General features: G+C 45.7%; 2 protein-coding genes and 1 non-coding gene across 3 annotated transcripts; 1 reads left to right on the top strand and 2 right to left on the bottom strand.

Annotated features, from left to right (window-relative positions):
* Nucleotides 1-21,335: 21,335 nt before the first annotated feature.
* SDCBP (syndecan binding protein) lies at nt 21,336-34,878 on the top strand. Its single transcript, XM_069957552.1, has 9 exons — nt 21,336-21,467; nt 26,854-26,915; nt 29,099-29,183; nt 29,837-29,937; nt 30,799-30,960; nt 31,051-31,226; nt 32,856-33,027; nt 33,178-33,269; nt 34,280-34,878. Exons 2-9 carry the CDS (start codon nt 26,865-26,867, stop codon nt 34,332-34,334), a joined length of 894 nt encoding a protein of 297 aa, XP_069813653.1. The 5' UTR covers nt 21,336-21,467; nt 26,854-26,864; the 3' UTR covers nt 34,335-34,878.
* A 3,828-nt stretch (nt 34,879-38,706) lies between these two features.
* NSMAF (neutral sphingomyelinase activation associated factor) lies at nt 38,707-105,472 on the bottom strand. The gene is made up of 31 exons (XM_069957551.1): nt 105,326-105,472; nt 87,431-87,520; nt 86,055-86,133; nt 85,905-85,963; nt 85,777-85,810; nt 84,141-84,191; nt 83,103-83,174; nt 81,864-81,911; nt 81,725-81,777; nt 79,696-79,825; nt 79,240-79,311; nt 77,095-77,203; nt 76,556-76,732; nt 75,184-75,263; nt 73,845-73,935; nt 72,179-72,242; nt 62,028-62,079; nt 61,834-61,954; nt 61,605-61,736; nt 60,346-60,388; nt 59,378-59,541; nt 56,237-56,345; nt 53,560-53,618; nt 52,839-52,906; nt 50,928-50,995; nt 50,719-50,842; nt 48,710-48,793; nt 46,215-46,365; nt 45,338-45,440; nt 42,109-42,218; nt 38,707-41,715 (listed from the first exon to the last, which is right to left on the bottom strand). The coding sequence occupies exons 1-31, from the start codon at nt 105,373-105,375 to the stop codon at nt 41,621-41,623; spliced, it is 2,742 nt and encodes a 913-aa protein (XP_069813652.1). The 5' UTR covers nt 105,376-105,472; the 3' UTR covers nt 38,707-41,620.
* On the bottom strand, nt 86,472-86,583 carry LOC138785022 (U5 spliceosomal RNA). Its single transcript, XR_011362011.1, has one exon. It is a non-coding gene; the product is annotated as a U5 spliceosomal RNA (small nuclear RNA).
* Nucleotides 105,473-144,179: the final 38,707 nt, after the last annotated feature.

Genomic DNA, 144,179 nt, shown 5'->3' with positions numbered 1-144,179 from the left:
CGTCCTCGTCTTCGTTCGGGTCTTCGGCTTCTTCCGTGACGTCACGTTCGGCTTCTCTCGGCTATTTTCGGCTCCAGCCTCGTCATTTTCCGGAATTTGCGCTCTGCTGCCCTCTAGCGGCTGATATGTGTAATACACTTATCAGCAGCTACAGGGATGTTCAGAATGTAGAATTTTTTTTTTTTTTTTTCAAATTTTTTTTCTTCTATTTTCCGCACCCTATCGCACGAAAGTGCGCTGCTAATCAGCAACTCCTCCTTTTTGGCGTAGGGTGTTTTTTTTCTATATTCTACTGCCACAGTCTGCTAATAAGTGCCGCACATAAGTGCGGCATTTATCAGCAACTCCTTTGTTGGCGTAGTTTTTTTTTTTATACTTACTGTAAAAAAACACGTAAAAAACACTACATTACACCACACTACATTGAATAAAGTTTGACACTACACCACTACATACCCCATATACCAATCCCCGTATAAAGATGACCCCCAGGGTGTTTTCGGTGTCAGAGGAATATGTTATTGCCTCCGACACCGAAACAGCCAGTGAGGATGAATGGGAGGGATCCTTTGTTCCTCCATTCATCCTCATCATCCAGTGACATGTCTGGGGGGTAGCGTAGCGTACGCTGCCCCCCCAGACACGTCTTTTCCGCCAGTACCGTCCCAATAAGAGATCACGGTATGGTGTGAAATTCTCCAAACTCTGTGAGAGTACCTCAGGGTACTCTTACAGATTTAGGGTACGTGCACACTGCGGAATGGCGAAGGATAACCCTTCGTGCATTCCGCAGCTGGCACCCGCCGGCGGACTGATGCGGGCGCATGTCTCTACCCGTGTCATAGACTCCATTCTATGCACGGGCGGAATCCGTCGTCCATCCAAAGAATGAACACGTTGGACGGAGAGCGGAATCCGCCCGTGCATAGAATGGAGTCTATGACACGTGTGGAGACGTGCGCCTGCATCACTCCGCCGGTGGGTGCCAGCTGCGGAATGCACGAAGGGTTATCTGTCGCGATTCCGCAGTGTGCACGTACCCTTAGAGTGTATGTAGGAAGGGACACCCGAATCCAGCCCCCAGATGCCCCCGCCCCCCCCATCCTCGGAGTTAGTAGGAAGATCGTCCGGGAACTGATCTTCCCACTGCTGGATAAAGGTCACCACCCGTACGGGGATAACTTTTATACCAGCACCCCCTCTTCCGGTCCCTCGCTGCCCGAGCTACTGTAGCTTGCGGCACGATCCGAACATATCAGAAGTAGTAATAGCGCCCTAATATTTAGCAGCCATGGAGCGGACCCAGCGCTTCTGGATATGAAGGACCCCGTATCGCACCAGGAAAACATTTTCCAGGTGACGTCCCCCACACTGGAGAACAGGAGACCCCAGAAGAAGTGCAGAGTGTGGGGTAACAGGGGGATCAGGAAGGACACCATTTTCCAGTGTGCCACCTGTCCTGATCCCCCCGGCCTCTGCATACTGGATCGCTTCAAGGCGCACCACACGTCATTGGGGTTCTACATTATCTAAATTCTGTCCCTTATTCCTATTTCAGGGGTCACGTTGATGCGGGGATTATTCTGATCGCCATTATGGAGTCGGGAAGGAATTTTTCCCCTGTGATGAGGCTACTGTCGTCTGCCTCACGAGGGTTTTTTGCCTTCCTCTGGATCAACACAGGTTGAATTTGATGGACACCTGTCATTTCCAACCTTATAAACTAATAATTGGCCTAATACCCCCAAATAAATTAGAATGGTCCCTTTTCCCCAGCTAAGTAGGTATGGCCGCCATTCCCATTAGAGGATGCCATGATGCAATTACAAAGCCTCTGTGCTGCCAGGACAGTAGAAACCCCCCACAAGTAACCCCATTCTGGAAACTACACCCCATAAGGAATCTAACAAGTGGGGCAGCGGGGATATGGCCCCCTGGTGACGGCCACATTTGGGACGTGAAAATGAAACAAATTGTATTTTTTATTTTCTCGGCACATGTTCTACTTAAGTGCCCGTCACCAGTGGGGTCCATATGCTCACTGCACCCCTTGTTAGATTCCTTATGGGGTGTAGTTTCCAGAATGGGGTCACTTGTCGGGGGTTTCTACTGACCTGGCAGCACAGGAGCTTTGTAATTGCGACATGGACTCCATCCTACATTCCAGCCTCTAAATGGCGCTCTGTCCCTTTGGTGGCTTGCCCTGTGCCCATATAGCACATTATACCCACATGTGGGGTATTTTCGTACTCAGGGGAAACTACCCTACACGTTTTGTGTTCATTTTCTTTTTTAACCCCTTGTGGAAATGGAAAAAAATCAAGGCTAGACCAACATTTAGTGTAATTTTTGTAAAATTTTTACTCTAAATCATTAATCTTGTCATGATTTTTTCATTTTCACAAGGGGTTAAAAGATAAAAAAAAACATTTAATGTGTAGAGCAATTTCCCCTGAGTACGGAAATACCCCACATGTGGACATAAAGCGCCATGCGGGTGCAGGGTAAGCCTCCGAAGGGAAGGAGCGCCATTTGGTTTTTGAAGGCTGGATTTGGATGGAATGGATTTCGAGGGGCCATGTTGCATTCAAAAGGCCCCTGTGTTGCCAAGACAGTTGAAACCCCCCACAAGTGACCCCATTATGGAAACTGCACCCCTCAAGGAATGTAACAAGGGGTGTAGTGAGCATATGGACCCCACTGGTGACGGGCACAAATGTGGAACAATGTGGCGTGAAAATGAAATATTACATTTTTTACACTATAATGTTGGTTTAGCCTTGAATTTATCATTTTCACAAGGGGTTAAAAGAGGGAAAAAAAACAAAATGTGTAGAGCAATTTACCCCGAGTCCGTAAATACCCCACATGTGGACATAAAGCGCCATGTGGGCGCAGGGCAAGCCTCCGAAGGGAAGGAGCGCCATTTGGATTTTGGAGGTTGGATTTGGCTAGAATGGATGATGAACGCCATGTAGCATTTACAGAGCGCTCGTGCTGCCAAAACACTGGAAACACCCCACAAGTGACCCCATTCTGGAAACTGCACCCCTCAGGGAATCTAACAAGGGGTGCAGTGAGGATATGGACCCCTTGATGACGGGCACATTTGTGCCATGAAAGTGAAAAAATTAAATTTTTCCCTTTCAAGTCACATTGTTCCACATTTGTGCCCGTCACCAGTGGGGTCCATATGCTCACTGTGCCCCTTGTTAGATTCCATGAGGGGTGTAGTTTCCAGAATGGGGTCACTTGTGGGGGGTTTCCAGTGTCTTGGCAGCACGAGGGCTCTGTAAATGCGACATGGCATTGAAATCCTTTTCAGTGAAATTCAGCTTCCAAAAGCCAATTGGCGCTCCTTCCCTTTGGAGGCTCGTCCTGCGCCCCCTTGGCACTCTATCGCCACATGTGGGGTATTTCCGTACTCAGGAGAAACTGCGCTACACATTTTTTGTCTTTTTTTTCCTTTTATCCCTTTAAGAAAATGAAAAATTGAAGGCTAGAACAACGTTTTAGTGTAAAAAATAAATTTTTCTTTTTTCACGCCATATTGTTCGGAAAATCTGTGAAGCACCTGTGGGGTCCAGATGCTCACCGCACCCCTTGTTACATTCCTTGAGGGGTGTAGTTTTCTAAATGGTGTCCCTTTAGGGGTGTTTTTTAGGTTTTGGCACCCCAGAGCCTCTGCCAACCTGAAGTGGTACAGTCAAAAATGACCAAATATAACGGAGGCGTTGAAATTCACTAGGCGCTCCTTTATATCTGAGGCTTGTGGTTGCGTCAAATAGCGCAATAGGGTCACATATGGGGTATTTCTATAAACTGCAGAAACAGGGCAATAAATATTGTGGTGCATTTCTCTGGTAATAGGTTTATAATTATGAAAGATATTGGATTACAATAAAATCTCTGCACAGAAAATTAAAATTTTCAAATTTCTTACACACTTGGCTTTTATTTCTGTGACTCCCCTAAAGGGTTAAAACACTTTCTGGATATGCTTTTGCAGAGTGTGGGGGGTGCAGTTTCTGAAATGGGGTGCTTTGTGGGGCTTTCTAACATACAGGCCCCTCAAATACACTTCAAACCTGAACAGGTCCCAAAAAATATCTGATTTTGAAATTTTACTGAAAATTTGGAAATTTGCTCCTAATGTTTTAAGCTTCCTATTGTCTAAAAAAAGATCGTTTAATAAATGCTGCCAACATAAAGTAGACATGTTGCTAATGCTATTTAATATATAATTTATGTGGTATATCCACTTTCTGTATACGCAAAAAAGTTTCAAAGTTGTAAAAATGCAGTTTTTCACATTTTTTCACATTATTTGGTTTTTTTTCATAAAGATTCGTTATGAGTATCGACTCCAATTTACCAGAAATGTAAAGTACAATATGTCACGAGAAAACAATCTCAGAATCAGCCGGATAGGTAAAAGCATCCCGAAGTTATTAATGAATAAAGTGACACTGGTCATATTCATAAAATTTGTCTCTGTCATTAAGGCCATTTCAGGCCCGGTCCTTAAGGGGTTAAGGAACGTATATTTGTTAACAATGGTTTGAATTTTTTACAGGCCATCAGATACAATATGAGTTATACATGTTATATATCATAGTAATCGTAACGACTTGAGGAACATGCATAACAAGTCAGTTTTACCATAGGACGGACGGCGTAAATGCAAAACTCCCCGAAATCAAAACAAATTCGTTTTTTTTTTCAATTTGACAGCGCAAATGATTTTTTTCCCGGTTTCGCAGCATATGTTATGGAAAAATAATGCCTGTCATTGCAAAGTACAATTGGTTTCGCAAAAAATAAGCGCTCATATACGTCTCTAGGTGAAAAAATGCAAGCGCTATGGACTTTTAAACTTAAAATGGAATAAGCAAAAGCGCAAAAACGAAAATAGGCTTTGACCTTAAGGGGTTAATTGCCATTAAGCCGTCCTTTGTTGTGTTACTACAATGCCACTCCATGTGTGAACATACCCTAATGATCTGCAGTGGGGATATTATTACTTAACTATTAACAGCTTTCTCTCCATTTGCAAATAAGGATATGTGTAGCGTATCTAAACAGACAAACTATTCCTTCCCTTATGTTAAGGAATGATACAATATATAACATGTAGCTCCTGCCTCCTACTTATAGCTGCTACTGCCATCTACTGGTTAGACTCGAAACCTGCTCCTTGGACAAAACTGGAGAACAGAATCATACAGAGAATCATTCATCATATATCAACCTGAATATGTCAGTGAAGGGGCTGTTAGGGCTTTTACCCTCTTCTCTATATCTGACCATAAATGTACACATGGTAGAATAGGAGAGAGCCATCTTCTCATACTGTGGAGTCAAGAAACAACAGCATTACCATCTGCCTGCGCTAGTTGAGCATAAATATTTACCTAGAATGCTTTATTACTTAACAGTAGAGATGAGCGCTATTGTTGAGTGGCAAAGCTGAACAGTTCAGGTTCGGCAAAGTTTTCCAAACCCCAACGTTCGGCATTTGACTCCCAGCATCTGGAGAAGTTGGATTCAGTTGGATAAGGAGTCCTGAAAAACATGGATACAGCCTATTGTGTTAAGTTGCGTTCTTCTCTACTCAGCAGTCACAGAAGTATAATGTTGGTTCTGTGTCATAGTCCTAGCTGCTACTGCCATCTGCTGGTCACTCTGAGAACTTCCTCTCTTTGGACACCATAAGGGTTCCCTCACACAGCATTTTTGTTTGGCTTTTTATACACCCTAAAAAAAGCCACACAAAACGCCAATTCGGCACATGTGGTTGCGTTTCTTGTGGCATTTTTGAATTGACGTGTGAATGTCATTTTTGTACTTTGGGCGTTTTTCGGGTTGGCTTTTTTACCTGAACATTGACTTCACTGCTTAAGGGTACGTGTACACTAGGGAATGGCGATGGAAAACCCGTTGCACATTCCACAGCTCACACCCGACAGTAGACCATGGCGAGCGGGCCCGTCTCCGCCCGTCTCATAGACTCTATTCTATGCACAGGCGGATTCCGTCGTCCGTCCAAAGAATGAACCCTAAGTCCGTGTTCGGGTCAAAATGCTCACCCATATGCACCCGCTCCAGAAAGGAAGGAGTTAAGTGACCCCTTCCTTGCTAGAATGGGTGCAGTGCTAAGAGGGAGAAGGGGGATTGATACTCACCCCCGAACTCTTCTTTCTTCACCAGAGCCTGGCACACTGAGCTACAAGTGTGCTGGGCTCTGGCTCTTCAAATCTCAGTACAGCGAATCAGCAGCTGCAGCTGGGACATCGCTGCAACTCCTGATTGTCTGAGATGACAATGCTCAAGTGGCTGAAGAAGTGTCCCTGCTCAGCTGATAACAAAAAGACGAGGAGAAGAATGGAGGGTAAGTTGACCTTTAACCTCGTGCCCCCTGTAACAGAGCATTGTCTGGCCCACTTGAACCCATGGGGACCAGACTGTAACCCCCTGGGGACCAGACAGTGGCATTTTTCTCATTGAAAAGCGCCACTAAAAAGTGCATAAGCTATAGTGTTTTTTAGTGGAGCGAAGACTTCCAATGAAGTCTATGAAAGAAAAACACCACAGTTTGCCGAAATAACGCCAAACCCTCAGCCCACTGCATTTTGAAAAAACTGCCACAGAGCCACAAAAACGCTAGAGAAAAAAAAACACTGTGTGTAGGGCAAATCATAAACTTCCATTGACTCCCAGCTAACATCTGGCCACTGCCGTTTTTGCGGAAGGAAAAAAAACGCCAAAAGGCCTCCAAAAAAACACCAGAAAAACTGACAATTTGTTTTTTTCCATGCATTTGCGTTTTTTCTGGCATTTTTGATTTCATGTGTGAATGTGGTTTTGTGGTTTAGGTGTTTTTTTTTTCTCTGCCATCACATGACCGAGTTGCTAGACCAGAAAAGGTGACAAAGTCAGCTGTTTCATGCAATTTACACAACTCCCATTGACTTTAACCCCTTGCCTCCGCAGCCTGTTTTGGCCTTAATGCCCGGGGCCTATTTTTTAAATCTGACCTGTCTCTATAGGTAGTTATAACTCTGCAATGCTTTTAACTATTGCGGTTATTTTGAGACAGTTTTTTTGTGACATATTCCTCTGTGGTATATTTTGTGGTATATTTTGGATAATACACTCAATAGTTTTTTGTAAAAAAAAACCCTTTGTGCAAAAATTTTAAAAATTTACATTTATTTATATTCAAAGTCTTTTCCTAAAAAAGATAGTCATGCCACATGAATTAATTATTACTGCAACATCTACAACATATCTGCTTTATGGTGACATCATTTGGTGAACATCCTTTTACTTTTTAGGATGTTGTCGGGCTTCGAAATTTTGCAGCGATTTTGCAGCGAGAAATTCTGATTTTATTAGGGACCAGTTCAGTTCTGAAGTGGATTTGTGGGGCCTGTATGTTAGTTACCCCCATAAAGCTCTCCACTGTCTTCCAGCCTGGAGGAGGGGAGTCTGATTTTGCCTCTATGAGGTACACAAGGAGCTGCTGTCAGGATATACAGTGAGTACACTTACTAATAGTGTACACTGAACAGTTTTAATATAAAGTGGCCAACCCCTTTAAGCAAGTTGGAGGAGAAATTTAAAATGTAATTTTAAGTTTTTTTGGCAGAAATTCCATTTCAATCACTTTTTTTTCCCCCTCTAATGGTGGTTTTACACGGAGCGATAATTCCCGATTGCACGATTAACGATTTTGAATGAACAATGTTTTTTTTATAACGATCAGTGTTTAGACGGAACGATACATCATACGGAAAAATTGTAATGCGATCGTTTTGTGATCGCTTAAGCCTATCTCACACATAGGTGAAATCATTGAAAAACTGTTTACACAGAACGATCTGCGAATTATTTGCGAATGACCAACGATAACTTGAGAACAAGTTGAAAGATCAAAATGAACGATTTCTCGCTCGTCGTTTGATCGTTCGCTGCGTTTACACGTACGATTATCGTTCGAATTTGATCGTTATCGTGCAAAAACGAACAATAAATCGTTCCGTGTAAAAGGACCATAACACAGCAAATACTAACTGAGAAATGCAACTTACTATTTATTCCCCTTATTCCAATGTTTCTAGAATTTCCCCATATGTGGCCGCAGTGCGTCTCCTGACTCAACCACAGGCCGCAGACATGACAGAGGCCTGGTGAATTTTGGGGCCTTTTTTTATTTCATTTTTTATGAGGTGGTAGGAATAAAAAACACGATTTAGCAGCAGTTTTTCACAATTTTTTGTATGGCGTTCACTATGCGTCACATATGACATGTTACCGTTATTCGTCAGGTCAGTACGATTACAGTTATATCCATTTTATATAGCTTTTGTTATAGTTTATGGAATTTATACTATAAAAAACTTTTTATGTCTTGCATATTGTAAGAGCAGTAATATTTTTATTTTTTCGACAAAGTTATGTGAGGGCATTTTTTTTGCGGCATAAGCTGACGTTTTTAGTGGTACACCTTTTGGGTACATGTGATGTTTTGATTTTTTTCTATATTTTTTAGGGAGCGTGATTAACAAAATCGTCATTTTGGTTAGTTTTTTATTTTTATTTCTTTACGGCGTTAATCAGGTGGGATAATGAATGTAACGTTTTAATAGAGGGGGTCATTATGGATGTGGCGATACCAAATATATGTATTTTATTTATTGGGGATTATTTATAAAGGGGGATGGGGAATACGTATATTTATTTATGTATGTATTTGTGTGTGTGTGTGTGTGTTTTAGCTTTTGCAGGTACATCTATAATACATTACAGCACATAATCAGTGCTGTAATGTATTATATAGTGAATGAGCTGTCAGTACACTGACAGCTCATTCAAACGATCAGACGCCTGCCTCGCTATAACCTGATCGTTATAACCATAGCAGCCCAGCACAGATTCTTGCACGGCTCCAGGGTGAGGGTGGGGGTTCTGAGGGAGAGGATCTCCCTCTGAATTCCCCATAGATGCTGCGGTCCCATGGACCTCGGCACCTATGGGGTTAACTGCCTGGGGTGGAGGCTCCCCTCCGGACAGTGGCAGCAGGAGGAGTCTGTGTGAGACAGCCTCCTCCTGCTGCCCGTACGCCGCTGGATACAGCAGGGGAGGCTGGGAAAATCATGAAGTTCCAGGAACGTCATGTTACAGGAACTACCTGCTTTACATGACGTTCCTGGAACGTCATTTTGCGGCAAGTGAATGTACCATCAGCCCGGTTCCCGCGCTTGGTGCCGTTTTTTTGACATGCACTGGTCTGCCTCTATGCACTGGGGGGTTGGCCAGCCGCCCCCTCCCCTCTGTGATGCAGTTCCATTAAAAGCAATGGAGCCGTGTCACAGAGAGGGATACAGCAAAAGAGCATCACCAAGGGAGGAATCAGATGGTGTTTGAAAAAAAGGACCGTTTCACTGGATCGCTGTTAAAAAAAACAAAAGAAAAAATCATGTACATTCGCTTTAATGGGAGTAATGTAAATGACATTAGGCCAATTATGGAACTATTGAAGATATGTAAAAAACATAACTTGGCAAGTCCTATACTGGAAGCCTATACAATTATGCAGGTTCTTTTGGGGAAGGGGAGGGGGGTGTCCAAAAACAATTCTTTCCTGCCACAGGTCATCCAAGCTTTAAAAATGAATCATCTAACCTTGCCATAAGCCATCAATATTAGATCAGAAGGGGTATTTCCCCATTGATCCACTGTTGGAGGCTATGGATACTTCGGCTTGTACTTGCAGTCACTGTATTATTTGTGGTGGCAGTGCTAGGTTCTGAAGCATAGCACAATTCAAGTAAAACAGGGCAATGTCGTACAACCCTGTCCTGCCACTGCGGACAGTATGGCAATCACAAGTACATGCCGATGTAAATAATAAAAAGCCTATAGCACTTGCATGGCTATTATAAAGCTTGGATAACCCCTTTAGCCCCTTTCTCATCCCATGACATAAATATATGGAAGCCGTTTAAATTCAAAGTAATCAATTGCTGGGACTTATAAGCTAAAACTGGGGATGGTCCTAGGCGTGGCTTGAGCATGGCTGTGTGAGGACGCGCTTGCTCTGAGCTCCGGGCACGCTCCGCATTACCGGGATCCTCTCCCGCATTACCGCAACCCCGTTATGCCCACCGGGTCTCGGAAGACCCCCTGCACGCCACAGGTGACGCCTCAAACCTTTCTGGCCCGCTTTGCCCGTCCGGTCCGGCGAATCCCGCCGACATCCCAGCAACGCACCAAGATGGCCGCGGCGCCGGTGACAAGGAGCACAGCGCAGAAGTCGACTCCCGCCTTCCCCGAGCTGAGCCAGACGACACCGGAGATCCTCCGGACACCGCTGGATCTGGATGCGTCCTCCCCAGCTACAGCTGATCAAGATCCGCGCTCCTTGCTGACTCCGGCCATGCTGCTGACTGAGGTGAGGTCTCTCCTACATGCCCTCCCGACACGTGAGGATCTCACAGCTCAGCTAGCCCGCATGGAAGAACGCCATGCTGGCGATATGGCGGACCTTAAATCCGGCATTAATGCGGTTGCAGCAGCTGTAACCGGACTGGAGACACGGCAGGCGGCTCTAGACCAGGCAGTCACCACCCTGACCCCCCGCGTAGACGCACAGGAGGCCATCTTGAGGGATCTGATAATCCATGTGGACGACCTCGAGAACCGGGGCCGACGCAACAACGTAAAGGTTCGCGGCCTCCCGGAGGAGATTGGCCCGGAACGTCTCGCTGGAACTGTGCGGTACATCTTTAATAAGTACTTGGGGGACCCCGGTGATACCCATATTGAGATGGACCGGACACACAGAGTGGCAGGCCCGCGCCCACAGGATAAAAACCACCCCAGAGATGTCCTATGCCGCGTCCATTATTATCAACAAAAAGAGGCGCTGCTCCAGAGAGCATGGGAACTGGGCCCTATGGACTTCGAAGGAGCCGAGATCACCCTTCTGCCCGCCTATCTAGGCGCACCCTAGCCATGCGCCGGTTGCTGCGGCCTCTCCTGGACGCTATCCGTGATTCCGGGGCTTCCTACAGATGGGGATATCCCTTTCATCTGATTATACGGCAGGCGAACACCACCTATATACTCCGCACACCTGCCGACCTCCCGGGTGCACTTCAGCTGCTGGGCCTTGCTTCGTTGAACCTGCCGGACTGGACGCTCCCGGCCCTTCCACCCTCGGCCTTTGGCCCTCCACCAGGTAGTAGCTCCCCACGGGCGGAGACACACAGGTCGCGATCACCGATGAGAAGGGGCCCCCGTTCCCCACGCCAACGTGACCCTCACTCTCCCTCGCACCCCCGACTGGAAACCGCTGAATAGCGGCCCCGATTTGCCTCGTGCCTCCCTCCGACACAGCCGGCCACGAGAGTGACTGCTCCACACTACTCAATGGACAAGTCAGCTGAAAGGGGGTTAGCGTGCTGCTTACCCTGTGTTGGTGCCTGGCCGCCTTAAGGAAGCCGAAAGGGGAGGGATGTTTTCTGCCCTGTTACTAGTTCATTGTTGGGTAAAGGGGGCCCTGTTGGTTTGTTATTATTACCGGGTATCCCCCCCCTCGTTGGCCTGGTTAGTCACCCTCCGGTGACAGTTTCCCCGTTCTTAACCTGGGGACTAGACACGGGACTGCTCTCCTCATGGCCCTTCAAGTTGTTGGTGACAGCATGTCATAGTTTCAGCCGCCAGATCCTCCCCCCCCCCTCCCTTTCCCTCCCCTCCCCTCCCCACCCCTCCCTCCTCCCTCCCCTCCCTCCACATCCGCCCTCCTCCTCACCTCCCCACATCTCAGCTGGGGACCTACTCACGACCCTCCCTCCCCCCCCTCCCCCCGCCCCCTCCTCCTAGCCCCATGGTTAGGTCCCCCCGCATCTTGCGCGGCTCGGGGTATGCTGTCACCCTGACCTACACCGTGTGAGGGCCACGCACGGGATGCCAAAGACTTTTGTACTACAGGGACGATGACAACATTATGATGCACAGTGCTATGGATATCACCCCCTTTATGTACAGGGTACCATCGTATCCCAATGCATGATGACTATATGTGTGCTGCTGTACCCTCCCCCACTCGCCCCCACCCCCCGCTCCTCCCTCCTCCCTTCCCTCCCCTCCCCCCTCCTCCCCTTCTTTCCTTCCGTCCACGCACCTTCCCTTTTCCCTCCTTCTCCGGTCCCCTCCTTAAGCTGTCCTCCCCCAACCTTCTCCCCCTCCCCGACCCACCCCCCTTGGCTCTACCCGTCCCCCTTCCCCTCCCTGGTACTATGACCCCTGGATACCTGTTGCTCTTCCATAGGACACCGCCGATGATGTAGAGACTTTCCTCCACCTTCAGTGGGTGGTTCGGTGTCCAGGCACGCGCAAACCCAGAGCCGGAACCGCTCATATGTGTGTGTACCCTCTCTGGGGTGTATCTGTATCCATACCCTTCCTTCCCCCTTCGCACTCCCTGGCACTCTCCTGGGGTCTCCCGGCCTCCTCCTATATCTCCCCCCTGAACCCTTGAATTTGCCATACCAACTGGTTGTAGACTAGATCCCTAAGTTACCCCGTTTCTCTTTTCTGGAGCGTCTTGCCCGGGCTCCCCCACCTAGCCTGCTCCTCCACGTTCCTCGCAAGTTCTCTCCACAGGTTTCTGGCTGGTGACCGTATCGGCTCCCGCCAAACCTAGTGTTTGGGTCTTTGACACCCGTAGCTGTTTTCTCTTCCCCCTTTCGTGCAGGTCCCTGCTCTTCTGTCTCTGCTCCCCCCCCCTCTTGCTATCCCTTCTCCACTCCCCTCCCTTCCCTCTCCCACCTCCCTCCCTTTCTCTCTCTTTCCTCTTCGTTCTACCCCCTCTCAGGCTGTTCCTCACTGAACCATGTCCTCGGTTCTGTGTGTTTCTCTCAATGCACAGGGCCTAAACATCCCGGAGAAACGCTCGTCTCTGCTGCGCCTTCTATGGGCCAAACGAGCCTCGGTGGCATTCGTCCAAGAAACGCACTTTCGTGCGGACCAAGTGCAGAAATTGTCGGACCGCAACTTCCCTGATGTCTTCCATAGTTGCTCGCCTGACTCCAAAACGAAAGGGGTATCCATCTTATTCTCCCGCACCGCCCCATGGGAACTCATTGATCAGGTGTCGGATCCGGAGGGGAGATTCCTCTTCGTGAAAGGTAAACTGGCAGGTACGTTATGCACTTTTGGCACGGTCTATCTCCCCAACTCAAGCCAGCCAGCCTTCCTAGAACGCTGTCTCGCCGGAGTTGACGATTTTCTGGAAGGGATGGTTGTTCTCGGTGGCGACTTCAACATGGCAGTCGACCCGACCCTAGATTCCTCCTCAAGCCGCTCCTCACTCTCTTTTTCGTCCCTTTGCCACACTAAACAAACCCTACATTCATACCAACTGATGGACGTGTGGAGGCTTCATCATCCCCGGGATAGGGACTACACCTTCTTCTCCAATCCCCACAACCTCTACTCGCGTATTGATTATTTTTTTCTTTCTCACACCCACCTCGAATACGTGACAGCTACCACTATTGACCCCATCTCCTTTTCCGATCAGGCATTGATCTCTCTCTCTCTGGCTTTCACCCCACCTCAACCCCGAACATGGCGTTGGCGACTTAACGATACCCTACTCAGGGATCCCGGGATCCTCGCTAACATCCGCACAGATCTGACCAACTATTTTGCCACCAACACCACTGCAGACTCCTCTCCCCTGATGGTTTGGGAGGCCCATAAGTGCTTTATTCGGGGCACGTTTATTAAGTTAGCCACCCGCCTTAAGAAGGACCGTTCTGCCAAGATAAAGACCCTGTTATCCAAAATCGGGGAACTAGATAAACAACATAAAAGGTCGCTTGCCGCAGATACTGGGGTGGAACTCGCCACTTTACGGGGCAAGCTGCGGGACCTGACCTTTGCGAACGCAAAGGCCTCACTGGCGCGCTGCCGTCGTCACTATTTTGAGTTTGGCAACAAGCCAGGCAAGACTCTAGCCCAGGCCTTGCGGTCGCAAAGAGCTCGATCCTTTATTCCTCAGGTGTCCTCGGCTTCCGGCCCTAAAATATCCCTACCTCCCCAAATTGCTGAGGCCTTCCGCGCATACTACGTGAACTTATACGGCCTCGCTCCCACCCAATCGCGTGCTGATCTTGAGACACTTAACTCTTCGATATCCGCATACCTTCGGGACTCTGGCCTTCCCCCCCTGCCTGAAGACAGCATCTCCTCCATTGAAACCCCCATCACAGACGCGGAATGGGAATGGGCTCTTAAGACCTCCCCTTCAGGAAAGGCCCCTGGTCCAGATGGTCTCACCCTGCCCTACTATAAGTGCTTAGGCCCCCTCTTAAAAGATCACTTCCTGGCCGCATACAACTCCATCTCCACCGGTTCCATTTTGCCTGCTGACTCTCTTCGTGCCCACATTTCTGTAATCCCCAAAGAGGGTAAAGACCCCTCCCACTGCCAAAACTATCGGCCTATCTCCCTCCTAAACTTGGACCTCAAGTTCTTTTCCAAAATCCTCGCGGCCCGCCTGACTCCCCTCCTTCAACCCATTATACACCCAGATCAGGTTGGTTTCATGCCCATGAGAGAGGCCCGAGATAACACTACTAGGGCAATAAACATCATTCATTATGCCCGCTCCTCACCCCTGCCTTCCATGCTATTATCTACTGACGCGGAGAAGGCCTTTGACCGAGTCAGTTGGCCCTTCCTCTTCTCCACCCTCCGGCATATCGGCATCGGCCCGCATATGATGGAGTGGATCAGCTCTTTATACTCTCACCCCACCGCCCAGGTCTCGGTCAACGGCCTTCTCTCAGCTTCGTTTTCTATTTCAAATGGCACGCGGCAGGGTTGCCCTCTCTCCCCTCTCATCTTCGTCCTGACATTGGAACCTTTTCTCCGACACGTCAGGAACAATACAGACATCTCTGGAATATGTGTGGGTTCGAGGGTACACAAAGTAGCGGCGTATGCGGATGATCTTCTCTTTTTCCTCACACAGCCTTCTGTGTCCCTTCCCAATCTCCTCTCAGAACTTTCGCGGTACCAGACTCTATCCCATTATAAGATCAATCTGCAAAAATCCGAGGCGCTTAACCTCTCCCTTCCCGCTTCCGGGGTTTCCGCCTTAGAGTCATCTTTCCCCTTCCGCTGGGCGCGCTCATCTCTCACGTACCTAGGGATCCACCTGACGCCGTCGGCCTCTGACATCTTCAAAGTAAACTTCCCACCTATGCTTCGGCGCATTGAGTCGGATTTGCTGAGGTGGCACAAGGGCACCTTCACATGGTTCGGGCGCTGTTCGATCTTCAAGATGAACATTTTGCCTCGCCTATTATACCTCTTCCAGGCCCTGCCAGTGGCCGTGCCCTTGTCCTACTTTCGGCAACTCTCGTCCATACTCACTAGGTTCATCTGGGCACATAAGCAGCCTAGACTGGCAAAGCTGGTCTTAAATCGGCCTAAATCAAGGGGGGGACTTGGACTTCCCAACCTCTACCACTATTACGTTGCGGCCCACCTTTCTCGAGTGGTTGACTGGCACCGCCATGCACCCACGAAAGCATGGGTGAGCCTAGAAATGACGCTGTCTCCTCTCTCTCTGTTGGCGGCCCCGTGGCTGCCTGGTGCCTCCAGTCTAGTAGGCTCACATCCTACCATCGCCCCTACCCTGAAAGTCTGCCAGAAACACCTGTCCTCGGGCTTCTTGGCCCCACATCCCTCTCCTCTGTTCCCCGTTTTAGGGAACCCCTCTTTCCCGACTAGCGTTGAGGACCCGGTCTTCCGTACTTGGCTCCGAGCGGGCAACTTCCGTGCTTCCTCCTTCCTTATGGGTCAGACTTGGCTATCCATCTCTGCGCTCCATGACCTGGCTGATCCTTTACCCCTAGGGTTCTGGAGGTCACTCCAGCTTCACCACTTCCTCCGTTCTCTCCTTAACCCCTCATGTTTTACGCGGCCACTTACTCAGTTCGAGTCTCTCTGCTTGGGCTCCGACCCTCTACGCCACACCCTTTCTCTCATATACGCCATGTTGGGCTCTCCACCAGAACAACCGCCACCCCCATACCTCACCGCATGGGAGGAAGACCTCAATACCACTTTCACAGCAGCACAGTTTGAACGGGTCCTCACCTGTACGCACTCATCGTCCATCTCCTCTCGTCTCCAAGAGGCAGGTCATAAGCTTCTCTCCAGATGGTATCGGGTTCCCACCCGGCTGCATAGGATCTTCCCGGACGTATCTCCCCTGTGTTGGAGAAACTGTGGTGGAGAGGGCTCCCTTTTACATATTTTCTGGAGCTGTCCTAGGGTGGTGCCTTTTTGGAAGGAAGTGTGGCGCATTACCTCCACCTTCACCGACCGTCAGCTCCCCTTTTCTCCATCGTTCTTTCTCCTACACCTGTCGGAGATCTCCCTCAAGTCCTACCGTCGCTCCATACTCCGACACCTGATCAATGCGGCCCGGGCCTGCGTTCCGGCTCTCTGGCGCCAAGCGGACCCCCCCACCACTTCTATGTGGGTACATAAAGTGGAAGAGATCAAACGAATGGAAGACCTCACGGCACAGCTGTATGGCCGCGACTCTCAGTTCTACAAGACCTGGTTTTATTGGGATCAATTCACTGAATCGGCTGAATTCCGGAATCTCATGGCGCAGTGAGGGACTGCTCTCTCCTCCCCCCTTCTTTCCTTCACCCCCCCCATCCCCCCCCTCTGATCCGGAGACCTGCTTGCCTTTCCTTTTTCCTTCCCTCCCTCTTCTCTCTCCTTTTTGCCCTCTCTCCCCCCCGCTTTTTCCCTTAGGATTCTCTCTGATTGAGCGTTAGCTCACTCCCTTATTTTTAAGTAGCTGCCGACACCACCGCCCACTGGGAGCGGCGGACGCTCTGAGTTTGGTTGTCACATGTCTGTTCACCGGTTTCTTTGGTTCCTTTGTAACTGCATGTTTGATTTATGGGCCTGCGCCTCCTTGTGAAGGTTACGTTGTAGCCCTCGCTTGTTTGTTTTATAAAATGGAATATGAATAAAATTGAGAATTAAAAAAAAAAACAAAAAACTGGGGATGGTCCGAACCTGCCGAGGTTCGGGTTCATACGAACCTGAACTCTCAGCAATGATTCCCGCTGTCTGCCCGCTCCATGCAGCGGGTGGATACAGCCGGAGGACCGCCTGGAAAACTGGGATACAGCCATAGCCATAGGCTGTATCCCAGTTTTCCAGGTGGTCCTCCGGCTGTATCCACCCTCTCCAGGGAGGTAAAAGACAGCGGGAATCATTGCCCAGGTTCGTACGAACCCGAACCTCGGCAGGTTCGGACCATCTCTAGCTAAAACTGATCCATTGGATGTAATACACCAGCTCCAATTTTGGCCTTTTAATCCCCCAGGAGCTCTAATTAATATTGGCCTATAGGTGGTCCACAGAGACTCCTCCTGTAACCCACTGATGGTGCAAATGGTTGCCATGGCACCCAGTAGTGTACAAATGGCCGCTGGGTTTGCCATGTATGGAGGCCTAATAGACCCCGAGGTAGGGCTGAATAGGCTGCCTGTTAGTTTAAAACTGCCAGGTATAATATATTGTAATAAGTAAGTATGGAACTGTATGATGTGTCCAAGTTTCTTATCATTAGAATATCTGACAGCTTCACTTAAAATCCAGAGGATAAAAAAAAAAAAAAGCTTTTTTCAAATCAATGGTTGCCAGAACATTATTCAGATTTGTAAATTACTTCTATTTTAAGTTTTTCATTAATGGTGACGCCACTCCTGTTGTGGTCGGCTGTGCACTACTCGGCCAGTGATGGTAGTTCATGATGCCAGTGCTAGTCCAGCACACAGGTGTGATGTTGGTACCTGCTTTAGTTTGGCCGCCTGTAGTGTTCCCCAAATGGTTGGTGACCTGCCAGGTTGTGATGGGTCCCTTGGGCTCTTGTCACATTGGTCCTGAGTAGCAACTGACCCACCCGGACTATCTGTACCGCCACCCACAGAAAGGGGAAAAATAATACAAGGGGGGATTTATCAAGACCAGCGTACAAGTACGTTGGTCATATATTAGGCCCCTTGTTAAACGATTATCAGGGCGTGTAATAGGTCCAGTAAACCAGCCCCGATCTAGCAGATCGGCGCTCCTCTACAGGTATTATCGGGTCCGTGAAATAGTACCCTTAGACGACTGTGGGCCGTACCTGCCGCTCCTGGTACATTCAGAAGTCAATCTAACCACCACCGACATACAATGTCAACTTTGTTTAGGAAGAGATAAGCCACAGCGAGAGTGCTCTCCCCCCTTCCCATAGAGAATAGAGGAACACTCAGCCATGCTCAGCCATATATAGGGAGGATGGGGGGGCAGGCAGGAGACAGAATAGACGACTCAACTCTTATTGAGGCTATGTTCACACAATGTATTTTTTCGGATTTCGTATCCCATAGACACCCGGCCAATGTATTTTCTCGAATTAACTACAGCCGTTTTTGCAATCGGCAACAACGGCCGTAGTTAATACGAGAAAATACATTGGCCGGGTGTCTATGGGATCCTGGCCGGAGCGTATACACATAGCATACGCTCCGGTCGGGATTCCTAGCGGCGCCGCAAACAACTGACATGTCAGTTTTCTGGGGCTGCTATTCAGTGAATAGTGGCCGCAGAAAACCCTGTCAGTGCGCCCGGATCAGAACTCTGCGGGCCAAAAAATCATCCGGCTGGTACTGCAGGGATGATCTTTTCAGAGACCTGCCGCTCAGTGACCCGGCCAGTCTCTTACGCCATGTGAACATGGTCTGAAGGTGTATGGCCAGCAGGGCTGTGGAGTCGGTAATCTGCAGCTCCGACTCAAACTCCGACTCCTGAATTTTATCAGGACCGACTCTGACTCCTGCTCCTTCATAAATGGCCAGTCATATACCAGAGGAGTTATTTATCACACTGGCTCAGCAGCTTCTCCCTAATGTCCTACATGATCCTGGGGCGACTTCTGAGGGAATAAAGGAATACTGTATATAAAGCAGATTCTCCTGTGTGTGCAGTGGATGCAGCCAGTCTCCAGCCTCCATATCCTGAACTACTCACAACTAGACTAGATGGAGCAGGTGATCTTTTCCTGCTGACAATCTTCTATATTTCTAACTAAGTATTCTCAATACTTAAAGGGAACCTGTCACCCCCCGTGCCGGGGTGACAGGCTCCCGACCCCCCGTTAGAGACCCCTATACTTACCTAATCCCGCCGGGTCCCGCTTCTGAAGATGGTCGGGTCCCGGAGATCTCAGCCGCCGCAGCCCGGTGCGCGCGCTGAGAGATGAGTCCAACACCCATAGAGAATGACAGGAGAGTCCAGCGCTCCGTCATTCTCTATGAGCGTTGGACTCATCTCTCAGCGCGCGCGCCGGGCTGCAGCGGCTGAGATCTCCGGGACCCGACCATCTTCAGAAGCGGGACCCGGCGGGATTAGGTAAGTATAGGGGTCTCTAACGGGGGGTCGGGAGCCTGTCACCCCGGCACGGGGGGTGACAGGTTCCCTTTAAAGAAACACTGCTAACACTGCCAGATCCCTGTGATATAGAGGTCAGCTATAGTGATATACAGGGGGTCACACATAGTGATATAGAGAAGGGCCACACATAGTGATATAGAGAGGGGTCACACATAGTGATATAGAGAGGGGTCACACATAGTGATATAGAGGTCACACATAGTGATATAGAGAGGGGTCACACATAGTGATATAGAGAGGGGTCACACATAGTGATATAGAGGTCACACATAGTGATATAGAGAGGGGTCACACATAGTGATATAGAGGTCACACATAGTGATATAGAGAGGGGTCACACATAGTGATATAGAGGTCACACATAGTGATATAGAGAGGGGTCACACATAGTGATATAGAGAGAGGTAAAAAATAATGATATTGAGGTCACACAGTGATATAGAAGGTCACTGTGGGGGCATGCAATAGCACACACACTTCACCTAATCCTTCGTCCCCGGGCAGTAACGTGGGGCGCCCCATCTTAGTGACATCACGGGATACCAGCCCTTAAAAGTAGTGACATCACTAAGAAGACGACGCCTGGGGATGAAGGCAGTCTGTACCTTTATAAATAGACTAAGGGCCCTATTTCATGGGACGACTATCGTTCGAATTATCGTTACATCGTTCGGATCTAAGCGATAATTGTTCGGTTGAATAGCAGTTAACAATTAAACGACGAACGAGAAATCGATCGTTTAATAAGACCTGGACCTATTTTTATCGTTGCTCGTTTGCAAATTGTTGGCATTGAATGAGACGTCATTCGGTGGTTCGCAGTAGCAACGAACGCGATAGCGACGACAAGATGACCGCAAGAAAGATTATAAGTAACGATTATCGTTCCATGTAAATGGGTGAACGATTTCAGGCCGTTCGCAATAGCGGTCGTTTGAAATTGTTTATCGTTAACGATTATGCGAACGATAATCTCCTGTTAAGGAGACAGATTAATAATAAGTTAAGTTTAGGTAATAGGTTCTCTTCTACACAAACGATTTGCATGATTTGGATCTTATAAAGACACTGCAAATAGGTTAGCAGCCTGCGGCTATGTCCCCACATCCTCTTTTTGGCCTGTTTTAAGGGCGTCTTTTTTACGCAGTATTAGGCTATGTTCATACTATGTAAAAGTACGGCCGTTGTTGCCATCAGCAACAATGGTCGTACTTTGTGCGATGTGTAACATAGCCTATCTTCTATGGGATCCCGGCCACTTGCTTCATTGTGTGCTGCGGGAGGTTCTGATGCGGGCGCGCGCTGATACACCCACATCAGAACCCTGCGGCCAGAAAGATTATACGGCCGGTACTATGATCCGGGTAGAGACCGGCCGTTCCGTGACCTGGCCGGGTCACAGAACGGCCGGTCTCATATGTAGTGTGAACATAGCCTTATGCCAATTACGGCCGCAATTTAGTATACAAAAAGACGGCCATAAAACAGTTAAAAAGACGTTGTGGGTACATAGCCTGCAGCTATATATATTTATAAATTGCCCTTAATTCCAGAGCGTATGATGTCTGAATGATGTATGATTACATGTGTTACGTCATCTCTCTGCAAAGTTTCCTGTAAGAAAAAGAATAAAAATAAAACTTCCTGAAAAGCGAAATCTCCCCACGTGACCCGCCAGCGAGTCTCCGCCCCCTCCACGTTTCGTCGCCCCTGGCAACAGTCACGAGCCCGAGTTCTTGAGTGACGTCTTTATAGGACACGCCCTCTTCCCTGGCCCCGCCCCGGACTCGCTTTGTCTTCTAGTGAAACCGCAGCCCCGTGACGTCACTCTCTCCCCTGCCTGTTGTCGTTCGGCCATTCCTGCGGCTGCCGAGAGTAACGGTCCCGGTGTCTCCGTTACCTGCCCGTGAAGGAAGGTGAGTGTGACGTTACGAGTCTGGCCCGGGCACGCCGCACACTTTACGGTCACTGTCCCGGGGGCAGGCCGCCCAGCACCAGCAGCACATACGCTTCCCTCCCAGGTGTGGCTTCTCCTGCCTTCTCCCCATAGACTGATAGCCGCGCCCCTCCCCCACATATGAAGTGGTCACTACAAGTTATTGCACCTTAAAGGGACCCCTCCCCCATATATTATGTATATACTTGCTATAGGTGGGACTCCAAGATGGCAGCCATGGTGGTGGGCGACTAATGTAACAGAGATGCCTGTTATGTGACCTAATGTGTTATATACTTGGGGCAGATGGTGGTCAGCGCTCTCCTGTACTTCTGGGTTAGTTACAGGGGTGTCTGGCCTGTGTACAGGATCACTATGGCCCCCGGCCCCCCACCTCCTGGATGAAGCCTCCTCCAGACACTCTGTTTCCTTGAAGTCTATGGCACTGACTAAAACCTGGTAGGACAGGGCTTGTCTGCCCCTGCCAATACCATAGGCTTTACCCACATAGTAACACTGCCCGATACCGGATGCATGACCCATGTAATGTATGTATGACTAACAGGACCTATGGATAGGGCTTGTTTGCCTCCACCAGTACCATAGGCTTTACCCACATAGTAACACTGCCCGCCACCTGCTGTGCATGCACCTACAGCACTGCCCGATACCCGATGCATGACCCATGTAATGTATGTATGGCTAACAGGACTTATGCACAGGGCTTGTCTGCCTCCGCCTGTACTGTAGGCTCCCCCACCACCACCACCTGCTGTGCAGGGACCTACAGCACTGCCCGATACCCGACCCATGTAATGTATGTATGTATGACTGACAGTACTTATGGACAGGGCTTGTCTGCCTCCGCCTGTACTGTAGGCTCCCCCACCACCACCTGCTGTGCAGGGACCTACAGCAATGCCCCATATTGGATACATGACCCATGTAATTTATGTATGGCTAACAGGTTTGTGGACAGGGCTGGTCTGCCTCTGCCAGTACCATAAGCTTTACCCACATAGTAACACTGCCCGCCACCTGCTGTGCAGGGACCTACAGCACTGCCCGATACCCGACCCATGTAATGTATGTATGTATGACTGACAGTACTTATGGACAGGGCTTGTCTGCCTCTGCCTGTACTGTAGGCTCCCCCCCCCCCCCCCTACTGTGCAGGGACCTACAGTAATGGCCTATATTGGATGAATGACCCATGTAATGTATGTATGGCTAACAGGACTGATGGACAGGGCTTGTCTGCCTCCACCTGTACTGTACGCCTTACCCACATAGCAGGACTCCGTGTACAGTAGAGCTGAGCGGACCGTCTGACTTTTGGTCCGACGGCATCAGCGCTCTCTCATCATGCCTGTGATCCCGGCGGCATAGTTGTGATCCCGCGAATATGCGTCCAGGATATTCCAGTGATTTCAACATTGATTCCCAGGAATATCCTGGCCGCATGTTCCCGGGAGCGCAACTATGCGGCTGGGATCACAGGCATTACGAGAGAGCGAACTGCTTTCGGACCAAAAGTCCGAACAGTTTGCTCCTCTCTAGTGTACAGCACAGGCCCTGTCAGATGAATGGCCTGTATAATACATTGGTGGCTAATAGGACTTATGGACAGGGCTTGTCTGCTTGTGCCAGTACTGTAGGCCTTTACCTACATAGCAGGAACCCCACTACCACCTGCTGTGCAGGGATCTACCTCACTATATGAGATGATGATGGTCAGTGGGTGAAACTTATGGACAGGGCTTGCCTGCAGAAGGCAGCAGCCCCCTTTATAAGGGATATCTCTAGGTTCAAAGCGATCTTCACCCACAGGACAGTCATAACCAGCTGATGGATGGGAGTCTGGCTACTGGGACGACCATAGATCACAACAACAGATCCCTTGAGTAAAGTGAAGTGGCAGCGTTCATTCTTGGCAGCTGCTTCTTTCACTATCTATGGGACGTCCAGACATAGCTTAGTATAGCGCTCTACATCTGGAAGTCCTATAGAGTGAATGGAGCGTTGGTCAAGCATACACTCTGGAGATAGGGGACCCCCATTCTCATGATGAGTGTGGCTCCTAGTTGTCACGCCCCTACTGATCAGCTAGTTGATAACTTTGGGATAACCCCTGTAGGGGCTTTTATACTGTGCAGTATAAACCTAGTTGATGAAAAGCAGTGTAATGCTAACTGTTACTCATTCATGGGGTTATAACTGAGGTAGCGTTATATACATGCTTACTGATTGTATACAGAAGTAGACACAGCATATACTGAAGTAAGGTCCCCACAGCTGTGGACGGCCACTGCACCACATGACTCTCAAGCCCAAAGTCTTTTCTAGGAGTTCAGTAATGCTGCCCCCCTAGTTGCCAGAGCTTCATTCTGCTGCTTCCACCCTAAGGCTATGGTCACACGTAGTATGAGACTGGCCGGTCTCAGAAAAGATCATGCCGGCCTGTACTGCAGTACCGACCGGATGATCTTTAGTGCCGCATCAGAACTCCCCACAGCACCCGATGGAGCGTGCGGCAGGAGCCGCTCGCTCCATTGTGTGAACTGCTATGGGTTTCTGCGGCTGCTATTCAATGAATAGTGGCCACAGAAAACTGACATGTCAGTTTTCTGCAGCACCACTAGGGATCCTGGTCGGAGTGCATACTATGTGTATACACTCCGGTCGGGATTCCCTCAGCCTTCAACACTACGAAAGTATAGCAGAAATCACAGCCGTTGTAACAGCGGCCGTGATTTCTGCGGAACTTACGTATTGTGAACATAGCCTAATCCTGCATAGAGTTCAGCCTGAGTGTTCCTGGTTGTCCCAGCAGGAGAGAGGAGCTGTGCATGCTCTGATTCTCCTCTGACAAGAAGAAACATACACATTATTTTCTATGTTACCATGTAGAAGGGAATGGGTGTCACCTGAATATCTGTGTTCCCCCCCCCCCCCCCAGATAAACACTTTTACATTTAAATATATTAATGCAGACCACCCCTTCTAAGCTGAATATAATGTGCTATCTTGGGTCATGTATAGGACAGGGCTGTGTGCCGCCACCCCTGTGTACTCCTCCGCCATAACTGATGTGGTGATTTATAGTGACATCTTCCATGTTTGCCTCCTTGGCTCGGCCTTCAGGAAGTGCTGCAGTTTCGTTTCACTGCTTGTGTTTACTCTTCTGATGTTTTCTAGTTCTGGATTCTTTCACCATAGTTCTGTATGTAAAAAATGTTACTTCCTCCTTTGTCGTTCCAATCCCTGAAACAACTAGTAAGCTGTGTGCCTCTTATCTATATGAATGTGCTGATAAAGACTGTGTTCCCACTACGAGAGGGGGCAGCATTTAAAAAATCATTATTTGTGGCTGTCATTATTACTAGATGTCCGTCTTTTACCGATAAATTCCTGTGCTGGGAACATAGACATATACAGTTCTTTCTACATGAGATGCGGTGAATTGGGGATTAGAATCCTTTTGGTCCTTGGCCCCTTCTCACAAGCCCCGTCATCCTATACCATGGGCGAATATGCTGCTGTTATTGTATACTGTATTTCTGGAATCCTGCTTTATTATAAAGACATCACGTCATATAAGTGGTATTACATTCATAAAAAAAAAAAAATTAGTATCAGGGCAAACCTGCTTGCTTGCTTGCTCTTTACTCCCCCTCTTGGTTTAGAAGATGGAGATGCTAATGCTATGGTGGGGACCATTGCCTTTGTTCCACTTCTCTCTTGAATAAAGCGCATAGATGTGGCTCGGTTTATTTAAAGGAAATGTTACAAAACTGAGAATGATTGATGACTGTAGCTATAATAATTGGGGAAACAAAGCCGCCCAGAAAGGAGAGCAGCTTTCAGCGTCCTGAGTTGTATACAGTTAAGATGAAGCGCACAACGCATGCAGCGTCTGCTAGCTTGGATGACAGGATAGCCACTTTCTGAGGTGATTTGATTGGTCTAGGTCTGAGTGCTGAGACCCGCTCTGATCTTCAGATCTATATGGGAGTAGTGTGCTCCTGTGTGTTATACCCCACGGCTCCCTGCCTATCTGTTTCATTGCAGAAAACAGGCTACATTACAAGTCTATGAAACCAATATCCAACAATGAGTCCGATTTGAGCACTGAGCAGTGTCATTTTAGCCTCTGTTCAGATGGTGTCTGGTGGGGTGTGTGCTTTTATTTAGAATGGGATAGAGCATGGGATTACATAAAACAGGATCCTGTAAAAAAATAAAAATACATCTATATATCCCGCAGTATATGTTTTTTAGCTACATGGCGGAGGTATTTATCAGGGGATGGCAGAGATATACTCCTGACAGAATGTGGTGTGGAAATAGTCTTATTATTGACATAGTAGTTGTGGTCACTTCTTGGCCTCTTTGTAGTCTGTATAAGTGAGTTTATTCACCGTGACCTGTATTGTTAGGGCTTAGCATACCAGTAGTTACTTTCATTATTTTCCCAGTACTTGTGGGAATTTCCCTGTTCTGTACATGGCTATGATGCAGTATGCCAAAGTGTTTCCTAATGGCCGTCATATGACTGTCATCTGCCTGCGAGCTGCTGATCTCACTGATCCTGTCATAGGGTTCACTTCCTTTGTTCTCCATGACGATGCTTTTCCTTGCATCTCCATGGTATACGGTATATATACTCAATGTAAAGAAGCATAGATGCACACTACTGGTTTCAGAATGGTTGTGTTGTGCAAGTTGCGGCTATGTCCTTTACAAGTCAAATCTACAAAAAAAAAATAATAAAATTCCTTTGTGTAACACCATGTGGATGTAGTCATGGGTCTATTGAGCAGCTAATGCATGTCAGATACACAGTCTGCATTAAATGGGATTCGTTCCTTACCCTGAGATGTGACTTCAAGGCTCACAAATAGAGCCTTGTACTTGCAGCTACGTGGAGGTGGAGGTTCTCCGGGCTCTGCTTCATGTTCATAGATAAACATGGAAAGTCATGATGTCATGGTCCCCAAGTACCAAATAAGTTCTATTTACTGCACAGTGTAAGGAAGACATGGTGCACTCACCCATTTAACTCCTAATATGCCTCTTTATATCATTGGTTTCATTCAAAGATTTTCTTTTTTTTTTCTTTGTGCAAGGGCCAAATGGCTCTTTAAAGCTAGAAGTGTGGGCTCACAAGTGGGATCGCCTCTTCCCCCCCCCCCCCCCATCCACTCTTTAACATCCGTATAGGACAGAATTGGACAAATAATTTGGTCGCAGACTACCAAGATTTTATATTCTGTAATATCTATTTATTTACATGCTGTTAAGGACTGAGGGTTTGGTATTGTTTATGGGTGGGTTTTAATATTTTAAATTTTTCTGTTTAACAGGAAGATCAGCAATGTCTCTGTACCCATCACTCGAGGACCTGAAGGTTGACAAGGTCATCCAGGTACTTACCGTTCAGTTTTAACTGGTTAGATTGTGTATTGTAAAGTGGTGAGGTAAATCTATAAAAAAAAAAAAAACACAAGAAGAACTTGTAATACCAGCTATAAAATGTGAGGTCCTCGTTGGGGTGTTTTGTTCATGGTGTCTACTTACCTGTCAAAGTCACTTATCGACCAATGAGCAAGAGGGTTTACCTCGAAGGATCAGGCATGTGCTTAGCCCACCATACTTGATCCAAGTTTTCCCTGGTGGATTTCTCTAAAAATCATCACATTCATCTGCATTGCATATATATTATATATATAATATTGCTGTAAATGTCTGATAGCCATCCAGCCATGATTCAGTAGATGATCTAGTTTGTCTATGTGATAATGGGGAGCGTTGTGCTCTGAGCTGTCCTGTTAGACGGCACAACACAGAATACTAAAGGCTTTTCATGAGGAGCCATGGAAAAGTAGTTGCTGTGAGGAGGAGAATAGACAGCAGTGAAAGGAAGCCAAGGCCTGACTGAAATCCTAAATGGTTCCTTGTCAATGCAGAAATGTTTATCCTCCTGTGTCCCTCCGCCCCCCAGACTGACAAAGTGGACATTAGGATATTATATAGGAATGTTCAATGCCTAATGGGTCCATTAGATTTACATTAGTAATTCACGACCTTGCCTTTCTGTGTGTGATAAGTGGACAATGACAGTTTCTAGATCTGATTTATCTCCATTGCTGATGATCCCCCTTCCCCTCCGACACATAGTATACCTACCCTGTTTTGGAAACCGATGACTGACTGCAGAAAAAGTTTCTAGTAATGACTACATGAGTGCCTGAAACATGTTGGGAAAATCTGCAGTGCTGACCAAGATGTTATGGACTAACATTTAATGTGGATCCAATACAGGGCTAAGATTGTTAAAGCTCAAAAGACTCACAGGATGCATTGGTTTAATGTAGTCCATCCAGTAAGGGCCTAATTTTCAGAACAGGGTCCTGTAAAGCCACAGTATGCTGGTAGATAGTTATTTGTATTGTTTACCCTTTAATTCTTCATTTGTACTCATGGACCCTTTAAAATGTCTTTGTCATTTGAACAAACCTTTGATGAGTCAAAAGTGTGGATCATTCAAAGTCTGGGGAGTCAGGTGACTATCGATTGTTACAGCGAACTAAGCTTAAAGGGGTTGGCCACTTTATAGTAAAATTGCTCAGTGTACAGTATTAGTAAGTGTACGCACTGTATACACTGACAGCAGCTCCCTGTGTACCTCATAGAGCTAATATCAGACTCCCCTCCTCCAGGCTGGGCTGCCCTGCTCTGTGGTGTTTTGATCCATAAGATGGGTCACATGGAGGAGCATGTGATCAGGCCCCGCCCCCCAGTGTCCACCACTGAGCATGTATAGGTCTATGGAGAACACAGTGGACAAAGCTCTGAGGTACAGGGGGAGCTGCTGTCAGTATATACAGTGAGTACAGTTACTAATATTTTGTACTGACCTATTTTACTAAAAAGTGGCCAACCCCTTTAAAGGAGATGTCCGGCAAAAATTTTTATTTAAGTATTGTATTGCCCCGCAAAAGTTATAAAAATCACAAATATATACTTATTATGGGAAATGTTTATAAAGTGCTTTTTTTCCTGCACTTACTACTGCATCAAGGCTTCACTTCCTGGATAAAATGGTAATGTCACGACCCGACTCCCAGAGCTGTGGGGGCTGTGGCTGCTGGAGAGGATGATGGCAGGGGGACACAGGGCACTGGAGGGACACTGAGCATCCCTCTGCCATCATCCTCTCTAGCAGCCACAGCCCGCACAGCTCTGGTGGTCGGGTCGTGACATCACCATGTTATCCAGGAAGTGACATCACCATGTTATCCAGGAAGTGAAGCCTTGATGCAGTAGTACGTGCAGGGAAAAAGCACTTTATAAGCATTTCCCGTAATAAGTGTATATTGGTGATTTGTATAACTTTTGGGGGGCAATACAATACTTTAATAAGAATTTTTGCTGGACTTCTCCTTTTAACTCCTCTAATGATCAGTAGGGGTCTGAGCACTTGTGCGTCAGTTTTTTTTCAAATGACAGGGACAGTTCAGTTGCACTTGTCTTTGTTATGTAGAAAACTGAAAAAAATGTGTTGATAATTCTAAAATGTGTGAATTACTTCTGAATTATGTTTTACAGGCTCAGACTGCGTTTGCAACAAATCCGGCGACTCCAGCGATTTTAGCAGAGGCTTCAGCACCCTCATCTGCATCTCAGTATGGAGGTATTGCCTAACCATTCAGTTAAAACAAACAAAACAGTAAATGTGAGACCCTGAGACCATTATCATGTTATAGGATATATATTATTCTCTCAGACTTGTGACCTGCCATAAGTTTTGATCAGTGAGACTCCAATAGTTAAAACGGAGGTGTGGGAGCACTTGGCTAAGCACTGTGCTTGTTCATTTCTAATGGTCTCTGCTCGGCTCTCCTCGGAAAGGGAAGTGTACAGTGTGCAAAGGTCACAGCGCTCCGCAGAGCACGTCTGCTTTTTCATTTTAGCAGTTGTTTGGGTTTTCAGCGCTCAGGCCCCAACCAATCACTGACTTGACTATTCTTAAAGGGGACCTCACATTAAAATGTATTTCCATCTTCATATGACAGAGCAGGAGGGGATGGACTGTATAGTTTTATAGAAAAGATTTCAGGAGAATATATGGCAAACATTCCCATGAATTGTATACAGCAATTGGGTCTATTGCAGGGGTGCACGACCCATAGCCGCACTCTCATATTCTTCTTTAAGGGGCTGCTATAAAACTTGCTGCCTAAATTGCATACTTGCTGATTACCGCTGGTGGGTTCCCCCTCCCTGATTTGTATAGTGGGTTGTGTTACATGGAAGGCTGTAATAATGTTGTTATGCTTTGTCTAGACCTGTACCCCAAACTGTACCCAGAACTGTCTCAGTATATGGGGCTAAGTTTGAGTGAAGATGAAATTCATAAGAATATGTCCATGGTGCCCTCAGCTGGGGTAAGTACAGTAGTATATGTAGTTGTAGCACAGAGTGTTCTTTCAGTATGTTCTACTGTCCAGGCATGAGGGTTGGAGGACCGTGAGTTCCAAACCCCTAGCTTAAAAGGGGTTATCCAGCGCTACAAAAACATGGCCACTTTTTCCCCCTCTCTCTTGTTTTTAGATTGGGTGGGGTTTGGAACTCAGTTCCATTGAAGTAAAAGGAGCTTAATTGCAAACCGCACCTGAACTGGAGACGAGAGGGGGAAAAGTGGCCATGTTTTTGTAGCGCAGGATAACCCCTTTAAACCAAGTGGGCTCATTTTGGTTTCTGCATGAATAACAGACAGGGAGATGCTACAAAAATTTGCTGAATCTGCAAAGAATTCAACCCAATATGGCTCTATGTACTCAATGTAGTTTGTCATGTGTCATTATTAGAAGTTTTGGGGTATACTGTAGAGATGTAGGTGAGCAGTATGTACAAGTTATGTATAGGTTTGTTATATACCTGCACTTTATGAACTATTATGAGCTGCTATAACATGAGTATGTAACAGGTCATCAATGCGCCAGGCTATTTCCACTTCCTATCCAAAAGTTGGCAGCTGTGTCCTGTCTGACATTTCAGACTGTAGTTGATGTATAGAAAAATTACATTCCTGGGATTCCTAGTGTAAGTCCCGTTAAGATGAGATCTCCCATTGATGTTGGGATACATGGTCAGACTTGTTATACTTTAGAAGTAAGATTAGCATCCAGTATCACACTAACTTTAATTAGCTAGGCAACGATGGCAGGCTGCATGCTAAGGTAACCCTATCATCCATATTGTAAGAATCAAATGCTTTACCTTTTTAATATTGTTTCATTGTGCAGATGCAGGTAGCCAGACCTTCAGCCATGAATAACATGGTGGCTCCTGTAAGTGGGAGTGATCTTGGAATCCGCAGAGCAGAGATAAAGCAGGGGCTCCGTGAAGTTATACTGTGTAAAGACCAGGATGGAAAGATTGGCCTCCGCCTTAAGTCTATTGACAATGTAAGTTTATTATCTGCTCATACAGGTTAAAGCACTTTCTTTGTTTCTTTAGGTCTCATGTAAAACGTTTATTTATTTATTTATTTTCAGGGTATTTTTGTGCAGCTCGTACAAGGTAACTCTCCAGCCTCTTTAGTTGGTCTTAAATTTGGTGATCAGGTTCTTCAGATCAATGGTGAGAACTGTGCCGGCTGGAGTTCTGAGAAGTCCCATAAATTTCTGAAGCAAGCTGCAGGAGACAAAATAACTATGGTGGTTAGGGACAGGTTAGTACAATGATTTCTTAATGGTTCTTCCCTAAATATTTTTAATCATAAATGTTTGGGATGGAGCCGGATTACTGCATCTCTACTCATTGACTTCCAAGGTAAGTAAGCTGCTATAACCCGGCCCCACCAGTACACAATGTACAGAGATGAAGTTCATACTCCGTACAGTGTTTATAGTATTGTCGCGGTTGTGGAGAACAGCTGATGGTCAGGGGTGCCACATGTCTGCTTCATGCAGATCCGCTATTGATGACATAACCCTTTTTTGTCAGTGTCTATAAATGTTAGTGAATGCTAGTCTATTTTTTTTTTCCCTGGGATTTTTCAATAAACTAGCATTGTATGGACTTCTTTGGGTGTTGTATGGTCTATATACATTTTTATATTTTTATATTTTTCTTATTGTGTTCTCAGGCTTAGTCACATCACCATTCTGCCTGTGTTTTCATTTCTTTCTGTGATGTCACATTCTCTGTCTGTTTCCTGTTCCTTCTAGTGAAGGAACATTGAGTCATCAGGTGGGTGGGCTTATGCATCCACATGTATTTAGCCCCACCGTGTAGGAGGAGCTAATATCTAAGCCAAGTAGAAACTGCAGCAGTAAGGGCAGCATGACGTGGAGGAGACCAGAAGCTGATAGCTTTGTTGTGGAGGCACAGACGTTTCCCATACTGCTTTGTAGTGTTGGAGTCCTGGGATCAAATGCTACCAAGGATACCACTGAGGCTGCATGTATGCCCCCCAGTGTTTTCATGGATTTTATCCCACACTTCAAAACACCCCCATTGGGGACAAGGAACAATATGAGTGACTATAATCTCTGTACAGCAAAATAAGATAGAGCTATATAAATAAAGGAAGAATATTCTTATTATTGTAGTGTAAAGATGTACAGTGTTAGGGCAGTGCTGCTGTCTCTTATATGGAGAGGAGAGAGGATACTTCAGCTCATGTCACAGTCACCATTCTGTCTATTAAGGGAAACTTGTAACAGAATCCTAACTCATTAGGCCCCGCCCACTTAGACCACACCCACCTGCAGGTTGCTGACCTCTGTGACCTCGAAGTTCTTTGTTTATCACAAATCTGAAGCCCCTATTACACGGGGCGATTCAGAAGAGCAAACGAGTGCCGACTTGTCAGATCAGCACTCCCTTGCTGCCGGTGCTGTTACACGTGCCGGCATCGAGCAGATAAGAGCCGGGGGGCTGCCCAAGTGGTCGCTAGATCGTCCAAGCAGCCCACAGCAGATAGCAGTGGTCTGCTGCCGCCGCTCCTATTGCACGGGGCGATGGCATCATATCGCTGCTATCCTTATAGTTGACGTTTCAACATGTTGAAAGACAACGATCGTCGGCTGATTGTTGTCTTATATTACACTAAGCAATTATTAGCCGTAATGGTTGGTATCGGCCGAATGCAGCCAATTATCCCTTTGTGTAATAGGGCCTTAAAAAGCATCAACAGAGAATGCCCAGGCTCAAGGAAACTACGAAGGGAAGAGGACAGATTACAAATGGTTCTCTAGTCCAATAAAAGAAAAAAAGTTGGACGACCTCCCTAAGAAGCATTTTTGGTGGGGATTTTATTGTTAGTATTTTTCAATAATCGAACTTATGTTTTCAGGCCTTTTGAGCGCACCATCACCATGCACAAAGACAGCAGCGGGCATATTGGGTTCATCTTCAAAAATGGCAAAATAACTTCAATTGTGAAGGACAGCTCTGCCGCAAGAAATGGCCTCCTTACTGAACACAACCTGTGTGAAATTAATGGCCAGAACGTCATTGGATTAAAGGTACGTCACCATGTTGTCATTCTTGATACTGTGATACAGCTGATACTGTGTAAGGCCATACTGTAATCGGTTGACCCGACTAATGGTATATTGTGTGGAAAAGTCGCTTCTCCTGTCTGTGGATAGTAAACTGCTAATGTCTTTGTACAGGATTCCCAAGTTGCTGACTTGCTGGCTAGCTCTGCAAATGTGGTTACCCTGACTGTAATGCCATCTTACATTTTTGAGCACATGGTGAAAAGGTAAGCTCCTGAATTCATAGGTTATGTACACCTGTAGGGTTCTTCCAGTCTCCTATCCAATCTATGAAGGGGAGAAATAAGAGTTTTAAAGGGGTTATCCAGTGTGGGGGCACTTTTTGGGGGGGACCGGGGAGGAGGTGGCTGAAATAAAAGACGTCCACTCACCTCCCCGGTTCCAGCGGCGGGTCACTCATCGCGGCGCACCGGTCCCCGTTTCCCGGCCGCTTCCTGGTGTCTGAAGCCGCCCGAGATGCTATGTCTCAGGGCCGCTCAGCCACTCAGTGAAGGAGGCGGGATCCGTTTGAAGTCCGCACGGATCCCGCCTCCTTTACTGAGTGGCTGAGCGGCCCTGAGACGTAGTGTCTCGGGCGGTGTCAGACACCAGGAAGCGGCCGGGGACCGGAGCGCCGCGATGAGTGACCCGCCGCTGGAACCGGGGAGGTGAGTGGACCTCTTTTATTTCAGCCACCTCCTCCCCGGTCCCCCCCACGCTGGATAACCCCTTTAAGCACTAAGAGGGACATTTACTAAAGGAGTGTAATTTGTGTTACTCTTTGAATAGGGATTGGTGTGTATTTTGTTCCAATATCTTTTGACTGATTTATTAAAATGTAGCATTGCCATAGTGAATGTATCTAAATAACAGAAAGTCGCAAAAATTGCGTAAGCATATTCACCTGGAACAGACCAGATGTAGGCCTGCACCTGTGTGTGCGACTTTTTAAAAAGGCGCAAATGATAAATTGGGCGCTAATCCTGGTTTATGCATTCTTTTGGGTGAATACTTAAAACAGGCAGATTAAAAAAAAAGTTGCATCTATAAAATATTTGTCCATCGAATACCGGTTCACTAATAAAACCTAGGTTAAAAATGGGTGAAAAATCCAATTATTCACCTAAAAATAGGCGCAAAGCCTCCCTCTTATTGTATGGAGGCTTATGATATTAGCAATGTGTATGGATACATTCTCTCACCACAAGACTAATATACACTTCCTTTCCGCCAACAGGATGGCTTCCAGTGTGTTGAAGAGCCTAATGGACCACTCTGTTCCCGAGGTTTAAGAGTATTGCCCTCCTTTTACCCCAGTCTTAAAACCTTGGCTGAGCTAGGACTGACTTTACAATGAGTATACAGCAGGGTACCCTCTCTGAGAGCAAGGTTTCTACTTCTGCATGTTATCCTTTTGCGTTGTATAAAAAAGCAAATCCTTTTGCTGTCAGTTCTATACAATATCCGCTAATTTACCTTGACCAGGTAGAAATCTGTGCAACTTCCATTTACTCCAGAACCTGTTTACAGCCTGTCGTATCTAGTCCTGTAAAAGCCGAATGAGAGTTATACAGTATATTTTGATTACTATTTAGTCTCACAACTGATGGTTGGCATATAGATTCTTGCTGTCTGCCAGGAAAATTTCAGTCTGTTTTAATGAAAGAGAAAATGCACTATATTCATGGATGGCAGGAGCAAGTTTCTGAACAAATGCTGTAATTTTATATCCTCCAGAGCTATTTTCCTATGTACGGATCATGTTATATTTGCATGCCAATTTTTGCTATAGATATGCTATTTATGTTGCAAAATGATTAAAATATTAAAATGGTTGCACAATGTAAACTTATTTTTGAAGAAAAAGTATAGCCATGAAAAATCAAGGGAGTCTCTGTTATTCAGCAGTCATCTTTTGCCTACTTGTTAAGGGAGGGCTTAAAGTGAACCTTTTTTTTAGGATATCCAAATTCTGTGCCCATTACACATGAGGGCCATCTATTCAGTTTTCCTTCATCAGAAAAGAGTCAGAACTGATGGAATGCACAACAGAGTTTCTGATGGATCTAATTGGATTCGGTCTTTGTACCTGTCATTTTGACAGGGAGAATAGCGCTGCTAGTATGCTGTGCTACGCTTCCCCTCAAATATGACAATCTGCACGGAAAGCTCCAGACAGAGCCTTCAATGGCTCCTTTTTTGCCCATCTTCTGTTGCTTTTTGTGGTATAATTACATTTCTACTCCATAGCGGCATTATACACATTTAGCATCAGAACACATCTGGAACACATGATGGCCTGTCTTTAGCCCTAATTCATCTAGTGCTGCAACATGATAGTGTAAATAAAGCTGGGGGCTGGGTTACACTCTTGCCTTTTGAGGTTGGTGTGAGTGGGTTAGAGGGCCTCCGAACAAATTTTGTTAATGTTCCTCAAGTATCAATTTATACGGCATATTAGAACAGCATAGACATGCATATACTGAAAACGGCAGGCTACACACTTTCTTGCAGTAGCCACTGAGCAGGTAGGTGTAGATTAAATCCTTTTCAGATATCCATTCTGTATCTGAAGGCAATTATTGTCACAGTATGATGCCTTTCAGGGATTTTAAGAATTCTGCCTACATCTACCTGATTGGTGGACATTGCAAAATTTCCTGGTTTTTTTTTAGTACTTCATACTCATCCTGATGCAATGCTGGTTCTGGAGTGGATTGTGGTGTTTTGTTGACACTGCAGCCCTTCATGGTCTATGGGTGCAACTCCCTGTGCACACAAGAGGCGACTATAAGTGTTACTCATCATTGGTTGCTGTATACTGTCACCCTATGAGGCGCTCTGCCTTATTTTTGTATGTTCTCTGTTCCACTTTACAATGTAATTGTTACACCTGCTTTTTTGTCCCCTTGATAGTTGCGAAATCTCTAAAGGAATGTGTATTGGGAATTATGCTTATAGCTGAAGACAAAGCCAGATCAAGTGTATTAAGCAATACTGACATACTCCAGCACTTGCTCTATTCATTCATGGGGCAACTGATCTCAATTTTTGTGGATAGGGGGATAACAAACTGATGAGTGGGGGTTTGAGTGCTGGGACTCCCACCAACCAGTTATACATTCCTTATGCACAAGACTTTAGATCTTGGGTTAAAGGGAACCATTCACCCCGTGGCCCCCGGCAGAAACTGACATACAGTGACATAAAGGTCAATATACTTACCACATCGCTCCCGGTCCCATCCCGGATCCCGTTGTTGACACGGAGAAATCGCTGATTCTTCTTCTCCCACCCATTATGGTAATGAGCTGAGATGAGTCCAACGTCCATAGGAAACGACGGAAAAGTCCAACTTATTCATGAGGTCCTCTTCTCGTCGCCGCCCATCCACGTCTCCTGGAACTTGATTGACATCTTCAGTCTTCTGACGAATTCCCGCGCAGGCGCCGTTGCGATGGTCTCGTCACCTCTTCTGCGCCTGCACGGTAAACAGGATACGTGTTCGAGCCAATCGGCGCACGCGCAGTAAACAGTGAAGCTGCGAAGCGGCTTCAATTGTGAACTGCGCATGCGCTGAAAACGACTGTCACGGCGCCTGCGCGGGATCCAGCGAGAAGAAAGAAGACTAGGAGGAAGAGGACCCGGCGTCAATCAAGTGTCGGAGGTGGGGAGAAGGCTGGACTTCGGACCCGGCGGCGCTCATTACCATAATGGGCGCGAGAAGAAGAATGATCGATTTCTCCGTGTCAACTACGGGATCCGGGATGGGACCGGGAGCGAAGTGGTAAGTATATTGACCTTTTTGTCACTGTATGTCAGTTTCTGCCGGGGGCCACGGGGTGAATGGTTCCCTTCAAGCCCCTTTCACACGATCCAATTATCGGCAAGAAGTGTTGCTAGAAACGCACCTTTGGCCGTGTGAATGTGGCAGTGATTAGCGGGAAAACGCCTGATTCTTGAGGATTTGTGCGGTGAATTTTTTAACTGCTGCAAATCTCCCTGTGTAAACAGGATGGATAGTTACTAGCAATATATTTTAATGGCTGCAGCAGTGATACAGTGATCACTCGTACCTTCTGAAGGCATTGCACACGAGTGCCGCTCTTGCTGATCGGCGCTCACTTGTGTCCTTGTACGGCCCAATATCGGGGCGTGTAAAAGGACCCTTAGTGTCATAGCACCTTTTGTTAATTATCACTAACATCTCAAACATTACTTGAATGGTCCAATGGCTTAATGCTTTCTACAAGTAATGATTGGATTAACTGATCCCCACCAAACTATATCCCATTGTTGCATTGTGAACTTTGTTCTTTCAGTGCCCTTTGACATGGAATGTACCGCTGCTAAAATCATGTGACGTATCGTGGATCACAAGTTACACCGCAGCTTCTTCACACTCTGTCCTACTATAAAGCTGTTCTTTCACCTCCAATGCGTGTATTGTTTTAGCATTATGTATGATGATCTAACAATGCAAACGTATATATAACCCTTTAACACTTCAGTTCTGAATATTTTGTATATGAGCAAAACATGCTTAATAGAAATAAAGAGCAGAAAACTTCTTGAAAATTGTGTTTTTTTTATTGCAGTATAAGGCTGGGTTCACACTATGTATATTTCAGGCTGTATTTGGTCCTCATGTCAGGTCCTCATAGCAACCAAAACCAGGAGTGGATTGAAAACCCAGAAAGGATATGTTCACACAATGTTGAAATTGAGTGGATGGCCGCCATATAACGGTAAATAACTTCCATTATTTCAATATAACAGCCGTTGTTTTAAAATAACAGCAAATATTTGCCATTAAATGACGGCCATCCACTCAATTACAACATTATGTGAACATAGCCTTTCTGTGTTTTTAATCCACTCCTGGTTTTGGTTGCTATACAGCCTCAAACATACAGCCTCAAATATACGTAGTGTGAACCCAGCCTAATGTAGGATAGAAGTTGTGCTCTATAAGAGCTGGAATATTTTACAATACATCTTACAGGAAGAAAATTCTAAGCATCCTATGTGGGACATGTTTGCTGGATGGGACAAACAATTCATTTTAAAACCTCTGCTAATTTCTCTATATAAAGTGTAAAAAAAAGGATATTTGGAGGGTTTTCTTATGCCCATATTCTGTGTTTAAAGTAAAAGGCTCTGGGTTTTTTTCATCATCTTTACAGGAATTAAGTTGATAATAAAGGAGAAGTCTGGCGGGGAAGTAAAAAAATTAAGAGTGGGGGGGGGAGGGGGCGGGGATGGGTGTCCACACAGAGCCACGTCTCACTCCTGAACCCTGCTGGCTGTCTTCTGAGCTCTCCGATGGCTACATCACGACCTGGCTGACATATACCCCACATTCCTGCAGTCACTGATTGGCTAAGCAGGTTAAATCCCACCAGTCAGTGACGTGGATCCTGGGTCGTGACACACCTAGGACTGGGGAGAAAATGACAGCCAACGGAGGCTGGGAGCTCTGGGGTGCAGCACACAAACGCATAGCGTGTGTTTTTTGTTTTTTTTTTCCCCTCTCACCCATAACAATTTACTTCCCTGCCGGCTTTTTTTTCACAATAGCGGATGTGTTTAGATAGATCCTATACAGGAGGTGCCTGTTGCTCTTTGACCAGCAAAAAAATGTAACCAAGACAAACCAGCGGAATGGCTTATATCTTCATTTCCTGAAAGATATCTGGACATGTTAATACTTGCATTCCCCATGAAATAAAAATTCTGGGGCACCTTTTCTTCTTAGAACCCAAAAACACCACTGTTCTCACAGAGCCCTGTTCGCATTGCACAGCACTGTCATGGTTAGCCCACGTAAATTCTCCCGCCTTAGCCACTGATTGGCTAAGCCAGAGAGCAGGATCAGATCTCAGTGAGAACAGTGGAAGGCCCAAGTATAAGGTTTTTCTTTTTATTCATTTATCTGCTTTCAGTCTGTCTAGTTCAGTGGCCTGACTGTATTCTGCTACAGCCTCTGTTAGTGACAAATTTCAGAATACGGTCATAAAATGACTGACACAAAAGCATGGTGTGCTGCAATTTTCAGTCTAAGGAAAAATGTGGAAATACCTGGACAATAGCGGACTACATTAGAGCACTAGAATGGTATACAAGCATGACTACATTAGCATCCCAGTTTTCCGAAGTATCCATGCTTCCAATACCCAAACATGATGTGGACACAGCATAAAACTTGAATATGCAAAAGAAAAGCCCATGGAGCCTCATTGAAGAGTCTCAAAACACAGGACAAGCCAGATATCCCTCCGGGAAGGACTCTTCAATAAGGCTCCACGGGCTCTTCTTTTGCATATTCATGTTTCCCAGGGGGCAATGCACCTAGGAATTCAATGCATTGAGCTCTTTCACTAGCAGCCGGCAGTGTTGTCATTTGGCTGGTCTCCCTAAGATCAGCAATCTGTTTCTCTTACAGCATAAAACTGACATGTATAACAACTAACAGGTCCAGATTAGAGATAAACGCAACTCGAGCATGGCCATAGGCTGTCCATGTTTTCCCAGACTCAGGACTCCTTCAGACAATGCCAAAGGATCAGACTCAAGCTAGTCCCGATTAAAAGAAAGCATTCACCAGGATACATGATGTAAAAACTCACTAAAGGGAGGCAGAGCTGCTGTGTCCACTTCAGTATACAGTTCTTTTACAGCCCTGGTTTCTTAAGCTAGTTTAGTATTTGGTCATCTTACATTTGCCCTTATCTGAAGGGACCTGCACCAGTTTCATATTTGCTGCCTTATACTACAGTGTAATGCATAGTATATAGTGATTGGGCCTTTATACTTTAAAGCCACTACATCTGGCACAGGTATGTGGTCTATACATATTCTACATAAGCAGAGAGAAGTAGAGATGAGCGAACCTCAAGCATACTCGAGTCAATCTGAACCCGAACGTTCGGCATTTGATTAGCGGTGGCTGCTGAAGTTGGATAAAGCCATAAGGCTATGTGGAAAACATGGATATAGTCATTGGTTGTATCCATGTTTTCCAGACAACCTTAGAGCTTTAGCCAAGTTCAGCAGCCCCCGCTAATCAAATACCGAACGTTCAGGTTCAGATCGACCCAGTTTGCTCATCTCTAGAGATAAGCCATTCTTCTCCTAACAAAAGTATACAGTTAATATACAGCAGTGCAGAAGGACCTGCCTTCCTGGCAAAGCAAACAACCAGCTTGCTGGAATATCCTTCCCATCAATATGAAGAATGTAAGTAGCTATATCACCCCCATGTGACCCTGCTGGAACCTTGCACCATCTTAAAGTAACACTGCCCTCCCCCAACCTCTTGTACTGTCAGATAGCTGGTTTTAATCCAAAATCTGTCTTGGGTGCTGTTCGGCAGCTGATGCAGTTATTGTCCTAAAAAAAAAAAAAAAACTTTTAAACTTGCAGTCCTGTGTCAAATTGGTGTGGTCTAGAGTGCCTGTGCCCTAGGCCTACAACACCCCTCCATCCTTCCTCATCACCTCTCCGTCCCTCACCATTAGGAATGCCCCAGGCAGGATTTCCCCTATTCATCATTTGTCTGAACATGTGCAGTGTTAGGACAAGTGGTGAACAGGAGAAATTCTGCCTGAGGCATTCCTAATGGTGAGGATGGATGGAGAGGTGATGCAGGTCTAGGGACTGGTATTCTAGGCACTAGGGATGGTCCGACCCTGGTTCGGGTTCATACGAACCCGAACTCTCGGAAATGATTCCCGCCGTCTGCCCTCCCTGGGAGAGGGTGGATACAGTGGGAGGACCGCCTGGAAAACTGGGATACAGCCATAACCATAGTCTGTATCCCAGTTTTCCAGGCGTTCCTCCCGCTGTATCCACCCGCTGCACGGAGCAGGCAGACAGCAGGAATCTGATGCCGAGCGTTCAGGTTCATACGAACCCGAACCTCGGCAGGTTTCGGACCATCCCTACTAGACACGTTATTTTGACACAGGGCTACAAGTTTAAAAAAATGTTTTTTAGGACAATAACTGCATCACCTGCCAACAGAATCCAGGACACATCTTGGATTAAGAGCAGCTTTCTGAGGGTACAAGCAGTTTTTTTTTTTTTTTTTTTTTTTTTTTTTTTTGGGGGGGGCAGTAGATTGTGGGTACAGAGTTGCTTTTTAAGAGAACTGTAGACATGGCAATTTCAGCACTACACCCTGAGCTGTATATTATACACCCCTGCTTCCTCCCATGCTAATTCAGGATTACCAGTTGTGGTCATCTCTGTTCCTTGATGGGGCAATAGGTAATCTAGGCCACAAAAGGAATGTGTTAGAATTCCATAAAGTTTCTAATGTAGAGTAGACAGTAAAGAGGAGGTATAAATAAACCATAATTCATTCCTTAGTCATACGAACTATAGGTACAAGGGAAACTGGGCAGAGCCACACGACTCGGATTCTGTAGAATAGTGGTATGTTAAGGCACGTTCTCTGAAGCAGCATTGTACACTCAGGCACTACACGACATTGCACATTACATAAAAACAAACAATGCTTATAAAAAGAAAAATAACTTTCAAGTCTGGAGCAGTGAACCTGGAATGAAAAAGTTCAGTATTGCAGCTTCCATAGTAAAATCTGTCTGTCTGCTGATCCCGTGATTATAGTGTTACACGAATCATTCATCCACATACACGTCACTGCATCTAAAAAAGAAGGGACAGTGCTGGGTTATAGAAGCATTATACATTACTACATGTAGAGCATTTTACAGGTGCAGGGAACAAACCTATATACTCAGTGTGTAATAGGATTTCGTTTAATAGGATTTCGGTTTTTTTTTAAGGGACATTCACCAGGGGCAGGTACAGTACATACAATCTGTAGAGGTGATCACCATTGCCCCTATAGTCTGAATATGGAAAATGATCACAGCTTGTAATAATGAATAAGTAGTTTAAATCGTTTAGGGTAAGCTTAGATAGGAGGGCAGCCATTACTTATAGAATTTTTGTATACAAGCGGGGGTTGTTTATACTCCTGGCTCTCGACATTTTTGGCTGAAGTGTCAATAGGAGAACAGATCCCCATTATTTTACCTGTATGACCAGCGATTCTTTCAAGGATTCTTCCACCGAGTAGGTCCCAGGCGAGCAATTCTCCAGTATCATTGCCGGACAGAACAGTCTGACCATTCCAGCAGAAGCATCTACATGAAGGGAAGAAGCAGACAGATCAGCCTATAACTGGGAATAATGTAAGTGCTGTCATTGGATTAGATACTTCTACCAGATACCACTGTGCTGATGGTATAGAATGTCTCCATTTGTTCATCAAGCTAAACTGGTAATTACAGGTAGTACAGAGACCCTGGAAAAGTTGCACAGTTGAAGGGTTTATCCACAATTGGAAACGCAAAAAAAGATGATGATAATGGATCACCTAAGAATCAACAATTTGATGGATCCAAACCAGCATGGCTGCAGGCCGATCATGTCAGACTAATCTCCTTGATTTCTTTGATTATATCACAAAAGTGCTGCATAAGGGGGGTGCCGTGGATATCGCCTCTCTGTACTTCAGCAAAACCTTTGATAACAGTGGTTGGCTGAAGGATAGATATCAGAGGGTTGTTGTTAATGGTGTGTATTCCGAGCAGAGACTGGTTACAAGTGGTGTGCCACAAGGGTCTGTTCTGGGTCCTATTCTTTTTAATATGTTTGTAAGTGACAGGAGAAGGTTTTGTAGGTAAAGTTTGTCTGTTTGCTGATGACACAAAAGTAAGCAACAGGGTTGATATTCCTGGAGGTGTCAGTAATATGGAAAATGATTTAGCTTTGCTAGATAAGTGGTCCAAGCAATGGAAACTGCAGTTCAATGTTTCCAAATGTAAAATAATGCACTTGGGGAGGAGGAATCCTCTTTCAGAGTATCATATCGGCAGTACTGTATTGGAAAAGACTTCAGAAGAGAAGGATTTAGGGGTAGTGATTTCTGACAGCCTTAAAATCAGTCGCCAGTGCAACCAGGCGGTAGGGAAAGCAAATCGTATGCTGGGGTGTATAGCTAGAGGTATAACCAGTAGGAAGAGGGAGATTGTGATCCCGCTGTATAGAGCTCTGGTGAGGCCACATCTGTATGCTGTGTCCAGTTCTGGAGACCTTACCTAAAAGAGGATATTGATAAAATAGAACGGACCAAATACGGGCTACAAAAATGGTAGAGGGTGTGAGGCATAAAACATATATCGGGAAAGCCTTAAAGGGGTGCTCCGGCGGGGGGGGGGGGGCACTTTTTTGGGGGGACCGGGGAGGAGGTGGCTGAAATAAAAAACGTCCACTTACCTCCCCGGTTCCAGCGGCGGGTCCCACATCACGGCGCTCCGGTGCCCGGTTCCCGGACGCTTCCGGGTGTCTGACGCGGGCCCGAGACGTGACGTCTCAGGTCCGCTCAGCCACTCAGTAAAGGAGGCGGGATCCGTTTGAAGTCCGCTCGGATCCCGCCTCCTTCACTGAGTGGCTAAGCGGCCCTGAGACTTAGCGTCTCGGGCGGTGTCAGACACCCGGAAGCGGGCGGGAACCGGGCACCGGAGCGACGTGATGAGGGACCCGCCGCTGGAACCGGGGAGGTAAGTGGGTGTCTTATTTCAGCCATCTCCTCCCCGGTCCCCCCAAAAAAGTGCCCCCACGCTGGAGCACCCCTTTAAGAAACCTTTAAATATGTTAAAGGCCTTTAATAGGGTTCAGGAAGGAAGTTTTTTTTTTAACTGAACTCAGGAACAAGAGGACACGGTGAGATTAGTTGGGGGAAAGATCAGAAGCAATGTGAGAAAATATTACTTTACTGAAACTGTAGTAGATGCTTGGAACAAACTTCCAGCAGATGTGGTATGTAATTCTACAATAACACAATGATTGACATCAGTGTGGTGATGGGAAGCAGCTGCCCTTCTCCTTTATACTGGTCCCCTCTGCTCAGTAAACCAGTGACCAGCTGTTTTGCACAGTGCTTGCTGTGTGGACCTATAGTCACTTTCTCAATATTACTATATAAGACTCATATTCCAAGTCTCAGTGTTATACTTAGAAAGTGACTTTCTAGCTGTGTGGATCAAAACAGCACTGTAACAGGAAAACAGCCACCCAGTAATAGGTGGAGCAGGGTGGCTGTAACCCTTACCATGCTGAGAGGGTGAAGAGAATAACTAAAAGCTGTAAATGCATAAAAAAAAAAAAGCTGTAAAAGTGGAGAACATTGCGGACAAATAACACACCCTGGGTGTAGTCTCATCCTGCAGTCCTGTGTTACTGCGCTACCTCTTTGTTCTGTAGATTAGCCAAAAGCAGGGACAGAACTAAAGGATTGAAGGGGAACTGAGAGCACGGAGACAGATATATTTATATATATATATATATATATATATATATATATATTACACACACACATACACATACATACATAGTGCTACTGTGTGTTCCGCTATCTTCGATAAAATCTGATTGGCAGTGTCACAGAGGTGGGCCGGAGAGACAACATCAAAGACCCTCCTCAGCCCGAAATAAAGATAGTTTTTACTAAAGACCCCAGATCACAGAACATCACTAAATGTATGTATGCAATATATTCATATCCCTGCTTTCAGTTTCTCTTTAACACAAGACTTCAGGATCGGATTAATTTTATGTTAGAAAACCACAGGAGCAGAAAGTAGAATATATAAGTGAAATAAATTATTATATATATATATATATATATATATATATATATATATATATATATATATATATACACACATACATACATACACACACACACACACTCAAGATAACCTCACATTTTTAAAAGGAATGCATGATCAGAAAATGTTATATGGTTTAGCCTAATTTTAAACACATCTTTAAGATTTTTTTTGTGATGAAAGGGGATCTGTACAGCATTACAGTGAAAGGTGACACTACCATACTAAGAAAACATTACATGAAGCTCACAGGGTCAGCCTCCACCACCCTGTAGAATGACCTCTTCAAAAGGTCACTAAGCATGCCCAGTAATCTTTCTCATTCATGTCAATGGGACAGAATCTCTATTGTTACCCATGTCCAAGTAGCCTTTGTACTGCATATATCTAAATGCTGTTAAAAACAGCTCAGGCGAGATGGCCGCCCCCATAATAATGTACAAAAAAATTAAATCAATTACAACAACAGAAACATTAGAAAAAGACATGTTTTAGTATCTGTCTATTCTCTTTAAGTAAATCACACAGTCACTATGTAAACCAGCATATATACATTTTACAGTCTTCATGGCACACATATGGCATATTACCTTTGCCTTTCTCCAGACGACAGAGAAGAAATTAACATCCCTGTCTGGACATCAATGATCTTCAGGCAGCCATCTTCTCCAGCAGAAAGTACATGTCTGGCATCTGCAAAATGTTATTCAGTATGAATTGGTCTCTGTCCATGCTTCTACTATTAAAACTTTATGTGGGCGCTGACCCAGATTACAATAGGGGAAGAATTACTTATAGAGAATATATTCATATTATACAGAGGTCTCACATATAGCAGCACATTACACTACACCAGTCCTGCCTATTTATATGGGCAGATAAAAGCACAATCCTTATAAAATGTTAGCATACCCAGAAAAGATTAACCCCTTATATTCTACTTGGTTATCAAAATAATATATATGTTCTTAGGCAGTGTCCATAGAGTCATACAAACACAGCAAATGTAGGGTGAGTCCACTTCACTAGTAATCCTATGCCTCACAATGGCACCCCCTGTCTTCAGCCCCTATTACACAGGAAGACAAGAGGGGGAAAACAACGGCAACCTGTCAGGTCAGCGCTTGCTTGCTCCTCTTTCCCCGCTCGCTGTTATTACACGCGTCGGCAGCGAGCGGGGAAGAGCTGGGGGGGCTGCCCAGGTAATCGCTAGATTGTCCGGGCAGCCCGTAGCAGATAGCGGCGGTCTGCTGCCTATTGCACGGTGTGACGGTAGCATATTGCTGCTATGGCGATCATTGTTTCAAAATGTTGAAAGACAAAGATCAGCTGACATTGTGCATGTTGGCTATTTGTTGTCTTCTATTACACTAAGCGATTATTGGCCTCAACAATCGGTATCGGCTGAATAAGGCCTTTATTCAAGTAACAAAGTTGACATAAAATGTATAAAAAGTAAACATGTACCAGGACTTAGAGCAATGTCATGGACGGTTCCATTATGGCAAGGGAGCTGATGTAACACACAGGAATCTGCAATATCCCAGATGCTGACTACACCTTCTTTAGTCCCGGACACCAGCAGTGATCCATCAGAGCTCACACTGACTGTATTCACCTGTAAATTATAAAGCTGAAATGGTTATTGACAGGACTTTATAACTGGAAATATTACATAAACTACACAAAAAACTGCGGGTCAACGTCTTTGTCTAGGTCACCCTTGCAGTAACCTATGGAAAGGTTAACACAAGGTTTTAGGGCTCCTCACACACCACGTATATAGTGTCTATATGGGTTAGGAAGTTTCCAGACACATGATGCAGCAATCATACATTCACCTAATAACCCAACAAAAGCAGTCATTCTGGCCTGTGTGGTTTTCATTTTTCTGCTTGCCAGAATAGCATGGGATAAGTTTCTTTAATATGAGAGTCCATGTATGACAGATGGCACTTCATATATTATACTTATGTATCCAACTCCAGTAAACCATATACAGTGATCCCTCAACTTACAATGACCTCAAGATAAAATATCTTCAACATACAATGTTACTTTCTGAATCATCGTAACTCAACATACATTGCTACAGACAGTCCTGATCTGCAGCACATGTGAATAACTAGATGATCGACCAATAAAAGTGGCTATTTTACTCATAAATCCCAAGTATTAGTGTAGTACATGCAGTGACTGGCTGTCTAGTATATCCTCTCTACAGTATAGTGTGATACTACATGTCCTGTACTGCTGTGTGCATCTAGTATCTCCTCTCTACAGTATAGTGTGATACTACATGTCCTGTACTGCTGTGTGTGTCTAGTATCTTCTCTACAGTATAGTGTGATACTACATGTCCTGTACTGCTGTGTGTCTCTAGTATCTTCTCTACAGTATAGTGTGATACTACATGTCCTGTACTGCTGTGGGTCTGGTATCTCCTCCCTACAGTACAGTGTGATACTACATGTCCTGTACTGCTGTATGTGTGTGTCTAGTATCTCCTCTCTACAGTACAGAGTGATACTACATGTCCTGTACTGCTGTATGTGTGTGTCTAGTATCTCCTCTCTACAGTACAGTGTGATACTACATGTCCTGTACTGTCGTGTGTGTCTAGTATCTTCTCTCTACAGTGCAGTGTGATACAACATGTCCTGTACTGCTGTGTGTCTGGTATCTCCTCTTTACAGTACAGTGTGATACTAGATGTCCTGTACTGCTGTGTGTGTCGTAGTATCACACTGTACTGTAGAGAGGAGATACCAATGTCCTGTACTGCTGTATGGGTCTAGTATCTCCTCTCTATAGTACAGTGTGATACTACATGTCCTGTACTGCTGTATGGGTCTAGTATCTCCTCTCTATAGTACAGTGTGATACTACATGTCCTGTACTGCTCGGGATAAGTTGCTCCTTTGGGCACCAGGTGAGGGCGACTTCATTTTATTATTCTGGGACCCTGTGTGATCTGTACAGGACCCTGAAACTGCTCCAGTCCTCTACAAAGAAAGTGACTTACAGCTTCCAGTAGCTCTTACTGACTGTTGTATGTAAGGACTTGCTCTACCCATATAAGTTCATACTTGCTCTACCCATATAAGTTATCTGCTTATTGTCCTTTAAATCTTAATTTCTTTTTCATTCGGTGACGACATTTGGGGACTTCAGAACCAATTACCAGTTTTCCATAGTTGTGGTCTCAACATACAATGGTTGTCCTGGACCCAAATAATATCGTATGTTGAGGGACCACTGTACGTGCCACGCAGTGCCAGTCTGGACAGCTATGAATTGTATACATTTCAGCAATCGGGAAGGTAGGGTCGGAAATGTTTCAGGTACATACTACTAATGCATAACAACCCTTTACACATCAATTCAGTCCTTTAAAGTGACACTGTCACCCCCTTTGTGCATTCTGACATCTCTACACAGGTGTAAAAGGGTAAATTTAGCGTTTTTTATACCTTATTTCATATCATACGTCATGGTGCTTGTTCAAGAAAAAAGTGTCCTTTTATCAACTGCAAATTGTATTAAGTGGGCGTGGCCTCGGGGCATTAGCGCCACTTATCCCCCGCCCACAACAGCACAGTCGGCACCCATTGGTTTGGCGACGTAAAGGGGGTGGGGTCTAAACCTTTCGGCCAGCCTGTTCCAATGGCCGGTGAGGGGGTGGGGCCAACTGTGGCATTATGGGCGGGGCTAAGTGGCACTAATGCCGTGAGGCCCCGCCCACTTAACACAATCTGCAGTTCATAAAAGATGACTTTTTACTTGAACAAGCACCATGACGTATGATATAAAATAAGGTATAAAAACCGCAAAATTTACCCTTTACACCTGTGTAGAGATGTCAGAATGCAAAAAGGAGGTGACAGTGTCACTTTTTTAAGTGTCTTTTATATTGTCTTTAAAACAATCATTAGTTTGGCTTTAAAGCCCTATAAACTCACACCGGCGTCATGTTCTAATTCTGCCAGCAATTCAAAGTTGTTTCTCTTGGTCCCACACACATCGGCGGGTACACAGCTCCACACCTGAGAGAAAAAGTGCATGGTTATTATTATTTTGATCCTTTAGCTATACTAATATATTAATCAGATTTCTGGTGCCAGAACCACAGACAGCATGATGTCCTGACAGGTTCCCTTGTTACTTAGGGCCCGATATTTTGGATAAGTGAGTGCCCATCTGCTAGAGCGGCACTTGCTTGCAGAGCCTGTTACATGGCTCGGCGATCATGCATCGTCAGCAATGTCTGTGCAGCCCTTGCTGTACGTAGAAAAAAATTTATTTACCTCTCCGTGCTCCCTAATGACCTTCTAGCTTTTTCCCGCTGTCAGGAGGCGCCCGGAAGCTTCTACACCTGTCTCTGCAGTGACAGGCTGCTCAGCCAATCACTGACCGAGATGGGACAGTGACTTGTACACATCAGCCGTCGCTTGCATATCACTATTACAAACCGCAATGTGCATTTTCAAGATACTGAAATACAACAATCAGCGGATGATTGTTTCTTCGGCTGATTGATGTCTATATTACACTGAGCTGAATCAGCCTGATTGGGAAGATTATCTCTCCATGTAATAGGGCCTTTACAACCATATTTTAATCTGAAGGGTTTCAGAAAAAAACACAGCGGCCTTGGCACCAGTTAAAGTGTCTGGGAGGTGTCTTATTGGGTTCTCACTGTCTAAATAGGCTTTGTTGATGAGTCTCAAATAGAAAGAGACCTATCAATCAAACAGAGCCGGCCACAAAGACTGTCTGTCAGTTGTCCAAACCAATGCGTCGACCAGTGCGTCAACCAATTGGTGCACAAGTTTGCTGGCAAACCCATGCAGCGATTGTCTGCTGCATTGTGCCTACATGTGGCCGACAGATTGAGTTTTTACCCTTCAGACAAAACATATTTGTTAGTAACAAGGGAGCCTCTTGGGATGACATGATTCCCGAAGGTTCAGACAGACCTTTATATCTTCTATACAATAAAAAATCAACGCTAAAAGTGACCAAACCATATGGTGTAGGTTTACACATGAATGGCAGATAATAGACATATAAATATTGAACATCTTATACCATACTCAAGTCATGCCACACAGTGTAAACTACATGTGGTTTGGGTTTCAAAATCCTTATCCATATTTACTGGAAAAATTTGCAACAAAATCCAAACTTGAAATTTTTGACGTAGATTTGTGGTAAAGGGAGGTAAAGGTAAAGGGAGCAGGTAATGTTCTCCAGAGCCCCCGGCAGCATGATAAATTAGCAATTTACACCGGACTACGGCTTTAAACCACATAGTGATACATACCCCTATCTTCCTATGTGTTTTTATTTAATATTTCTATTAAATTTATATTTAATATGTTTTATTCTCATTTCTGTACATGATGATAGGGGCAGTCATCTAGTGTGGCTGCTTTTAACAACATTTAGAGATATGCTTTGCACCAGCCACATGGACCATAGAGACCTGTAGTCTGAAGCAGACAGACATTTATGGGAGAGTTTTTTAAGAATGCTCTGAGACCCGTGCAGAGGTCAGTGTGCAGGAAAGGAGACTGAGCTCTGACCATCACCAACTGTGATTTGTGGATCATTTGTTATCTACATACAAGTGTTAAAAATCCTGCCTGTGATGATGACGGGCGGAATGCTGAAATTTTTTTAATCAACTGAAGTATCAGCTTTTTATTAGGCTTTGTGGCCAGAAAAAAAATGGCAAGAAGCCAGAATTTTTTTTTATTAGGTAGTCACATGGAAAATGGACTTACTCGATTTAAACAAAAGATAGTTTCCGGAGGACAATAGTGTATTTACAAACTTCGTAGTGACAGAGCTGCGCTTCCCGGCCCTAGGGCTCATAATTTACGGGACATGTGAATGCCGCCTTAGTCTATATCTCGCAATACAGTTCAGAAGTGCTTGTACATTTGAAATATGTTACCGCACGCACCTTTACTGTTGAGTCCCAAGATGCAGTGAAGAGTCTGTTGTTGCACCAGTGAATCTGGCTAACGGCATCATCGTGTCCCATCAATGTATCTTGTCTTCTTCCAAAAGCAATAGAGTAAAAATATCTGGACACAGAGAAAAGACACAGTCTACATCAAGTGGATAAGTTCTACTGTGGTACAAAATATAAATAAAAGAAAAAATACGCACACATTATTATCCCACGAGGAGCACATCACTGTTGTATCCCCAGGCAGGAGGACGCAAGATGATAAAGCCTAGTGAAGAAGAATTAAAAAAAAAAGAAAAGAAAAAGGGGGTGGGGGATAAGTGAATGAATTCTTCTCCTAAGGAAGGTTAATATGTCATACAGCACAGGGATCAGAGACTGTGCCTGTTAAATAAGACCATTAATAAAAAAAAAAATATTAGACTAAGGCATGCAGAAGTATCATGCATGACTTAAAGGGAAATCTAGAGCTAAATGGTCTGCTAACAAGTCTATCTCGAATTCCCACCAATTTCTAAATTAAAGGGCATATCATGCTTTTTTTTAACTTCATTAAAATATACATAAATGGCGGTCACCTGAACATTTACAAATGTTTTTAACATTTTTTTTTCATCGGGTGTCCCAAAGCTCCAATCACTTTTTAAACAGCAGATCCTTGGAGTTCTGCATGGAAACCTATGTGTGCACTATCAGTGCCATTGAGATATATTGTACAGTTTGTTGTGGACCAGTCACTGACCAGTAACCGCAGCTTCAAAGCTAGTCACAAGAGGGTTGTGCAGCAGAGCAGGGAGAGGTGTGGCCAGAGTGCTCCAATGTCCTGGCCACACCTCTATGACACTTCAGAGCAGCAATAAAAAAAAAAATTGTGATTGCAGCTTCAAAAAACTACAATAAAGGTATAGACAGTCTCATTGCTTATATAGCTATGTAGCCATGTACCCAGTTTGGGATGTCTTTTGTAGCCAACAGTTTCCCTTTAAAACAAACAACTATGGAAGTGTGATTTTTGCGTCCAAGGGGAACACCCCCTTAGCTTTTGGAGTGCATCAAAGTACGGCTTCACTATGCATAGGTGGCGCTTTACATATAAATTAGTCCACAGAAATAAATGTGGCACTAACCAAAACAATAAAAAGGTCTTTCACAGACACTTACAGATGCAGGTTTAGCAGCACACCGTCCGGCCTGCGGGACAGGCTTCACATCATTCTAAGGCTTTTTAACCACTAAATATTATAAACCCAGTTACAGAATCCATCTTACCACGTAACTGCACTACACGGCCTGGTTATCATGAATAACTGCAGGCAATGTTTGCACTTGTGGTTCCCCACTGGACAACTGTCCCTCAACCAGCTGCATTCTAGTTTAACGTATCTGTAGTTTTCACACCTACAAAACCATAGGAGTACTTCTACCTGTTAACCTCCATAACAAAAGAAGAGAAATAAAGATGCCTATAAAGATGTTTTGGTGAGTGCCAGGGTTGTTTTTAAGAACTTGAAAATTTTTGGTGTATTTTGTTGGTGCTGCTGCAAGGATGGAAAGGGGAATACAAATACATTTTCCTCTAATGAAATGTATTGGTATTTATTTGGTGGGTTTCAATATCAGAAGGTGGAAGGTATAACATTATAGAGCAGGTCTCCATGATTTAGTGAAATCTCACATTACATGCAGTTTTGGGTTATGTTTACACTCAGTATTTTGGTTCGTATTTTGCAAACAAAACCAGGAGTGGATTAAAAACACAGAACGGCTATGATCACACACTGCTTAAATTGAGTGGATGGCCGTCACTTAATGGCAAATAAATACCGTAATTTTAAAACAAAAGTTGTTGTTTTAAAATAATGTTGGTTATTTGCCATTAAATGATGGCCATCCACTCAATTTCTACAGTGTGTAATCATAGCCGTTCTGTGTTTTTAATCCACTCCTGGTTTTGGTTGAAAAATACTAAACAAAAATACCGAGTGGGAACATAGCCTTGGGCTAGAAACAAGTGACAGACCTCTCGATTAGTGGATATTGGAGTAAAGGAGAGCTCTAGCTGCTCTGCCACAGATACCAGCTATATGACTCCTTGTTATCTATGTGCTTACCATATTTGAGAATGAAACACTTCTTTGCAGAGATTTCTGACTTGTAGAGAACATCTTCAAGGTTGAATCTATTAGAAAAGTGACTTTTTATTAATGTCCCCTAAAATATATTTAGTATTTATAATGTTTAAGGATTGGTAGTCATGATGAACCATAGTAATAAGGCCTCCACACGCATGCCTCTCAGAAAACCCAGCTGATCTGTGGCTACCACGTGCCAGATTTTTGCCATGTTTTACACCTGCTAGCAGACATAAATCATGATAAATCAGGCGTGAGAGGGGACAACCCCTCCCCCCCCCCACCCTACCTTGCCCCCTACGCGCCCATCAGGCAAGCAAGCTGTATATCGGGGAAAAGGTGCAGATTTTTGAGCAAACTGGACAGTTTGCACATAAATCTGTGCCTTTTCCCGGCGTATGCCAGATATAATATTAGTAGATCCCCCCACACACCCCGATGTTACATGGCGAGCATCAAAGGCAAAGGGTATAACACACTTTGCAGTGAAAATCAATGAATGGATGCAGCACTGAATCAGTACTGTGGCCCCTTCATTCACAGGAATAAACATAAAATTAGAGCATATCCTAGCAATAGGCCATCACTTTATAAGATAGAAATAGTACTTTAATTTACAAACAAACTACTGTGGCAGGCGCTGTCCAGAAAAAACAAGACACACAAGAGACATCATCCACTAACATCCACATCCACTAACCTTGTGATGTGGTGAAGACTGAGGAACCATTAGAAGATACAGCAATGCCAGTTATAGCCCTGCAAGTAATGCATCAACAACACATCAATAGTAATGGTCGAATACATGTAACATTTCACGGATATCTCAATCACAGAAATATCTGATGCAAGCCGACAGGTATTTCAGCAAATAATACAATAAACAAAGGCAAAATCCACCATCATGACATTATTATATAACATTTATTATTTTTTGCCTGTTAATTTAAGAATCTTCTGTACCCTGATTATTAGAGGAAGCTGGCCATTCATTCTGTGCTCATTGCTGTAGACATCTCCTCTGCCTACCTATTCTTCATACTTAGAAGCATATGTTATATGCTTCTTAACGTTCTACAGATACTGATATTAATAGTTTGCCTAACATGCCGAAAATTAAACATAATCCGTATTTGTCTATACACATCACAATGCTGCCTGGCCAAAAGATGTGGTTTCTCAACCCCCAAACCCACCTGGTTAGCACTGCTCACTTTTTTTTCCCACAATCCCCATAAAGTTGAAAGGAGGGCAACACATGTCTGCACCACCTCCTCTACATTCATAGAAACAGCAGAGCACAGTTCTCCCCAGGTAGGTTAGGTGCCCTGTTCTTCAGTTAGTGTGGATTCCAGTGGTGGCACCCACATCTATCAGACACTTTTGAATATGCCACAAATGTCCATGTTAGGACTACCCCTTTAAAAAGACACTTAAAGGTCTATACAGTTAGAAAAAAAGCTCTCAGTTATCTTATTGTTTATTATGCTTCATCACACCATTTATTAAAGGAGGAGTCCCACCAAATTCAAAAAAGGGACGGAGGCGGGGATTTGCGGGAAAATAATAAAATATACTTACCTATTCTTGTGCCCCATATCACTGCTTCTGGGTCCAGCTGAGAGCCGCCGGGGTCCTGCAGCTCCTCCAGCTGCAACGTCACATACCCGGATGAGTGATTGCCCGCTGAGCCAATCAGTGACTGTAGCAGGACACTGCCCCAGTCACTGACTGGCTGAGTGGGGAATCGCTCAGTCAGGCAGTGGTATTGCAGGTGTGTAAGTGAAGTAGCCAGTTTTCAGCTGAAAATTACATTCAGCAGTGGGACCCGGGGACGAGTGAGCTAAAGGGGAACTCCAGGTAGAGGTTTAAAAAAAATGAAACTTCTGCAGAAGCATAACTCATTACTCACCTGTCTATCCCAGTTGTGAAACTACCAAAAATCCATTTCTTTGGGTTTTCTTTGCTCTGAATTATATTTCTGTCTTTCCTGGTTTAGCATTTCCCAGAATGCAATGCTTTTCCTCAGCTGACCATCACAGCCCCCACCCATTACAATCAGTAAAATTAGTGCTGCACCTGCTTCTGGCCAGCCTGAGATGGTGAATCATTTAGGGGACTGGGTTATCCAGCCAAGCCTCCTGTGAGATCACACCCTGCCCCCTGTCTGCATCATCAGCAAACACACACAGTGTGAGACAGAAGCATGGAAGATTTGTCTCCTAAGAGGGGATAGCAGCAGGAGCAGAAGACTGTGAATTTCCACAGGGGCCATTTTTTTTCACTTCCTGGATTTCTATGAGCTACCAGTGTGGCAGAACTGTACAGATACAGTAATACATTGTATAGACACATCTATATAACTTTTAATGTATTTTTAATAGAAAAAAATTTTTCTTACCCGGAGTTCCCCTTTAATCTTGTTTATTACTTTCCCTGAATTTGGTGGGACTTCTCCTTTAATTCCAGGATCTGGACATTTAAAGTGACACTATCACCTCCTTTTTGCATTTTGACATCTCTACACAGGTGTAAAGGGTAAACTTAGCAGTCTTCATACTTTATTTTATATCATATGTCATGGTGCTTGTTCAAGTAAAAAGTCATCTTTTAACAACTGCAGATTGTGTTAAGTGGACAGGGCCTCGCGGTATTAGCGCCACTTAGCCCCGCCCATAACACCACAGTTGGCTCCGCCCTCTCGCCAGCCATTGGAACAGGCTGGCCGAAATGTCTAGACCCCACCACCTTTACGCTGACCAACCAATGGGCGTCAAGGGGGCGGGGCCAACGGTGCCATCGTGGGCGGCGCTAAGTGGCGCTAATGCTGACGTATGATATGAAATAAGGTATGAAAAACGCTAAATTTACCCTTTACACCTGTGTAGAGATGTCAGAATGCACAAAGGGGGTGACAGTGTCACTTTAAGGGGCATTTCATTTTACTGATAAATTAGGAGAGACAGACTGACTTGCATATCTAGTGATAAGCTTTGCATGCTACAGTGGTAATGGCTACAGAAGAGCAAATATATTACTGACCAACAGAACAAATTTAGTCAGAAATTACATTTTCACCCACTATCCCCACTAAATGTAAAAAAAAAATTATAGTATATATATATATATATATATATATATATATATATATATATATAAAAATAATACTAATAATACTAATATTAATAATACTAATACTAATACTACTACTACTACTAATAATAATAATAATAATAATAATAATAATAATAATTTGTATGCCTTGTAAGAATGTTTAGTTTAGTAATAATTTCGGGCTCTCTATGATTCATTCGCTTGATGTTACCAGATGTAGAAATGAGTATAAGGTGGGGATTTAACATTAACATGTCACTCACTCTTTGTGAATCTTGTGCCTACTCTCTATTTGGAATTTGGTGATATTGCTCCAAGCCAGAGTTTTGCTTTCTTCTGTTAGGTCTTCAAAAGAATCTTCAGTTGGGGAAACTGCATGAAAAAGGGAAAACAAACTATAAGAGCTATTATTATTATTATTATTACTACTACTAATACTTATATAGGGCATACATTGCACAAAAAAAAGCTACATTAAATAGCAGTCCAGCCCATGCAAATGTACAGTTAAAGGAGAAGTCTGGTGAAAAATTTTATTAAAAGTATTGTATTGCCCCCCCCAAACGTTATACAAATCAGCAATATACACTTATTACGGGAAATACTTTTAAAGTGCTTTTTTTTCCATCACTTACTACTGAATCACCTGGATAAAATGGTGATGTCACGACCCGACTCCCAGAGCTGTGCGGGCTGTGGCTGCTGGAGAGGATAATGGCAGAGGGACACTGAGGGACACAGGGCACTGGAGGGACACTGAGCATCCCCCTCCCATCATCCTCTCCAGCAATCACAGCCCGCACAGCTCTGGGAGTCAGGTCAAGACATCACCATTTTATCCAGGAAGTGAAGCCTTGATGCAGTAGTAAGTGCAGGGAAAAAAGCACTTTATAAGAATTTCCCATAATAAGTGTATACTGATGATTTGTATAACTTTTGGGGGGGAAAACAATACTTATAATAAATAATTTTTTTTGCCAGACTTCTTCTTTTAATAAGAAAAAAAAAATAAGAGGTGAGAAGCAAAGTGTGTAGCTCACAATATGTCAGGTGAAGTGTAACTGTAGTCTACAAGGTCTCCCTGAATGGTATATAAAGGAAACCCGTCACTTTGATTTAGGGTAGCTTCACACTTACCGTATCGCAGCTGATTTTCTGCTGTGGATCTACTGCGGATACGCAGCAGAAAATCAGTTTGCGATACGGTACATGTGAAGCTACCCTTAGCATGCAAGACAACCCTCAGAGCCTTATAAATGTGGTTAAGTGTGGTCTGGTAGAGGTAAGCGAACCTTGTTCATGCTCAGGTTCGTCTGAACCTCAACGCTCTGCATTTAATTACCGCTGGCTGAAGTAGTTGGACACAGCCCTAAGGCTGCCTGGAAAACATGTATACAGCCATGGGCCATAGGATGTATCCATGTTTTCCAAGACTCCGTATGGCTGCATCCAACTTCAACCAACAGTAATGAAATGTCAAGAGTTCGGGTTTGGATGAACCAGAGCATGAACGAGGTTCGCTCATCTCTAGTCTGGGTGATGTGGCTATATGTACAACTGATGCCCCAAACATGTTTATCAGTACTCATACCAGACATGAAGGAGTAGACCAAGCCACTTCTAGTCATGCTGGCTGGTCCCTCCTCCCTCCCAGTCAGGCTTGACTGACATCATTGAGTCCATGAAATATTATCTGAAGCCCTGCATTCAAGGAAGTCAATCAAGCCAGACTGGGAGAAAGAAGCAAGTCGCCCGTTACATTGGAAAAGGCCACGGTTACTCCTCCATGACTTAAGAGAGTCTATTAGCAAAAAAAAAAAAAAGAAAAAAAAAAAAGGGGGTTTTATGACTTCTGCGACATTATTTGTAACATACAGACATCACTCGGATACACTGTTCTGCAGGTATAAGGTACTCGACTGTCTGGTATGTTGGAGGGGTTTTCTAAACAAAACGGACTGATTGCTGGGGTGCCATAAGAGTTTGTCTCCGTCCACTGTATAGTGGTGAGTGAAGACAAAATTTTGTTCACTGTGCGGAAGATTGTGGTGTGTAACCAGCCTTATAATGCCAGACATTAACCCCTTAGCGACCCATGACGTATCTGATACGTCATGGTGCCGCAGGGGGTGTTCAGAGCGGGGTCCTGCCGGGACCCCGCTCTGAACGGCACCGATCCCGGCTGCAATCTGCAGCCGGGCAGTGCCTCTATTAGCCGGCGCGGGTCCCGTTGCCGCGCCGGCTAATTAAGCCCTTCAATGCAGCTGTCAAACCTGACAGCTGCATTGAAGTGCTTTCCTCCGTGCATCCCTGGTGTCTAGTGGCACGGATCTCCCCCCCGCGATGCGATCGCGGGGGGGAGATCCGTTCTTCTGCCCGTGCCGGGCCTCAGCGTCGGAATGACGCTGATCCCGGCTCGGCAATAGATTGCTATGGCCTGCAGCAGGCCATAGCAATCTATGACCGATCTAATGGATCTTTGCTGTGTATATACACAGCATTGATCTCTATGAGAGATTAGTGCTATGTATATACAAGCCCCCCAGGGGGGCTTCTAGTGTATGTATAAAAAAAAAGTAAAAAAGTGTTTTTATTAATAAAAAATCCCCTCCCCTAATAAAAGTCCAAATCACCCCCCTTTTCCCATTTTATAAATATAAATTAATAAATAAATTAATAAACATATTTAGTATCACCGCACATGTAATCGCCCGAACTATTAATTAATCACATTCCTGATCTCGCACGGTAAACGGCGTAAGCGCAAAAAAATCCCAAAGTGCGAAATTGCGCATTTTTGGTCGCATCAAATCCAGAAAAAATGTAATAAAAAGCAATCAAAAAGTCGTATATGCGCAATCAAGGTACCGATAGAAAGAACACATCATGGCGCAAAAACTGACACCTCACACAGCCCCATAGACCAAAGGATAAAAGCGCTATAAGCCTGGGAATGGAGCGATTTTAAGTGACATATATTTGTTAACAATGGTTTGAATTTTTTACAGGCCATCAGATACAATATAAGTTATACATGTTATATATCGTTGTAATCGTAACGACTTGAGGAACATGCATAACAAGTCAGTTTTACCATAGGGCGAACGGCAAAACTCCCCGAAATCAAAACAAATTCGTTTTTTTTTCAATTTGACAGCGCAAATGATTTTTTTCCGGTTTCACAACATTTTTTATGGAAAAATAATGCCTGTCATTGCAAAGTACAATTGGTTTCGCAAAAAATAAGCACTCATATAAGTCTCTAGGTGAAAAAATGCAAGCGCTATGGACTTTTAAACATAAAATGGAAAAAGCAAAAGCGCAAAAACGAAAATTGGCTTTGACCTTAAGGGGTTAATATAACAACATACCACGAGTTACCATGTGTCTGCATCATACTGTACCTGGTGATTCTACTGCTGACAGATTCTGGCTGGACGATCGGGAAAAACTTCTGGACTTTGTAAAAATCCTCTTTGGATGGGGTTTTGTGAACAGCTGTTTCGGCGTTTGACCAAATTCCAAAATTTGAGTCAGCATGGCTATTTTCTGATCAGGATCTTCAATACTGAAAGTTAAATGAAAAAATATATAGTTCTACATATCAATGCACATTACGAGATACTGAATTATATTAAATAAGTACATACAGGAAAAAAAAATCACTGTGGCCAATATATAGCCTATAGGACAATCTGCATAACAAAAAGGCCAAAAAAATTAACCCCAATTAGAATATTCACTCAAAAAAATTTCTAAATTTAAATAGCAACTTTGTTTTAAAAGTGTGCTGCTAATACCGGTTATATGTCACTTCTTTGCACTAATTTGGGGCCTTGCCTTGGATCTGTATTATTTTGGAGCCTGGTCTGGGATTTGTATTCATTTTGGGACCTGTATCAACTTTGGGTTCTAATCTAGAACCCCAAATAATTTTGGTTCACAGAGTTTGATTTAATTTTGGAATTTTTGCAAAAATCACAGTGAAATGGGCAAATAACAATGGCATAATTGCCACAGCAGCCTTATAATTTCTTCTATGCGCTTTATTATTTTACAGATGCATTTTCTCTGACAATACATTGAAATACAGCATGAGATGAACACTAACAGATTTATTTGGATTCATTCATATAGTTCTGTATGCACAAACCCTTATTTATATAATGTATAGCCAATAGTAGACAGAGTGAGATTTTGGTTTAGCTGTATGTTGCGGGGACAGGACCTCCCCTCCCCCCCCCCCCCCCCCCCCCACACACAAAGCTAAACTCTTGCACCTGGACCTATATGCCTCTAGCTATATCTGTTTTATTGCATGCATAAAGAATAAAAATCACTGCTGTAGAAATGTATGGAAAGTCTGAGTTACCTTTTTAAGTCAATTTCTCCTTCATATGTCACTGGATGGAACACTGAGAAAGAAGATAAAAAGCAGAATTATAACACAAGAAAACGGCTAATATTCCCTGTCCACTACTCTCGTCATCTTCACCACTTCAAACGGTTCCTCTTCATACTAAGTGCTTTTATTGGTTTTGCCTCTCGCCTTCATTGTAGGAAAGGTCATTGTCTGATGGTGCGTTTACACACACAGATTTATCTGACAGATTTCTGAAGCCAAAGCCAGGAATGGATTAGAAAAGAGGAGAAATCTCAGTCTTTCCTTTATGACCCGTTCACAGTTTATAGTCTGTTCCTGGCCTTGGCTTCAAAACTCTTTCAGATAAATCTGTCTGTGTAAACGCACCATAAGGTCAGTCACTTTAGGGCATCTGAAACAAATGTTGGCTGACAGCTACTTTATATATGCAAGCTCAGCCTACTGAGCTCTATTAGGAGGAGAGTTATCAAAGGGTGTAAAATGTAGACTGGTGTAAACTGCCCACAGCAACCAATCACAGCTCCTCTTACATTTTACCAGAGATGAAAGCTGAGCTGTGATTGGTTGCTGTGGGGAGTTTACACCAGTCTATATTTTACACTCTTTGATAAATCTTACCCTATGAGATGAGAGGAATAAGCCACTGTCATATATTTGGCAGGAGCTTATTTCCAGTGGGATGCCGCCGTAGGACTGGCAGAAACGCATGAATACGGCCTATGGCATCCAACTTCTCCAGCCACCAGAAGAAAACCAACCTTCTCTCAACGCTGTAAATTGTTCTTCCTTACTTGCCTTCTCTTCACCAAAATGGGGCTGCTAAGGGATATATAATATGGTGTGTATGTGCACTAATAACAGGTAAATAGGATGGTAAGAGGCACTGAGTAATTTAGGACTATCGGATATGACAGCGGTTTGTTTGCAGGAGTTGCAAAGGTGCTAACAGCATGTAAAACTCATGTTGAATAAAAAATAAAAAAAAATAGATAGTGTAGAGCAGTGCTTCTCAATTCCAGTCCTCAGGCCTCACCAACAGGTCATGTTTTGAGGATATCCCATACAAAGATCAGCTGTGATAATACCTGATGCACTGACTATAATTATATCACCTGTGACATACTAAGAAAATCCTCAAAACATGACCTGTTGGTGAGGCCTGAGGACTAAAATTGAGAAGCACTGGTATAGAGGGTGGAATTCTAAGAATAACTGGAAGCAGCCCTGGGCACAGTTACCGGACTTACCATTATTTGCAGCTACGGCCTCACTTCCTCTTTGCTTACAGCCAAATATCAAGTCAATCCATTCGTGGAGGTGGTCCGACACATACTGACTTTCTAAAGCCTCTCTGTTTTTTCGAAGGAAATCATCTACATCTGAAGGAAGGAGAGGTTGACATCCTGAATACAATCTATCCAATGACAGTAACTGTACTGATTTGCAGTCCTATTTGTCAATACATTAGTCCCTTACCTGCTGCCCAAGGAGGAATTTCTACATCATCAACTAATTTCCCCCCTTGTCTCTTCCCAAGGTCCAGGTTCAGGGAGTTTAGCAAGAATGAGCCATCAGTTCCGTAAAACTCTGGAATTAACTAAAACAGAAATAAAATAACAGGAAAAGAAACCTGGAAACCTACTAATGAACATCCATAAAACAGGGGTTACCTCTTTAAAGTCCGTTACACCATCTAAGCAGTTCTTCCATGTTTCGGCAATACTAGAAAAGTCAGAAATGGTTTATTATTTTTTTGTTATGGCTTGGTTTGAATGAGTAGTATTTATGTGTAATCTGATTTTATTGACAACCAAACGCAAACAGCATATACAAAATCAATGCAATCTCAGTACATGACGACCTGCAAGTCGCCTGGTGTCACATTTTAAATTATTTAAAGAGCAAGAGAAAGAGCAGTGCAATGTCAACATTTCCAAACATCGGTACTACCAACACGGCAGTGCACTATAACGCAAACCGCAAGCATAATAAAAAAAAAAAAAAAAAAAAAGGGTCCTGCAGGTTGCAGGGGAGAGGAGGAAGAGAAAAGGAAAAGAAAAAAGAGGGGGGGGAGGGGGGGAAAAGGGAGGCTGAAAAAGAGGGGAGGGAAGGCGGGCAGGGGGCAGACCACTGAGCCAAGTGCCATAACAAGTACAGCGCTATAAGAGCATAAAGCACCCTTACCTAACGGGTGAGAGCAAGGAAGGCCTCTGAGTCCATAAACAGGCGCCAGGGGAACCACACCCTATCAAATTTAGTAGACTGCTCATGAGCCTCCGCAATCAGCTCCTCCATTCTACCCAATTCCCTGAGTTCACTAAGCCACTCCATTAGTGTAGGCACCCTGGGTGTTTTCCAGTGTCGGGGGATAACCATGCGTGCCGCAGTCAAAAAATGTCTCAACATCCCTTTCTTAATGGTAGCAAGGGAGCCCGGGATCTGTGACAGTAGGGTCAGCTGTGGGGAGTTGACGATGGTCCTTCCAGAATATGCATTGTAGATGGTCAAGATCTTATCCCAAAACTCTCGAATGCTCGGACATGCCCACCAAATATGTAACATGTCACCAGCTTCCGTGAGGCATCTCCAGCAGCGGTCAGAGACCTCAGGGAACATTGCATGCAAGGAGACTGGGCAAAAATACCATCGCGAGAGGATCTTGTAATTTTTCTCCTTTGCCTTAACGGCCATAGAAGCACCATGAGTAAATTCGCAAATTTTCTGGAAGGACTGACCATCAAGAGATACATTCAAATCGCGCTCCCACTTGTCAAAGAAGGAAGGTCTGTCAGGATTTTCGATACCAACCAGAATCTGGTATAGGACAGATATGCAATGTGGGATAGCTGAGGTGGAGACAACTAGATTGTCAAAGTCTGTGAGTGCAGCAACGTACGTGCCTCTTGGGAAGAGAGTACGTAGGAATGAAGCTAACTGCCCGTATTCCAGCCAGGACAGCCGATGGTCCGGGGACTGAGCTTGGAGTATCGCCACAGATGAGATGGCATCACCCGTCATGCAGTCCCTAACCCTAGGGCAATCAGACCGTTCCCACAGAAGAAATCTGTGTGTCCGCAGGCCAGGCGGGAATGATGGGTTCTGGAGTATCGGGGAAAGCGGTCCCGGTACCACAGATAGTTTGTATTTAGCAACGCTCCTATCCCATACGCATAGCGTATGTGGGATAAAGAAGGGGAGACCAGACAGAGAGTGGCGTATTTCAGGAGAAATCCATGGCAAGAGAGAGGGGGCAACCGGGCTCAACGAGAACTCTAGATCCACCCACCTCTTAGAGCCCCGACAATGTACCCTGTCCAGAACTCCACGCAGGACAGCCGCCTCATGATAGAGACGCAGATCAGGGAGCCCCATACCCCCCATGGACCGAGATTGAGTCAGGGTGGAATATGCAATCCTGGGCTTGCAGTTTCCCCAGATGAATTTTGAGATAGCCCTGCGTAGAGTCCTGAAGAAGGCAACGGGGACCACAATGGGAATAGTTTGGAAGATGTATAATAGTTTAGGAAGTATGTCCATCTTTACAATGGCCATCCTACCAAACCATGAGGTTGGTTTCAGAAAATAAGAGGTCATGTCTGCGAGAACCCTGTTCAGCATGGGGGCATAATTCAGATCAAAAAGAGAACTTAGCATAGGCGGGAGCTTTAATCCCAGATAAACTATGAAGTCCGTTTGCCACTGAAAGGAAAAGGAAGCCCTGACCGCTTCGAACACAGCCTGTGGGATGGAAATATTAAGCCCCTCGGTTTTTGTCAGGTTGACCTTAAAATTACTGAGGTCACCAAACCGTTGAAACTCCTGCAAAACAGAGGGAAGCGTGGTGATGGGGGATGAGATGTAGAGCAGGAGATCATCTGCATATAATGCTAGCTTGTGGTGGTCCCGTCCAAACACGACACCCCGGATGACCGGGTTATGTCTAATAGCAACCGCCAGGTGTTCCATGGTTAGAATATAAAGCGTGGGAGACAAGGGACAGCCCTGGCGCGTGCCGTTATGAATCTCAAAAGAGCTAGACAACAGCCCATTGACTCGCACACGTGCCGAGGGACAAGAGTACAAGGCCATTATTCTTTCCACTATAAGTGGGCCAAGTCCCACTCCCCGTAGGACCATCCGCAGGAACCCCCAATGCACACGATCGAAGGCTTTCTCCGCATCGATAGAAAGAAGGCACAAAGGGGATCCCGAACGGCTAGCCCACGACATCAGGGTGAGAGTCCTCAACGTGTTGTCCCTTGCCTCCCTGCCGGGGACGAATCCCACCTGGTCAGTGTGAATGAGTTGGGGGATATGACAGTTCAGGCGCGTGGCCAGCATTTTGGAATAGAGCTTGAGATCACAATTAATGAGCGAGATAGGACGGTAATTCTTGCAATATTTAGGATCTCGTCCAGGTTTGGGCAGGACCACCACATGTGCCTCCAGTGATTGGCGAGGGAAAGGGCACGTCTCTGAAATACTATTGAAGCATTTAGTCATAATAGGCAGTAAAAGATCTTTAAAGGTCTTAAAAAAGCATGCAGTGAAACCATCTGGCCCTGGGCTTTTACCCCCCTTAGCGTCAACAATAGCACCCTTAAGCTCATTTTCAGTAAAAGGGGAGTCCAAACCCTCAATAGAGTCCGTAGGTACTTTAGGCAGCTCCGTATCGGACAGGTATGCAGATACTCTAGACTCCAAGGCCTGAGCTGGCATCTCCGAGAAGCGGCCCTTAATGTTGTACAGAGAGGAGAAATAAGACCGAAAGAGATCAGAGATCTCTCTGGGATCGTGTATAGCGTCGCCAGCATGGTCGAGGAGGCTAGGAATATGTGCAGCCTGTGTTCTCGGGTGGATCAGTCTAGCTAATGTTCTGCCACATTTATTGGCATGCTCATAAAGGTAGCTGCGGTACCGCTCCTGTTGGGAAGAGGATGCCTTATTAAGAAGGTCTTTTAGCTGTTCCCTAGCAAGTGTCAACGCGGTCAGAGCCTCGTCAGTGGGATTCTGTTTATGCGTCTTAGAAAGAGCTTCAACTTTATCTGCCAGCTGGACAATTTTAGCGCTCCTGTCCTTTTTGATCCTAGACCCCTGCTGAACAAGGGTCCCCCTGACAACAGATTTCAGTGCCTCCCACTGCATAGGAAGGGCCGTGTCATCGTTAGCGTGGTCAGTAATGAAGTTAGTGATCGTTTGAGTAACAGCCGCTTTACACGCTACGTCTTTGAGAAGTGATTCGTTCAGGCGCCATGTCCATTCCCTGGGTACCAACCCCGGCAAAGTCAATGATAGGAAAATAGGAGAGTGATCAGACCATAAGGCATTACCTATCGTGGCCGAGGGAGTGAATGTTAAAGCGTACTGGGCGATGAAAAACATATCCAGTCTGCCATAGGTGCGGTGTGCATCCGAATAGTGGGTAAAGTCCCTATCCTTGGGGTGAAGGATGCGCCAGACATCCACTAAACCGTGGAGACCAAGGACAGAACTCGCCATTGCATATTCAGAGCGCTGTACAGCTGTTTTGCCAGAGGAGGTATCCAGAGAAGGGTCCATGACCAAGTTAAAGTCCCCCCCCAGAATCAACACGCCCTCTATAAACGTAGAAGCCACTCTGAGTATGGCCCTCAGGGAGCTGCCCTGACGGGAATTAGGGAGATAGATGTTGCCAATAGTATAGATCCGGGACTGAATGTCCAACTTGAGGAAAACGTATCTCCCCTTAGGACAAATCAAGGAATCAAGCAAAGTGTGCGGCAATGACTTGTGTAATGCTATGGAGACCCCCTTTGATTTGGCGTCAGGATTGGTACTATGTGTCCATACATTATAGTAGTTAAGCCGCATGCGAGGCGCACGAGCAGTCTGAAAGTGTGTTTCTTGTAGCAATAAGATGTGCACCCTCTGTCTATGCATGGAGTAGAGAATCTGAGACCGTTTTTGTGGGACATTCATTCCCCTAGCATTAATAGAGGCAAGCTTGATGTCGGCCCCCGCCATGTCGGCCCCCCTTCCACCCGCCAGGAACGCAGAAAGGGAGGAAAAGCAGAGGGAAGGAGGAGGGTGTAGGAAGAGAACAAGGGACGGAGAAGAGAGAGAGAAAGAAAAAAAGAAAACAAGGGGGGGGGGAAAGAAAGACTGAACCTGCAGTCAGAAAAAGAGGGCTACCAAGAGAGATAACCCCCGAATCCGGGTAGTTCCGTACTACCAGGAGAGACCCAAACGGGTACAAAAACGCTCTAAGCGTCTATTCTAACGAGGGACGGACTAACAGATGAAGGTCTGTAAATCCGTGACAGGACACCAGAATAAAAACTAATTATGTAACATAAGTACACCCTATAAACATATGCAACATTCTAAAATAAAGATTAGGAATTAGAAAGCACCCCTTAAAGAACTAGCCAAACTGACATACACAAAGCCCCCCCCCTTCCCCCCTCCCCCCACCTCCGTGAACATAGAAACCAGCAGAATCGTTGAACTAGGCCGCTGTAACCTAGTGACCTTGGGTATATACCCCATAAACAGAAAAAGGCATATGAAAAACAAATATGGGCTGAAAAGATATAGCCTATCAAGCTACGGCACCGTATGGCAGGACAGCATGGCCTTCACCGACCAGAATGTCCTCAGTCCCCGGAGGCCACTGGTCCAGGGGGGTGAGAGGATCTGCCCAGAGTCATCGGTGGAACCGGATCCCAGTCTGGTAAGGTCATCGGGGGTAAATCCAACGCGGATAAGAAGGCAGGCAGGTCTTCTGGCGTATGCAGCTCCAGTCTTTTGCCGCCCCTCCGGACCACCAGCTGAAAAGGAAAGCCCCAGGAATACTGGATGTCGCGTTCCCTTAACAGGACCAACAGGGGTTTGAGAGCCCGTCGTTGAGAAAGGGTGGTTCTGGAGAGGTCCTGAAGGAAAATCAGCTGGGCTCCGTCAAAATCAACAAAATCCATGTTGCGCACTGCCTTCATGATGTCATCCTTGGTACGGTAGTGGTGAAGCCTACAGATGACGTCCCTAGGCCGGTTTACATCGGTCGAGACTGGGCCTAGAGTACGATGAGCCCTGTCGATCTCAAACTCCGCCCCTGGTGGCCGGTGGAGAATGGAAGCAAACAGATCCTGAAGGGAAGGAATAAGATCAGCCGCTCTGGTCGCTTCAGGAAGTCCTCTGATACGGATATTATTCCGTCTACTGCGGTTTTCTGCGTCATCATGAAGCCTGTAGAGATGACGAATTTGCCTTTCTTGAGTAGCAAGCGTAGCCTGAACATCATCCACCGTGGTAGCTAAGGAGTCTTGTTCAGCAGCAATATCAGTAACCTTCGCCTCCAGGGTATGTACCTCAGATTTGAGAGAAGTAAGTTCTTGTTTGTATGAGGTTTCCAAGCGCTCCACAAACTTTTCCATATCTGAGCGCGTGGGCAGCAATTTCATGTATTCTTTCCAGTCCCATTCTGAGCCATCATGTATAGGGTTAACAGATGCAGCAGAGCTGGTGCGGGTCAGATCACTGCCCCTAGTGGTGGAGAAGGGGAGTGTAGCAGGGGACAGAGAAGACATGCTGGCAGCTAACAGTAAATCTGAGGCTGGGAGACAGACTGTTTCACTGCAGGGAGAACAGTTTATGATAGTCTCTGTGTCTCTCTGGCTGGGACTGGATGATAGTGCTGTGCTGGGGCTGGGAGCAAAGTCCACTGCTGCTCTGGAATGGATGCCGGAGGACACTGCCGCCCCAGGATGGGGGCTGGGCAACACTGCAGCCCGGAGGTGAAGATGAGGGGGTATTGCCGCCCCGGGGTGAGCTCCAGTGGATCCCGCTGTCTGGAGGTAAGAGCTGGGGCACACTGTGTCCCGGATGCAGGGACCAGGGGGCTCCGTCTCCCCAGCGGCAGGCGGCGTAAGCGAGTGCCGTTCCGCCACGGGCGCAGCTTCAGGGGGCTGATGGGAAGGCCGAGCCGCGTCCGTGTACTCGCGGCTGCTGGACCCCGGGGAACCAGGTGCCGACGAGGCCGGAGCCGGGACTCTTACCGCTGTAACCGTCGGGCCCGGGAGGCGATAGCTGGAGGAGGCCAGTGGTTGTGGCGGCGCTGCGGGCGGGTGTGCAGCTGCTGCTGCGGCGGCCGCCTGTGCCCTTGTCACGCGGGACCCGGAAGTCTTGGAGGCCGCAGGCCGTGCAGGTAGGCCACAACTTGCAGGGAGGAAAAAGCGGTCTAAGCTTCCCTGGGAGGGCTGGGGGTCAGATGGTCCTGTGCCTGGCTTGTTCCTCCGACGGACCCGAACCATTTGGGGTGCAGTCTGTCCGTTTTGGGGTGTAAAGGGATGCTGTCTGGTGTCCTGTCCCCGGAGCTCACAGAAGATGCCTGCTCACTCCTCCATAGCCAGGCCACGCCCCCTGAATGAGTAGTATTTAGACTATGCAGGAGGCTGGGCCTTCTAATACACCTTTATGACCTGTAGGCGGCATGGACAATGGCTGCTTTGTAAAGATAGGCACTATTTTAAAATTAAAGTAACTTAGAAAAATAACTATCCTGTACGTGTTAAAGGTAAAAAATTCTAATTTCTGAAAAAGTCCCTGCTGCAGAAACACAGCCAGCTATTCTCTGCTATTCTCTGTCATTTAACTTTTTAGCAGCATATTTATTTCTCTGGCCCTATTGCCTCCTGCAGCTGACATCAGCAGGGAGAAAGTAAAGGGCTGCAATAATTTAAGTCTCCTTTTAGTCTGCACCATATTGGAATAAATGGAGTGTGCAGCCTGCAAGTAATGGAAGCTAATGAACAGCACAGGGGGACCATTTTTAATTGTAGACTAAAAGTTTGAATTTACTCAATGATATTCATATTATGAGAGGTTATTAAGTGGATTGCTGAAGGTTAATGACTGTATTCCAGCTCTGTGCACAATCTGCAGCAGATTTGATGGCACAGATTCCATTTGCTTTGAATCTGCAACTTCAAATCTGTGCCATCAAATCTGCTGTGGATCCTGTGTGAAAGCCCCCTAAAAGGTTACTCCAGCAAAAAGGAAAAAATAAATAAACTTGTGTCAGAAAGTTATACAAGTTTATAAATTACTTCTATTAAAAAATCTAAACGTATCAGCTGCTGCTGTCCTGAAGCTTCTATTTTTGACAGAAGGTATTTTTTAATTTATTGAAAACCAGAGTAGGGAGTAGGTTGTTGGTTATTCTCCTGACAACTCTTGTATCATGTGGGATGGTTTTAATTGTTTTTAGGGGGATATAATCATGTATTGTTGCCGTATTATTGTATTTGTGATTTCTAATAAAGTATGAATTTTAGGTAATTCATCATGGTGTGCTTACCGCTGTTTCTATATACCTTGTTTTTGGTTGTCGTATTCTCTACCTGTAACACCACACTGTATTCTCTACCTGTAACACCACATGGCACACTGTATTCTCTACCTGTAACACCACACAGCCCGCTGTATTCTCTACCTGTAACACCACACAGCACACTGTATTTTCTACCTGTAACACTACACAGCACACTGTATTTTCTACCTGTAACACTACACAGCACACTTTATTCTCTACCTGTAACACCACACAGCACGCTGTATTCTCTACCTGTAACACCACACAGCGCTGTATTCTTTACCTGTAACACCACACAGCATGCTGTATTCTCTACCTGTAACACCACACAGCACGCTGTATTCTCTACCTGTAACACCACACTGTATTCTCTACCTGTAACACCACATGGCACACTGTATTCTCTACCTGTAACACCACACAGCCCGCTGTATTCTCTACCTGTAACACCACACAGCACACTGTATTTTCTACCTGTAACACTACACAGCACACTGTATTCTCTACCTGTAACACCACACAGCACGCTGTATTCTCTACCTGTAACACCACACAGCGCTGTATTCTTTACCTGTAACACCACACAGCATGCTGTATTCTCTACCTGTAACACCACACAGCACGCTGTATTCTCTACCTGTAACACCACACAGCACGCTGTATTCTCTACCTGTAACACCACACAGCATGCTGTATTCTCTACCTATAACACCACACAGCACGCTGTATTCTCTACCTGTAACACCACACAGCACTGTGTATTCTCTACCTGTAACACCACACAGCACACTGTATTCTCTACCTGTAACACCACACAGCACACTGTATTCTCTACCTGTAACACCACACAGCACTGTGTATTCTCTACCTGTAACACCACACAGCACACTGTATTCTCTACCTGTAACACCACACAGCACGCTGTATTCTCTACCTGTAACACCACACAGCACGCTGTATTCTCTACCTGTAACACCACACAGCACGGTGTATTCTCTACCTGTAACACCACACAGCACGCTGTATTCTCTACCTGTAACACCACACAGCACACTGTATTCTCTACCTGTAACAGCACACTGTATTCTCTACCTGTAACACCACACAGCATCCTGTATTCTCTACCTGTATCACCACACAGCACACTGTATTCTCTACCTGTAACACCACACAGTACGCTGTATTCTCTACCTGTAACACCACACAGCATGCTGTATTCTCTACCTGTAACACCACACAGCATCCTGTATTCTCTACCTGTAACACCACACAGCATCCTGTATTCTCTACCTGTATCACCACACAGCACACTGTATTCTCTACCTGTAACACCACACTGTATTCTCTACCTGTAACACCACACAGCACGCTGTATTCTCTACCTGTAACACCACACTGTATTCTCTACCTGTAACACCACACAGCACGCTGTATTCTCTACCTGTAACACCACACAGCACACTGTATTCTCTACCTGTAACACCACACAGCACGCTGTATTCTCTACCTGTAACATCACACAGCACGCTGTATCCTCTACCTGTAACACCACACAGCACACTGTATTCTCTACCTGTAACACCACACAGCACACTGTATTCTCTACCTGTAACGCCGATATACGAATAAAGTCCTTTTTTTATTTCATTTTAATTTTCTTTTCATCGCCACGCATATATTATGATCAATCATCTTTTATCTTTGAAGTTGAGCCCCACAATAAGGACTTTATCAGATATTATGTAACATAGGATATACTGCTTATGCTTATTGTATTTTCCAGCGTATAAGGCGACTGGGTGTATAAGACGAACCCTGACTTTTAAAGAGATTGTCAGGGGTTCACCTTATACGCCGGAAAATGTTAACCCCTGCCTGACCGCAGCCCTGCGTTGCCCGTATAAGACATTGCCCGTATAAGACGACCCCCGACTTCTGACAAGATTTTTCGGGGTTAAAAAGTTTAGCATTATTTACTTGTGTTACTGCATCATTTATGTGAATACGCTGCAGTACTGCAATGAAACTCCAACATGTGTAAACATAGCCCTAATTTTACTGTAGAGTTTTGCACAATCAGGGAAGTCGCAGCAGCTGTTTCTGGCTGGTCAGAGATAGTGAATTGATTGGGGGATCCAGCCAAGCCTCCTGTGACATCACGCCCTGCCCCTGGTCTCCATCATCAGCCTGCGCTCAGCAAACACACACACAATGTGAGACTGAGGCATGGAATATTTGTCTCCTAAGGGAAGTTTGCAGAAGGAGAAGGAGACAATGGGAATTGGCACAGAGGCCATTTTTCTTAAGTTCCTGGATTTCTATCAGCTACCAGTGTGGCAGAACCAAACAGATATGGTAATACATTACATAGACCCATCCATATAACTTTTAAAGTACTTATAATAGAAAACAAGTTTTCCTTACGTGGAGTTCCCCTTTAACTGCTTATTACCTGCACAGCATATTACTAACCTGTTGAACATTCTATCAGCATGGTCAAACTTTCCATTTTGGATGCACAGCATGTGCTCTGGGGCTGTAAAAGATGAGAGCATTATAAAAAGTATAAAGATGAATGAATCTCACCATCAGTGCCATATAACGTTGTGACACTCCTACCCTTGCAGTGCAGTGCTTATTAAAATTCCAAACAATTTTACTAATCTAAAACTTCTAAATTTTAAAGGGGTTGTCCAGCCAGTAAAGTGTTTTGTAATAAGTGTCACAGTCTGCAGGAATCACAACAAAGCTGTATGCTTACCCAGTCTGCTCTACTGAGCGGCCATTCTTTACCACGGTCTTCGTTTTTACTACTTCCGTTGACATGCCATGCGGACAGGAAATGCTTGACTAGTAGCTTATCTTAAAGTCTTCCATAAAAGGAGTTCTCAGCTCCATTCTTAATCTTATATTTTGGACATTTCATATGTTACCATATAGAGGACTTTGTGTTCTCTCCCCTCAAAAATCTATGTTATTGTTGGTGGAGAGTGCCATAGGGGCAGGGCTTAACAGCCAATGGAACCGCATACCTCCGCCCACATCGGTGCCGCAGGCCCTGCCCCACCGCAGCCATTGGAACGGGACAAGCTAGAGGCCTAGAAGGGCAGGGCCGGGGAGACAATGATGTGGGCGGAGATACGGGGGTTCCATGGCCATTAAGCCCCGCCCCTACTGCACTGTCCTCCAACACTAACATGCATTTTTGAGGGGAGGGACTACAAAGAAATCCTTTCTACGGTAAGATAAGAAATGTCCACAATATAAGCTTAAGAATGGTGCTGAAAACTCCTTCAACTTTAATGTTGTCTATGCTGGCAGTAAAAGTAGTGAAAGTGAAAATGGCAGAGACGCTTTGAAAACATGCAGTGGTGGGGAAGCATATAGTTTTGTTATGCTTTCAGTGGGCAGGGCCACATATTAAAAAACCTGCTCCTGACTAGATAACCTCTTTAACAAATATAATGGAATAAAGGGTTGTATACCTTGTATAAACTCCCCAAAGATCAATTGTGCTTTGTGGAGGTAACTGACAGCAAGTGTTACATTTTCCACCACAGGAGTAAATAGGAATCATGTAATAATTATTGGACCGTATAACATTTGGACAGGCCAGGCCCTCTACAGCACCGTCAGCAAAGCTTGAGCTATCCAAGCATAATGGGAACTGTAGTTTTGCACAATGTTGACACCTATGTCCTAATAGATATACACTGCAGCAGCTCTCCACTCCAAAATGATAAAAAAAATAAAAAGGGTGGTCTACAGAACACAGCTTCTTTAAATATCCGATAAATCATTACAAACACTATAATAATATACTGGTAATTTTATTAGCTGCAAAGCATACAAGACATAGTACTCGTAATCACCTAAAGCATTTACAGATATCTGTATAAAGGAAATGTTTGTGCAGTAAAGATAGGACTATTTTCTGTACACCAGCATAGGAAAGACCTTTGCACCTTCTCCAAGAGGCCCGCTGTGTGCACAATGACCAGGTGCCAGCTGTCACCATTTCAGATAAACCATGAAATATTCTTCCCACCTGCAGGAAGTTACTTCACTATACACTTACAGTTTGCCACAGACTTTTATTACTGATGTCAACATCCCAATAAACAGACTGGTGCCTTACCGACTCTAACCAAGTAGAAGAGAACATATCCTGGTGAGGAATAGTGACTTCCATAGATAAATTTTGGCTCTGGCATTTCATGATACCGCTTCTGCAAGACAGTCAGTGGAGGAAGAATTATTAAAGTCCTTTTATAAAGTCACCTATTCTAAGGGCTCTATTCCACGGCCGAGCAATGATGTAAACGAGCGCTGATTTACGGGGATGATCGTTAAGCGAGGGCTGCAGGGACATCGTTACCGATGTCCTTGCAGCCCCTGCAGCATACATTACCTGTCCGGGCTTCTCTTCCACTCCGCCTTACTCCCCGGGTCCTGCAGCGCAGCATCAGCAACGGTGCGGCCTGACTGAGCTGTCAGACCGCTCAGCCAAGCCGCTCCAGGGCTGCTGATGCTGCGAGTGGGACCCGGGGAAGAAGCCGGAGCGCAGGAAAAGCCTGGACAGGTAATGTATGCTGCGCTTCTCAAATAGTCAGTCGCCTGCCGCGCAACGCTATTCCACCATAGCAATGCACGGTGGGGGACTGATGATTTTAGGTCTGGCCCTAAATAAACGATCAGCCGATGACACGATCTTCGGCTGATTGTATTCTCTATTCCACCAAGTGATAATTGGCCGAATCGGGCCGAATGGCGCTGATTCGGACGATTATCGATCCCGTGGAATAGGCCCCTAAGCCCCTAAGGTGTGATGGCTTCAGGGCAGTTAAACCTATCACACAGTGTGAAGGGTTTCAGGGGCTTAGAACAGGTCACAGATGCACTTTAGAGGGGTATTCCGCTCAAACATACCTTATTATATGTTGCTGCCCATGGTGAGAGTAACATACATGTCATTATCTATTTAGTTTCCTTCCCCAATTCTGAGCTGCTGCTTTCTACTGAAGACACAAAAAAACGTGTGTGAGCTTTTCTCTCAGTCTCCCGCTCCCCCCTTCCCTTCTGAGACGGCTGATGTAAACAAGTTCCTGGCAGGCTTTATCTGCAACATTGTAGCTTCTTTATAATGCTGAGAGTTTTAATCTGAGTTCAAGTTGCTGATGAAGTCACTGTGATTAATCCTCCTGGGATTACAAAGTAGGGACTTGTTTACATCAGCTGTCTCAGAAGGGATGGGGGGGAGGAGGGGGAGACAGAGATTAAAGCTCACACACAGATTTTTGTGTGTTCAGCAGAAAGTACAGAACTAATTGTTAGTCTCACCAATAGGCAGCAACATATGAAAAGTTATGTTTTAGTTTAAGATCCAAGACACCTATGTTTGTTCTATGAACATATCAAATGAACATATCAGGCAATAAGGCATGGCTACTTTGTATAGGGGTTTATCAAACACATACCAGTAACCTTTCCAGTCTGTCTCTATTCAGAGCGCCCACAGGTTTTCTCAGATCGCGGAAGGTTTCAGAATTGGTTAAATCTTTAAAGAAACAAAAAAAGGCATTATTAGAGAGAAAAAAAAGTTTCCTGCACAGTGCTGTGGTAACCCACACTACTTTCTTCTCACAATCCTGGCTAATATTTTACACAGAATCTGCAAATGGCGGCAGTGTCCCATGTGATCCGCTTATATATGAATAAACCCCAATAAACAGCTCTATAATGCAGAGTAGTGGGCTGCTAAGAAGCAAGCACTTTCCTTCTGGTGGCTTTTATGAATATAACATTTCCCCTGCAGCGAGCAAAAAAAAGATAAAAAGTGAGGACAACTTCCCCTGCAGGCTCGGACTGGCCCACAGGGAAGCAGGGGAAGCCACCGGTGGGCCCTACCCATTGGTGGGCCCCTGAGCAGGAGGTCTGCATCCCTGTTTAGCAGCTTCAGGATGACATATAATCCCCCAGTTAGTTTCATGGGACTTAACCTTTCAAGAAACTCAGCTGGACGGCTGTGCTGTTTGCATAGAGCAGGGGTGGGGAACCTTCGACCCTCCAGCAGTTGCAAAACTACAACTCCCATCATGCCTGGACAGCTCCTATACACTAGAACAGGGATGGGGAACCTTCGGCCTTCCAGCTGTTGCAAAACTACAACTGCCATCATGCCTGGACAGCCTTAGGCTGTCCAGGCATGATGGGAATTGTAGTTTCACAACAGCTGAAAGGCTGAAGGTTCCCCATCCCTGGCATAGAGTGTCTGACCAGTTAGTAACAGTGAGCGAGCATTGCGGGTCACATACACAGCACTGTGCAAAGTTGCTATAGTAATGTGAAAGGTTTGGCGCTGGGTATATCTGGTGTACGTAGGGTGGGCCCCTAGAATAAAATATTCCCTGGTGGGCCCAAGGTACCCCAGTCCGACACTGTTTCCCTGCAAAATCTGCATCTCTCACCTCTTAATATCATCACTTATTTTACCATTAGAAAAAAGAAAAAGGGAAAACCACTGTGCATCACTCACTATCAGTCATAAAGATGGTGTTACAGTGGGGACTATTCACAGCGTTCTCACTACTAACACTTACTGTTGATTCTACGTCCCATTTTATGTGCAAAGTTGATGCTAGTGGACACCAATGAAGTGAACATAAGGACACTGACTAGTCACCCCCGCAGCATCACCCAGATGACTACTAGAGAGAGTCATACAGAGGTATAACAGGTGCACAAACAGAAGGGGTATATACAAGCAATACAACAGCATGTCGGTGGCAAAAACTCTGCTCACAGGTTCACTTTCATAAGAACTAAATGAAGTGGATGAAATGGTTATACCCAATTGAGAACTAGTGTAGTCAGCAATGATCCATGGAAATACAGGATACTGGGAAAGGTCATTGCAGCTGCGATCCGCCAGGTTATTAAGATGTAAAAGATACTGGTAATTGGATATTTGGCCCATCTGCCACTGGAGCATGTAGCTGTCTGCCGTGTGCTCCGTCACGTGATTCTCTGCAGGTAACAGAGACAACTATTTATTTCACTGTCATCTCTATTGAGTACTTTATATAATGAACGGCTAAAAACATCAGCATATTTATCACTATACAAAAAAAAAAAACTTGCATGCAATTTTCAGTTCACATAAAGCAATATTATGAACATAAAAGTTGTAGGAAACAAATCTACTTTATGTTCGGTCACTAGAACACTGTCACTGTAGTTGGTTGTAACAAGAGACTGGTAGATTGTGGATATATATGACACAAATGCACTTTTATGTGTGAATTTATTTACCAACTACAGACATGCTAGTAGAAAAAAAGATCTGAAGACAGAAAAAAACAAGAAAAGCATAAAAATCCAAATCCAACCTAGATAAGCGGCAATATAATAGTAGACTCCATCGCGGTCTTTAGGGTTGTAGAATTTAAGGTATATATCCGAGCAGATATCATTTTCAGTACAAAACACTTCCAGTCCCTAAAAAGCATTAAACAGATATGAGGTCACATAAAGTGACATTAGTTGCTGAAATAATTCTGCAATCAGCCAAACACCGTCATTATATTAATAAAAGCATACACACACACAAAAAAATAATAAGACTAAAAAGAGCGTACAAGTAAAAGGTGAACACACAGAAATGACAAAGTTTACCTAAAAAAAAACTGAAAACTTTTGTCATGATTACAGGACAATAGACAGCACCTCCCCATTGACAGCTATATGCGTGGTGGGTGCCAGACACTTGTGGTTCACCTCACTACCACTGAAACTTCTTCCAAAGAAAACACACCAGACAAGAGAGTTAAAAACGAGTACAGTAGCACTTTAAATGCAGACATATCACCCTTCCCTAATGCACTATTCTCAATAGAACCTTTCCCTTAACATTATCCCCTATTGTGCTTCCTAACCAATAATCGCCTCGGGGCCAGACTGCTCACATTCTGAGAAACAGCTTACAAGCTGCCAAGAAAGCTAGAGAGGGTGATAGCAACAACACAATAATGGATAGAAATTAAAGGGGTATGCCAGCAAAAATTTTTTTTTTTTTTTTTTCTTTCGAATCAACTAGTGCCAGAAAATTAAATAGATTTGTAATTTAATTCTATTTAAAAATCTCAAGTCTTCCCCTACTTATTAGCTGAAAAGTGTCCTGCAGGTAGTGGTGTATTCTTACCAGTCTGACACAGTGCTCTCTGCTTCCACCTCTGTTTGTGACAGCTGTCCAGAGCAGTAGCAAATCCCCATAGAAAACCTTTCATGCTCTGGACAGTTCCTGACACAGATAGCATTGTGGCACTGTTTCAGACTGGAAAGAATACACCGCTTCCTGCTTGGCATACAGCAGCTGATAAGTACTGGATGACTTGACATTTTTAGGCTGGGTTCACACTATGTATATTTGAGGCTGTATTTGGTCCTCATGTCAGGTCCTCATGGCAACCAAAACCAGAAGTGGATTGAAAACACAGAAAGGCTCTGTTCACACAATGGTGAAATTGAGTGGATGGCCGCCATATAACAGTAAATAACTTCCATTATTTCAATATAACAGCCGTTTTAAAAGAACAGCACATATTTGCCATTAAATAGCGGCCATCCACTCAATTACAACATTATGTGAACAGAGCCTTTCTGTGTTTTCAATCCACTCCTTGTTTTGGTTGCTATACAGCCTCAAACATACAGCCTCAAATATACGTAGTGTGAACATAGCCTCAAACAGAAGTAAAGTACAAATCTATTTAACTTTCTGACTCCAGGTGATTTAAAAGCAAAGCAAATTGCCAGATTTCCCCTTTAAAGTGCAGGTTCTCATGTGGTCAGCAATTCCTCCCAAGTCAAAATATATCTTTCATGCCATGTCAGTAGGTTAGGTGGGAACATAGAAATACCCTATAAATTTAACTCCCCCTCACCCAAACAGAGCACCACAGTTGAGATGTTCTATTAGAGCATATGGACTGTAGAGGGAATTCCCCTGCTAAGGCTGGGTTCACACTATGTTTTTGCAATAGTTTTTTTTCCCATGAGTCTTTGCAAAAAACGGATGGAAAAACGGGTGCAATTGTGTGCATCCTGTTTTAACCGTTTTTTTTTTTTATTTACTTCCATTATAAAAAAAACAAACAGATCAAAACGCATGTTTTTTTTTAACATAAACAAAAATGTAGCGGACCTTATTTTTGTGTATGTTAAAAAAAGGATGTGTTTTTATTTTTTATAATGGAAGTCAATGGAAAAACGGATCAAAACAGATGCAAATAAAGGCATCTGTTTTTCCATGCGTCTTTTGCAAAAACAGATAAAAAAAAAAACCTGATGATTGCAGAAACGTAGTGTGAGCCCAGCCTAATGGTCATGCAGTCTTCTTACTAAGATCACTAACGTTCGCTTAGGGTCAGGCTGCTAAAATCCATGCAGCGATCAGCTGATCACTAGTGATGGCTTCACTATCACTCCTTTTCTAGTTACACAATCTTCAATAATTTAACTCTAACTTGTCTTACCAAAGGCATCAGCATATGTCTCCTTTTATATATTCGGCGAATGTCAGCCAGGCTAATATGAACTACAGGTTTCTATTTAAAAAAAAATAAATAAATAAATAAATACATTTTTGCACTACAGGTTTGGTACAAATTCACAATACAAGAATAATACTTTTTTTTTTAAGTAACACTTAACCTCTTAAATATTCAAAGACAAATCTAAAGCACGATTGTTGTATTGTTGCAATAACTATGTGGCAATTTATTTGATTTAAAGCAAGTATACATACAAGCAGGGTGCTAAAAGTCTATGAGGTTTGTCAGCTTCTATGTAGCTAAATGAATAACTTTTTATAATACAAAAAATAAACCTACAGGTTCCTTTACCATAACACAACAGTACAGTAGGGGTACAGAAATTTAAAAAAATTTAATTAAATAAAATTTCCAAAGATAGCAAAGGTGTTTTCTTACTGGGTATCCGTTCAAAGGTTGGAAATAGAGGAATTTATCTGTGATGCAGACATGGCCGGGGTTGGAGACCAGCGGTGTTATCATCTCTGCTTCACACTCCATGTTTGATAGTTCACTCACACTCTGAAAGCTGTGATGGATTTAAGGAAAGGATCACAAAAAGTTCTGTAAGAGGTGGATCACACAAATCTCCTATAATTCAGGGGTTGTCAAACTTGGCGCCCTCCAGCTGTTGCAAAACTACAATTCCCATCTGGCTTTGGTTGTCCAAAACTCTAGTTTTGCAACAGCTGGAGGGACGCAGTAGTATGACACCTATGTCCTAGATTTTATACTACTGCCGACAGAACATGCGATAACTATATCTAACCGCATGTACCAAAACCTAAAATTTGTATTGCGTCTGCTACAAATACTGTTACCTATGAGTATAGCCACCAAATCTGCCAGTCCAGCTCTCATGGTTAACAATGCCCATTAACCATGTGGGTTATAAATAAAGGTGAAGGCTATGGTCTGTTATGACCTGAGGAAGCACGTGTGCATAGAGCAAGATAAGAGGAAGGGTTAGGATCTCACTCTGATCAATGGCTGAGGGAAGAGGAGGAATCGCCAAGTAAAGAAGCCCCATGAGAGCCAACATGGCCGACAATGCTATAAGAAAGCTACTTCCTATACTAATGAGCTGAGCTTACCAGAGAAAGCCTGTATACAGTTACAGCTATCTCATCCTTGGTGCACTGTATAGCGATTTTACCGTTGACCTGAGTGAATGATCAGTGCATGAAGCAGGGGAGTCTGATAAGCAAAGAAAGACGCATTTTTCTACTATAAGACACAAAGTTTCTTATCTAGGGTTGTATTGCTGATTTACCAAAACAAAAATTAAATGAATGAAACAACAGATACTCAATGAAGTCATACGTGAAGGGGTCTGCTTGGACCGTCCCTTTATAATCCACAGCAAAGGCCCACTAACTTGTTCAGGTGGACAAGTGAATGGCTTAATAAGAAAATATTTCCCTTAAATAGGTTATCCAGTTATTTAACACATGTGGAATCACCTCCACCCTTAGGCTGGGTTCACACTACGTATATTTCAGTCAGTATTGTGGTCCTCATATTGCAACCAAAACCAGGAGTGGATTAAAAACACAGAAAGGCTCTGTTCACACAATGTTGAAATTGAGTGGATGGCGGCCATATAACAGTAAATAACGGCCATTATTTCAATACAACAGCCGTTGTTTTAAAATAACAGCAAATATTTGCCATTAAATGGCGGCCATCCACTTAATTTCAACATTGTGTGAACAGATCCTTTGTGTTTTCAATCCACTCCTGGTTTTGGTTGCAATATGAGGAACACAATACTGACTGAAATATACGTAGTGTGAACCCAGCCTTAAAGACTAACAACTGATTACATACTTGCTATTACCCAATCTTCCCAGTCTTCTTCCTCCAGTTCTGAGTAGGCTACTTTGTGCTGATAACACAGAAAACTGTGTGTGAGCTGTTCTCTCCACATCCCCCTCCCTTCAGAGACGGCTCATGTAAACAGTTTCTGTGGCCAGCTGATTCTGCACTCTGTAAGGACAGGAGGATGACCTCACTGTGATTAACCCTCCCGACGCCACAGCGTGCAGATACAGTAGGGATGGGACACTGCTTACATGATCCATCTCAGAAGGGAGGGTGAGAAAGAGGACAGCTCACACAGTTCTCTGTGTCTTCAGCAAAAGCAACAGCCTCAGAGCCAGGGGAAGGAGCTGATAAGGAAATAACAAGCATGGAATGAATTGTTAGTCTCCAGTGGGGGGGTATTTGTTGACAGGTTTGTAAATTTAGAAAATGAATATAAATATGTTTAGATAAATAAATAAAATAAACACTGTATGTATGGGATTACAAACAATAAATCACACAGAATTATTTAACCACAATACCAATAAACTTCATGGCTAGCTTAGGTGACTGACTCTTTAGCTTCTTTTCTATACAGGATGATGAGTATATTATGACTAACCTGTTTTTATCAAAAGATGCCCTTGCCAAACGTGACTGCAGAATAGCTGTTATCTGATAGCAGAAGAGAGATAAGAGGTCATAGCTAGAAATAAAATAACTTCACTGGGCTTGGCCCATCAGTACAGTAAAAGACGTACCATTGCTGTCTGATCTCCAAGTTTCTCTAGTCTGGAAGCTCTTTGAAGCTGTAGAAATACAGAATAATGCTTTGTTGGCCTTCTAGCATGCATTCACTTACAGACCAAATGATATGCACTGTGTAATAGTATTGCCTAAACTGAAAGGGAACATTTCTGGTCTCACAAACACATTAGATCGCTGCTGGCTGACTGTACTTGCTGAGTCATTTATAAGGGAAGCAACTTTACAATTACTATTCCCATCAAGCTTGTTGGATTTTACCCAATGATTTACAAGATAAGTGGTGTCAGAAGTGAGACACCCAGGGATTACCAGAAAACTCATCCTTCCCATATATAACGTTTTTAAAAGCATTTTAAATATACTGTCCGCATTACAAACAGTACTTTAGTCACACGCATTACATAGGTCTAAAGTCATACAAAAACTGTTCATTTACTATCACAGAGTCAAGTCTAGGGACTACTAACCATCCTGCTATCAGAACACAGCAATCGCTGAGCTCAGGGAGACCAGCGACAACAAAATCAAATGGAGTACTCACTGAAGAGTCTCCACTGATGCATTGCCCCCTATAAATTTAAATATGCAAAAGAAGGGTCCGTGGAGTCTCAGTTACGAGTCTCAAAACACGGGAATAGCCAGATATCCTTCCAGGGGAGGGAAGCCTCTTGCCAAGGGGGTGCCTCCCAGTGGGGAGATCACCAAACCACCCTGATACGTAGCCCCTTAAGTCCCACTCGGTTGCGAGTATTGGAACATAAATAGGGAAATACCAGGGTGGCCCCTTTTACGTCAAAGTTTAACTCTGTGGCGAGTATTGCGACATGACAAGGGTTTCCCAAGGCAGGCATCCATCCACAGACGATTGTTTCGGGGTAGTTGCCCCTCGTCAGTGTGGAGTAGGATTCTGGCTAACAGGGGCAATGAAAAATAGACCAACAAAACACAGCAATCGCCTGTCATGTCGCAATACTCGCCACAGAGTTAGACTTTGACGTAAAAGGGGCCACCCTGGTATTTCCCTATTTATGTTCCAATACTTGCAACCGAGTGGGACTTAAGGAGCTACGTATCAGGGTGGTTTGGTGATCTCCCCACTGGGAGGCACCCCCTTGGCAATAGGCTTCCCTCCCCTGGAAGGATATCTGGCTGTTCCCGTGTTTTAAGACTCGTAACTGAGACTCAACGAACCCTTCTTTTGCACATCCTGCTACCAGGAATACGTATCATACCTGTAGAACGGTCTGTACAACATCATCCGCCTTTCTAGAATCCTCCAGTTGAAAGAAAAAGCGGCCTCCACCCTGAAAAAGAATTAAAAAATAAACTCAATTTCATACGCACCTGTCCCATTCTATATTCAACCCCAGAGCCCCCATGCATTTAACATAATACCGGCGGCCACTGACAAAGGGAAATGCATCGTCTCACTACTGCTCTGCCTTATGGTTGATAGAAAGCGAAAATAAAAGATTAAGAGTAGTCTTAAAGGGGTTCTCTGCTTTAGACAATTCCTGCTTATTAGAAGGGCCTAATGGCACTAAGATGATTACATAGTGTTCCTCTGTTGTTAGGGCTCTTCAGTAACCAATGTAATCTGTGGAGAAACCTGGCAGTAAGTGATCAATTTCCCTACAGCACCACCACAGGGGAAAGCAGGCATTACATTATGGCCATTCAAATCAATGGATTGTTTTTGTAATGTAGGACAGGTCAGGTCCTCCAGATGGAGAGAGGCTCTTTACAACCTTCTTTAAACTCTGGCTCTGAGATCATTAGTAGAGACCCCACATACACATACATCTTACTACAAATAGTAAATCGTAAATAGCGCATATGAAGATGTGTTTTCTGGACGCTGCTTAAACATCAAGAATCCAAAAGGAACAAAGAAACATAACAGGACATTCTCTAGAAATGTCAAAAGAGGTTGCCCAAGTAAAACCACCATGTCTCAAACTGCAGAAAAGCTTACTGTGGGAGGGGGGGGGGGGTTGCTGGTATTGTCTATTAGCAGCTGCTATGTGCAACAGAACCTCAAGCTGATCATTTTCAGAAAACACGACCATCGAGGAAGCTCAAGCTTCATTTTTAATCTAAAACCAGGAACATCTTTTATCCCCCCAAACAATGCAGAAGTATTTCACTTCTGCTACTATGTGCACACAGGATGACTATGTGGTGGAGAAATCCACAGCAAGTCCGCAATGACTAAAATCCAGACCATACTTGTGAAAACCTCTCATGTACAAAGAAAGCAGCCTACTTACACGCTGATGTTTATAGGCAGCAACAATGTTCTGTTCTTTGATGAGATAGACCTAAAGTAACATAAACCATGTAGGATTAAATAGATCACAAATAGCAATTCAAAGCAACAAGTGATAGAGAACATGACTAAGATGGCCTCTCCTGACAAAGTAAATAATTACATTCCCCATAATATAACAATTCTAGAACATCCTGGGGGTGATTATCAGCTGACTGGGCCAATATTGCCCTGTGGGCTTTACAGATCCAGATCGTTCTACAAGATCAGTGCTCATATAGGAAACAAGGTCAGCCCCTCCTATTACACATAGATGTGCGGCTGACAACTGTGTTAAGTAAAATAATAAACTTTATATTTCTCCATGCTCCTCGGTGTCCTTCTAGCTTCTCCCCCCTCACTGCAGCCACTGCTGGCATGTCTGAAGCAGTCTCTGACGTGAGAGGCCGCTCAGCCAATCACTGGCTGCGGGGCTGTCCTGTCTTGGCCAGTGATTGGCTGAGTGGCCTGTCACTTCAGAGAGGGCTTCAGTAGTAGCATCAGCAGCTGCAGTGAGGGGGGAGAAGCTAGAAGGACACTTGGGAGCATGGAGAGGTAAAGTATATACTTTATTATTTACAAAATTCGCTCATATCTAATTGTTAACGATATATATACCGCCTTTGCTTCACCATCATTGTGCCGTCTAATAGGCTTGGTAAGCGAGCGCCGATCTAGCAGATCAGTGCTCGCTTACGTTAAAGGAGACTGGTGAAATTTTTTATTAAAGTATTGTATTGCCCCCCAAAAGTTATACAAATCCCCAATATACACTTATTACGGGAAAAGCCTATAAAGTGTTTTTTTTCCCTGCACTTACTACTGCATCAAGGCTTCCCTTCCTGGATAAAATGGTGATGTCACAACCCGACTCCCAGAGCTGTGCGGCTGTGGCTGCTTGAGAGGATGATGGCAGGGGGACACTGAGGGACACAGGGCACTGGAGGGACACTGAGCATCCCCCTGCCATCATCCTCTCCAGCAGCCACAGCCCGCACAGATCTAAGAATCGGGTCGTGACATCACTATTTTTTTAAGGAAGTGAAGCCTTGATGCAGTAGTAAGTGAAGGGAAAAAGCACTTTATAAGCATTTCCCGTAATGATTGTATACAATACAATGCTTTAATAAAAAATTTTACCGGACTTTTCCTTTAAATGTTGGGCCGTGTAATACGGTCCAAAGTATGGATAGTGTTGCCCCTCTATTGAGTAGGGAAATAGTAACTCTCACTCAAACTTCCAGATGGAATAAAAGAGGAAGGCACAATGAAAACGTTTAAATCCTATTTAAAAGATTGCAATTGAATGCAACCATGACTGGTTCTAGATACAAGACCTCATGGCAAAGGAGACAACTGCATTCAATCTTTTTCTCTTATCTTCCACCATGTAGCAGTAAATCAATAAAATAAATATGTTTTAGGATATCCAGTGGTTTATAAACTACTGCATTATACTATTCTTATACTTTATAGATCACATTTCAGGTCCCACAATAGACTCCTCCAATTATACAGTATCTCATCCACTATTTGGTGCATTAGAGGGCACTACATGGTGGTGTGGGGGTTGTGACTTGTTAGTCTATAACCGTTACCTGATTAAAAGCAACAGAAAATCGCTTGTGTGAGCTGCAAAAAAGGGAAGAATAAGGGTTAAAAAGATGCCACACGCCATTTACAGTCATAGTAAAAATGAGTAAAAGCATATACTACAAGTCCATACTTCCTGAAGAGATCTTCGCCATCTTCCACTTCAATTTTTGAGCAATCCCTCAAGGCGATCTGTAACAACCAGCCAAAAATAAAGTCTAATGCAATTACATTACAATGTCATTTCCATGACTATGTTATTTTATATATCCTTATTCCTTACCTTAAGTATGGGTTCATCAATTTTATCAGGTTCAAATATAAGAGACTTTGAGCATATTTTCAGGGATCCCTTTATGCTTCTAAAAACAAACAGATATAGGCTGATGACTGTATTATTTCATTCACATCTATATGACTACAAATCATTTTTTAATTGGGCCTGTCACTATTTTCTTAGATATACATATTCAATGGTGAATTCCTGTAAGGTTAAAATCACATCATCAGGATACCAGTAAAAGACTGTATGTTGTAGCAGACCCATCAATGTTAATGGGCCAAATATAATCTTATAGTGTTTTGTTTTGTTTTAAATGGAACCTGTCAATAAACTCAAAAGAGTTTAAATGGGACCTGGATACTTTTCTTGAGTTTACAAATTTAGCAATTTTATAGTTACTAAATTACGAATAAGCCAATGATCCATAGATGCTTTTTTTAATTGAAAGAAAACTTAGTTTTGCTCCTCTCCATGGAAATCTATTGTAAAAGGCAAAAGATTTATATGTTCTGAAGAGAACCCAGAGCATGCATGTATGCCTTTTTACAGCCTCATTAAAGGGACAGTCACTGTTTACACGGAACGATCGGCGAATTTTTTGCGAACGACGAACGATGATTTAAGAACCTGGTAAAAGATTAAAATGAACGATTTCTCGCTCGTCGTTCGCTGCGTTTACACGTACGATTATCGTTCGAATTCGATCGTTATCGCGCAAATTCGCACGATAATCGTTCCGTGTAAACCCAGCATAAGGGTGCGTTCACACCTACAGGATCCGCAGCAAATTTGATGGTGCAGATTTGATGCTGTGTTCAGTTATTTAAATGAAATCTGCTGCGGATCTGCTGCAGAAAATCAGCTGCGGATCCAGTAAGTGTGAACGTACCATTAAGGGTCCATTTACACAGAAAGATTATGTGAAAGATTATCTGCCAAAGGTTTGAAGCCAAAGCCAGAAACAGACTATAAACAGAGAACAGGTCATAAAGGAAAGCCTGAGATTTCTCCTCTTTTCAAATCCATTCCTGGCTTTGGCTTCAAATCTTTGGCAGATAATCTTTCTGTGTAAAAGGACCCTAAGTAGTCCTCTCCATTATATTCTTGAGCTAAGTAGTCCTCACTATGCATGAGCATGCCCAGTTGTAGGCTTACAACAGTGAGATGCAAAGGAGTAGAAAGCTACAAATTACAGATTCGGAAGTAGCCTTTTTTATTCGATTTACAGATGACCTCACTTTAGGGAATGAGGGAGGTGGGCTGAAGATGACCCTTTAACTATGTTACAATGCAATATTACTATGTATTCATAGTCAACTTGTACAGACCTTGTTTGAGCTAATTTAGTCGAATAATGGCAAGTAACTTGGCCTTACCTTTCTGCTCCATCGCCTGCTTTGGATATATGATGTGCTATATGCTGTTCAAAAAAGTATTCCTCCAAGTCCAAAAGTAACAAAGAAAATCTACAAGAAGATGGACACATGTAATGAAAACATTTATTACAATGAGGTCTGGGTTAGTTACTATTTTCAGTTTTACTGAAAGCGCCACTGTCATTTGCAGTAACCTCTTACTGATCACACTGGGTCTCAAATCTGACATCACCCACCGCAATCCAAAGATACAGTCACGGAATGACATAGCCCTGCACTCCACTGCTGCCCAGCCAAAACATCTGACTCACTCGTTCCATAAACTCTAATTGAATGGAGATGGATTCTATTAACAGCTGGGAAGTGGGAAGCGTCTATATCTTAGGATAGCAGTAGGTCTAGGGGGTGAGACCCGGAGTGATCAGTAACTTTTCACATCTGAGGAAAAAATTTACTGGAAATGACTAACACTTAAAATAACTACTTACAGTTTAAGAAAATAAGTGTAACCATAACCTGCACCAGTAAAATCACTGCAATCCCTGCATTGTCCTGCCCGCCCGACCCCAGTGTGATGATCTCCCCACTGTGAAGCAGCTTCATTGATTCTAATTGAGGTTTTGTTACACTGAGGGCCAGCGAGTGCCCCCCTATGCTCCAGGACGGGCAGGTCTGACATTAGAAATTATCTTATATAATGCTGCCCTGTTTGAAAACAGAATGCATCTTAGACTTACTTCTCTGCACTCCCCCAATGTCCTGTTGTGGCATCTCTGTCATCCCCGTAGATTGCAGCCGCTGCCATTACCAAGGCGAACTCATCACGGTAAAGACAGCATGCTAAGACAGACAATCACTGACAGACGGGACAGTGATTGGCTAAGTGGGCTGTCACTTTCAAGACAGGTTTGTCTTGGAAGTGGCAGCGGCTGCAGTCAGCGGGTAACACAGGGGAGCGCAGCGAGGCAAGCATAAGGTGTTGATTATGTCTTGTTACGCGCAAATCACTGTTACATGCTGGGGTAGCATCCAAAAAGTATTCTTGCATTTACCATGGTGCAGGCTCTGAGATTAATAGACCAACTAATAATAATGTGGTCAGTTTTATGAACTTACGTGTTTTGTTGTCTATGACACCTTTGTGTCTTGCAGACAAAACATATGTCTATAAAACAGACTGCATCACCACTAGAACCCTACGACTGGATCCTTTGAGGGGCAATAACCCAGAACAGTTCTCTGCCGATTATTATATGGTATATTATTACTATTATTAAGGTATTCTTTCCTTTTAGAGAAGTTTTTGGTTTGATATATATCTCTAGTCAATGTTCTAAGGCTCCTAGTTACAGTGAAATACTGACTTGAAGGGAAACCTACCTTTTAAAAGGTGAAGTGAGAGCTAATTTGCATACTTCTGACCCTTTTCACCTGGTTACCCATTCTTGTCTTGATGGACCATTAGGAGGGACCGCATCATGGAGACACAGACCACCTCATGGACGCCGGCATCAAACTCCCTGTGGGACTGGCAACATCTTAACAACTTAGGGCCCTATTCCACGGGCCGAGCAGGGCCCGATCAACGATGTTTATAACTATTCCAAGGCCCGATGATCGTTGAGCGAGGGCTGCAGGGACATCGTTACCGATGTCCATGCAGCATACATTACCTATCAGGTCTTCTCCTCCGCTCTGTCTTCTTCCCAGGGTCCCGCGCACTCTAGCATGGCCTGTCAGCTGACAGGCCACTCAGCCAATAACAGTCCGCGGCGGTCCCGCTGACAGGCCATTCTGAAGCTAGAGCGCGCGGGACCCGGGGAGGAAGACAGAGCGGAGGAGAAGCCCTGCAGGTAATATATGCTGCGCTTCTCAAATAGTCGGTCGCCCGCCGCGCACCGCTATTCCACCGTAGCGATGCGCCGTGGGGGAACAATGATTTTTAGGTCTGGCCCTAAATGAACGATCAGCCGATGACACGATCATCGGCTGATCGTTCTCTCTATTCCACCGAGCGATAATCGGCCGAATGGGGGCGATTATCGTTCCTGTGGAATAGGGCCCTTACAAACCTAACATCATAACAATCTATAAACAAGACTGGATAAATACTGACAAGATTTCGGGGGACATCATCAAGCCACCATATACAATCTGCACCTGGCGGTGTCATTTCGCAGACCATTAGAGCACCATTCCGCATATTGGTGAGCCCCTGCATAACATATAGCAGATCCTCTCTGTTTTGGGGGGGCATCACCCCTATCCTGCAGCATCTACTATCACCAATAACTAAGAAATGTATTCATCTTTATACAAGACCCACACCTTATTTCCCTGATAAACCCACCTTATTGCCAACATAAGGAGGGGGAAACGCGTTGGAAGAACAAGTGTGACATCTTTTTTATTTTGCTCATGAAAACAGGGTCTGATTCAAGTATCCACATGTAGGCACTAAGTGGCGAATGTATTGGCGCCACAGGTGCTTTTCAGTGCACAGTCTGTATATGTTATGTTACTCTGTACCTGCCATACTGCACAGATACTTTGGTACACATGCTATCAGTGACAAATTTTAATCCTGTATATTACTTGCCACAGATGACTGGGTTATCGTGATTTACCTGCATTATCAGTGATAATATGGGTTTACATTTGGATTCTTCTTATCTTGTTGTTATATACACTTGTACTCATCTTACCTTGTTGCTCAAGCATAGGGATAGTACACCTGTACCTGGAGTTTGGGAACGCCCACACCAGGGGGCTTCGAATTTAGCGTAGGCAGGGACATTGTAGTCGTTTGTATATATGTAAATAAATTTGTATGACGTTATATTTATATGTTTACCACATCTTTCTTTTTGCAATAAATTCTTCTGCACATGATGAAGAAAGGCCATACAGTTTTCTTTTTTTAAATAATTTATTAATCCAAAATAAGGCTATGTTTACAGTTACACACAGTATAATTTTTGTAAAACCACGGCCGTTGTACAACGGCCGTGATTTATACGGAAATATACATCGATTGCTGCCTAGGAATCCCAGACGAAATGTATACACATAGCGTGCGCTTCGGCCGGTATCTCTTGCGGCGCCGCAAACAACTGACATGTCAGTTTTCTGCGGCCACTATTCATTGAATAGTCAGTGCACACTATGACTCCATTATAGCGTTGTATTTCTGCTGTGACATGCGCTGAGATATACCTGTCTCTTGGGTCTACTTTCTGAAATACACTGCAGCAGTAATAATACAACCGAGCAAAGCCAAAATCTTGATTATCTGCCCTATCATCTTGTTTCACTTCACTATATAAAGAAACACTTACACCCCACCCTGAAAAATCCAATTTAGTGCAGCTTACACCGAGAAAACATTGCATCCGGTTTCACTGCACGCTATAGATTTCCTGCGTGATGTGGTTAGATTCTTATTTTAAGCTGGAGGTATAATCGTAGGGAACGTTACATATATTATCGAGCCCATCATATGTCAGGACTGCACACCAGATAAACTTTTATTCATATAGAAATCCGGTCTCCTGTGATGCGGCAGCACTAGATCACACTGCAGGTAGTAATACAAGTCTGGAGAGAAACTCGCTGGATCTGTTGGTGTCCAATACTTAAAGCCAAATGCTCATATTATTCAATGTGTCTGAGTAAAAGACCGGTACAGAGAAGTAATAAAAGATATGTTGAAATCCAACAACCCTTGTTCCTGAAGATTTACCTATATAGCACAATTGGTTGCACTCCTATGTAAGATCATTGATTAAAGGGAAACCATCAGCAGGTTAGAAGAAGCTAATGTGCCTATTGCACACGGGGCGCTGAGGATAAAGGATAACGCCCCTATTACACGAAGAGACTTTCGGCTGATATGGGCCATTATGTCCAATAATCGCTTAGTGTAATAGAAGACAGCGATCAGCCGACATGCACAATGTCGGCTGATTGTTGTCTTTCAACATATTGAAACGGCAATAATCATGATTGCAAGGATATGCTGCCATCGCTCAGCGCAACGACAGACAGCCGGCAGCCCAGCTGGGACAGGCATTTTCCCCTAAATCATGACTTCATAAGAACTCGGAGGAAAATAACTTCTGGTGGGGGTCCGGGGGCTGGTCCTGCCACTCACCGCAGGCATGGGGAGAGGTAAGTCCTTACTCCTAATCAAATTCCCCCCCTGCCGGCTGCCAGATTTTAAAACTGGCTGGACTTCTCCTTGAATCGATGTAGTAAGGAGGCGGTTTGGTGCACTAGGGGCAGGGCTACCTCCCTCAGTGCACCGATCCGCCTCAGCCGGCACGCTCCTTCTAATGAATACTGGGGTGGTGCTCTGCAAAGCACCATATGAATATGCACTAAAAGGGGCAGGGCAGAAACTTACCTTCATCCTCAGCGCCCGATGTGCTAAAGGGACATATCAGCAAGTTAGATACTTCTTACCTGCTGACAGTTTCCCTTTCTGACATAAAACAATAAAAATAAAAACCAATGATCAACCAAATTATTTTTATCGCTTCTTAAACTGTAACATGTAAATAGTCGTCTGAGTAAAAGAAAAGGTGTTGCGATGACACTTTATTGCTCTCAGCTGCTGATACCTTTGGATGAGTTTACCCATTACAGATGCATTGTGGTTGTGGTAAAATGGCAAGGATGTCGCAATACATCTGCAATGTGTGAACACGGTTTACTGTGAATATACCTTACACATATCATTTATGAAACATGAGAAGAAACATACGGTAGAGGTGATGAGATAGACATGCAATACGGTTGGTTTCCATAGTTGCTTGCTGTAACTTTTCAGTATAAAAAAACTGGAGACTGTAAATGTAAGGCTAAGTTCACATTGCTTTTTTGCAGTCTTTTTAACATATCTGTTTTATAGGGGGGGGGGGGAATGATACAATTATCTGCATCCTTTTGGATCTGTTTTTTTCCGTTGACTTCCATTATGAAAAAAAAAAAAAGAAAGAAATTAAACAGATTAGGTTTCTTTTATATATATATATATATATATATATATATATATATATATATATATATATATATATATATATATATATATATATATATATATATATATATATATATATTGTAGGGATCTTCCCGGGGGATGGTGTGTTTGGACACAGTTCACAGCAGACTTGGACTTGTAAAATAACAGCTTGGCGTTTATTTGCAGCATAAACAGTCCATAACAGAAATATAGCAACACTGTGCTTTAGGAACAAAACAAAAGGTCTTGCCCGTCTGGGCGCTAACTAACAAAGCAGGTTACCTCTCTGGCCCTTCAGTCGGCAGTATTGCGGGGTGTGAACAGGCCCCAGCAGCGGCTGTCTTCCCAGCTCTCACCAAACAGCATGCAGGCTGTTCACTCCTGGCTGAGAGAGAGAGACCTGTACACTGAGCCCACCTTTTGCCTTCTCAGGCTGATTGGGATCAGAGCTCACCTGATCCCAAAACCCACACTGGATCGAGGGGGAGGGAATGGCAAGTCCCACTACCAAAACCTACCTGCCATTCCATGTAAGTCCAGGCCCGGCAATAATAAATAATAGCTCAGCAGCATAACACTGCTGAGCACAGATGCCTCCTGGACTCACCATCTCACACTATGTATCAACCTGGGTGAGATGTACATCCCCTCGAGCACTTTACCAGTGACATGTCCACATATCCCCCCCCTCTTCTTCAGACCGGAGGGCTGAGCATTTTGTCCCCACAGACAGTGTACCCTAGATAGGGCGTCAGCATTTGCCTGTAATTTCCCTGGCCGGTGTTCCACCATGAAATTAAAGTTTTGGAGGGAAAGAAACCACCTAGTCACCCTCGCATTTTTCTCCTTGTTTAATTTCATCCATGTTAGGGGGGCATGGTCTGTCACTAACTTAAACCTCCTGCCTAGTAAGTAGTACTTCAGGGATTCTAGGGCCCACTTCACTGCCAGACATTCTCGCCAGACATTCTCGCTCCACAATGGCGTAGTTTTTCTCGGCCGGGGATAGTTTCCTGCTTAAGTACATCACCGGGTGCTCCTCGCCATTCACGACCTGTGAGAGGACGGCACCTAACCCTGTGTTAGAGGCATCTGTCTGTACTAGAAACTCTCGCCTAAAGTCAGGGGTAACTAGCACAGGCTGTTGGCACAGGGCAGACTTAAGGCTTTGAAAAGCCTTCTCTGCCTCTGGAGTCCATGTCACCATTGCGGACTTTGCACCCTTTGTCAGGTCAGTTAGTGGGGCTGCAACTGAAGCAAAATTCGGCACAAACCTCCGGTAATAGCCCGTAATACCCAGGAAAGCTCTGACCTGTTTCTTTGTGAGGGGTTGAGGCCAATTCTGTATTGCCTCAATTTTATTTAGTTGTGGTTTCACTAACCCCCTCCCAATAATGTAGCCCAAGTATTTAGCCTCCTCTAAGGCTAGTGCACACTTCTCTGCATTGATGGTTAACCCCGCATCACTTATGGCATCTAACACCGCCTGGACCTTACAGAGGTGACTTTCCCAATCCGGGCTAAAAATGACCACATCATCGAGGTAGGCAGCGGAGTAATCACGATGTGGTCGCAGAATCAAGTCCATCAACCTCTGAAAAGTGGCAGGGGCTCCATGTAACCCGAATGGCATCACTACGTATTGGAAGAGCCCATCAGGGGTGGAGAATGCAGTCTTCTCTCTAGCCTTAGGAGTGAGTGGGATCTGCCAGTAGCCCTTAGTGAGATCGAGGGTAGTTATGTACCTGGCATTACCCATCCTTTCTATCAACTCATCTACCCTGGGCATGGGGTAGGCATCGAACTTGGAGATCTCATTTAACTTTCTAAAGTCATTACAGAACCTCCAAGTTCCATTGGGCTTTGGAATTAACACAATCGGGCTGGACCACTCGCTCTGGGACACCTCAATGACTCCTAGGTCAAGCATACGTTTTACCTCGGATGATACCGCCTCCCTCCGTGCTTCTGGTATCCTGTAGGGCTTCAGGTTTACTCTGCTTCTAGGCTCAGTTTCAATATGATGACTAATGAGATGCGTACGCCCTGGTAGGTCAGAAAACTTGTCTTTATTTCTCTGCAGGAACTCCTTAGCTTCCTGCTTCTGGGACACCGATAGGGTGTCACCAATCCTGACCGGAGGGATTGGTGGTGACAGATGACCAACAGGCTTTGTCGCCACCAAGGATTCCCTGTCTTTCCAGGGCTTGATCAAGTTTATGTGATAAACTTGGAAAGGCTTCCTTCTACCTGGTTGGTGTACCTTGTAGTTGACCTCACTGATCTTCTCTACAATTTCATAGGGACCCTGCCACTTTGCTAAGAATTTGCTTTCTACCGTGGGAACAAGAATGAGTACCCGGTCACCTGGGCTAAATGTCCTGATTCTTGCAGAACGATTGTAAATTCTGCTTTGGCCCTCTTGCGCCCTCTGGAGGTGTTCCCTTACTAGGGGCATTACAGTGGCTATACGGTCCTGCATTTGTGCTACATGCTCTATAACACTCTTGTATGGGGTGGACTCACTTTCCCATGTCTCTTTCGCTATATCCAACAAACCCCTGGGGTGACGACCATAGACTAATTCGAAGGGAGAGAACCCTGTGGACGCTTGGGGTACTTCCCTAATAGAAAACATCAGGTAAGGTAGTAAGTGATCCCAATCACGACCATCCTTTTCCACCACTTTTTTTAACATATGTTTCAGGGTTTTATTAAACCTCTCCACTAACCCGTCTCTCTGTGGGTGATATACAGAGGTACGTAGGTGTGAGATTTTAAACAGTTTGCATAGCTCTTTCATTACCTTTGACACAAATGGTGTACCTTGGTCAGTCAAGATTTCCTTGGGGATCCCCACCCTGGAAAACATATAAAACAATTCCCGTGCAATTGTTTTAGAGGTAGTGTTTCTTAGGGGTACAGCCTCAGGATAGCGGGTCGCGTAGTCTAACACAACTAGAATGTACTGGTGTCCCCTAGCTGACTTTACAATGGGACCCACCAAGTCCATTGCGATCCGGTCAAAAGGTACCTCTATGATGGGGAGTGGAACCAGAGGACTGCGAAAATGCGACACTGGAGCGCTAAGCTGACATGTGGGGCACGACTCACAGTATTTTTTTATGTCAGCATAAATCGCAGGCCAATAAAAGCTCTGGAGGACTCTCTCCTGTGTTTTATCTGTCCCCAAGTGGCCCCCAAGGACATGATTATGGGCCATGTCAAGTACCTGACGCCGGTACGACTTAGGCACCAGAAGCTGTTCCACCACCTCATCATTAATTTTAGTGACTCTATAGTAGAGATCATTAGTCATAGAAAAATGTGGAAATTTTTTCTCAGCTTCTGGTTCCTGAGGTACCCCATTCATAACAGTGACCTGCTCTCTCGCATTTTTGAGAGTGGGGTCCTGTAATTGTGCAGTACCAAAATTATCCCTAGACACCTCTAAGTCTGGAACATTTTGCGCAGTGGGAGGAGCCTCTTCCTCACCAGTCAGGACCTGCAAAGGAAAAGCATCATTTTCATCCTGTACATTTTTATCATTGACCGTGGGTAATGCAATAGACTTAGGGGTCTCCTCACTCCTTTCAGGGGATTGTTGTTTTCCCCATAGAGCCCAGAACAAAGGAAAATCACGCCCCAATATCACATTATGCATAAGGTTTTTAACCACACCCACTTCATATTGTACAGCGCCTAGTTCAGTCCCGACATTAGCCCGTACTATAGGGTAAACCTTTGTATCACCATGTATGCATACCACACTCATATGTCTTGCTGGCACAAAGTCCCCAGTCACCAGGCTGGCATGCACCAGGGTGACAAGGCTTCCTGAGTCCAGCAACGCCTTAACAGGGAAGTCATTTACAGTAATGTTGCAGACTTGTGGTTCAGTCTCTAGTCCAGTGACCGCAACAAAAGACGGTTCCGCAAATAGCGACTGACGCCGGCTAGCGTCACACTCCATGGGCTCAGTGTTAAGAGGGCAATGGGCAGACATATGTCCCGTCTCATGGCATCTCCAGCACTGGATAGGGCCTGGTCTCCTTGGCAGGGAGTCCTTTTTAGGGCCACTTAGCCACCGGGGACCACCACCAGTCTTTTGCCCCTGAGACGCCTCCTGAGCGCTCTTCCCTCTATCAGCACCCCTCCACACTCCCCCAATAGATGGAAGTCTCTTACCAGCTGACGGCACAGGTCTGGCACTCCGGGGAGGTGACGGTGCTGCAGGAACATCACGGAGGTAGTCCTCGGTCGCCTGGAACCTCTCCACAAGGCTGACAAGTTCGTCGGCACTCTTAGGGTCGCCTTGTCCCACCAAGCGTTGCAGATCAGCAGGAAGTGCGCGGAGGTAGCGATCCATCACGACCCTCTCTAGGATCTGTGCAGGAGTAGAGGTGTCTGGCTCCAACCACTTTCTTGCCAAATGAATCAGGTCGTACATCTGGGACCTCGCTGACTTGTCCAGACTGTAGCTCCAGTTGCGGACTCTCCGGGCACGGACAGCAGCAGTAACTCCTAGTCGGGCGAGTATCTCTGCTCTTAGCTGGGGATAGTCCTTGACCTCTTGCTCACTGAGGTCATAGTAGGCCTTTTGAGGTTCGCCTGTTAAATAGGGAGCAATGACCTCTGCCCACTCAGTGGAAGGTAACTTTTCTCGCTCAGCCACACGCTCAAAGACAGTTAAGTAGGCCTCAACGTCGTCATCAGCAGTCATCTTTTGCAGCGCTCGCTGCACGGCTCTTCTCACAGACAAAGTCTCTGGCGCGGCTGCTGCCACCAGCTGGGGATTAGCACCTGCAGACGCCTCTTGCTTTGCTATCAGGTGCTCAATAAGTCTCTGTTGTTGAGCCATCGCTTGTTCGTGGCGCAGATTAGCATCTGCCAGAGCCTGTTCATGGCGCAGATTAGCATCTGCCTGAGCCTGTTGTTGCTGCCGATTAGCCTGCTCATGGCGCAGATTGGCGTCTGTCAGAGCCTGTTGTTGCTGCGTATTAGCCTGCTGGTGTGCGGCCAATGCCTGCTCATGGCGCAGGTTAGCATCTGTCAGAGCTTGTTGCTGTTGCAGACTCACTTGCATTAACTGCTTCATCATCTCCTCCATGTTGCTTGTCTGTTTTTGGAGTGAAGCCGCAGCCTTCACCCAGGACATAAGCAGCTGTAGCCAAGTTGATGCACACCGTTGCCCCTAGCAACCGTTTTGCCCGCATCCTCCACCAATTGTAGGGATCTTCCCGGGGGATGGTGTGTTTGGACACAGTTCACAGCAGACTTGGACTTGTAAAATAACAGCTTGGCGTTTATTTGCAGCATAAACAGTCCATAACAGAAATATAGCAACACTGTGCTTTAGGAACAAAACAAAAGGTCTTGCCCGTCTGGGCGCTAACTAACAAAGCAGGTTACCTCTCTGGCCCTTCAGTCGGCAGTATTGCGGGGTGTGAACAGGCCCCAGCAGCGGCTGTCTTCCCAGCTCTCACCAAACAGCATGCAGGCTGTTCACTCCTGGCTGAGAGAGAGAGACCTGTACACTGAGCCCACCTTTTGCCTTCTCAGGCTGATTGGGATCAGAGCTCACCTGATCCCAAAACCCACACTGGATCGAGGGGGAGGGAATGGCAAGTCCCACTACCAAAACCTACCTGCCATTCCATGTAAGTCCAGGCCCGGCAATAATAAATAATAGCTCAGCAGCATAACACTGCTGAGCACAGATGCCTCCTGGACTCACCATCTCACACTATGTATCAACCTGGGTGAGATGTACATCCCCTCGAGCACTTTACCAGTGACATGTCCACAATATATATATATATATATATATATATATTTTTTTTTTTTTAACATACACAAAAACACGGTCGGCCGCGTTTTTCTGTATGGTAAAAGTAACCATATAAAAACAGATCTGTTAAACGGCAAAAATGCAGTGTGAACCGAGCCTTACATATCACTATTCCATAAATAATAAAAATATGCTGTTACTTCCTGCTACCAATGATTGGGAAAATAAAGTTTACCATAATTCTTCTTTGTGTACTTGCCATATCCTGGCTAGACTACTGTTTCCTCTGAATGGAAGCCTTGTACTCTATAGTACAGTTTACTGCTCACCTCTTCATCCCTATAATGATGTTCTTTGGCAGACTCACCACTGGTTGCCTGTTAAGCACAGCTCTCAAATACTATACAATACTTTCAAAACTTATCAGACTTTATATTAAAGGGAATCTGTCAGCATCCTGGCCCTATCTGAGGTGCTGACAGTGTGCTGCAGTTGGCAGTCCCCTAGGAAGCATGGTGCTTATTTGCTTGCAGTGGATTATGTGCAATCTCAGGTCTCCTAAATAGTCAAACAGGAGTTGTGTCTCAGTGTTTGTGCTGTACTCTAGGACACCTCACCACTGCTTTCTCCTCCCTCTTCCTTATGAATAATCTCTGCTGCCCGAGCTCCTGTTTGCTCACACAGTCAGTAAGAGTCTAAATGTTTATTACAATCATAAACTGCAAACAGAGGACAATACAATACAGCTGTGTTGGAGCTGTAGTCTAGAGGTAAATCGCCTGTCTAGAGGCCAACAACAGTTTTTTCCTGAGTTCTATTCGCCTAAAGGAAATTAAATATAATATTTTTTTAATCATTGTATTAAAAAAAATGTACTTTAAAACTAATTTAGACCTGATTGGGAATGCTTGACACTTTTAAAAATGATACAATGATGAAATTATTTTTTTTTAAACTACATTTCCATCAGGGGAATTGATCCCAGTAAAAAATAAGCTATTATTGGGTTTTGAACAAGTGATTTATCCTTAATCATGGCTCAAACACAACTATATCAGAGAGCACTGTGTCCGAATGAGAAGAAAACAACATTTCCTGCAGGACATACTGCAGCTAATAAGTATGGGAAGACAAGAGATTTTTTAAATAGAAGTAAATTACAAATCTATATAACTTTCTGACACTAGTTGATTTGAAAGAAAAATATTTTAGCTGAATAACCCATTTAAAAGGGGAAACATTTTCATTAACTCTAAGGTCGCATTCACACATTCCTGCACAGAACACGGACGTGGAATTCCTGTAACGGACTTTCCCCCGCCAGGGCAGCATCTGTAATTAGATGCTGGGAGCGGGGGAGCTGTATTCATATGCGCCACACTGTAATGAATCTGCCGTGCTGCTCTGTCATTACAGCGTGGCACATATAAATACAGTTCCCCCGCTCCCAGCATCTAATTACAGATACTGTCCGGGCGGGGGAGAGTCTATTACAGGCATTCCACGTTCGTGTTCCGTGCAAAACATGGAACATGTGAATGCGGTCTAAACGTCACATCAGTTTATATTTTTGTTGTGTTGCTGCTATAATATTCTCTGTTTTTCTCCCACAATCCCAAAACATACTGGAAGGCTAATGTATATATAAATATATTAAATGGAATCATTGGTGCTTCCTTCACCCCTTTTTGTCCCTCCAAGTAAGTGTATTATTTTCCTGGATTTATTTTTGGAACACAGGGCTGACCTTACGCATGTGACTTGAGAGAATGGTCTCTCTCATATACTGTAAGTTCTGTCACATTAAAGCAATAGACAAATCGTACGCCCCTGATGCGGCAATAATTGCTGATCCGAACCAGAGAGGCTGATGGGAGCTAAAAGTGCTGCACTTACCAGAGGAAACAATGACAGATTAGATCAGGAGGCAGCAATTTAATGCATGTTTGTTCAGACTTCTCCAAGTTCACTGCCATTAGCCAATGCACAAAGGGAGAAACAAGGGGAATGGTAAAAAGACTCTCTGAGACTTTATAAATAATACTAGAAGAACTGAATAAGCTCTCGCTTCCTGCAATCACTTTTTCTGGTGGAGAAGAACGTTTATAAGTACAATGAACCTCATGTTTTAATATTAGATTATGTTTTGAGGAGCAATTTCTGAAGCCCCACGTCAGTATTTTTCATCCGTTTTCCCAGACTAGGAAAAACGGAATCCATTACAACCCATTATTATCAATGGTGCTATTCATACATCCGTTTTTGCTTTTTTGCACATTACATAATTACGGAACGAACACCCCAAGAGAGCACAAAATTTGCAGAGAGTACATTGCATCCCGTAAAACCAGCCGCAAACCCATCCATATCACGGATCAGTTTTTTTGTGACATCACCAAGCTCCTTCTGCCATCCATATCCTGCCTGATAGAAATGACTGTAGAATGACCCCCGGACGACAGGTGAACTTTTTTGGGGAGTTGGGACAGCTTCTGATATCTTTTTTGCCATCCCCTCTTTCTTCTTCACTACACAAGGATAAAATTACGGAACACAATACGGATGCAAAACGGATGATTTTTTGTGGATTGCGGATGAAAAATAGAGGATCCAGATTTTCATCCAGGAAAACATAATGACGTGTGAATAAGGCCTTACTTCAGGGTGCCTTTTCCTTTCACTCTCTGGATCAGCTTCACTGATCAGCATGTTTTCTGTGGACAGGGAATAACTGTACGACCTCTTTAAAGGGTTATCCAGCGCTACAAAAACATGGCCACTTTCTTCCAGAGACAGCACCACTCTTGTCTCTAATTTGGGTGGAGTTTCGCAACTTAGTTCCACTGCAATGAATGGAGCTTAAAGGGAACCTGTCACCCCCCGTGCCAGGGTGACAGGCTCCCGACCCCCCGCTACAGCCCCCTATACTCACCTGATCCCGCTTCTGGATCCGGTCAGGTCACGGAGATCTCAGCCGCAGCAGCTCGGCGCGCGCTGAGAGATGAGTCCAACGCTCATAGAGAATGACGGAGCGCTGGACTCTCCATCATTCCCTATAAGCGTTGGACTCATCTCTCAGCTCGCGCGCCGGGCTGCAGCGGCTTGAGATCTCCGTGACCCGACCGGATCCAGAAGCGGCACCCGGTGGGATCCGGTGAGTATAGGGGGCTGTAGCGGGGGGGTTGGGAGCCTGTCACCCCGGCACAGGGGGTGACAGGTTCCCTTTAACCCTTTGAGGACCAGGCCCAAAATGACCCAGTGGACCGCGCAAATTTTGATCTTAGTGTTTTTGTTTTTCCTCCTCCCCTTCTAAGAGCTCCAGCACTTTCAGTTTTCTATCTACAAGGCCATGTAATGTCTTGTTTGTTACAGGAATAGTTGTACTTTGTAATGGTGTCTTTCATTTTACCATAACATGTATGAAAGAATCCCAAATATATTATTTATGAAGATATAAATAGGTGAAATCGCAAAAAAGAATGCAATATGGTAACGTTTGGGGGGTTCCTGTGTCTAAGTAATGCACTATATGGTAACAGCGACATGACACCACTATTCTATAGGTCAGCCCGAACACAACCATATGCAGGTTTACACAGATTCTCTAATGTTATATATATTTTTTTTTTTATGAAATCCTTTTTTTTTTTTTGCAATTAGTTATTAACAAAATGGGCCTATTGTGACGCTTATAACTGTTTTATTTTTTCACCTACGGGGCTGTATGGGGTGTCATTTCTTCCGCCATGATCTCTGGTTTTTATTAATACCATATTTGTGAAGATCCGACGTTTTGATCACTTTTTTTTTTTATATATATATATATATATATATATATATATAATGTCATCATATCATAACATCAAATCTGTAATCCGCACATCTTTTTTCCCTCTTTTCGTGTACGCCGTTCCCTGTCCGCAATGACGATTGTTATATTTTAATTGATCGGACAATTACAGTATATATTATATGTTTATTTATTTATTTTTATATGTTTTATTTTTAAAATGGGAAAGGGGGGTGATTTAAACTTTTATTGGGGGAGGGGCTCTGGGGTAGTGTATTGGTGTTTTTAACTTTTTTTTATATACACATTTGAAGTCCCTTTGGGGGACTTCTACATACACTTGTGTGATTACACACACTGATCATTGCTATGCCATAGGCATAGCATTGATCAGTGTGATAGGCGATCTGCTCATTGAGCCTGCCTGTGCAGGCTCAGTGAGCAGATCACCGATCGGACCGCACAGAGGAAGGTAAGAGACCTCCGGCGGTCCGACACTGCGGGGGTCCCGATCGGTAAGTGACAGGGGACTCCCCCTGTCACTTACACTTAAACGCCGCGGCGCTTTTGCAGCGTTTAAGGAGTTAATGACACGCTGCAGCCTGTCATTAACGGTGAGGTGCCGGCTGCTCATTGCATCTGGCCCACACCTCCTATGAAGCGCGCTCTGCTCCGGAGCGCGCTTCATAGCAGGAGAAACACCCAGGACGTACAGTTACGCCCTGGGTCGTCTGGTGACAGACTTCCATGGCGTAAGTATACGTCCAGGGTCGTCTAGGGGTTAAAGAGGTTATCCAGAACTACAGAAATATTGCTACTTTTGCCCTACTCTTTTCTCCAGTTCAGTTGTGGTTTGCAATTGAGCTTCATATACATAAATGGAACAGAGTTTAAAACCCCACCCAATCTGGAGACAAGAGAGGGGGAAAAGTGGCCATGTTTTTGTAGCACTGGATAATCCCTTTAACTGCAAAACACACCTGAACTGGAGACAAGTGTGGTGGTGTCTCTGGAAGGAAGTGGCCATGTTTTTGTAGCACTGGATAACCCCTTTAAAGTGTAGATGTCATTCATTAAAACTTTTCACAGGAAGATGTCAAAACTCTTGATCAGTTGGTGTCTCAGCACCAATCATTAGAACAAGAGGGGAACACAAACAGTGAAACAGGACAAAGACTTCTGTTAGTCGGGGAGTCAATTGTGCTACCCCCTATTCCCCCTCTTTGTTCTAATGATCATGGGGGTCTCAGCAGCCAGCACCCTGACAGGTAAGCTTTAAGGGAGAAGTCCAACGAAAATTTGTATTAATTTGTATTGTATTAAGCTATACAAATCCCCAATATACACTTATGGGAAATGCTTATAAAGTGCTTTTTCCCTGCACTTACTACTGCATTAAGGCTGCACTTCCTGGATAACATGGTGATGTCACGACCCGACTCCCAGAGCTGTGCGGGCTGTGGCTGCTGGAGAGGATGATGGCAGGGGGGACACTGAGGGACACAGGGCACTGGAGGGACACTGAGCATCCCCCTGCCATCATCCTCTCCAGCAGCCACAGCCCGCACAGCTCTGGGAGTCGGGTCGTGACATCACCATTTTATCCAGGAAGTGAAGCCTTGATGCAGTAGTAAGTGCAGGGAAAAAGCACTTTATAAGCATTTCCCGTAATAAGTGTATATTGGGGATTTGTATAAATTTAAGAGGCAATACAATACTTTGTTGGCTCCACACAGATGTATTTAGTCCGCAAGTTCCAGCCTTGGCACAGGTCTGATGACCCGGACTGACAGGTTTAGCCCTGCGGTCACCCCTGGACTTGTGTCCATAATATGGAAGCGGACGCCTGTGTAATGTCAGCCTAAGGCTATATTTTTGTTTCATCCTAGGAACAGAATTCAAGCTATGATGGTTTGGTCACAAGACAGATGTCATCAGCGTCTGACTAACTCCTCTGACTTCTAATAGGCTCCACTGAGTTGTGGTGGGCGTCATTGTGCCAGGAAGAATATTGTGGCATATGCCATTCTATCAATAACGACAAAGGTTTGAGCTGTTCTCCTTGTCAGAGGATCGGCATCATTACAATATATACAACATTGTATATCAGCTTATTCATTGTAGCATAATTATACATACAACTACGCCTAGATTATTACAATACAGAAGTGACACCCGCTCTCTCATGTGCTGCACCGGACCAGCAAAACAATCTGGGCAGCACAGGAAAGACAATACTTTCTATGAAGACACTGAACATTGCAACATATAGGAAGTATACACAGTATGACAAGCACCCCTGTGGTTGCAGTAGATGGAACTCTGCTTTGCTTTCCAGCCTATTGCTTCTTGCTATCTGTTTATTTATTCTTTATTCTGTAAACAGACCCACCCATGGAATATACACACAGACATCCCCATGTACACATAATATTTACTTCAGTGACTCCATCAAGAGACCAGATCCATATGATGCTCCTGAGATACTTTATGTCTAATTTATAAGCTCAGTGTCTCTGGTCTCCACTACTCCTTGCAGACAACAGCTGAAGATCCACAGGTTGTTCTGCTCTGCAGCATCCATAGCATTGTCCGGTGATACATGGACACTGGTTGTGAATCCCACAGTCTATGGGGCTGCAGGGGATCGAGGTTGGGGAGTAGGACTTTAGTATTTTTACACCACCCCCAGCAATACATACAAAAAACATCCCCTTTAAGGTTAAAAATATAGTTGCACTTTTACTGTTTTTTTTTCTTTTTTGCAAAATGCAGAACTGGATACAGAAAAGTAGTATCTGTCTTTCCCCAACATTTTTTTTTATCCTGTCCTAGAAATAAAGCATCAAAAACTGCCCCCACCCCCCCCCCCCAAAAAAAAATAAAAATAAATAAATAAATAAAAATATCCTGGTCTATTGGGACAGAAGTGATGGATTACCTTGGGTTGGGGCTCCCGGCCAGCACCCCACTATCTGCCGGACACAGCAGCTACACTTGGACGACCCCTGATGGAAAGGACCCTCTGGCTTATATGAAGGGTCTCTACATAAGATCAGGGACCAGCCCCCCTTTCTATGAATGGTCCCCGTTTGTCCCAGAGCTTATAGCGGTGACTATATCCAGATTATAAGGCAGCACAATTAAAGTGACACTAACCTAATATTTTCTAACATAACCCATAGCAGCCATGCCAGCTCCCAGTATATAGTATAATCCATACATTGTATCACTGACTAGCCCCATGACTGCAGCAATGTGACAGCACCATGTCTGCAGGCAGGCACTCACCTCTCCTTAGAGGAATGTTGCAGAGAGTGTACTCTCCTCCAGGAAGCCATGGGCAGGCGGCCGCTGCTCGGTGACTACGTGTGATGCAGCTCCCGGTCACTCATCAGCCGCCGCCGCTCTAGCTGCTGCTGCTGCTGCTTCACTTGCTGGAGGAGCCGAGCGATGAGACCTGTCACCTGATTGGCTGGAAGTTCCCCTAGCGCCGTCTACGTAGCGTTCCTCTTCGTGAATAACAAATGGCGTAAGATTGGCCGCCGCGTTACTTCCTTATCGGATGCGCGTCCTGTGATTGGCTGCCTGGTGCAGATGCCGGTGTTTACGGAAGAGCACGTGGGCGGCCGCTGACACGCGTGATAGGCTGACACAGCCAGCTTCCCCTTCTATATCCTACAGTGTTACGCTAGATGTTATAATCAGTCCTTTCCCTCTAAGAAGCTCAAACACCCTGTTTATGAAGCGTTTTGTACGATTTTTTATTTAACCCTTTAAGGCAGCCTTGACCGTATTCTGAGGGTTGTTTATTTATGGTATGAGGTGTCACAGCTGTGGGGTATAGAAGATAAACTTTATTATCTGTGTATTTGTTATATCTGATATCTACTATTTTTCCTAAATAACTTAGTATTCAAATACTGGAAAACATCTGCTGACAGAAGTAGCTGTGGTAGAAAAAAACAAAACAAAAAAAAAACCTAAATGCAGCAAAAGCCATCAGGCTTACACTGCATAAGGATGTGGTATTGGCTACGATTCACTTAAAGGGATTGTCCAGCCAGGGCTTCTGGGCGATATATTACTAATACAGAGCCGCTTGTGTAAGGAGTCTGTTCATATCTGCATCATATGATTGACCCAAATAGTACTCAATGGTCCTTATTGACTTCTAATTGAATTCAGGGGCGGTCTTGGCATTTCTGGGGCCCCAAGCGAAGTTATGTCTGGGGCCCCCCCCCCTCGACCAGCGTTCCAAAACAATAGACCGCTGTGTGTTGCCCCCAGTAGTTTATACCCCTTGTGCGCTACCGCCAATAATATATACTCCTTGTGTGCTTCCCCAATAGTATATACCCCTTGTGTCCTGCCCCCAGTAGTATATACCCCTTGTTTGCTTCCCCCAGTAGTATATAGACCCCTGTGTGTTTTCCCTCAGTTATATATAGCCCCCCGTGTGCTCCCATAGAAGTATATAGACCTCCTGTGTGCTGCCCCAGTTGTATATAGACCCCATGTGTGCTGCCCCCAGTTGTATATAGACCCCATGTGTGCTCCCCCACTAGTATATAGGCCCCCTGTGTGCTCCCTCAGGGGTATTTAGCCCCCCCTGTGTGCTCCCCCACTTGGATAAAGACCCCTGTGTGCTCCTCCAGTAGTATATAAACCCCCTGTGTGGTTCCCCCAGTAGTATATAGACCCCCTGTGTGCCCCACCAGTATTATATAGACCCCTTGTGTGCTGCCCCAGTAGTATACAGACCCCTGTGTGCTCCCCCAGTTATATATAGACCACCTGTGTGCCTCACAAGTAGTATATAGACCCCCTGTATGTTCCCCCAGTAGTAAATAGACCCCCTGTGTGCCCCACCAGTAGTATATAGACCCTGTGTGCTCCCCCACTTGGATATAGACCTCCTGTGTGCTTTCCAACTTGTATATAGACCCCATTCTGCTACCCCCAGTATTATATAGACCCCTCTGTAAAGCCCCAGTAGTCTATAGCCCCCCTGTGTGTTCCCCCTGTTATATAGCCCCCCTGTGTGCTCCCCCTATTTATATAGACCCCCGATGTGCGCTCCCCCAGTTAAACAGACCCCTGTGTGCTCCCCCTCCCATATAGTATATAACACAATAAAACAAACACTTATACTCACCTGGGTCCGGGCGTCTCCTCTTCTCTTCACTCTTGTGGCCGCAGGAAGGGTTTTCCCTGCGATCACAAGAGGCCGCACTCCCCTTATCCTGGCGTCGATGCTCCAGTGATGTCACTGGAGAGCCGGCACAACAAGGACAAAGCTGCCACTTGTGACCGCAGGGAAAACACTTCCTGCGGCCACAAAAGTGACTGACAGGAAGGGGGCCAATGTCTCCCGCCCTGTCAGTGCTGCTGCATGTAACTATGAGCGCTCATTACGAGTGCTCATAGTTACAGTTCAGATGGCAGCAGCGAGCGGGGCAGCGGCCCTGTCCAGCGGTCTTGAGCACAAGAGCGGGCGTGGGGGCCCCCCTGGATGTTGGGGGCCCCAAGCGATCGCTTGGTGTGCTTGGTGCCAAAGACCGCCACTGATTGAATTGTCTTGATTTTAATCATTTTGACAGTAGATCTGTTGTTGCGGGCTGCATACACATGGAGCCCCAGGGGCAGATAGGTCCTACCACCAGTATGGAGATGGTCAACTATTAAGTATTGCTGTGTCACATGTGTAAATTGTGTATTTGATGTGACATAAACAAGCGGGGTTACCATGCTCCGACCATGTAAAAAATAGTTCAAACAGCAGGGGCAGGGGGGAACATAAACTATCCCAACTTACCTCTCCCTGTGCCTCTCCAGCTCTGAAACGCCACTCTCCTGCAAAGCCAGCGTCAACATCTGGTTGATGGACAGCCTGCTCAGCCAGTCAGTGACTGGGGCAGGACACCACTGCAGTCACTGATTGGCTGAGCGTGCAGTCTATCAGTCAGGACGTCATTAGAACTTAGAGCAGGGGTGTAACCAGGATTCATGGGGCCCCAGAGCAAGAAACTGTACAGGACCCCCATGAACTCTATACAGACCCTTGACCCATGCACATACATTCAGGTGCAGGCGGCCGATGGTGCCCTGTCACTGTCAGGGGTGCAGGCGGTCGGTGCCCTGTCACTGTGCGGGTGGAACGTGCAAGCATCCGGGGCCTGCCACTGCTGGCAGGACGTGCAGGCGGCCGCCGACCTGCCACTGTGCGGGGATGAGGTGCAGGTGGCGGCCGCAGATGGTGAAAGTTCTTGATCCTCTCACTGCCGTGACGAGACACTCTCTCTCAGGGGGAGAGCGCTGTTGGTGACTAAGCTAGTTCCATGGAAGCAGACCATATGTTTTGCTGATGGGGGCCCAGGCCCCCCTGCCCCACAGGCCCCATAGCAGTTGCATGGTCTGCCTCCATGATAGCTATGCTACTGACTCAGGTGGAAAATACCTTCTGGCGGGAGTCCTTGAGCCAGTCACATGGCACATCGCTGGCACAGGGAGAGGTAAGCAATGTTTGTTAATTATGTTCTCCCCGGCCCCTGCTGCCTGTCAGGTTTTAGCAACAGCCATACTTCTCCTTTAAGGCAATTTTGCAGTAAAATAGCGATATTTTTGCTGAAACTTTGACATAATTGCAGAAAAATATTGATATTGCATTGTAAAATGTGGTGAAATAATTGTATGAGCATATGCTTAGGCCTATTGGTGCTCTAAAATACTACACAACTTATAAACTACTACAGCAGAAGATTAGTCGGCTGCAGAGAACAAAGGATTACACAGTGGGAGCTGTATGAAAGCCGGTATTCATAGGTCAGAGAGGTCAGTGCTGACTTCAGAGCAGATAGTCCGGTGATGTAGCTGTAAATTAACTCTTTTTTTTGTCCTGTTTTGGTTCCCTTATGTCCCCCAACCCCTCTTCTCTCCATTAGAGAACCAAGACAGGGGGGAGAGCTTCAAGCTGCTTTTTCATGATAAAAATGCATTTTTCGGCTAATAAACCCAATTACAAAGTTTATAAAATTACCAGTACTATTGATTTCTGCATATTTTTTTAAATTTTTACTTTGACAACCCTTTTTTATCTCAGCATGGAGCACATCTGCTTTCTGCCTTGAAATACTTTGGGAATCATAGGCCTCATACACAGCCATATTCAGGACATATGTCACAGAAATCATAGAAATGGTACCCATAACAGAAAAATTGAGAATAGACAAACTACAAAACGAGTATTGTCTCCAGCTTCCTAGCTGCTCCCTCTCTCTGTAGACAACACACCATCCTCTGATGTCACGGGAGGCCTGTCTGGATCTTGTCTCGGAGCTGTAACCCCCACCCGAGTGATGTCACCAACTCTGACCAGCCCCTCCAGCCTACATCACCCTCTCTCTCACCCTCCATATATATATATATATATATATATATATATATATATATATATATATATATATATATATATAATGTCCACAATAGAGCGCACTCCCAGTTCCAGTGCTGGAGTGCCAAGCAACGGAGATTGGATAAAAATCTCCACTAAATAAATCCAAGAATTTTGCGGCACATCCGTATAGTGAAAAAAAGTTGTGGTATACCACAACTTTTTTTCACTATACGGATGTGCCGCAAAATTCTTGGATTTATATATATATATATATATATATACCAGAGAAAAAAGTCCAGCACCAGGTCAGCATATACCATTAAAATTCCATACTTTATTAGAAAATCTTCACATAGGACAGTAATAAAAGTTTACGCGTTTCAGCGCTTCTCGCGCCTTGTTCACAACTGAAGCAGTTGCTTCAGTTGTGAACAAGGCGCGAGAAGCGCTGAAACGCGTAAACTTTTATTACTGTCCTATGTGAAGATTTTCTAATAAAGTATGGAATTTTAATGGTATATGCTGACCTGGTGCTGGACTTTTTTCTCTGGTATGCTGTGACCCTGGCTCCGGGTCTTACCGTGCACCGACGGCTATACCACAGCAGGTGAGCTGACCAACAAACAGACTTTTGCATATATATATATATATATATATATATATAGTGGTGCCTTGGATTACGAGCATAATTTGTTCCGGGACTGCGCTTGTAATCCAAATCCACTCTTAAACCAAAGCAAATTTTCCCATAAGAAATCATAGAAATGCAGACAATTGGTTTCACACCCCAAAAATAATGATTTATTATTCTGAATAAATAACATGTAAAACAGATGAAACAAACATTCAGAAACAGCAGAATATGTGATATTATAAGTTACTGTACAGTAATGGAGAGGATGGGAAACACAAGGGCTGACAGAGACGGCAGGGAGCATGAAGAATGAGCAGGGCAGATGTGGGTACATAGAGGGGTTACAGCTATGGAGAGATTACTTTCACAGTCCTGTCCCCTGATGTAAGCCCCAGCCTGAAGTAGATCTGCTATAATTTGGAAGGTGAGGGAGACTTCCTGGGTCAGAGTACAGGGCTGTAGACCCCTCTATACAGACCATGCCCCTCCTCCACTCGCGCTCCCACCCAGTACAGGGAGCTCTTACACCAAAGCAATGCTCTTAAACCAAGTCACAATTTTGAAAAACTGTGAGCTCTTAAACCAAAACGCTCTTAAACCAAGTTACTCTTAAACCAAGGTACCACTGTATATATATATATATATATATATATATATATATATATAGTGGTACCTTGGTTTAAGAGCGTTTTGGTTTAAGAGGTCACAGTTTTTCAAAATTGTGACTTGGTTTAAGAGCATTGCTTTGGTTTAAGAGCTCCCTGTACTGGGTGGGAGGGGGAGTGGAGGAGGGGCATGGTCTGTATAACCTGGTCTACAGCACTGTACTCTGACCCAGGAAGTCTCCCTCACCTTCCAAATCATAGCAGATCTACTTCAGGCTGGGGCTTACATCAGGGGACAGGATTGTGGCGGTAATCTCTCCATAGCTGTAAACCCACTGGCGTAGCTACCATGGGGGCAGGGTACGCTGTCGCTATGGGGCCCAGGGGTTTAGGGGGCCCGGGACCCCGCATTAAAGTATGCCCCCGCCGCCTGTATTGCCGCTCACTATGCATATGCATAGTGAGCGGCCCTGAGCCATCCCCTCCGCCCGCCCCTTCTATCGCTGCTCAGCTGAGCCGATCAGAAGCCCGGAAAAGTGCAATGAGCAGCACTTTCCTGGGCTCCTGATCGGCTAAGCGGCGATGGAGGGGGCGGGCTAGGCGTGCGGATGGGATCGCTGTCCTACTCACCTGTCCGCCGGCCCCAGCAGCTCTTCTCCCGACACTCCGGTCTCCCGTCATCCTCACAGACACACGCTGCCTGTGTCCCGGAAGTGTTCTGCAGCTGCAGTCTCTCTGTCCCCCGCTGCCTGTGCCCGGAGGATGACGGGAGACCGGAGTGTTGGGAGAGGAGCTGCTGGGGCCGGCGGACAGGTGAGTAACCTGTTTGTTGTTTTTCTGGTCGCAGGGGGGGGGGGGATTGGCTACTATGAGGGGCACTATATGGGGCATTGGCTACTATATGGGGGCACTGTATGGGGCATTGGCTACTATATGGGGGCACTGTATGGGGCATTGGCTACTATATGGGGGCAATATATGGGGCATTGGCTACTATGGGGGCACTGTATGGGGCATTGGCTACTATATGGGGGCACTGGCTACGATGGGGGCACTGTCTGGGGGCATTGGCTACTATATGGGGGCACTGTATGGGGGCATTGGCTACTATATGGGGGCACTGTATGGTGGCATTGGTTACTATATGGGGCACTGTATGGGGGCACTGGCTACTATATGGGGGCATTGTATGGGGCATTGGCTACTATGGAGGGCACTGGCTACAATTGGGGCACTGTATGGGGGCATTGGCTACTATATGGGGGCATTGGCTTCTATGTGGGGGCATTGGATACTATATGGGGGCATTGGATACTATGGGGGGCACTATATGGGGGCATTGGCTACTATGTGGGGGCATTGGCTACTATATGGGGGCATTGGCTACTATGGGGGGCACTATGTGGGGGCATTGGCTACTATATGAGGGCATTGGCTACTATGGGGGGCACTATATGGGGGAATTGGCTACTATGTGGGGCATTGGCTACTATGTGGGCACTATATGGGGGCATTGGCTACTATGTGGGGCACTATATGGGGGCATAGGCTACTATGTGGGGCACTATATGGGGGGATTGGCACCAATCACACTGCTGCTATCTCCAAACTGTGACGATGAGCAAAATATTTTTTTTCTATTTTCCCCCCTAAAATCAGGGGCGCGTCTGATCAAAAGGCGCGTTCTATAAAGCGAAAAATACGATACTACATGGGGGGGGGGGGCAGAGAAGGGTCTAACTACTTAATGAGGGACACAGTTGTCTAACTACTATATGAATACAGAGGGGACCACTATATGAGGGAACAGATGGAGCAAATAGATGCATAGGATATTGGGGCATGAGTGAGGAACCTAAACTGTCTGGCAGATCCTACTGAGAGAAGTCCTTATGGTGGCCAGGCTGGATGGAGAAGAAGGGAAAAAGTGAGCAACTCCAATTGGAGAAGACGCCTGTAACTGCACTGTGATCATTAATGGTGTGTGGAGCCTATACATGCCACTGTATGGCCAATGGTGATATTGGACTGTGGATTTTATTCCGTAGCAGTGGTAGCATTATTCAGTATGTGGGGGTTTAGTCAGTGAGAGGGGGTAATATTTGTCCCATGTAAACTGATACTGTTTGTATTATTCATCTTAACATACTGGATTTGGTTGGTAACAATATAGTGGTAATGGCTGTGGTCATGGTGCCATAATGCTTTTCCTAATACTATATATACATATTGCTCTCTCTTCACAGCTTAGTGGTCAGTTGTTTGGGGGGGGGGGGCCCAATCAAAAGTTTGCTATGGGGCCCAGCGAGTTCTAGTTACGCCCCTGTGTAACCCCTCTCTCTCTGGACAAAAACTTGTGGTGTTTATTCGTCAGCAAAAAATCAGCAACATTTCTGTATTAGTGACTCATATCCTCTTATATCAAATGTGTAACAAGAAACATGTGTGAGCAATCAAGTGTAAACAAAGTGTGAAATCATTATACAGTGAAAAAACATGATCAGGTTCCAATCCGGACCAATTGTGCATAAGGTATACAGGGTATAAATGTATACATAAATAGCGATGTGCCAATCATACAGTGTTAGCAATAGATACAGTGTAATATACAAAAGTAATCGTAGTTGATAGGCGGGATCGGCTTCCACTCACCACTGCTCTGGGATAAAGAAAGCAACCTCCATATTCTGTTTCCCACGTTGCAGATAGTTTGTAAACATTGTTATCCCGCATGCGCGGGTCCGTGGGTCCATTCATCTCAGTATACGTCATAGTGGGAGAAACGTCAGAGACATGTGATGCTCCGGAAACAATCAGATAAGTATTCAGTTATTCCATGAAAACATACATGTCGGCTGGAAACAATGTGAATACTGCCAAATCCAGAGACCCAGTCGTATATCCGAGATATATTGTATATCGGAGGAAACATCCTCGAGTGCACTGTTGGTCTGTATATAGCCCTTTCAACATTCTATGTTAGACCGCAGATATATATGAAAGCCGCAGGTGTACTAGAATATAGGTCTGAACACTGTCAGTTACCAGGGCCCAAAAACAAGTAGTAAGGATAAGGTCATTTAGGTGTCAGGGGAAAGGAACTCCTTCCAGTGATGTGGGGTTATCCGGCAGAGTGGCAAGTGTCCCCGCAGAGCAGGGTAGCTCACCAGTCATATAACTGTGAGTCAACCGTGGCCAACGTTGTCGATCTCGGGACCCTCAGAGTATCACCCAAACCCCTATAGGAAAAATGTGATCCCCCTTTATTTTTACCTTGACCTAAATCCACATCTTTGCTGCAGACTAGTACTCTACTGGATGTCCAAAATTAACAGCCGTGGTGTGAACTGAGAGCAATATGGAGGTAACATGCCAGAGCAGTGATTGGTAGGAAGCTTTCCTCGCCACATCCAAATAAAATCTAAAAAAAACAGATGTTAGGATCCGGACAGCAGGACAAGACAACACAGTGAGCCCTAAGCTCAGCCCCGCCCACTGTCCTCTACCTACTTGCCACAATCCGCCCTAAGATGGCGGCGAGCAACTTGGAGGCGGTCCCTGCACTGGCTAGGTGGGACACAAAGACAAGACAAACAGACAGACAGACAAACACAATGAAGAATAGTCAACAGTCCGGGTCACAACAATCAGGCAGCAAAAGTACAAAATCACAATCCAATAAACGTAGTCAAAGTCCAGGCACAGCATGAGCAGAGGGACGCATGACGCTCCGCAAAGATACAGTCCTGACAACAGAAAGAGAAAGGATATAAGTAACATAATTATACATAGTAATAAAGCAAGATCATAGAGCGAACCACCGGAGACAAACCCCTATCTATCAAATTTCATCTGTACATTCTTGTAATTTTGAATTCCACATTCAAGCCCTTTGGTTGCAATGTATCTAGTTTATGAATCCACATTAATTCACGTTTTTTGAGGAGTGTGGTCCTATCCCCTCCCCTCTTAAGAGGAGGGATGTGATCCAGGATCATAAATCTGAGGTCCTTTTCATGATGGCCCCGATCCAGGAAATGTTTAGAGACTGGTAAATCGTCTCTCATCTTTCTAATCGAGTACCTGTGTTGGTTTAACCTGGTCCTCATATCACAGGTCGTCTCTCCGACATACAAGAGTCTACAAGGGCACCAGAGCACGTATATCACCCAACTAGACGTACATGTAAGATAAAAATTGATATCAAAAGATTTCCCAGTAAGTGGGTGTGTGAACTTCGTGCCCTTTTCCATGTATGTGCAGCTTACACACTGTCTGCAGGGGAATGAACCTTTGTTTTTAACCATAAGGAATTTTTGTCCCCTTGAAGTGTCTTTTCTTGTTACTTCACTCCTAACTAATTTATCCCTTTGGTTTTTACCCCTCCTATAGGACATTAATGGTGGGATCTGAAAAGACACTTCACACACCCACTTACTGGGAAATCTTTTGATATCAATTTTTATCTTACATGTACGTCTAGTTGGGTGATATACGTGCTCTGGTGCCCTTGTAGACTCTTGTATGTCGGAGAGACGACCTGTGATATGAGGACCAGGTTAAACCAACACAGGTACTCGATTAGAAAGATGAGAGAGGATTTACCAGTCTCTAAACATTTCCTGGATCGGGGCCATCATAAAAAGGACCTCAGATTTATGATCCTGGATCACATCCCTCCTCTTAAGAGGGGAGGGGATAGGATCACACTCCTCAAAAAATTAATGTTGATTCATAAACTAGATACATTGCAACCAAAGGGCTTGAATGTGGAATTCAAAATTACTACAAGAATGTACAGATGAAATTTGATAGATAGGGGTTTGTCCCCGGTGGTTCATTCCATGATCTTGCTTTATTACTATGTATAATTATGTTACTTACATCCTTTCTCTTTCTGTTTTTTTAGATTTTATTTGGATGTGGCGAGGAAAGCTTCCTACCAATCACTGCACTCAGTTCACACCACGGTTAATTTTGGACATCCAGTAGAGTACTAGTCTGCAGCAAAGATGTGGATTTACGTCAAGGTAAAAATAAAGGGGGATCACATTTTTCCTATAGGGGTTTGGGTGATACTCTGAGGGTCCCGAGATCGACAACGTTGGCCACGGTTGACCCACAGTTATATGACTGGTGAGCTACCCTGCTCTGCGGGGACACTTGCCACTCTGCCGGATAACCCCACATCACTGGAAGGAGTTCCTTTCCCCTGACACCTAAATGACCTTATCCTTACTACTTGTTTTTGGGCCCTGGTAACTGACAGTGTTCAGACCTATATTCTAGTACACCTGCGGTTTTCATATATATCTGCGGTCTAACATAGAATGTTGAAAGGGCTATACACAGACCAACAGTGCACTCGAGGATGTTTCCTCCGATATACAATATATCTCGGATATACGACTGGGTCTCTGGATTTGGCAGTATTCACATTGTTTCCAGCCGACATGTATGTTTTCATGGAATAACTGAATACTTATCTGATTGGTTCCGGAGCATCACATGTCTCTGACGTTTCTCCCACTATGACGTATACTGAGATGAATGGACCCACGGACCCGCGCATGCGGGATAACAATGTTTACAAACTATCTGCAACGTGGGAAACAGAATATGGAGGTTGCTTTCTTTATCCCAGAGCAGTGGTGAGTGGAAGCCGATCCCGCCTATCAACTACGATTACTTTTGTATATTACACTGTATCTATTGCTAACACTGGATGATTGGCACATCGCTATTTATGTATACATTTATACCCTGTATACCTTATGCACAATTGGTCCGGATTGGAACCTGATCATGTTTTTTCACTGTATGATGAATAAACACCACAAGTTTTTCACTATTTGGATGTGCTTCAGCCTCGTAATTTTATTGGAAGAGGGGACGTGGATCCAGTCTCCACTGCTGGCACTCTGTACACAGCTCCTGTGAGTGCACTCCATTCTATTGCTTATATATATATATATATATATATATATATATTGCGGATAATCAGATGAAAAAGTGATCTGTTTATGAATGTGAGGCCATGTATGTTTTTTCTCCCCATAGAAATGCATTCATAATATGGCTGAGCTCAGGGGCGTAACTAATGTCTCTTGGGCCCTGGTGCAAGAGGTCAACTTGGGGCCCCCCCTTCCTCGACCAGGCGATGCTATTGGTATATCTCAAGACCGATATTACCAATAATACTAGTATATAGGAAATATTATCACCATACATATTACCGCCATACTGTTACTAACCAAATGCTGTATACTGAGACCAATATTGCCAATAATACCAGTATATAGGAAGGAAATATAACCATTACCACCATATTGTTATCTAGTATACTAAATTCAATAAAACACTGTACCAGATTACAAGTAACAAATATTGCCACCGCATACTGACTAATGCCACCGCATACTGACTAATGTCACCGCATACTGACTAACACCACTGCTGCTACTAAATAATCCACTGTACACAGCTCACTATAACCGCATCCAGTCATATAGAGGTAGCCCCAGCTCTACACAGCTCTGTACACCATATACATTACAGTGCAGTTATATCCAGTGACTCACGGGGGATGTCTTCTCTGATCGGAGTTCTTCCCTTTTCATCTTCTTCTGTCCTGGGCCGTTATGAGAACTTCTCCGAGCCATGAATCCACAGAATCTGCCAGACAGACATATTAGGCTTCTCACTCTGTCACCATCCTCATCTCTCTATAAACTGCACATCTGTACTGGCCCCTTTACACCCTCATTTAGTGGGTAGCCCTGACACTATGTGATCCCACTATAGTACATGCATTCCTCTGTGTGGTCCACTATAGTACATGCCCTATTGTATACGCCCCCCACCGTGTAGTCCCCCTTATAGATGACCCCCCTGTGTTGTCCCCCTTATAGATGCCCCCCTGTTATCCCCCTTATAGATGTCCCCATGTTATCCCCCTTATGTTGCCCCCCATGTTATCCCCCTTATTTTGCCCCCCATGTTATCCCCCTTATGTTGCCCCCCATGTTATCCCCCTTATGTTGTCCCCCATGTTAGCCTCCTTATGTTGTCCCCCATGTTAGCCCCCTTATGTTGGCCCCCTTTTGCTGCCCCTCCCCCATGTTAGCCCCCTTTTGCTTCCCTTCCCCCATGTTAGCCCCCTTATGTTGTCCCCCATGTTAGCCCCCTTTTGCTGCCCCCAATGTTAGCCCCCTTTTGCTGTCCCCCCATGTTAGCCCCCTTTTGCTGTCCCCCCATGTAAGCCCCCTTTTGCTGCCCCCCATGTTAGCCCCCTCTTGCTGCCCCCCTATGTTAGCCCTCTTTTGCTGTCCCCCCATGTTAGCACCCTTTTGTTGTCCCCATGTTAGCTTCCTTTTGTTGTCCCCAGTGTTAGTCCCCTCTTGCTGTCCCCCCATGTTAGCCCCCTTTTGCTGCCCCCATGTTAGCCCCCTCTTCCTGTCCCCCCATGTTAGCCCCCTTTTGCTCCCCCCCATGTTAGCCCCCTTTTGCTGCCCCCCGTTAGCCCCCTTTTGTTGTCCCCCATGTTAGCCCCCTTTTGCTGCCCCCCATGTTAGCCCCCTTTTGCTGCCTCCCCCCCATGTTAGCCCCCTTTTGCTGCCCCCCATGTTAGCCCCCTTTTGCTGCCCCCCCATGTTAGCCCCCTTTTGCTACCCCCCATGTTAGCCCCCTTTTGCTGCCTCCCCCCCATGTTAGCCCCCTTTTGCTGCCCCCCATGTTAGCCCCCTTTTGCTACCCCCCATGTTAGCCCCCTTTTGCTGCCTCCCCCCATGTTAGCCCCCCCATGTTAGCCCCCTTTTGCTGCCTCCCCCCATGTTAGCCCCCTCTTGCTGTCCCCCCATGTTAGCCCCCTTTTGCTGCCCCCCATGTTAGCCCCCTTTTGCTGCCCCCCCATGTTAGCCCCCTTTTGCTACCCCCATGTTAGCCCCCTTTTGCTGCCTCCCCCCCATGTTAGCCCCCTTTTGCTGCCCCCCATGTTAGCCCCCTTTTGCTACCCCCCATGTTAGCCCCCTTTTGCTGCCTCCCCCCATGTTAGCCCCCCCATGTTAGCCCCCTTTTCCTGTCCCCTCATGTTAGCCCCCTTTTGCTGCCCCCCATGTTAGCCCCCTTTTGCTGCCTTCCCTTCATGTTAGCCCCCTTTTGCTGCCCCCCATGTTAGCTCCCTTTTGCTACCCCCATGTTAGCCCCCTTTTGCTACCCCCATGTTAGCCCCCTTTTGCTGCCCCCATGTTAGCTCCTTTTGCTGCTTCCCTCCCATGTTACCCCTCTTTTGCTGCCCCCCCCATGTTAGCCCCCTTTTGCTGCCTCCCCCCATGTTATCCCCTTTTTGCTGCCTCCCCCCATGTTAGCCCCCTTTTGCTGCCCCCCACCCCACCCCCCATTTTAGCCCCCTTATTTTGTAAAGCAGATAAGGGGGAAAAAAAACCAGCACACAACTCACCTGACAACTCGCTCCCCCGCCGTGGATCTTCTCTTCTGAAGTCCGGTCCACGGCTGACGTGCGGCTCCCGACTCTCTCCCGTCCCGGGAGCACACACTCGGCTCTGTGTGCGCTGGGGATGTTACTTTCGGCACAGCGGGTGCTTGTTATAGACGCTCTCTGTGCTGGAAGTACCATCGGGACGGGGCCAGAGCTGGGAAGCCGAACGGCAGCCGGGGCCAGCCACTTGTGACCGCAAGCAAAACACTGCTTGGGGTCACAAGAGGGAGGCAGTGCGGTCCGGCTACGCCACTGACTGAGCTTATGAAAGGTCTATGTGCACAGTGCTGTTTTCCACCATGGGCAATCACATTTACAAGGGTGTCTGACTATTAACTGGTCACTTTCCCCTACAGGTCCACCATAGGAGAAAGAAAGCATTACACAGTTCTCACAGTTAATGGACTGTATGTATAATGCACAGAGCTGCAGTAGAAGCTTTGTAGCTGCTCTCTGGATATTTGATTTTATAGGGGCATTCTGATTAGAAGCATCTATGAGTTGGATAGGGGATTAATCCCAGATCGGCGAGGATTTGATCGCTGGGAAACTCACCAATCGCAAAAATTTGGAACCACATGTAGAGGTGCAGGACACATGTTCATTTCCACTAAACTCATCTATCCATAGTCTCCGGGCAGGGAGAAGTAGGGGGCTGGGGTTCCCCGTTTTGGTGGGCTGCCACTAATAGAACATTATTATGGCTTATTCAGTGGAACAATGATAAATGCTTCTGGCAGGAATATACTTTTAAACGTTTATTCAGAATGATTAAAATTAATAAATTGCTTATATAGTCATGACCATACTTTCTCAGATTCACTTTTGCAATACAATCTGTTCTTATTACATACTCACTTGACTGAAGGCGTATGATTTACCTCTTACCATGTTCCTAGGTTAGGTTATAACTGTGCTTACTAATAATATTTAGCAATTTTACTGTGCCACCTAGTGTTCATACGAAAAATTTCACATTTGTATTTTAAAAAAATATTTTAAACATTTTAAGGGTAATAAAAGAAAACTGATTCGTCCATTGCAATCATTAACCACTCGCCCAGCTTTTAATTCTGACCAAGCTCTGGTAAAATGAAAGCTGGTAACAACACCCTGGCTCCATTTATGACTACACTACTAACACTGTATCAATACAGTGTCACGGCCGCGGCGGCGTCCCGTGCTCCGGGCCGCCGCGACCTCTCCATGCAGCTGCCGGGGTCCATGTGCAGGAACCCGGCGCTGCTACGAGTTCGGCCCCGGGGGGCGCCTTACCTCGCCCCCCTCCTGTCACCCGCTGTGCCGGCCGGCGCGCGCGTCCCCACCTCCTAGGGCGCGCACGCGCCGGCTGTCTCAGATTTAAAGGGACAGTCCGCCCCTAATTGGAAGTTGCACTAATCACTTCCTATAAGTTCCAGCCCTGCCCCTTTCCAGGTGTTGCAGCCACTACATGCTTCCCATAGCGTTTGGCCCAGCTCCCTGTTGTTCCTGATTCCTGTCTGCTACCTGGTCCCTAGTCCTCGTTCCTGGTTCCTGCTCCTCTGTTACACTATTGCTCCTGTGTTCAGCCTGTCACCTGCGGTTACGCCTACAGACCTCTGCCAGCACCATCTCCTGCCTACTGCTCCTGCCATGCCTCGCCTGCCGTCACTAGCAACCAAGCCAGGGGTAGCGACCTGGGGGTCGCCTGCCGCAGCAAGTCCATCCCGCCTTGCGGCGGGCTCTGGTGAAGACCAGCGGCCCCTTAGACTCCGCTCCCTGGTGAGGTTAGTGCCATCGCTAGTGACGGTCCAGTGGATCCACTACTCCCAGTCGACTCCTGAGATTCCTATGCAGGTGGAACGGGCTCACCTGACGCCTGATGAAAGAATTCGTCGTCTGGAGCTGAATCTCTGCCTCTACTGCGGTGGTTCGGATCACTTTCGGCTGAGATGTCCCCAACGTCCTCAAGCAGCCAGGAAACGCCAGCACCTAGGTCCGGTGGGAGAGGTCTCCCTAAGTGTGAATGCCACCTCTCCAAGGTTGTCTGTGCCAGTCTCCATCCAGACACCCTCAGGACAAACTCACCAGACTACTGCCTTTCTCGATTCTGGGTCAGCAGACAGTTTTATTGCAGCTACATTGGTCCAAAGATGGTGGCTACACGTGACCCCACTAGCCAGACCCCTGACTATCTCCTCGGTCACGGGCGAGATTCTTACCGACCATGTGCACTACCAGACCGCACCTCTAGTCCTCCAGGTGGGCACTTCACATCAGGAAAAGATCTCCTTCTACGTCCTGCCCCATTCTTCTTCCACCATCCTCCTGGGACTCCCTTGGCTGCGATTACATGCCTCTAAGCTGGACTGGAGAACCGGAAAGATTCTTAGTTGGGGTCAGGACTGTTCCAACCAGTGTCTGAGGTCACCTCAGCCCAAGTACTCTATGTTGTCACCCGACCCCGCCAAGCCTCTATCCGGTCTACTGGCGGAATACCAAGACTTGCCTGATGCCTTCTCTGCACGGAGGCGGACTCTCTACCCCCTTATCGGGCGTACGATTGTCCCATAGACCTCCTTCCTGGAACTTCTCCTCCACAAGGTCGGGTGTACCCGAGACTGAGGCCAGTACCCGAGACTGAGGCCATGTCCTCTTACATCTGTGAGAACTTACAGAAGGGTTTCATCCGCAAATCCACATCCCCTCGCCGCATAGGGATGGACTTCATCACTGATTTGCCTCCATCTGCAGGCAAGAAAAAGGGGGAGGCCAAAGGGGGGGGGGTACTGTCACGTCTGCGGCGGCGACCTCTCCATGCAGCTGCCGGGGTCCATGTGCAGGGACCCGGCGACCTCTCCATGCAGCTGCCGGGGTCCATGTGCAGGGACCCGGCACTGCTACGAGTTTGGCCCTAGGGGGCACCTTACCTCGCCCCACTCCTGTCACCCGCTGTGCCGGCCGGCGGTGCCTCCTAGGGCGCGCGCGCGCCGGCTGTCTCAGATTTAAAGGGCCAGTCCGCCCCTAATTGGAAGTTGCACTAATCACTACCTATAAGTTCCAGCCCTGCCCCTTTCCAGGTGTTGGAGCCTCTACATGCTTCCCATAGCGTTTGGCCCAGCTCCCTGTTGTTCCTGATTCCTGTCCGCTACCTGGTCCCTAGTCCTCGTTCCTGGTTCCTGCTCCTCTGTTACACTATTGCTCCTGTGTTCAGCCTGTCACCTGCGGTTACGCCTACAGACCTCTGCCAGCACCATCTCCTGCCTACTGCTCCTGCCACGCCTCGCCTTCCGTCACTAGCAACCAAGCCAGGGGTAGCGACCTGGGGGTCGCCTCCTGCAGCAAGTCCATCCCGCCTTGCGGCGGGCTCTGGTGAAAACCAGCGGCCCCTTAGACTCCGCTCCCTGGTGAGGTTAGTGCCATCGCTAGTGACGGTCCAGTGGATCCACTACTCCAGGCGTTACATACAGTGATACAGTATCAATACTACTGCCAAACCAGTGTATTCTGTTACTCATCTCCTCCCATTCTTGTGTCCTCATCCTGCATCTAAAATTCTGGAACATTGTTAGGCAACCAGTGCACATAACCTACTTTACTGGTATGATGCCATTTGATTCTTTAGTCTATATAAAGGTTTTAAAAATAAGGTTTTCCAGCCTATCCACTGCGAAGTTTCTGTTGTAGTCTCCTCTTGCCTCTGTTCCTGTGGATATTCTTTAAGCCAGTTGGTTTCTAATCACTTTCTATTTCATTATTTCTGACTCATCATCTAGGTCAGGAGTACTGAACAACTTTTAGTGAAGGTCCACTTATGGGGGTCTATTGTCAGGTGAAGGTGTCAAGGTGAGATTTGCTTTTCATCTCCCTTATTCCCAAGTGACTATCCCTGTCCAAATTAAGTAAACTGAGCGCTAGCAACGAGGACATGACACCAGGCAAAAAGACGGTATACTCAGCTGAGTTTAAGAGTGCGCACTCAACGCTTTATTTGGTTTCACATGAATTATATAAGCTTTCAACACAGGCGGGGTTTCAAGTCACAACGTACATACATATCATACTGTGATTGATTACTCCATAGAGGGTCAGTGGCTCCCTGTCCTGCGCAGTCAGGTTGGTACATCGTGCTGTTTACCATATATTGTTTATATAACAGTCTCGTTCTTATGTTTGTGTTATGGCTACGACTTAGGTTCATGGTGCTTTTCTCATCGGCATGCTGCCAGCATTCCTCTCCTTCTTCTAGAAGCAGTTAAAAGGCCGAAGCCATTTTAAGGATTACAATTTTTTTACCCAAAGTAATAACCCCTTCATGGCCACCTTCACAAAGGTCCGAGCTGAACATCATTAGTAAACGTGTTGCACTCCCCCAGTTGTATATAGCCCCCTGTTGCTCCCCCAGTAGTATATAGACCCCTGTGTGCTCCCCTGTAGTATATAGCCACCCCTGTGCTCTCCCCCAGTAATATATAGCTCCCCTGTGCGCTCCCCCAGTAGTATATAGCCCCCCTGTGCATTCCCCCAGTAGTATATAGCCCCCCTGTGCATTCCCCCAGTAGTAAATAGCCCCCTTGTGCGCTCTCCCAGGAGTATATAGCCCCCCTGTGCGCTCCTACAGTAGTATATAGCCCCCTGTGTGCTCCCCTCAGTAGTATATAGCCCCCTGTGCACTCCCCCAGTAGTATATAGCCCCCCTGTGCACTCTCTCTCTCTCCCCAGTAGTATATAGACCTCCGCTTTGTGCTCTCCAGTAGTATATAGCCCCCCTCTGCGCTCCCCCAGTAGTGTATAGACCCCACTTTGTGCTTCCCAGTAGTATATAGCACCTTTGTGCTCCCCCAGTAGTATATAGCACCCCTGCTGTGTGCTCCCCGGTTATACAGCCCCCTTATATCACCTTGTCTACTTCTGAGGTCAGCTTTTCTGCTTCACGTTCCATTTCTAGTCTTGTCACTGCTGGATCTAGCCGCCAACTGGTAACCATTATTAATATATATGCTTTTACACAGGGCCAAAATACGGGGCCTTTCTTACCCTGATGTTACTAGGCTGCTGATGATGATGTTTTTACCTGGCTGGTTATGGAAAAGGTTCCCCGGATCCTACTCACTTAAAAAAAAAAAAAATTGTAATAAAAAATAAAAGCAAATAGGGTTTCCACTCTTTTTCATAAACAGCCAGATAGAAAGAGCAGCAGCCTAGTAATACTATGGTGGGAAGGGATGTTTATATTGTTCCTTTCTAGTCTAATAATACTAGCCTGCTAAAGCTCCAGACCAAGAACACCATTTGACGCCTTGGGACCAGGGCCGCTTTAACCAGAGGGCAATTGGTGCATGTGCACTGGGCCCACTTTTTAAAGTCCCGTGACAGGGCCCCCCCGCAGTTCGAGCCTTTGCTATGTGCGACCAATGCGGTCGCACAAGGCGCCAGCCAACAGCCTGTCAGGGGGAGCGCCATCTGGATGGGTATGTAATTAATCTACTTACTATCCATGGCGCCCCCTGCAGGGCCCCCGCCTGCTGCTGCACTCTGCACTGTAATCAGTATGAGTATAGTTACATGCAACAGCACTGACAGAACGGGAGCCATTGGCTCTCTCCCTGTCAGTCACTCTTGTGGCTGCAGGCAGTGTTTTGCCAGAACTCACAAGAGGCCGCTCTCTCTTTGCGGTCCCAGCTCTCCAGTGTTGCCACGGGGGCTCCGGGACTGCAAGGAGAGATCGGCCTCTTGTGACTGCAGGCAAAACACTGCCTGTGGCCACAAAAGTGCAGAGAAGAGGAGACACGCAGACCAAGGTGAGTATAATTTTTTTTTATATGCTATATGGGAGGGGGAGCACACTGGGCTATATACAAGTGGGGGAGCACACAGGGGGTCTACAGTTTTGGGGGGGGGGAGCACTCAGGGGTCTGTAAACAAGTGAGGGAGCACACAGAGGGGCTATATATAAGTGGCCATGCACACAGGGGGGCTATAATCAAATCTCTACTTGGGATCCTTAAAGAAACAGAATGAGAATTCCTGAAAGTCATAGAGGTCATTGCATAGTCCTACTTTGTAAAAAGGTGATTTAACTGACAATATAATATCTGACACCACTAACAAATTTGAGGCCTCTTTTGTTATTTTTAATCACTCTTCATTTTTACTAGACAAAACTGGAGACTATTGATAAGTTAATTGCAGTGGTTCCCAGCACAATGTATATTTTTTAAGGTTTCTATAATGGAGTTTAAGCGAATGTACCACTAGGTACATCGATATGGGCTTTTTAAATGAATAGGCCTTTTTTTGAACTGGTTCTTAAGCATGGCCCCCAGTGCCTCATGCCCGGCTGGTGCTATGGGAATAGGCCGGCACCGTGATCGGGAACTGGGGCGGTGGTTTAAAAGAAAGACTGCGCCACCAGCATACCCCCGCTGGCGCTGGTCTGTTAGTGTAAAAAGCCCATAGTGATGAACCTAGTAGTCACTTTAATTATATGTTAGAAACAGTCGAAAATAAGTTATGCTTTCAGAAAAAGGTTCAGATATCATAATTGATCCTTTCAATAAAAAGGTTCAGATGTCAAATCCTTTTAGACACTTCTATTCCAATTTTACAGTCTTCTGTATATTACTTATGCTACTACAATTGTTATTATAGCATCTCACAGTAATTCACACTTCTTTTCCCTCTTTTGTGTTCTGCTGTTCCATGGTACAGGTCCGCAGGCCCGGACCAACAATCTGGCTATTGGGCAAATGCCTGGTGGGCCGCTCAGATTGCCATTTAGTGGGCCTGTTGACCATGGTTATTTTTCTATGATAGGTGGGGGATGATATGTGGGCTGGTGGGGTTTCAGTGCTATGGCTGATTTTCAGTCCCAGTCCGTCCCTGCAGGTCTGTTATGCAGCAGTGTCTAGCCTGTAATGCCCTTTCTTCTTACTTCTAATGCTCTGACTTTTCAATTGGGGACTGCTACCTGGGGATATCCTGCAGGTATGCCCAAACCTCATGTCAATGAAAACCAGGGCTTAAACTCTGTGTTAAATTTAGCCAGTCCAAACAGGCCTGTGGCCTACCTCAGCCTTGAAAAGTGGCATCATCTGTTGGAAGGCGACCATTTTCTGGTGACCAGGAAATGTATCTTATATAAGTGTATATAGTGTGTATCTGCCATTACTTCTTACGTTGGGGCATTTCATAGTTTGACTTCTCTAACTGTAAAAAAATCTTTTAATGCTGTTTCTTGCTATTCTGATTGTCTCTTGATAAAGCATTTTGGGAGTTTTGCTCTTCTGTTGATGGCAGACACTACAGAAAAGTAAGACCCTCACTGGTCTCTAGACCACAGGTGTCGTGGCTTTGATGAGACATATTCCCAGTTTCTATGGTAGAAAACCAACGGTTTCGTTCTTTTGAGCCACCTCCCAGCCCCAAAGCCCCATAGATCCCATCCCCTCTCCCACCTTCTCTTCACTCTCTGCTTTTGATCCAGTGACAGAGGAAGAAGTCACCAAGCTCCTCTCCTCCTCTCGTCCTACTACCTGCCCTAGTGACCCTGTTGCCTCACACCTCCTCCAGTCCCTCTCTCCTGCTGTCACTACTCACCTCACCAAAATATTCAACCTCTCCCTCTCCTCTGGTATCTTTCCCTCCTCATTTAAGCACTCTGTAATTACCCCGCTACTGGAAAAAACATCTCTAGACCCATCCTGTGCAGCCAACTGTCGACCTGTCACCAATCTCCCCTTCATCTCTAAGCTCCTGGAACGTCTTGTCTACTCTCGCCTTACTCGCTATCTCTCTGATAACTCTCTTCTTGACCCTCTACAGTCCAGCTTCCGACCCCTTCACTCCACCGAAACTGCTCTCACCAAGGTGTTAAACGATCTGCTGAAGGCCAAGTCACAAGGAAACTACTCCTTGCTGATTCTCCTGGATCTCTCAGCAGCGTTTGACACTGTGGACCACCAGCTCCTCCTCTCCATGCTCAGCTCTCTTGGTCTTAAGGACTCTGTTCTCTCTTGGTTCTCTTCCTACCTCTCCGACCGCTCCTTCAATGTATCCTTCTCGGGCTCTACTTCTTCTCCCTTACCTCTCTCTGTTGGGGTTCCCCAGGGATCAGTCCTGGGTCCCCTCCTCTTCTCCCTCTATACAGCCCCCATCGGACAGACCATGAGCAGGTTTGGCCTGCAATACCATCTCTATGCTGATGACACCCAGTTATATACCTCCTCCCATGACATCTCCCCTGCCTTCCTTCAAAATACAAGTGACTGCCTATATGCTCTCTCTAACACTATGACCTCTCTGTTACTCAAACTTAATCTCTCTAAAACTGAACTTCTTGTATTTCCTCCCTCTAACAAACCTAAACCCGACATCTCCCTCTCAGTCTGTGGTACTAGCATCACTCCTGTGCATCAAGCTCGATGTCTGGGGGTTATGCCAGACTCCGATCTATTTATATCCAAGCTCTTACACGCTCCTGTCTTCTTCATCTCAAAAACATCTCCAGAATCCGTCCATTTCTCACCGCTGACACTGCTCAGACTCTGACTGTCGCCCTGATCCATTCCCGTCTTGACTACTGTAACTCCCTATTAATCAGTCTTCCTTTCTCTAAGCTCTCCCCTCTCCAGTCTATCCTGAACGCAGCAGCCAGGCTAATCTTCCTCTCCAGCCACTATACCGTCGTCTCCCTTCTGTGTCAGTCACTGCACTGGTTACCCATTAAATATAGAACACAGTTCAAACTCCTCACCCTCACCCATAAAGCTCTCCACAACTCTGCCCCTCCATACATCTCCTCCCTCATCTCCACCTACCATCCTTCCCGTGCTCTGCGTTTTGCTAATGACCTTACAATAACCTCTTCTTTAATCAGAACTTCTGATTCCTGCCTCCAAGACTTCTCTCGTGCTGCACCAGTTCTCTGTAACTCTTTACCCAAAGACCTCAGACTTATTTCCAACATCCCCAGTTTTAAGCGTGCCCTGAAGACCCATCTCTTCAGGCGCGCTTATAACATTTCATAATCTCGTCTCCCTTTGCTATCCCCTCTCCATCCTCTCTATAACTTCTTCGGTGCTAGTTACACTGTCCTTGTCATCTGAGCTTAGAAAATGGCTTGTGACTGGCTTGCCCAGCCGCCTATAGGCACTTAGAGATTCCATGTACAATGACTGGAACATTGACAAATAAAGCACTTGTTGCCTCTCGTGTTACTCCCAGTCATCCTAGCCTGTAAGCTCTTGAGAGCAGGTCACTAATTTGGTATTGTAATTTATTCATTGTATAATTTATTATATAACCTGTAATGTATTTATATATTTAAATAAGCGCTGCGGAATCTGTTGGCGCTATACAAATAAATATTATTATTATTATTTCTTGGCGCTCCCTTGAGGTACTGTCAATGGCAATCTGGAGTTGGAAGAAGAGATCTTATGAAAGCCAATATGAGAATATGAGCCAATAGTAGCATACCTATTAGAGACTACTAGACACATGACTTCAGTAGCTTCTGCTTTTCATAACACTGTTAGACTACATTCCCAAAACAGGAAAATGGCATTTGTCTTTCTGTAAGGACGCTATTTTAGCACCAAAAAGATGTCTAGAGGTGAGCGAAGCAAAATTAGCTGTGAATTGCGATGTCAATTTGCTTTGTTTTGCGAAACGAATTCACAGCAATTCGCTAACAAAATTTGCGAAACATGGCAGACGCACATTATAATTTACAGTACTGTCTTTTGACGGGGGCACGGGATCATCCATCCCTTGGGCCCATCCAATCACCTGCAAACCCTACTGTGATATCAGCCACCCCCTCACCCTCTATATAAGGTGATTGGCTTCCTGGAGGCGGCCAGTCGGCTGTGTATAGTGGAGAGCAGGTGCAGCAGGCAGTTAGAGCAGGGAGAAAGATACAAAGAGATAGGGACAGAGAGGAGAGGTTGGTGGATTGGGGGTTGAATGTGTGTGATTTTCTGTGGGAGCTGTCAAGCCAATATCCAGTTTACCAAGTAACTGGGTGCCTATTGTTTATTATACAAAGTTACTGGGACCAGTGGAGACAAATTCCATATTATTGACTCAATCGGTACACTCAACTCATAGTGTGTTATACCAATTTGCTTACATCACTGAACATGGCGTCCACCTTCCAAGCTTAGTGGGTGCACTTAACTTATACTGTGTTATACCAGATCACTTTCCTTATTAAAGACAGCGTCCGCCTTCCAAACTTAGTGGGTGCACTCAACTCATAATGTGTTATACAAATTCCCTGGGATCAGTGAATTGAGCGTCTGCCTTCCAAACATAGTGTCTTATACCAATTGGCTTACATAAGTGAACACAGCGTACGCCTTTATAACTTAGCGGGTGCTGGGAAAAAAGTTCCTGTTGTGAGTGAGTGGTTGCTTTGAAATCACTGCCACTATCCACGGTCTAATAACATTTATTTTATTACTTCCAAAAACCCAAATACAAGTGCTTCAAATAATCAAGCTCTTCTCAGGGTATGGACAGTGTCAGCAGCCAAGGTGGCACACAGGGTGGTGGGAGAGTTGTGGGAGTGGTGATCCTAACTATCCTATTGACAAAAGTTTCGGCTACCAGTTACACCTAGTGAGCAGGTGAACACCAGCCAGGCTGGGACTGTTGACTGAATCCTTCAAAGTTTAAGATCCACGGTAGGCATTAGCCAATCCTGGAGACAGCAGTCAACTAAAGTGTCGTCCTGGAGAAGTGCCACCATCCTTGCATGGCTGTTCAGGATGTTTAGTATGTTTAACTGAGCCATTCGAGGTACTTGAGGAACCCAGAAGGCAATGAATGTTTTAAAATCACAGTAACGTCTTCAGGCCATGTTCACACGCTGTAAAATAACATTGTTTAAATTCTTTAATTGTTTTAATTAAAGTCTATGGAAACAATGGCCGTTGGTGTACACAATGTATAAAATAACAGCTGCTGTTCACAGAGGAAGTTATTTTAAGGTGTTGACACACATATTTGTTTTCCACTGTCCTTTTCACCTTCTTTACTACTAAAGTCAATGGATCTTTAAAAAAAGGAACCACAACCAAAAGGGCCAAAAGTCAACCTTAAACTGGAATAATGTTCAAATGGCCGGTATAGCAATCACAGCGTCGGAACATGCTAAACCACGTCCGTTCTTTGGTACTCAAAGCAATGAGCATTATTTTGAGTATCAAATAACAGCCGTAGATAATCGTTGTATGAACGTAGCCTCAAGCTGTTTCGACATCTTATAAAATGGAAATAGTTGGGATGCTAGCTGGCTTTTTTCTAATGTCTAAAATCTTACCTTATTGGGGTAGTGTTATATAAGTTAGATCAGGCTGTTAAAAAAAAGTAAGTTAAACATACCAGTTTGAAGCCAGCAGAGGGCACTGCAATAACATTTACAACCTAAGCAAGCAAATGTCACAACATGTACATACTCGCTTTATTGTAATTTAATACTTACCGAACAAAGGAAAAACTTTGGGATCTGTCAGAAGTGAAATATGAGAAACTGCAAAGTATACTATTTGCAGAGTGTGACTGATAGCTTCAACAAAGAGGATATAAACTGTACACCGATATTTTTGTGAAGTGTGGCTGTATTTAATACATCTGCAAAACTTAAAAAGTCTACTATGTTTAGTTATTTTATCATATACTGTATGTAAAAAAAAGGTAATGCAAGTTTAAATATAATAAAAGCTTGATGTATTTTTTTGTCATCACTAATGTAAGAGAATTATTGTATAATGTGTCACATATGTCACCAGGCACAGAACATGGACAGATGTGACACTGTTTCTGAGTTAAATGTATATGCACAGCTGGTCTTAGCTATGTGCGAGCACTATAAAGTGCTTGTAACAAGCGTTAAATAGTTAAATGCAACATACTGGTCATGCCACTCACTGTTGTAGCCGCAGGCTGTGTTTTGGCTGTGGTCACAAGAAGCTTCTCTTTCTCTGGGGTTTCGTCGGCTCTCTTTACTTGCGTCTCTTACAGAGGAGATACACACAGGGCCCAGGTGAGTATGGATGTCTCTTTTTTTCTTTTATTATGGAGGAGGCCTACATGGAGGGAGGGCAGGGGGTGTGATAATGAAGGAGATGCTGCTATTAGTGCTGAGGGCTTACCACGAGGGCCCAGGGGGCTAATAACCTACATGGGCAAAACATTTACTGAGAGGCTACCTACAGAAGGTTACGTAGAGACAGGGGCGGAACAGACTGCAAAGGGCCCCTGTGCAAAAAATGTGTTTGGGCCCCCCATAACCTATTAGTTTCTCCACCTTTCTGCCTTGAAGGTGCACACATATGTACACCCGGGTATCCGGTACATGTGTCCTGGTTTCTCGGGAGGGCCCTACAGCACAGATGCCAGGGCCCACTAAAGGACTGTACTGTAGTCTGTGCAGTACATTGTGGGACTGGGGTACCTGTGGCCGACCAATAGAACTAATCATGGGGGGCACCCAAATTAAGAACCCATCAGAAGTGACATGCTCACAGAATGCCTTACATTTAGGAAGCTCTCAGAGAATGCTGGGAGTTGTAGTTTCCTAGAGTACAACCCCTTGAGTTGTCTGTTCATTTGTACTTCAAATCCCAGCACATCCTGAGGGCTGCAGACTGCAGTAAATGCTGGGAGTTGTAGATTTTGTAGCTGTTGTACTTGGAGGGTCCTAGGTGCATTGTACACTGGATGCTGTGTGGGGGATGAGAATACATAGCTCAGAGTGTGGACATGACCCCAGAACAGCACTAATAGGGTATAGAAAAAGGGGCCCTTAATCACTGTTGGGGCACAGGTGGGATACATGTACTGTATGTGGCTGCACAGGCAGGGTACATGTACTGTATGTGCCTGCAAAGGTGGGAGACATGTACTGTATGTGGCTGCACAGGCAGGGTACATGTACTGTATGTGCCTGCAAAGGTGGGAGACATGTACTGTATGTGGCTGCACAGGCAGGGTACATGTACTGTATGTGCCTGCAAAGGTGGGAGACATGTACTGTATGTGGCTGCACAGGCAGGGTACATGTACTGTATGTGCCTGCAAAGGTGGGAGACATGTACTGTATGTGGCTGCACGAGTGGGATACATGTACCGTATGTGGCTGCTTAGGGAGGAGATGAAACAGAAAAACAACCATGCTGCAGGGGGCACAGTTATTGGCTAAAAAGGCATAAACTTACAATCAAAAATCAGCATCAGAGGGTGGGGAGCTCTGTGCTTTCTCTTACACAGTCCACCCTTTATCTTAAAACTTCCAACAGCCTGACAGACACACTGACAGTATTCACTCACTGTCAGAGCTGCTGCTGCTGCTCCTCTTCACAGTCCCCTCCTTGGCAGCCATAACCCTGCAGGATCCCTCCAGCCCCCGTCACCACATGCTCTCTCCTCTTCTCCTCACACAAGATATGCTGGACAGTGGAGTACGACAGCATCCAGTCACTAAGTGGGCCACAGGAGCAGGGGGCCCGCACTTCCTGGGTGCTGATACCGCCTGGGGGGCCCACTACAGACATGTGCCATGCTGAGCTGACACTTTAGATTCTGAGCTTTCACCCACCCTCTCCCCAAGAATTGCCAAAAAAGGGGTCCTGGCTGGAGTACACCTTTAACTATTATAAGACCTTCCTTCTTTATTAGGAGTACAGAGGGGGCTTAACTAATGGATACAGAGAGAAGGCCAAATTACTGTACGCGGCAAGAGACCTAGGTACTCTATGAGATACAGAGGGACCTAACTACTATATGGTGGCTCAGAGAGCATATGCTACAAGGGGCCAAAGTGGTGGCTTTATGCTATATGTGCTGGAGCAAGGAAACTAATATGTTTCCCTGGCAGATTCTGATGAGAAGAATCATGGTCTTGGCCTGATGGAAAATAAAAAGAGAGCAATTCTGATCAGAGAAGACATCACTTTTGAGCCACTGGATATAAATCACTGTCATTATTTGTACGGTCTAAATCTCCAAGGGGGAGATTTATGAAAGGGTGTAAATATACACCTGGTGAAAACTGCCCACAGCAACCAATCACAGCTCCTCTTATATTTTACCAGAGCTGAATGCTGAGCTGTGATTTGTTGCTGTGGGCAGTTTACACCAGGTGTATATTTATATCCTTTCATAAATCTCCCCCCAGTATATAGTCATTTTATAGGGGGATAGTGGTCCCAGTATAGTATAAAGGATTTTATTCAGTAATAGTGTGGTGGTAATCTCAGTGATGGTGTGGTGGTATTACTTGTATACTGGTATACTGGCAGGGGCGTAGCTAATATCTCCTGGGCCCTGGTGCGAGAGGCTAACTTGCCCCCCCCCCCCCCCTTTCACGACCAAGTGATGCTATCGGTGTGTATATATATAATATATATTGTGAGACACTGAAGGGGTTAATCCTGGATGGTCGCTATGTTTCGCCTGTGTTCAGCTATTACACCTACTAGGACTGAGGGAAGTTCATGTCTCACTATCTGAGACATGGAAAAACCAGGGATGTGATGTGATCTCCAGCAAAGGTAGTTGCTGGGGATGTATTGATAAAGTGTGTTTGGGCCTGGTTTTTAGGAATGGGTGGCAGGCTTGGTAGTGGGGCTGTCCATTCCACTTCCTCCACTCCAGATATTGTTTGGCATCAGACGCCACAGGTGCTGAGGCTGGATCATCAGCAGCTCCATATAGTGTTGCAGAGCCACGGACAGAGTGAGGCTGGGTGCAGCTGAGTGTGCTGGAAGGCTGCTAGCCTCAGGAGAAGCCATATACCTGACCAAGGTAAATACTGGACTGTATATAATATGTTATGTTCGTGCGACTGCAGCTAGTCGTAGCGTATAGACAGGGCCGTGTTCTGTTTAGTTAGTGCTGGACAAGCAGAGTTTATTTTGTGTTCTGCCTAAAGCCGCGGCTGTTTATTTGTTTTCTTGTATTGGAGAATAAACGCAGGCAAAGCCTGTACTTGGACTTCATTCGTTTGAGCCAAACACACACACACACACACACACACACACACACACACACACACACACACACACACACACACACACACACACACACACACACACACACACACACACACACACACACACACACACACACACACACACACACACACACACACACACACACACACACACACACACACACACACACACACACACACACACACACACACACACACACACACACACACACACACACACACACACACACACACACACACACACACACACACACACACACACACACACACACACACACACACACACACACACACACACACACACACACACACACACACACACACACACACACACACACACACACACACACACACACACACACACACACACACACACACACACACACACACACACACACACACACACACACACACACACACACACACACACACACACACACACACACACACACACACACACACACACACACACACACACACACACACACACACCCACACACACACACACACACACACACACACACACACACACACACACACACACACACACACACACACACACACACACACACACACACACACACACACACACACACACACACACACACACACACACACACACACACACACACACACACACACACACACACACACACACACACACACACACACACACACACACACACACACACACACACACACACACACACACACACACACACACACACACACACACACACACACACACACACACACACACACACACACACACACACACACACACACACACACACACACCACACACACACACACACACACACACACACACACACACACACACACACACACACACACACACACACACACACACACACACACACACACACACACACACACACACACACACACACACACACACACACACACACACACACACACACACACACACACACACACACACACACACACACACACACACACACACACACACACACACACACACACACACACACACACACACACACACACACACACACACACACACACACACACACACACACACACACACACACACACACACACACACACACACACACACACACACACACACACACACACACACACACACACACACACACACACACACACACACACACACCACACACACACACACACACACACACACACACACACACACACACACACACACACACACACACACACACACACACACACACACACACACACACACACACACACACACACACACACACACACACACACACACACACACACACACACACACACACACACACACACACACACACACACACACACACACACACACACACACACACACACACACACACACACACACACACACACACACACACACACACACACACACACACACACACACACACACACACACACACACACACACACACACACACACACACACACACACACACACACACACACACACACACACACACACACACACACACACACACACACACACACACACACACACACACACACACACACACACACACACACACACACACCAGAGGAAGATGCCAGGCACTAGAGACAGGATGGGGAGGGGTGTGTTCCCACTCGGGGTGTATTCCCACTTTGTGTTTATGTTAATAATGCAATGCGAGAACATAGCACTTCAGTACTTTCTGTGCTCTCTTGCCCACTGTGTTAGCCACCACAGCAGCATATGCAGATGTGAATCGCTGAAGGAACCTGGACTTGCAAGTCTAAGTCCCATCTGCAGCTCCCAACCATGTACACTACCTGAAGCAGTAAGGAGCAACCAGAAAGTACTTAAAGGCTGTGTAGAATATATAGCGTATATGGTACATGTGAACGTACCCAAAGGATTAAAATACACAGCTGTGTGCAGCCCATGACATACATAGGATATACACCATATGCTGCACACAGGCTATATACCATACACTGCTCTCAGGCTATATATCATATGCTGCACACAGGCTATATATCATCCACTGCTCTCAGGCTATACTGTATATCATATGCTGCACACAGACTATATACAGTATATACCATATGCTGCACACAGACTATATACAGTATATACCATATGCTGCACACAGACTATATACAGTATATACCATATGCTGCACACAGACTATATACACAACTCCTATACAACGGACAACAGTATAATCAATAATAGTCTTTATTTAAATTCACATAAAAATTATTTCAGACAAACAATATTAAAAGAGCCATAATAGCCATACACATGGGGCGAATAGTACACAGGAAATATTTGAACAGTATTGCACAAGATCCAGTAAACCAGTTATGTTACAATCTATTAGTATTGGTTCATTGCACAATTCCCTTCAAAGAGTGAATATAATTTATATTGCACAAAACCCAGTGGCAGCACAAAAGAATTAATAGAGAATGGTGAGATTACATAAAGTATCCAGTACCTGTGGTCAGGGTGTATGCACGCTCCCCTCCAACGCACGTTTCGCGCAAAGCTTTCTCTAGGAGGTGATGTTCCCCTATCCCAAGGTCCCTTATATACTGATCTCTAATGGAGAATCCGGCCTCCAGACGCCGTCCTCACTTCCGGCCACGTGATCGCACCCGGCGCGGCAGCGCGACTACACCACGTGATCCGTCACATGGACGGGTCCCCGTGTGACGGCAACGCGCCGTGACGTCACACGGGGACCCGTCCATGTGACGGATCACGTGGTGTAGTCGCGCTGCCGCGCCGGGTGCGATCACGTGGCCGGAAGTGAGGACGGCGTCTGGAGGCCGGATTCTCCATTAGAGATCAGTATATAAGGGACCTTGGGATAGGGGAACATCACCTCCTAGAGAAAGCTTTGCGCGAAACGTGCGTTGGAGGGGAGCGTGCATACACCCTGACCACAGGTACTGGATACTTTATGTAATCTCACCCTTCTCTATTAATTCTTTTGTGCTGCCACTGGGTTTTGTGCAATATAAATTATATTCACTCTTTGAAGGGAATTGTGCAATGAACCAATACTAATAGATTGTAACATAACTGGTTTACTGGATCTTGTGCAATACTGTTCAAATATTTCCTGTGTACTATTCGCCCCATGTGTATGGCTATTATGGCTCTTTTAATATTGTTTGTCTGAAATAATTTTTATGTGAATTTAAATAAAGACTATTATTGATTATACTGTTGTCCGTTGTATAGGAGTTGTGTAGTGGGCTAGAGGACAGGCCGTTTTTTGGTCTATATATGAGTATACAGACTATATACAGTATATACCATATGCTGCACACAGACTATATACAGTATATACCATATGCTGCACACAGGCTATATACAGTATATACCATATGCTGCACACAGGCTATATACAGTATATACCATATGCTGCACACAGGCTATATACAGTATATACCATATGCTGCACACAGGCTATATACAGTATATACCATATGCTGCACACAGGCTATATACAGTATATACCATATGCTGCACACAGGCTATATACAGTATATACCATATGCTGCACACAGGCTATATACAGTATATACCATATGCTGCACACAGGCTATATACAGTATATACCATATGCTGCACACAGGCTATATACAGTATATACCATATGCTGCACACAGGCTATATACAGTATATACCATATGCTGCACACAGGCTATATACAGTATATACCATATGCTGCACACAGGCTATATACAGTATATACCATATGCTGCACACAGGCTATATACAGTATATACCATATGCTGCACACAGGCTATATACAGTATATACCATATGCTGCACACAGGCTATATACAGTATATACCATATGCTGCACACAGGCTATATACAGTATATACCATATGCTGCACACAGGCTATATACAGTATATACCATATGCTGCACACAGGCTATATACAGTATATACCATATGCGGCACACAGGCTATATACAGTATATACCATATGCGGCACACAGGCTATATACAGTATATACCATATGCGGCACAGGCTATATACAGTATATACCATATGCTGCACACAGGCTATATACAGTATATACCATATGCTGCACACAGGCTATATACAGTATATACCATATGATGCACACAGGCTATATACAGTATATACCATATGCTGCACACAGGCTATATACAGTATATACCATATGCTGCACCCAGGCTATATACAGTATATACCATATGCTGCACCCAGAGTATATACAGTATATACCATATGCTGCACACAGACTATATACAGTATATACTATATGCTGCACACAGACTATATACAGTATATACCACATGCTGCACACAGACTGTATACAGTATATACCATATGCTGCACACAGACTACAGAATTATTATCTCATGCAGTTTTGCCACAATTTCAGCTGATACAGTAAAACTCTGCTATTAAAAAGCAGCGTGTGTATTATGGCAAAGAGCAATATTTCCCTTTTCACTTCAGGGCCCCCTACCAAATAGTTTTCTACAAAAAAACAAAGAAAAAACATGTAATTTAGTGACTCACAGGTGACGTCTTCTTTAATCTCAGGTGTCGCTTTCCTTTTCCTCCAGGATGATTTCTTGCAGCTACAATTCTTCTCTTTACAACCTGCAAGACAAACATCTCAGGCTCCGCACATTTCCTTCAATTTCCTTCCCTTTTTTCTTAATGAGTGTGTGGGTTGTCCCCTGTATGTAGCATCCTCTGCTGTGCTCCCATATAGTAATAATGTCCCCTGTGCCCACATATAGTAATAATATCTCCTGTTGTGCCTCCGTATAGTAATAAAGTCCTCATGTTGTGCCCACCTATAGTAATATTGCCCCCTGCTGTGCCATCATATAGTAATAATGTCCAGCCCTGCTGTGCCCCCTGCTGTAATGTACCCCCATAGTATATACCCCCTGCTCTAATGTGCCTCCATAGTATATGGCCCATGCTCTGATATGTGTCCCCATACATAGTATATACCCCTGTTCTGATGTGTCTCCATCAGAATGTGCTCTGATGTGCCCCCATAGTATATGCCCCCTTACATAGTATATGCCCCCTGCTCTGATATGTGTCCCCATACATAGTATATACCCCCTGCTCTAATGTGCCCCCATAGTATATGCCCCCTTCTCTGATATGTGACCCCATACATAGTACAGTATATACCCCCTGCTCTGATATGTGTCCCCATACATAGTATATACCCCATGCTGTAATGTCCTCCATAGTATAATACCCCTGCTGTAATGTCCTCTATAGTATATACCCCTGCTGTAATGTCCCCCATGGTATATATACCCCTGCTGTAATGTCCCCCATGGTATATATACCCCTGCTGTAATGTCCTCTATAGTATATACCCCTGCTGTAATGTCCTCCATAGTAAATATACCCCATTCACTCATACTCACCTGATCTGGGCGGGGGATGGGTCTTCTCTCTTCTCTCCTGGTTCCTTCAGCATGGCAGCCGCTGTGACAGATCGTCCAGCTAAAGAAATCAGGTTTCCTACCACTTGAGGTCCCGTCGGCGCGCTGTCCTCTCCTCAGTGAGGTCAGAGGGGAGGAGAGGGGTGGGGGGGGGTTCGCAGCAGGAGAGTGTTGTTCGGGATCCTCCAGGAAGCCTCTATCAGGGGGAAGTCTGAGGAGCCTGCCGGGCGGGAGATGTGTCAACACACAGTTAACCCTACACCCAGGCCTGTATTTAGAGTTCATGCTGCCCTAGGCACTTTGCATGCTGAGGCGCCCTAGTTTAAAAATTTGCGCTAGTGTACTGTAGTGACCCCGGGGCTGTGTCAGTACACTACCGCAAACGATACACTGACCCATTAAGACCCCAATGGTGCACAGGCTCTGCACACTATAGAAGTGATTATAGTGCAGTTACTAATGACTCACGGGTGACGTCTTCTCCTATTGCCGTCGCTCACACTTCGTTTTCTTCTCCATCTGGAGCAGCCATCATGAAGACTTCTCCGACCACAACTCATCTGCAGGCGGGCAGCTGGGGGTGACTGGGGAAGGAAGGCAGCTGGGGGTGACTGGGGAAGGGAAGCAGCTGGGGGTGACTGGGGAAGGGAGGCAGGGATAGCAGCTGGGGCAACAGGGGGAGGGGAAGAAGCTGGGGGGCAGGGAGAGCAGCTGGGGCGACCGGGGAGGGGGAGAATCTGGGGAACAGTGGGAGCAGCTGGGGCGACAGGGGGAGAAGATGGGAGGGCAGCTGGGGTGGCAGGGGGAGGCGGAGAAGCTGGGGTGACAGGGGGAGAAGATGGGAGGGCAGCTGGGGTTGCAGGGGGAGAAGATGGGGGGCGGCTGGGGTTGCAGGGGGAGAAGATGGGGGGGGCGGCTGGGGTTGCAGGGGGAGAAGATGGGGGGGGCGGCTGGGGTTGCAGGGGGAGAAGATGGGGGGGCGGCTGGGGTTGCAGGGGGAGAAGATGGGGGGCGGCTGGGGTTGCAGGGGGAGAAGATGGGAGGGCAGCTGGGGTGGCAGGGGGAGAAGCTGGGGTGGCAGGGGGAGAAAATGGGAGGGCAGCTGGGGTGGCAGGGGGAGAAGCTGGGGAGCAGGGAGAGCAGCTGGGGCGACTGGGGGAGGGGGAGAACCTGGGGAACAGGGGGGGCAACAGGGGGAGAAGATGGGCGGGCAGCTGGGGTGGCAGGGGGAGAAGATGGGAGGGCGGCTGGGGTTGCAGGGGGAGAAGATGGGGGGGCGGCTGGGGTTGCAGGGGGAGAAGATGGGGGGGCGGCTGGGGTTGCAGGGGGAGAAGATGGGGGGGCGGCTGGGGTTGCAGGGGGAGAAGATGGGGGGGCGGCTGGGGTTGCAGGGGGAGAAGATGGGGGGGCGGCTGGGGTTGCAGGGGGAGAAGATGGGAGAGCGGCTGGGGTTGCAGGGGGAGAAGATGGGGGGCGGCTGGGGTTGCAGGGGGAGAAGATGGGGGGCGGCTGGGGTTGCAGGGGGAGAAGATGGGGGGCGGCTGGGGTTGCAGGGGGAGAAGATGGGAGGGCAGCTGGGGTGGCAGGGGGAGGGGGAGAAGCTGGGGTGACAGGGGGAGAAAATGGGAGGGCAGCTGGGGTGGCAGGGGGAGGGGGAGAAGCTGGGGTGACAGGGGGAGAAGCTGGGGGGCAGGGAGAGCAGCTGGGGCGACTGGGGGAGGGGGAGAACCTGGGGAACAGGGGGGGCAACAGGGGGAGAAGATGGGCGGGCAGCTGGGGTGGCAGGGGGAGAAGATGGGGGGGCGGCTGGGGTTGCAGGGGGAGAAGATGGGAGGGCGGCTGGGGTTGCAGGGGGAGAAGATGGGAGGGCGGCTGGGGTTGCAGGGGGAGAAGATGGGAGGGCGGCTGGGGTTGCAGGGGGAGAAGATGGGGGGCGGCTGGGGTTGCAGGGAGAGAAGATGGGGGGCGGCTGGGGTTGCAGGGGGAGAAGATCGGGGGGCTGGGGGAGAAGATCGGGGTAAATTGGGGTGGCAGGGGGTGAGGATGGGTGGGGGCAGCTGAGGTGACAGGCAGGGAGGGAAGAGTGAGCGGTGGGGGGGCTCAGGGATCAGCTGGGTGGCAGGGGGACCAGCCGGGGGTCCGGGGGATTAGCCGGCTGGCAGGGAGACCAGCCGGGGGTCCGGGGGATTAGCCGGCTGGCAGGGAGACCAGCCGGAGGATCAGCAGGGCGGCAGGTACAGGCTAAAAGTCTCCCCCATGCAGCGCCGGCGTGAGCTTCCGGTACAGACAGGCCGGAAGCTCACAGTGCAGCCCCGCGATGCCCGAACTTCTTCCCCGCTCAGCAGCGTGCGTGTGACGTCATCACGCCGCTGCCAAACAGGAGAGAGGTTCGGGCATCGCGGGGCTGCACTGTGAGCTTCCGGCCTGTCTGTACCGGAAGCTCACGCCGGCGCTGCATGGGGGAGACTTTTTCAGCCTGCCTCTGTACCTGCCTGATCCCCCGGCCGACCCATCACTCCCCTGAGCCCCCCCCCCCCCCCCCCCCAAAACAGCCCGGGCGCGGATGTTAGCGCCGGGGCGGCGGAGGGGTCTAACAAAAAAAAATAAATTGCTGCAGAACTCCCCTTCCGGGTTCCGGCTGGTGGGGGCCCCCAAGTGGTGGAGGCCCAGGGGCACGTGCCCCTTGTGCCCCCTCTTTAATCCGGCCATGCCAATAACACCAGCATGTTGGAAGAGAAAGTATTATCACCGTACATATTACCGCCATACTGTTACCGACCAAATCCTGTATACTGAGACCAATATTACCAGCAATACCAGTATATAGGAAGGAAACATTACCGCCACACCACAACCACTACCATCACCACCATATTGTTACTGACCAAATCCAGTATACTAAATCACCTCATCCAGTCATAGATGTGGCCCCAGCTCTACACAGGTTCTATACAGCATATACATTACAGTGCAGATATATCAGGTGACTCACAGGAGACGTCTTCTCTGATCGGAGTTCTTTCCTTTTCATCTTCTCCATCCGTCCTGGGCCGTTATGAGAACTTCTCCGAGCCACGAATCCACAGAATCTGCCAGACAGACATATTAGTCTCCTCACTCCGGCACCATCCTCATCTCTATACACACTGCACATCTGTATTGGCCCCTTTACACCCTCATTTAGTGGGTAGCCCTGACTCTGTGACCCCCTAATAATATATGCCCCCTCTGTGTATTCCCTCTCCCCCTATGTTGCCCCCCCAAATAGATGGCCCCCTCTACCCCCCCTCCCTTATAGATGGTCCCCTTTCCCCCCCACCCTCATGGATGGCCCCTCTTTCCCCCCACCCTCATAGATGGTCCCTCTTTCCCCCCCACCCTCATAGATGGCCCCATCTTTCCCCCCCACCCTCATAGATGGCCCCATCTTTCCCCCCCACCCTCATAGATGGCCCCATCTTTCCCCCCCCACACACCCTCATAGATGGCCCCATCCCCCCCACCCTCATAGATCCCCCACCCTCATAGATGGCCCCATCTTTCCCCCCCCCACCCTCATAGATGGCCCCCCTCTTTCCCCCCACCCTCATAGATGGCCCCCATCTCCCCCCCACCCTCCCTTATAGATGGCCCCCTCTCCCCCCCCACCCTCATAGATGGCCCCCTCTTCCCCCCCCCCCAAAACAAAACTTAACTCACATGACAACGCGCACCCACGTTGATCCTCTCTCCTCCTGGTCTGTCCGCTGCTGCCGGGGGTGTCGCGTCTTATCCCCGGCAGCGCGCGCATCCCAGAGCTCCCTGGGCGCTGGAACCGTAAGTCAGGGCCCAAGGCGCGCAGGGAGCTCTGGGATGCGCGCTCTGCCGGGGATAAGACGCGACACCCCCGGCAGCCGCGCAGCAGCCGGGGGAAGACGGAGCCGGACTCTTGTGACCGCAAGCAAAACAGTGCTTGCGGTCACAAGAGTGATTGATCGGGGGGCCTCCCGGGGCCCACGGTAGCTACGCCACTGTATACTGGTGCTTGTATACTGGTCTTGCCAGCAACTAACACACTGTAATCTAGAGTAGCATTGTTGCACTAAAACCAACCAAGACACACAGTGCAAGGAGACCTGAACTTCTGGCAGGGTTCACCCACTGCTTTTAACATTTGCAATGCAAAACTGCACGAGACCTGGTGTGATTTCAGCAGGCCCCTTCCAATTGTTTGTATGTCGTTGATCATTGATTTAGATCTGAACCTAAAATTATTGTTTATTGTTCGCTAATCATTCGCTGTAATTCCACTTTCGTTCGCTCAAGTTCTGCGTTTTTTCACTAATCGTTCAGTGTAATAGCACACCGTTCATGGTTTTTCTGGGATCAAAAGGAATAAATCATAGTAACGATCGTAACTAACGATTATTGTTCTGTGTAACGATTTCAGGTTAACGATAAACAATCTCGTTTGTGATCGTTTATCGTTAGTCATTAATCGTTACAAATCACTCAGTGTAATAGGACCCTAAGGCTGTGCTACCCAAGGGACCACATAATCTGCTCCTTATATTTACTGT

Source organism: Dendropsophus ebraccatus, chromosome 2, assembly GCF_027789765.1.
Source record: "Dendropsophus ebraccatus isolate aDenEbr1 chromosome 2, aDenEbr1.pat, whole genome shotgun sequence".
In the NCBI taxonomy this organism is placed as follows: Eukaryota; Metazoa; Chordata; class Amphibia; order Anura; family Hylidae; genus Dendropsophus; species Dendropsophus ebraccatus.
Note: the sequence above shows the minus strand (reverse complement) of the source record. Positions and strands in the feature narration are given on the sequence as shown.

Bases quoted from the DNA above. Each gene is read 5' to 3' on its own strand.
- SDCBP (XM_069957552.1), top strand. From the start codon at position 26,865: ATGTCTCTGTACCCATCACTCGAGGACCTGAAGGTTGACAAGGTCATC. The intron at 29,938-30,798 runs GTAAGTACAGTA...TTCATTGTGCAG, and splicing joins CCATGGTGCCCTCAGCTGGG to ATGCAGGTAGCCAGACCTTC. The intron at 31,227-32,855 runs GTTAGTACAATG...TTATGTTTTCAG, and splicing joins ACTATGGTGGTTAGGGACAG to GCCTTTTGAGCGCACCATCA.
- NSMAF (XM_069957551.1), bottom strand. From the start codon at position 105,375: ATGGCTTCCTGGAGGAGAGTACACTCTCTGCAACATTCCTCTAAGGAG. The intron at 86,134-87,430 runs GTAAGGCCAAGT...GTTTGTTTTTAG, and splicing joins GCAGGCGATGGAGCAGAAAG to AAGCATAAAGGGATCCCTGA. The intron at 48,794-50,718 runs GTGCGTGCGGTA...TTTTTCTCTCAG, and splicing joins CTTGGGACTCAACAGTAAAG to GTGTGGAGCTGTGTACCCGC.